At 34.8% G+C, this 126,050-nt stretch overlaps 5 protein-coding genes across 14 annotated transcripts; 2 read left to right on the top strand and 3 right to left on the bottom strand.

The window, feature by feature from the left end:
- The first annotated feature begins 2,660 nt into the window (after positions 1-2,660).
- LOC111055645 (drebrin-like protein) lies at positions 2,661-28,455 on the top strand. The gene is made up of 12 exons (XM_039438486.1): positions 2,661-2,891; positions 3,552-3,607; positions 8,215-8,327; positions 9,520-9,741; positions 10,082-10,235; positions 11,591-11,673; positions 12,384-12,486; positions 12,987-13,139; positions 15,299-15,376; positions 15,926-16,042; positions 18,974-19,139; positions 26,793-28,455. Exons 1-11 carry the CDS (start codon positions 2,809-2,811, stop codon positions 19,111-19,113), a joined length of 1,302 nt encoding a protein of 433 aa, XP_039294420.1. The 5' UTR covers positions 2,661-2,808; the 3' UTR covers positions 19,114-19,139; positions 26,793-28,455.
- On the bottom strand, positions 28,022-33,108 carry LOC111055646 (BLOC-1-related complex subunit 5). Its single transcript, XM_039438480.1, has 3 exons — positions 32,862-33,108; positions 30,653-30,841; positions 28,022-29,759 (listed from the first exon to the last, which is right to left on the bottom strand). Exons 2-3 carry the CDS (start codon positions 30,830-30,832, stop codon positions 29,544-29,546), a joined length of 396 nt encoding a protein of 131 aa, XP_039294414.1. The 5' UTR covers positions 30,833-30,841; positions 32,862-33,108; the 3' UTR covers positions 28,022-29,543.
- A 4,045-nt stretch (positions 33,109-37,153) lies between these two features.
- Positions 37,154-41,576, bottom strand: LOC120353711. Its single transcript, XM_039438495.1, has 2 exons — positions 39,867-41,576; positions 37,154-37,551 (listed from the first exon to the last, which is right to left on the bottom strand). Exons 1-2 carry the CDS (start codon positions 41,305-41,307, stop codon positions 37,523-37,525), a joined length of 1,470 nt encoding a protein of 489 aa, XP_039294429.1. The 5' UTR covers positions 41,308-41,576; the 3' UTR covers positions 37,154-37,522.
- A 2,965-nt stretch (positions 41,577-44,541) lies between these two features.
- Positions 44,542-59,178, top strand: LOC111055650. Of its 7 annotated transcripts, none has more exons than XM_039438543.1 (5): positions 44,542-44,871; positions 55,223-55,310; positions 56,560-56,670; positions 58,583-58,708; positions 58,993-59,178. In XM_039438543.1, the coding sequence occupies exons 2-5, from the start codon at positions 55,257-55,259 to the stop codon at positions 59,104-59,106; spliced, it is 405 nt and encodes a 134-aa protein (XP_039294477.1). In that variant the 5' UTR covers positions 44,542-44,871; positions 55,223-55,256; the 3' UTR covers positions 59,107-59,178. The 7 variants fall into 7 exon arrangements, with proteins under 7 accessions (XP_039294477.1, XP_039294485.1, XP_039294489.1 ...); XM_022342895.2 differs by lacking the exon at positions 44,542-44,871 and adding an exon at positions 45,148-45,449; XM_022342896.2 differs by lacking the exon at positions 44,542-44,871 and adding an exon at positions 45,185-45,449 and having other exon boundaries at positions 58,583-58,702.
- Positions 59,179-59,635: 457 nt separating this feature from the next.
- On the bottom strand, positions 59,636-104,751 carry LOC111055647 (DNA mismatch repair protein Msh6). 4 transcript variants are annotated; one of them, XM_039438521.1, is made up of 25 exons: positions 104,520-104,680; positions 99,657-99,855; positions 99,192-99,445; positions 97,904-97,978; positions 96,658-96,749; positions 95,747-95,896; positions 95,203-95,367; positions 94,785-94,919; positions 85,564-85,699; positions 84,164-84,303; positions 83,529-83,666; positions 82,815-83,010; positions 80,655-80,851; positions 79,750-79,862; positions 79,462-79,617; positions 71,113-71,270; positions 70,324-70,433; positions 69,518-69,673; positions 68,755-68,889; positions 67,935-68,026; positions 67,304-67,436; positions 66,083-66,262; positions 64,370-64,547; positions 63,459-63,610; positions 59,642-62,276 (listed from the first exon to the last, which is right to left on the bottom strand). In XM_039438521.1, exons 3-25 carry the CDS (start codon positions 99,427-99,429, stop codon positions 62,007-62,009), a joined length of 3,495 nt encoding a protein of 1,164 aa, XP_039294455.1. In that variant the 5' UTR covers positions 99,430-99,445; positions 99,657-99,855; positions 104,520-104,680; the 3' UTR covers positions 59,642-62,006. The 4 variants fall into 4 exon arrangements, with proteins under 4 accessions (XP_022198580.2, XP_039294455.1, XP_039294450.1 ...); XM_039438516.1 differs by having other exon boundaries at positions 99,657-99,812; positions 104,520-104,618; XM_022342888.2 differs by lacking the exon at positions 99,657-99,855 and having other exon boundaries at positions 59,636-62,276; positions 104,520-104,651.
- Between the last annotated feature and the right edge of the window lie 21,299 nt (positions 104,752-126,050).

Consider the following 126,050-nt stretch of genomic DNA (forward strand, 5'->3'; position numbering starts at 1 on the left):
GCTCAGGTGGATGGCAGTGTTGTTTGGCAGTGTGTTGTCTGTTCTGACTCTGATTGACTGGAGCTTTCTGAAGGATCATCATGATGCACAGCCCAATTTCACAGCGTTTTTTGATAGACTCCTGACTGGCTTCAACAACTGCTTTCCACTAAAACGTTTCCTCTCTGGAAGGCCTGGTTAACGTGGTGCACTGTGGATTACAGACGACCTTCTTGACCTGAGAGACCTGGTTCTTATAGCGTATGAGCGGTTTTGGGCTGATCGACTTCTGTCCTCTAAACAGACCTACATGGGACTTAGGAGATCATACCAGTGGGCTGCTCGTGCGGCCAGGATGCATTACAACTCTGAGCTGATTGACCGGGCACCCAATAGGTACAAAGCTGCCTGGGGTATCATCAGGGCCACTGCGGGTGTGCCAGCTCCTGGTGCTGTTCCGGTATCTGTGGATGATCTTCACGATGCATAGACCAGCTCTATTCGTGGTATCTGCGAGGGGATCCGAGCTTCACCTGTGGTGGCGGCGGATCTGCTCTTGGCTTTGGTTCGGCCAAGAGGCTCTTCAGGTCAATAGCTCTTCGGCTATTGACCTGGCGCTGTATTACTTGTGATGATGTCACTCAAGTTGTGAACTGTTTGAGCAACTCGGTTGGTAGAGACATTTATGGTATGACCAGTGCTACTATTAAGGATGTATTAGCTCTTATTGTTTCTCCCCTGACTGCTTGTATTAATCTGTGTTTCCAGCAGTTTGTATTTCCTTCTCAGCTTAAAATTTCTAAGACAGTGCCTGTCTTTAAGAAGGGTGAAAGGCATGATCCTACTAACTATAGGCCTATCTCCATCCTGCCTATTATATCGAAGATATTTGAAATCCTTATTGCTGAGCAACTCCTTGCTTATTGTGACCAGTGCGGCCTGTTTGCGACCACCCAGTTTGGTTCCAGGAAAAATAGATCCACCACTGATGCAGTAGATTTCCTGCTTTCCAAAATATTTGATTGCTTTGAGGCACGTGGACTTGCTGGGCTCACCTTGTGTGATCTCAGCAAGGTCTTTGATACAATGGATCATGCTATTCTCGTGGACAAGCTCAGGCATTATGGTGTGGGACCATCTCCTCTCAAACTGATTCAGGCCTACCTGGGGGGTTACAGACAGGTGGTGCTAGCTAATGGAGTTCTCTCTGAGATCAGGGATTGTGTTGACTGTGCAGTGCCTCAGGGCTCTGTCCTGAAGCCTCTGTTGTTTCTTATTTCAGTTACCAACATAGCTCAGGTGGATGGCAGGTGTGTTGTCTGTTATGCGGATGACACCACCTTCTTCAATGCTGGTCGCGAGATGGGAGGGCTGAGGGCAGCTATGGTGGAGACTGGGGCATTTGCGTCGGACTGGTTCTCTGCCAATTGCTTCCTCCTCAATGAAGACAAAACACAGTCTATTGTGTTCAGTCTCAGAAATGGGAATGAATACAATTTTGCCCCCATCAAACTGTTAGGGTTTACCCTTGACAGGAAGCTCTCATGGGGCGAGCACATTGGGACAGTCTGTGCCAGGTTGAGCAGAGTGGTTTTCCTGCTGAGAGGTCTCAAATACAGTGTGCCACCTCATTATCTTAAAATGTGCTATTTTGGCTTTTTTCAGAACATGATTTTATATGGCCTCCCCCTTTGGGATGGAGCCACAGATGTCGCCCGAGTCCTTCATCTCCAGAAGAGGGCGCTGAGGATTATTTGTGGGGCTGGTAGATTAGCCCACTGTTGCCCGCTCCTTATCAAAGAGAGGATCCTCACCATCTTCTCCCTCTATGTTCTTCATACCCTTTGCAGAACACATGCAAACGTGGGGCTGCTCTTCACCTGACAAAGCTTCCACCCGTATGAGACTAGGGGTAGACTCAGGCTAGATTCACCCTACCAGAGGCTGAGCAGAACTCGGACTGGTCTGGCTCATTTATGTCAATCAGCCTCTATAACAGAGTTTTTAACAATATACCAAACATTGGTATGAGAAGAATACACTCTGCTTGAATCAAGGAAAATATGGTATCTAGCACCCAGCAAATGATCTGTAGACTTTGCAGCCTTGTTGATTTTACTCATAATATTTGTGGTAAAAGTCCTGAGATTTGTCATTGATTCTAAGTTAACAATGTTACCAACATGGATAGGCAATATTGGTGGAGTTTGCACCAGTCTGTCATGAGTTATTTACTTTCTGCATAGACCATAGACTCTGAGTCCTTCTCAGCAGAAACAATTTGGCGATTGTGTACTTGGCCCTTACCTACTCCAATCGTAACTTGATACTCGTCAGTATTGGAAGTTGACTAAATGGAGGACTCACAGTGACTAAAAATAAAAAAAAACAAATTCAGTACTCACCATTCACCTTTTTGCTTTCTACATTACCAAGGATCCTTCCTAAAAAAGAGTAAAGTAAGGAAATATTTTTTTGTGGGAAAAGGAAGAAAGGACTTTTTACTTTGTGACTGGACTGCACTTTTTATGTAGGTAGCTTCGAGCATATTTAAAATTCAGTCATTTTCTTGGCGGGGAATCGTGTTATCATGTTAGTGAACTTTGTGAAAGAGGCTTTGTTGACGCCTTTCTATAGAGCGAGTTCACTCTTCAGTCATTTCTTTTCTTTGTCACTCTTCAATCTTTGCTTGTTTGTCGTTGTCGTTTATCGTCTTTATGTCAATGACCGACTACGCGACTAGTAACCTCTTGTGGAGTTGTGGGCAGCCGGTTTGTTATTCAAATTCTTTTTGTGTAATGGTTTAATACATTTTTATTAATTGCAACTATGGCTATCAATTTGGTCAAAAATAAAGACGCACTAATTGCAGCTTGGAAAGATGTTGTTGATGATAAATCGCAGACGGATTGGTACGTTAGTTGGGCATTGCATCTTATTACCATTTTCATGTGAATTTAACCAATTCTATAATGTTTATAAATGACAATCCATTTATTTTCTTGATTCTTCAGCTATTAATGTAAGAAATAAATTTTCTAGTCTCTAAACAGAAACAGGAAACTGTATAGGCTTAGTCTTTTCATGTCATTTGGGTTGGCTAAGTTATTTGGTTATTCATTTTCTTTTCTATTAGGGTAGATTATAGGCTATAGGTCTATTGCATTTGAATTATATTTGCAAGGTTGCAAGTAATTCAAGTATTCTACGTTGAAACTAAATAGGGATGTTTGTCCATTTTTACATGGTATTTCTTGAAATTGAACATAATAATATTGCCCTCTGTATCAAAGTACCTTGAGATTGGTAACACTAATCGCCTATGGGCCTACCGTATTCCTGTTTGTAGAAAATTAAAAACGAAGTTGAGTTGATCCAATCCAATGGACCGATCAACTTGAAGGATTTATGCAAACTCAAATTAAACTTACGTGTTTACCATATTTTAAATTAATTGTGACTTTGTGATTGATTTGAATGGCAAAGTTGATGAATATATACTATTATTACTATCCTATGTTTAAATTAGAAGTTATTTTTTCAATAATTGATAAATGCATTTCTAATTCCAGGGCATTATTTGGATATGAAGGGCAAAGTAACGATCTAAAAGTAGTTTCTAAAGGAGGTGAGTAAAAATCATTAACTAGTGGATTTCCCTGTAAAATTGGTTCAAGCTCTGTATTGCGAAAATTGTAGTATTCAACTTCTTCATAGTTGAGCCAAATGATGCTCTTTGGAGAAATTAGAGTCTATTACTATTGAACTTTCCATTATTTCTATTTCTCCCATAGCACAGTCTCTTACTCTTAATTCAAACCCTCCTGTCAAGACAAGCGCTTCAAACCCCTGTAATGCTGCATGGAATGTCATGAGTAAAAAGTGAACAGTCTGTACCAACTAAAAGTGCGAATCTGGATGAGTTCAATGAGTTATTGGTCAGCTCAGTCAATCAGGTAATGGATACAACCCTAGACCTAGCGCCGCAGTGCAAGATGGTTTCTCACAGCTTGGCGTTGTTGTCATTTGAGATGAGTGTCTGCCATGGAAGTGTTTCGGCCGCATTGCAGGATGACTGTTAACGGTTGCCGGAAGATCAACAGCTGGGTTTTTTTTCGTTATTTTTCGAGATAGAGAAATACTGATTGCAGATTCGTCCTCAGCGACCCCAAGTTTAGCCTGAAGGCTCAGAATGTCAACAATGTTTTTAAATAATTAAAAATCATCAGTTATTATTGATTATAGATAACACAAAAATCAAAATAATCGTGAGAAAGAAAACTGCTGATGAACGCGAATAAGACCGTCACTCCATTGTTCTATTGTCTCGGCTGCTTGGCTGAGCCTGGCTGGAGGGATCAAATAATCGACTGGATTGATCTTTCGTCTGTCCGCTAGGCGGAACTACGCCGACCATTGCTGGGTGGAAGATGTTACTGCGGCCGCTCGCATTCCCACCAACGCTGCTATTATTTGCTGTCTCAGCGCCTAGTCCGAGTCAGACAAGCATCCAGCCTGCACAACGGAGCTAGCTTAGGATCTGTAAAGAATACAGTTGACAGAGTCCTATTTCATAACTTCAGTATTTCTGAATAGAAGCAAGTTGCAGAAATGGATTCGTTCAAGAATGTAGAAAGTTACAAAAACTCAATAGTCCAGTCGAATGGTCATTGCTCAGGAAACAGACCCGAAAGAATTTTTCTCGTCGGTTTTATATTTATTTTGGGGCGCTGAATTCGAATCTTGAATTCGCAGACCAGAGAGCACGCCAGAGCTAAAAATCCCCAAAATTTTCTCAAATTTTCCACTTTATTTTGAAAACCTTGGGTTCTCTACAAAATTAAAAACAATAATATTCACAATAAGTTCGTGGTCGCGCAGAATTCTACGATTTCTGGTTTTGGAGCTAAAAAGCAGTATTTTTCAAGGTTTTTTTTTTAATTCACTTAAAAAAAAACATTACTTCAACTCTATTACAACTTAGCCTATACAACTTTGAGTATTATAGAGTAATGATGAAAAATTACATATCATGTGAAAGTACAATTAATTCTGAACAAGATTTCTCAGAAATTTTGAAATTTAGCATAGGGTAGAGGGGGAGTACTATCGAAAATAGAAAACCATGTCCTACAGCCAAAATACAATTTTTTCATTCTAATAACTTCCGAGGCCTTCCTAATCGATCAAATCAATATTTTGGATCATATTGTTATAATAGGGTTATGTTCTATCAGAATCACTTGTTAGATGTACTTAATTTCAGGATTTCCTAGTGGGGAGGCGCTTATAAGGACACCTCAAGGATCAAAATTTCGAACACATAACTTTCGACACAATGATCGGATCTCATCGTATCAAATTCAAAATGTTTTTATTGCCGTGAACATATACATGTTATAGACAAAGTCATCAGGTAAACATATACATACATTTTGCATACTCAGATAAATATTATCACAGCAAACAGTTCCGTTATACTCAACTTCACAGCTCATTCTTCTCTGATATGATGTTTGGTGGATATGTCCTGAGCATAATGAATGATTACCTTTCTGAGCGTAGCCATGTACTTACAGAAAGTGGAGCAAAATCACGGGCACTACTGGCTATCTATGCAGTTCCACAGGGATCAAGTCTTGGCCCTCTACTTTTCCTCATCCTTATAAATGCACTCAGCAATGATCCAAGTCATGCAGGGAAAAACACTAATATTTTCTGATGACGCCACTCTCGTTGCTCAGGATAAAGATCCCCAATTAGCTATCCTTAGATCTGCCCAATTGCTTGAGGAGACCAGCTCATGGTTTGGAGCTAACAGACTTTGCATGAATCAAGCCAACACATGTTACGTACTTTGAGGCGCGCTTCTTCCTTCCATTGGTGAGCCTGAAGTCAGGATTCTTGGTTTCATTGTGGATGCTTCACTGTCCAACACATCAACAGGGTCTGTAATCATCTCTCCAAGGTGACTGATTCGAAAGATGAGGAGCATTGTGTCAAAAGCTACCTGGTTACGGCATTGTTTCATATTCATATCTACTACGAAATTTTACTTCATGAAAAAAGTGGTACGCATCATCACATTTTCACCTGTAACACAGTATGCCACTATTTGAAAAATTGGGAACTGTTTTAAGCCAGTATCTGTTCAAGTCATTGGTGCTTCTCACAGGTCAACTTCATACATTTCAAATCCATGGTCACTAGACTAGGAAGCGTTAAGATGTCGACCCACTCACTACTAACCAGATAACACAACAACTACTAAATTCGTACCCTGAAGATAAAACAGGCTTCCTCTGTACATTCCTAAAATGGAGGATACACCATTCAAAAAAGTGATTCTAGATAAATAATAAACCTTCCACTCTATTCCCTGAGTGTGGATGAGATGAAAGGTTTCATCTGTCTCTTGCCATCTCGATATTTATGTAAATACTATGAACTATTTTGTTCTCTTAGAATACAAATTAAATCTATCCAGTACAAAGGTAGGTAATCAATTCAATTCAATTTATTTGCCATTTGAAAAATAAACAAATACAATCTTATTCTTCTGCAGTGCATCCTTAAACCATAAATATAAAACAATATAAACAAAAATAATGCGATGATAAAACTTAAAAACAAAATAACTCTTCAAAAATTCCAATATTTTTTGCTATCGTAGACAATTAGTCTGTTCGCTAGCAATGAGTTGAGATTAAAAAAAAAATTGTTCAGTAGTATTACACACATAAAATGTTTTCAAAAAATATATAATATGTTGTCATATTTCGTAACATTGAAGCTCAACTCGGAGCTTTTACATTTATTTACAACATCCTAGACCACAGATGAGCATGTAAACAAATTGCGGATTTCGTCTTTATTTATTAAATTTACTGTAACCAAATGGGAAAATGAAGCGGATTTGATTGACTTGAATAAGATACTCATTTACTTTGCTAAAATGTTTGTGTACATTATTTCATCACAAGATTAAAAAGATATTTTGAAAAAAATGCTAGATTTCACCAAGTTATCGACTGGAATAATGAAGCTTTCATTTATTTTATGTGTTAACAGATTTTTTGGTATTTCATTGTGAATGAGAATATTGCAGTTGTGATCAAATTGCCGTCTGCTTACTGAGAGTCTGGAGAATCTTATTATAAATTGATTTGTACTTAGTGGTCGAGTATTGTAACTGAGTGCACGCGGTTGTGGTGAACAGAATGTTTTTAATATTCTTGCTTGATAGGACATTCATTTCTTGAAAACGGCTACTGCGATAAATCCCAGTAAATTGGATTCAATCATCTTATGTTATCTTATCTTCATGGTATTAGCCCAATAACATGATCAAAGTCGAAAAATGTTTAAACCACAGTTTTGCTGGTAATTTCTACATGATCTTTAGCATGGATGATTAGAAATTAATAAATTTATAGTTTTGTTTGGTTTTCAAATTCATGACAGGTGGCATGTAAACAAATTGCGGATTTCGTCTTTATTTATTAAATTTACTGTAACCAAATGGGAAAATGAAGCGGATTTGATTGACTTGAATAAGATACTCATTTACTTTGCTAAAATGTTTGTGTACATTATTTCATCACAAGATTAAAAAGATATTTTGAAAAAAATGCTAGATTTCACCAAGTTATCGACTGGAATAATGAAGCTTTCATTTATTTTATGTGTTAACAGATTTTTTGGTATTTCATTGTGAATGAGAATATTGCAGTTGTGATCAAATTGCCGTCTGCTTACTGAGAGTCTGGAGAATCTTATTATAAATTGATTTGTACTTAGTGGTCGAGTATTGTAACTGAGTGCACGCGGTTGTGGTGAACAGAATGTTTTTAATATTCTTGCTTGATAGGACATTCATTTCTTGAAAACGGCTACTGCGATAAATCCCAGTAAATTGAATTCAATCATCTTATGTTATCTTATCTTCATGGTATTAGCCCAATAACATGATCAAAGTCGAAAAATGTTTAAACCCCAGTTTTGCTGGTAATTTCTACATGATCTTTAGCATGGATGATTAGAAATTAATAAATTTATAGTTTTGTTTGGTTTTCAAATTCATGACAGGTGGATGTTTAGGCTGGCCTCAAGTTAATCTTACAGTTTGAGGCTTTTCTTACTTGAACTCGTAACATGGAATCTTTGATTCACAAAAGTATTATTTTCCAATCTTGCAGTTTATACTAACCTTGATTTTCTATAACTCTGTTTTAGATGGTGGTATTGACGAGATGAAAGAAGACCTAAACAGCGGTAAAATAATGTATGCATTTTGTAAGGTTTTGGATCCCAAAACTAGTCTCAACAAATTCGTTCTTATCAATTGGGTACGTATGACATGATAGAATTTCAGAAAACTTCAAGCACATGCTTTATTAGGTATTGTATTTTACATTATCATCAGAGAATTTTCAATTTGAGTTCAATTTGGGGATTCTGAAATAAGTTAGCTCGTAGTATTAAATGTACAGTGCCACATAATTGTTTCATCATAAGGGACTGCAGAATGCATTAACACACAGATATGAGCTTATGCCCACCTTGTGTGGGTCTCTCTATTCCTGAGCTGAGAGCCCAGCCATGAAGAAGGCGTTCGACACTGCCGTGCGTCTCCGGCCTAGTCACATTCACAACACCCACCAAACTGCCTAGTGTTCCTCAACAGTAAGACTAGAATTCTCATAGAGAGAAACATGATTAAGTCTAGTCATAGTATACGTCTAGAATAGCTCCCCAATATAGGAAATAATATGATTCAATACTCTGCCCAGAGAAGTAAAAGGCGAACAGAATAGAGTTATACGCATTTCTTGAAACAAACTTATTAAAATGCCACTGTTCTTGCTTGGGGTGCTTAATGTATGTGTAAAGAATCACTATTTAGGGTTATAGCACCTTCACAGTACAAATAACTATTCAACTTTTCTTCCCGTACCGTGTAGGTCTTATTTTATCTAAAACCTATCAGGAAACCCAGTCCTTGGCACTTGCTACTTGTTGATTACTTGTGCTTGTACTCCTAGCACATTACTTATTTCAGAGCTACCTATCATTAAATGAAAAACACCATTTCAGGTCATTGAACAACCATAATTGATTCATCTACCTACTATATTATCTATTCAACTTTTTTAGGAAAGGAGTTAACTAATTATTTTGATTTCTTTTGTGTTATTGATTGCAATTATGAATCCTCTCAATTAGTATTATTTGAATGTATGAATTGACTGTTGAAGAAATTAACATTTATTCCATGATATTCTCATTTTAATCGTCAGGTTCTATGGTAATCGTCTTCCTCTGTTGTAAAAAGGGTTTGACATTTTTTTCGTATGTTAATTTTGGAATAAATCTCAGGTTATACCTTTTATCAGATGCAATAAAATTATGGTTCTTGTACGAAATTTTCAAGTAAAAACTCTCACTTGAGTATTATGCTATCTTATGTATACAAAATAGTAGAAATCCTTTATTCAAAACTATGTCTCAAACCGTTTTAATCTTTTTGTCTGTGGACAGCAAGGAGAAGGAGCACCAAACTTGCGGAAAGGAACCTGTGCAAATCATATTAGAGACGTTACGAATCTCTTTAAAGGTGCTCATCTAACCATAAACGCTAGGATTGAAGATGAAGTGGAGCAGGATACCATCATAGACAAAGTGTCGAAATGCACTGGATCTGCTTACAGTTTCAAGCAGAGATCTGAAACTAATCCGAAGGAAGAAAGGACGGGTCCTGTGGTGAGAAGATTATTTTTGACTTATTTCTTTCTCCTATTAAAAACAATGATAAAAAGGCTTCAATGTTGTTTTCCATCACGAACTGCTTATTATTAAATCACTTTTAGCAAAGTTAAATCACAATAGCGAATTTTTGATATTTTCCAATAGCAAAAAGTGATTAGATAAAAATAATTAATGATAATGATGAATAACCGAATTGCAATACAGTAAATTAATTATTGCAAAACAGTGTATTCATAATTATTTTAAAAAAAAACGTTAATATAAATTTAAAATGGATATTTTTCCAGTTCTCATGTTGTATTATTAATTCTATAATTTGATTCAATACATGCAGGGAACAACATACCAACGAGTGATTCCGATGAAAGAAATAAACACTTCAGAGAGAGATGAATTTTGGAGGAAGGAGGAAGAAGAGGAAAAGAAGCGCCAAGAAGAAGAAAGAAAGAGAAAAGCAGAAGAGCGTCTTCGAATCGAAGAGGAACTACGTAAACGAGAGGTAATTTGCGATACCGTTTATTTTGTTAATAGTCTCAAAGTCTGATTCAAATAAACGTACATAGTTTTGCATTAAAAATACATTCATTCACCATAGTTTTTTGCCACACCTTCTTATTATAAAATTATTAAAAAGAAACTTTGGACTTCTTACTGCTTCTCCGGTCATCAGCTTTATAATATTATTTGTTACTTTCAACATTACTTTCCAATATTGTCTTTCGCATCGGAAACGTTCAGTTATAAGTGATATATTATGTTGATGCAGAGCTATTATTTCTCCAATAAGGAATCAGTAATATACTTTCTATCCCAATAAACTATCTATTTTCAAAACATCTATTTTCTGTTTCGAAGCAATTCATTTAAAATTAACGATTCTGCGTTTGTGTGCTGTGCAGTAGGTGCTCTCCACTTCTCTATGAATTACCAAAGCTCTTAACATGTTTCCACGCATGAAATGTTAATCTATTGATTCGTTTTGTTAGTTTTATATTTTCGTATGTTAATTTTGGAATAAATCTCAGGTTATACCTTTTATCAGATGCAATAAAATTATGGTTCTTGTACGAAATTTTCAAGTAAAAACTCTCACTTGAGTATTATGCTATCTTATGTATACAAAATAGTAGAAATCCTTTATTCAAAACTATGTCTCAAACCGTTTTAATCTTTTTGTCTGTGGACAGCAAGGAGAAGGAGCACCAAACTTGCGGAAAGGAACCTGTGCAAATCATATTAGAGACGTTACGAATCTCTTTAAAGGTGCTCATCTAACCATAAACGCTAGGATTGAAGATGAAGTGGAGCAGGATACCATCATAGACAAAGTGTCGAAATGCACTGGATCTGCTTACAGTTTCAAGCAGAGATCTGAAACTAATCCGAAGGAAGAAAGGACGGGTCCTGTGGTGAAAAGATTATTTTTGACTTATTTCTTTCTCCAATTAAAAACAATGATAAAAAGGCTTCAATGTTGTTTTCCATCACGAACTGCTTATTATTAAATCACTTTTAGCAAAGTTAAATCACAATAGCGAATTTTTGATATTTTCCAATAGCAAAAAGTGATTAGATAAAAAGGCATCGATAAAAATAATTAATGATAATGATGAATAACCGAATTGCAATACAGTAAATTAATTATTGCAAAACAGTGTATTCATAATTATTTTAAAAAAACGTTAATATAAATTTAAAATGGATATTTTTCCAGTTCTCATGTTGTATTATTAATTCTATAATTTGATTCAATACATGCAGGGAACAACATACCAACGAGTGATTCCGATGAAAGAAATAAACACTTCAGAGAGAGATGAATTTTGGAGGAAGGAGGAAGAAGAGGAAAAGAAGCGCCAAGAAGAAGAAAGAAAGAGAAAAGCAGAAGAGCGTCTTCGAATCGAAGAGGAACTACGTAAACGAGAGGTAATTTGCGATACCGTTTATTTTGTTAATAGTCTCAAAGTCTGATTCAAATAAACGTACATAGTTTTGCACTAAAAATACATTCATTCACCATAGTTTTTTGCCACACCTTCTTATTATAAAATTATTAAAAAGAAACTTTGGACTTCTTACTGCTTCTCCGGTCATCAGCTTTATAATATTATTTGTTACCTTCAACATTACTTTCCAATATTGTCTTTCGCATCGGAAACGTTCAGTTATAAGTGATATATTATGTTGATGCAGAGCTATTATTTCTCCAATAAGGAATCAGTAATATACTTTCTATCCCAATAAACTATTTATTTTCAAAACATCTATTTTCTGTTTCGAAGCAATTCATTTAAAATTAACGATTCTGCGTTTGTGTGCTGTGCAGTAGGTGGTCTCCACTTCTCTATGAATTACCAAAGCTCTTAACATGTGTGAGACACTGTGAATATGAAAAGAAATCATTCCATCAAACACAGATAAATTAGAATCATTCAAGTTTTTCAACTAAACACCATCATGATGCATAATCTAATGAACATAATATTAATTGACCAAGTGTTATCTTACTATACTATACTCATTTATTAATTATCAATTAATCATTTCTTAAAAAAAATTAAATTCAACTATCATAAAAATTTCTTAATTCTTTGTTGCATTTACAATACGGTGCTAAGAGTGTTCCTTGTAATTAGGAAGCTCAAGAGCTTATATCGAAGAGGACGATAGACGCCAGAGCAGTTTTCGAACAAAACACGTCAGCTGGTCAAATGCTCCAGAAGAGACCTTCATTCCCAGGTAGGCCACCACTTAATCTCTCTCGATCATTCAAATAGCTTTGTGAGAACCTCAGACATTTATAAATGAATGAACGGGCTGAAAACAATAAGTTGACATACAGTAAGTGTATTTAGATTACAGGAAACGATAGATGCTACTACAAAAACCTGAGGGATATCCTATAACTCAGACAGTTATTTCTAAAAACTCCAGCAAATTTTATTTTTCCAAACGAGTCTATGTCTAGAATGATTTGTCGCTGCACCTCTAATTCTACTGCATTCATGTCTTTAACTCTGGCAGTTGAAAATTGAGAAAAAATATTCAGTTTTATCAATTCTTCAACATGTAGATGTTGAAGGTTTTCATGTTGCTTTTCGTTAAATGTTCAGAAGCATTTCTAACAACATTATTTTATGAAAAGTTGAATATTTCAAGCAAATATGAACATAATTCGAGCAATTTAAATTTGAAAAATTTGAGAATTTCTTTTAGTTGGAATTGCAATAATTTTTCAGGGTCAGCTTCGAACAACGGTCTTTCTAATTCAGTGGCTGATGAAGCTGCTGAACCGAATTCCATCACTTGCAACGTCCCAAAAGAAGAGGAGAAAGCAAAAGCAGAGGAAACTCCGCCTCACCCTCCTAATAACGAGCCCCCTGCTCTTGTAAGTACTGTCGATCAAATTATAACAATGCTAAACTTAATATAGATATTTTAGTCATACGTTTCTATTTTCAATCATTTGCATTGAAATAATATTTTCCAAGAGTTTCAATCCTTTGTTATGGAAATGTGAATAATAATTCACATCTGAATTTGGTAGAGGAATGTTGAAGGGCTTATACCTGTTTTTGCTCTTCCAATATCATTTTAATGATAAGTAGTTTTGTAATGATGAATAAATAAATAATCATAGTCATTTAGACTATATGCTCTCTAGTCGAGAGCATGTGTTTCCAAATGGTGACACTCAGACCAGTCGATTCTAGTCTCCGCGACATCACCATTTGATAGCACATGCTCTCGACTAGAGTCGAGTCTCTTTTCTCTTACTAGAGTCGCGTAAGTGTGAGTTGAGCCCTAAGAACATATTTTGCTGATAAAGTTGTTATCAGGGATGATAAAGACAATATTTTAATCATTTATAATCTAGTCTAGTCACATTTGTCAAACCCACATTAGTTTATTATCAACATCCACACATGCTTAATATCACTTGAATAAGTTGTTATCAGGGATGATAAAGACAATATTTTAATCATTTATATCTAGTCTAGTCACATTTGTCAAACCCACATTAGTTTATTATCAACATCCATACATGCTTAATATCACTTGAATAAGAGCTGTTAAAAAGTCACTTCAATTGTTTGTTATTTTTCTAGATTCAAAATAGTAAATGCGTTGTGCCAAGTGCTCGTCAATAGACCAATCAGAATTAAGCCGTTAATATTAAAAATTATTATTTGACGAACTGGGACCTGTTTCATAAAACTTATAAGTCACGTAATACAGGAGAATCACCATTCCAATTACATGCTCAATATTGCCGATAAAATCAGCTGTTCGTGCATTACTGGACTTCTAAGTTTTTATGAAACAGGGGCCAGGTGTAATCCGTGCTCTGCAACAGTTTGCAATAAATAGTTGATAAACAGTGTGGAAATAAATAGTTGACATTTATAAAAAAAAGATTATTTTTCAATATTTAGTCAAAATTAAAAGAATAATCTTGGTCAAAGTTGAAAATTTGTAGCAAAAATATTGATTCCGACGGGGAATCGATTATTGGCTCGGAACCACCAATTTATGAAGTGAGTGACAATCTACTAGGGGTTTCTCTATGTTGTTCTCTTTATGTATGTTGAATATGACAAATTGAATAAATACGTTCCAATTACTGAAAATAGGATTATAATCTATAATATAATAGAGGAAAGAATTGGGTTATAAACGTACCGGATAGGAAATTCACGAATGACACAATGACGCGTCTGAACTACTGGAATGATTGACTTGAAATCTTGTATAGGCCCTATAGATTCTTGATTTACCAACTCAAGGATGGTTATAGGCCTACTTTAAATTCTTCAAGATTTCAGTAGGTCAAATTTTCAGTTTGTCGAGTTTTTAATTGGATCCTTGCAGAGTACGGGTTACCTGCTAGTCTCTATATATAAAAATGAATGTCTGTTTGTGTGTTAGTTTGTTTGTTCCCTATAGACTCAAAAACTACTTGACAGAACGCCATGAAACTTTGGGAATATGTTGTGTGAATATTGGGGATGGTTTCTGACCAGAAATTATAATAGGGGGGCTAATAATAATTATATATTAATCCATTTTACAGAACTATGTTTTTGAAATTGTCGGCCGAGCGGCTAACGTAGAACGGGAAGATCATCATGATTCAAGATCATGTTGTGATAATATGATTTAGCAATTAGCATCTAAACTTACCAGCTGTAATAAACACGTCACTCTGTGATAAACGTATTAAAACGGTAGTTTTAAGCACATAGGAAGTCCATATTGAGATATAAATAAAAATGTTGATTGTCAGATAAATTTCATGATTCACCAAATAAAGTCAAGTGTGACATGAGATACATTGACTTTTTGGCGGTACGAAGTTAGCCGGGTAAGCTAGTTAATTAATAAAACTAACCTTATAAACATCCTCAAGAAGTACAGAATCTTTAAGCAAAATTTTTAGTTCAGAAGCTTGATAATGATTCAGACAAATCATTGTTCTTTATTTTATTATATTCTAGACAATAGTAAAGGATTATGTTAATAGTAATGCATGTTTGTTTGTTTTTTCAGAAGGAGGAATCATTACCGAGCCAGATTGAAAACTTGAATATTTCAAATTGTAAAGAAGAAGCAGCTAGACCTATTAGTTGTAAGTTTATCTCTCATTGTAATTGATAAAGTTTATAGAGTGAATATTAATGTTGTTGAACTTTTCCATGACTGAAGTGGATTTTTGACAACATCTCAAGTCTTTTCAATTATAGAAATGAATTGCTTGTTATTAATTAATAGTAAGTTGTAAGTTAATCTCTTATTCATATTGTAAAAATATTATTGGAATTTGATGATTGAGCTGTTAACGATTTCAGTGTCAACAGTTTTCTTCTTCGTACTAGAAATAGTGTTCTTAAAATTGCCTGCAAGAGGAGATATGAAAGTAGAGTTGTGTATATAATGAAATCCATCAAGTACATGGATGGATATATATCTTAAATTCGATTACAATTAATTGTGATTGCTTTTTTTACTGTTTTAATTTATAACTTTTTCCGTGGATAAACGTTTAATGTGGATATTTATACTGTAGTATACGATATTTATAATTTGATAACTATCAATAAATTGTAATTGAATTCTTTACTGTTTCAATTCATAACTTTTTTCTGTAGAGACGAATGAAATATACTTTGTTTTTCAGCAATTGAACTTGCTCAGCCGTATGTGGATCCTCTGTTCACGAACGGAGACAACCTGTTGGTTGGGGACGATGACGATCTAGGTTTAAGAGCTGAAGCGCTTTACGATTATCAAGCAGGTAAATGTTATAAAATGTTGAAATTTTCGACCTAATTTTCAGAGTTTACCAAAGTAATACGCTGCTATGGTGAGGTCCACCTTATAATGGCAGTGGAGAAAAATGGATAAACAGCGTTGCCGATTCTCTGCCTTGCCACTACCTTCTATAGAAGATGATACTGGTATATTTGATGTAATATTAACTGTCCATTCTTGCTTCAACTGATTATTTTCGACAAGAAAATATACCTATTTTACAATTTTAGATAAAATTAATACATTTTCATAATTGAGGTTAAATATTTTGCTAATTGATTATATTTCTACATTGTTAAAAAATTATCAGGCAACGATCTAGATAGATAGCGTTATCTGCTTTGTCAAATGATAGGCAAGGATAGCAACACTATTTCTAATCAGACAATGCCATTATACGTGAACCTCACTAATAGTTTAAGTGTTGCTATGCAAAAAGTAGGATATGTTAGGCTGGCCACTAACTGTAGAACATGCATGCCATGCACAGTCTTTTTACATTGTTGTGTCATCACCGCGAAACGATTCGAAAAACATTTTTTGAGTTTAGGTTTTTATATCTCAATTTTTTTCTGTTCATTTTTTCATCGCTGATCTTTTTAAATTTAAATTATTTTTCTTTCATTATAATTCCTGATTTTATTTATTATTATTGGTTGTCTATTTTATTGAAAGAGCGTTAGTGAGTTCTCACTTTTGACTTACTGAAGATTTACTTCTGTCTGTTTGTATGTTCTACAATAACTTTAGAAAGAATTGATCAATCAGCTTCAAATTTTGAACACGTATCCTTCCAAAATTTTTACAGGTCAAGTTCGTTGGATAACAAAATTGACTCACTTCTTCGTCCTTTTTCAGGTTATAACAAATAATAATAATAAAGCCTTTATTGATTGCAATAGAAATACAGAAAATGCATGAAAAATAGATAACGTTAAATATGTAATAGATAAATTTTCATAGTCCTTCATTTTTCACACTTTATTTTGTCGCTGGCTTATATCCCAGGTCAATTGTTGACATTTGGGTAGGTTGACAATTTTCAATAGTTGAATTCCCTGACCAGTGCGTATCGGTAGCTCGACGCCTGCCGCGGGCTCCCACAGCCCTCCAATTCTCGCCGTTCAGGTAGTGCAGAAGTTCGTCCGCTGACAACACTCTCCTCCAAAAGTACCTACATCTGAACACCTTCAAGACAGGGCACTCTCCCAAGAAGTTGACGACATCTTCTTCTTTTATCAAATTGCACAGCGAGCAAAGTCCACTGCCAGCAACGAATGAGTAGCCGTTGAGGCGAATCAGCTCAGTTCTCGCCTCTTCGCAGCCACTTCACCAATGGGAAGTCATCCGTCAGCAGCTCCAGATATTCACTGAATTTTTGCAGTCTTGGAAACAACACCAGTCTCTGCGAACTCAGCACCCGCTCTCGACATCGGTTCCCCAACTGCTGCTCCACTGTGGCGACGATGCCGTCAACATTGACGCTTCCAAACGTCTCCGGTTCCAAGTCTGTAGCTTATCACTGATATAACAAATAACATCGAAAGTGCATAACAAAGAAATTCTTTTCGATTTATCATTTAGTCAGCTGAAGAATTCATTGCATGCAATCACACAGACAGACCTTCATGCGCTGATACATGATTTCAGCCGGTTAATATACAACATAATTTAGAACTTCTACATCAGCAAACTGATACGGGTTGATTTATATCAATGTGCAGTTTTAGCCATTCATTTTTTTCTTGGAACTCTGTATCGAAATAATGTATCAAATGACCACCTTCTTATTTAAAAAAATGAACTTGGATTCATATGAGGAACAAACATGTTGAAGCGACAAAGTAATTTTTGAAGTGTAATTTTTCATTTCAAATAGGATGCCCAATGAAACCTACTGTCAAATTATTCTTGTAAAAGAAATATTTAGCCGTTTCCATAATTTTCATCAACTCTGTATAATTGAAAGTTGCATGTTTCAAAGATTAAAATGCAACCGCTCTTAAGCCGGTTCTCCAACCCAGGGGGTCACTAGTGTTAGAAGCATCTCGCTGATGATGATGAACATGTGTATGTGTTTATGTAAACATGACATGCAGGTTTATCATGCATGTTCTACCCTTTAGTGACCAGTCTAAGTTATTAATCAATAATTTTGTTGTTCATGTGAAAAATATTTTGAATATGCGGTCAATAAAAATAAATAGCCGTTCCCATAAACGCTTTAAAGCTTTGTATATGGGTAATTCAATCAGAAAGATCCAGTTTATATTATATAATTTTTGTATACTTACTATTTGTTTTACTTACTATACTTGCTTTTATTTCACTCGTGCATTATATTATTACGAAAATTGTATGATGAATTTTTCTGCTGAATAATTCTTTATTTGATTAGACAAATACATAATTCACAAATAATATCTTAGGAAAAATCATGCAACAACTCTCTAGATATTGATCATTTACTCTTTACTCTTTATTAATTATTGATGTTGATATTAATTTTAATGTGATGAGAATTATTTATGACTGTATCAAATACATATTCATAATATTGTGATATAATAATAGGAATTATTGATGATATTAATTAAAATTAATGAGTTCTTATCTAGGTACCTTGCAATTGTGCTAGTATTCTTACAGATGGAAGTTAATGAGAAATTGCATTTATTCGAATGATAATTAATGAATAATAATTATTTAACAAAAATCCAAATTAAATCCCTGAAGTCTTCGGGGTGATTTACAGCATTTAATTTGGATTTTCGTTTAATACTATTTAGTATTAGTAAATAATAGTAGTATTTTTATTATGGTAGTATTTTTCCAAATTTTTAGTAATGATGTGAAATCATAAGCAATTTTATTCACCATTTTTTTGAAGAAGCAATTTGTACGTATTTTGCAGCCGATTCAACGGAAATATCGTTCGACCCTGGAGACATAATCACGCACATCGATCAGATAGACGCGGGCTGGTGGCAGGGCGTCGGCCCGGACGGCAGCTTCGGACTCTTTCCAGCCAATTACGTGCAGCTACTCGATTGATCATGTCTCTTGTTAGTTCATTCAAGGTAGCAAGTTTTACTCTAATATCACAGCCACCTCTAATAAATACCATGCCTCAGGGTCCTAGGGAGAATCCAATGTTGCCAAGTATTACTGTTAACTAGTCAGCCATAGTTGAAAGAAGCGAATAGTCTGAATACTCGTGAATAGTTCAAGATCCATCGAGTTAATTCACACGTAGTTTGAATACTTGTTTGACTTGACTTGCATGTCAAGCATTCGTCCTACTCGTTCCCCAATTAATTGCTTACAATCAGGACTTCCCATATACTCCAGTATATAGAAGGTGTTGATACAATGCAATCAAGCCGCTCAGCGCTGACAGCTGATTGATTTGAATTAATCATGGAGCAATGAAAGTTTAGCTGTTCGTTTAAACCACTACCTCCGAAAACAAAGCCGTAGTGCATTCGTGTGACGTCAGCACAGGTAGGGCTCCTACACCAATAAAAACACTATCTGATATAGATCAACTGAAATCAACGAATTTTTTATTGGTGTAGGAGCCCTACCTGTGCTGACGTCACACGAATGCACTACGGCTTTGTTTACGGAGGTAGTGTTTAAACTTCATGAAACCTGTGCGACCATACCTTCATGTAAACCTGGATTAGCTTTAAACGTTGATGGTGCATAAGCTGAATGGCCAAAGACTGAAGGTTGCTAATTCTCTCTTTTCTTTTTAAACTAGCGGGCCCGGCGAACTTCGTACCGCCAAATAGTTAATGAATCTCATGACAAACTTTAGCTGGATGCATACTGAGGAGGCGCGATGTGGCATTTTGTATCCAGGTGCTTCTTGCTTATCGGTTTGAATGGAAGAACTCACACACACTGAATCTGACATTGCGTGGAACGGTGTGACGAGGCAATCTCCATAAGATCAACACTTTGTATCACCAAGCCGCGCCTCCTCAGGTGTGCTTAGCCTTAGCTTAATATGATACACTATATTTCTATGAAAATCATCCAACAATCAGTATTTACATTTATATCTCAATATGGACTTCCTATGTGCTTAGTTGACCGAATGTAGTGAGGTCTATAATAATTTTAATCATAATAATAATAATAATTTTTATTTGTTCAATACAGTACAGTCATTATGAATCACAACTATACAATTGAACATTGTCATGTACAAAGAAAATCTCTTCAATATTTAACAAAAAAAAATATTTAACATAATAAAAATATATATATAGCCTATATGATATTACACATAATTGTCACATAAAAATTCATTCACATTATAAAAACTTTTTTCAACAAGGAACTTATGAAGATCTTTTTTGAAAGTCATGCTCTTAAAATCTATATTACCAGGCAACTTGTTTAGAAATTTTGTCCCTATGTAGCTAGTTTTTTTCTCAAAAAGAGTTAGCCTGTGAGGCTGAACGATAAAGTTGTTCCTGTTTCTTGTGAAGTGTGAATGTACCTGTGCATTGGTCGTTATACTGCCCATATTCTTAATCACAAATAAAGTTTTAAAAATAAAGATACAAGGTACAGTGAGTATGCACAGCCTTTTAAAATAATCTCGACAAGGATGATTGAACCCCAATCCCACTAAACACCTAATAGCCCGCTTTTGCAGAATGAATATCTTATTTATGTTCTGCAGAGACGTGTTACCCCAGAGCTCAATTCCATATGCAATATGTGAATGAATGAGTGCAAAATATAACGTTTTTCCTGTCTCAGGGGGCACACACTTGACTATGTTTCGCAGAACAAATAAACTGCTACTGATTCTGTTCGCCAGTCTGTCAGTATGGGCATTCCATGAGAGATCTTTATCCACAATCAGTCCCAACAGACTCGCCTCTGTCACATTCTCCACAATAGAGTCACCAATGCTAATTACTGGTTCAAATACATAATGTTTGAAACCAAATTGAAGGCACTCACTTTTTTTAGGGTTCACTGACAATAATGATTTATTATAATATTGTACAACAGAATTTGTCTGTAGATTTGCTTCCACCTCCAGTTCATTGAGGCTGTTATTGTTGAACATTATTGTTGTATCATTAGCGTATAATGTGATACCCACCTCTTCTGGGACTGACGATTGCAAATCATTTGTATAAAGAATAAAAAGCGATGGACCCAGAATGGATCCTTGCGGCACACCTCTTGTAACACTCAGTCGCATTGATTCAGCTACCTTGGATTGAGAGTCAATAGCAACAAATTGAAATCGATTTGTCAAATAGGACTTGATTAAACTACAACCGATTCCTCTAATTCCTACCTCTGAGATCCTACTGATAAGTATATGAACATCAACACTGTCAAACGCTTTGGACAAATCCAAAAGTGTGCCAATAACAAAGTTGCCATTATCAACCTGATCAATAAGACTCTCAATAAAGGTTATAGCCGCAGTTATTGTTGATTTGCCTCTCACAAAACCATTTTGACAGGACGAGATTAAGTCAAATCGCTCTAGATAATCCATTATTCTGTTATAAATTAGTTTCTCAAACACTTTGGATAGAGCTGGCAAAATAGAAATGGGCCTATAGTTATTCACATCTGTTCTCACACCCTGCTTGAACAATGGTTTAACCTTGGCAACTTTTAGTAGATCTGGAAATATTCCAGTTTCTAAGGCATTATTTATTATGAAAACTAGTGGATCAACTATTTCATTACTACATTCCTTAATTACATCCACCGGGATATTATCAAATCCAACGCTATTTTTTGATTTGAGTCTTCTTATTATTTCGAGTATTTCTCTACTACATGTTGGAAAGAAGAATAGGCTATTTCTACAATTTGATTTATTTATAGAGGGGGCGTCATTAATTCGTAGATTTGATTTTGGAACATTGATAGTGGGTGCCATTGATATGAAGAAATTATTAAATGCATCAGCTACCTGCTTAGAATCTGTTATAACTTTCCCATCTTCTTCTAGTTCTATATTTGGCCGTAAAGGTTTTTTCCTACCTCTTAATTCATTTATGATCTTCCAGCTTGTTTTTGATTTATTTGAAGATTTCATTATTAAATTACTTATATATTGCTTTTTTGCTTGAACAACTTTATTATCATACATTTTTTGAATACGTTTTAATGGCTCTTCTTTGATACTTACACCATTATTAATATTGTGTTTAGCTAGTTTTAGAAGATTTCTTATTTGCACAATTTCATCCGTGATCCATTCACCTCTAAATTTATTTTTCTTCTGAGTCTTTTTACGTTGACGTTTTAAAGGGCAGTTTATTTTCAAGTGATTGGGTAAAGTTTCATGGAACCGCGCAAATTGGTTGTTTACATCTGATGCATTATAAACTAATGTCCATGATTCATCACCGAGAGATTTTTTAAGTTTTATTACATTCCCTTGTGAGAAATTATGGATTGGAGTGTTAAATAGTATCTGATTAGTCTGGGATCTCTTGAAAATATGAGCGTATTGCATATGAAAAACACTTTGTGCAGTATGATCTGATAACAGTGTGTGAAGAATATGTACAGCATAAAGGTGCGTCCAGACTTTCGCTCTGCTCCGCAACCGAACGTCACTCCAGCAGAGCGATTGATGATCGACCGGCGAGCAACAGTGGTTCGACCGGGGAACGCGAGAAGATCTAACATCTTCCGTAACGTTCATGATGGGTGCGTGGGCGGTGCGACTGTGGTTCGATGGAGGAACGATGGCGGTACGAGGGAGGAGCGTGCTCGGTGCGGGTTGGAAGAGCGTATATGTGTACGCAGCTTTAGATTCTACTTCAATATTAGTAATAATATTGTCAATGGCTGTCCTAGTTACTCCAGAAATTCTTGTGGGCTCTTTAATGGTATAATGCAAATCAAATTGGTTTAGAATATTAATCAAGTTCCTATGTTCAGGAGAACTATTTAGTACATTTATATTATAATCGCCAGCAACAATAACTTTATCATGAGCATGACTACATATTCGATCAAATAACATTTCAAGCTCTTTAAAAAATACACTAATGTCACCGCTTGGGGATCTATACAAGCCAACAATAGTATAGGAATGTCCACCAATCTTAAAACCAAAGCCACACATTTCAATATCTCGAATATTACATAAATCAGCAGTATTCACAATTGTAAACTTGCAATTAATGACATCTAAAAATTCAAGACTTGCATATATCGCTACACCTCCTTTCCTCATATTAACTCTGTTATAACTACATACTAAAAACATATCATTTATTGTCAGAGAACTAATTTCAAAGTCTTTCAAACCATGCTCAGTCAAAATAAGAATATCCGGTTGTTCATCTTCCACTAGCGTGTCCAAAAGGTTCACCTTACTAATAATTCCATCAATATTCTGATGTATTATTTTCAAATTACATGAGTCTTTTAAATATTTTTTATCACTACTTTCAACTCTCGGTGAATCTTTCATTTCAGATATTTTATTTTTATTTACACCCCTAGCATAGCCAATTAGTTTTCCTCTTTCTTTATTAAACTGAAAACCTTATCACACATTTCACTTATTTTATTTGAGCCTAATCTATTCAAATGTACACCATCTTTGCCTAGACATTCCTTGTTGTTGATGAAACTGTTGGGGTTTACAAATAATACACCTAATTTGTCGCACTCAGTTCTGATGGAATCATTAATCCTATTGATGTATGAGTCACTCACTGAACGTCTTAGTATTATGCCGCTAATTATTATTTGTGATGAACTGAAACATTGTTTAGCTGTTCTTATCAAGTTTCTCATTTCATTCACCAAAGATTCTTCAGTATCTCTTCGAATTGAATTAGTACCAACATGGTCTATTACACTGTTATAGTTCTGTTTTGAAGATGTTTTATACTTATTTTGTATTACCCGGGCTAACTGATCAATTCGTATTCCTGGTCGAACATCAACGGTACAGTTTTGAGGAGTCACGTTTTTCACCATTGAATCACCTAACACAAGATACTTGTTTCCAGAATTATTGTGTTTTTCCTTCTGGTATTTTGTAGATTCCCATTTGAAGCGGTTGGATTGAGCGCTTATTGTTTGAGATTTATCACCATTAACATTTGAGACGCTTAATCGTCTTGACTGAACTATTGTTTCAATCCCTACCCGCTTGTCACAATCCTCGTTCGATCTGAATTTCAGCACCTCTTCGTACTTATTTTTCCACTTATTAGCATTATTCCTAGACAAATTAGTTTCAATCCTTAAAGCGTTGTTATCAGCCTCCAAAGTTTCAATTGTCACAGTCATGCGCTTAAGTTGATCTTCAACTGCGAAATTCTTCTCATCAAATTTCAGTGTCATCAACCTGATATATTCCTTCTGAGAATCTACTTGTTTCTGGAGCGATTCAATTTGCGTTTTCAAATCCTGAGAGTGAGCAATCAAATCATCACGCTGTTGGAGAAGCTCTACTGCGCGCAAGCTAGGTGGTGTATTAGCTGATGAGACTGTTATTGATGTTGGAGTGTTTACACCCATATCACATGTCATAGGGAGAGATAATGCACTTGTTTTGCAATTTCGAGGAGTAGTCGGAGATTTATCAATATATATCGAAGTTGATTCACCTATAGAATTGTCACTGCTCATATCATCATTTGCAAGATCCAAATCCAGAGCCGGATGACTGTGCTGCCCGCTTGTCTCCAATATTCTATTTACACAGGCATTCGTTTTCAAAGTGGATGGACAACCACTTCTAAGACATCTCCAAGATATTCTGCCATCCAACATTACACGATCTTTTCGATAATTGAATCCATTTGTCTCAATAGCATCTTTCCCCCTCTGTGTTGAAAATTTTCTTATCACTGAAGACATAATACAAATCGAAATCAATAGCAATCGTATATTCCGTGTTTATTTCATGATCAAGAATTATTTTTTGCATAAGTTATAGTACAAACTTTAGTCATATACGATGCCGAACTATCTTTGAAAAAATTGAGAAAGTGGCATATCATCAATGAGAAAAGGAAATAATAGGAAAATGGGTAGGAATATAATATTAGGAATGCCGAGAGAGCAATCACGGCGCTGTATCTGGAAGCTCCTGATAATAAGGACAAGGTCAAGGAGACTCTAATTAAACTGTAGTCACGTATCATAAAAGAGCGAGATATCGTTCCACTATACAGATGGAAGAAGTCGGTTCAAAAATTGCCGCGGTTAGTTGTCATGGTTACACGTAAACAAAAAGTCAGCTGGAGTTCACCGGCTTCACGACGGTAGCAACAGAGATAACGGCCGGTTGAAAAACAGTTTTTTTTGGCGTTAACAAAGTGAAGACTTTACTCACTACAGCCAGCCGCAATCCAGATGTGATAAGGGTCGTAGTGGAATCAGTCGAATCGGAACGATAACGAAATAGCAAGCGTATGCCGGTCACGAAAAATGGATTCCAATAATAAATTGTTCTGATCTAGTGCGTTTGATTTGCTGATATTAGCCACTCACCGTTTTTGCAGTTATGGAATACGATAGAAACAGGTACTTCACACTTTCATTAATCAATTAAATGCTAAAAATTGTACACTTTCTAGCAAATTACCACTATAAAATGTCAAAAACTACGGAGCTATAATACTAGTCAACTACAACGTTTGGCGCATGCGCGCGGTCTATGTTTTAACTCGGATTTTCTTTTGTCTGTCTATATGTAACGCAATTACGGCCAAACGCGTTGATAGAATTCGATGAGATTTGCCAGGAATATTCCTTTTTCAACTGCGCGTCGATGTATACACGAGGTTTTTTGAAATTTTGCATTATAAGGATGATATATGAAAAGAAAGGGAATTCCTCCATAATCTGATATCACTATTTATATATATATATATCATCTACTTTGAAGATAGGATCAATCAGACTATAGAATTATTCATAATCAATCAGCTGACAAGTGTATTATTCATTGCATTCATTACACATATGTCTGGCCGTGTCTATTTCTATAAGGTAGGGTTTCAATATTTTTTATGATGCGTGCCCATCAGTATCAATATTCTCACATTTGAAAAACAAATTTAATAGGTGATTGAAAATAAAATAAAAAATTATTTAATGAACTAAATGATGCTGAAGAAATTATAATATTCTGGATTGAAAAAAATTAATTTTCAAATAGTAGTTGAGAAATATTTTTATCAGATGGAAAGATTATCACGGAACTGGATATTTATCACAAATTCAAATGTGAACTGAGTTTATTAACATATAAACTGAGTTTATATAAAGTAAATTTTTGATCTTGGAGAAAACAAATAACAGGTTTTAAGAGTAAATTATGATTAAACTGAATCAACTAGAACAGGTGAAATCATATTCTTGTGGATGAGAAAACTGCGTGAGGTATACTGTTCACAGAGGCTACTAGTTAGCTGTGCAGCAATTTGTATTTTTAGTTATAGTTGAATGTAGCTTGCTGGGAATTGAATGGTTTATCTCCTTGCTGCTGATTTTCTCGTACATATTCTAAATTTACAGCATTTCGAGTTCTATGACCCAAGCTTGGTCGTCGTTCGTACCGCGGCATAATTAAGAATAAAAATTCTGTGAATCAGAACACGTTCTACGACGTTTGTAACGAAATTTCAAATTAATTTTTAATTTCTGCATTTAAAAAAATAATTTCAATGTCACAAATTAACAGTATAATTTATTTTCAGATTTATGAAGATTTTATTATCAAGCTGTGTCGGGAGGAAGCGCTATCATCACAACATATCGATCTCGGTCCAGTAACTAACACATTGGTTGTGTACTCAGTATTATTCTTCTAAATAATAATAGCTTTGAGTCAACAATGTAATAAATTCTATAGTTGTTATTTTATCATTAAGAGTAAATCTTTCAAAATAAGTTCTCTTAAAAGTACATTAAGCTTTAAAAAATGTCCTTCCCTTCTAACTGTGAATGTATCACTTGAAAAATAATACATTTAGAGCATGATGTTCTCCTTCATCAAACTTAATAGAGTAATATTCAGTCTGCTGTTTTCGAAAACATTTTGATATCCAAAACTCTAACTATACTACTACTTTGTTAATTTTTTAAAAGCTCAATAATTGTGCCAAGTTTGTCCAAGGAATCTATTTTGCAAATGATTTTATAATCTTGAAGTGATTTTAATTCTAGTTTATAAAATTTCTATATTATATATATATTATGTCTATTTTTGTTGTATATTAAATGTATAATTTCATCATTTTTCAATCTTCCATGATGATACTCGAAACATTAATCCCTGATAAAATACTTTTCCTGAAATAATTGTATAATTTTAGCAATTTTTTTTAAAACTTTCTCTACTATTTTAATGGTTTGATACTGCTGTTATGTCTCCACGAATAGCCGATGTAGAATTCAATTTTAATCAAAACTGTTTTCATTAACAATCCTGGACGAAAATAATATCGTTTATTTTAATTTTTGAGTGATTTTGAACTTCTTCAAGAAATTGTAAATTATTTGAGATTATTTCGAAATGCAATCTAATCTTATTGTAATGAGCATTTCTAAATAGTATTTTATTGCTGAACCAGAATATAAACCAGTTACAGTTGATCCAGTTCAAATTTCTATTGAAAAACATAACATATCTTTAGACCCTCAAGTTTGAGAAACATTTTCGAATTTTGTAGTATTGCACTGGCGTAATCTGATGATTTTCTACACTTAACATCTCAATGTCTGTAATTACATCTATCACAGTAATTCAACAACTGTTAGAAATTCGTACATGCATTTTGAGACGATAATCCGCATTATCTGAAATATTTGAGTATCTTATAGTGATTACGATGTCTGCAGAATAAGAACTACCGGTCTCAAATTTTACTCAATGTTAGGTTGGAAACTAAATTTATGAGTAATTAGGCCTAAACATGATGTTAGACACATATTATAACTTTATTACAGACAGGCAAAAACTGCAAAACATATTGTGATCTCCAATACCGCTCCCTAACAATATTTTTTGTGACTTAATTTTTCATTTTAATTTATTTTGTAGTAGGTATAGAATTTATTTATCATTATCATTTCTGCATGAGACCTATTATTATGGAAGCCTTGTATTAAATTAAACCGAGATATAATCTATCAAGTTTTGTACTTATAAGTGTTATTAATAATATTAATGAATTTATCATATTGTACTACAAATAATAGTGCATTAATTATTCTATGACTGTAATATTTCCTATTGGTAGCTTGGATCAAGACAATGTATGATATCCATGTAACTGATCATCGAGGTTGTGCAATCCGTTTTATTTTTAATATAATAAGCACATGATAATAAAATATTGTCGTCCTTTATTACTGAAACATTGTTTATAATCATTTGGTTTATAAATTCTTGTTTAATAATCCAAATACCTGTATGATTCCACATATCATGTATCTAAGATTACCAGTATAGTGTTTCAAAAATAACTTCTCAATTTTTATAATTCATAAAGAAATATTCAATCAAGATATGGTATATTTAGTTTTGTTTCAAAGGAGAACAACTCAATTTGTTATTAGATAGTTTGATAGTACGAAATTAAGCCTTGAGAAACGCAAGTTGTCAAATTAAGAATGGCTTCCTTCACTGAACCCAAGTGTACGTCGATGGTGGACGTCTATTAGTGATGTGGTGTACCATCTTGCTTTGAGTAATAAGAACGTAGTTGCTAGTCATCCTTATCGATATTTGATATCGAAAAATGTTACTACATATCCAGATAAACTATCCCTCTGATTAATTTATCTTTTAAAAGGATGGCTGAGACTTGTAGCACTCTCGGGTCCTGTGGAGGCATCCATTTTTAACGTAACTAAAGCTAGCGCTTTTTATGGCGGGATTTTGCACTATCAAACTATTCCAATGAGGTGTTAGTATTTGCAACAACACCTGCTCTACATAGCTTTTTTGAATCATTTATTATGAATTATCAGTCCTTTTTGAAACATACTATAGCCTATACCTATACTATAAACACTCACTGCTTAGCAGGCGGCAGAAAAATATGCAAATTGGTCAAAAGTAATAGGTAGCAAATCGAAATAGTCGACAAGAAATCACTTATGAGTCTTTGGAATACGTGAAATGATAGACATTTTTCAGACCATTCTATCTTATATTACATTACATCTCAGAAATACATAAATTCTTAAATAAAATACATACTTGGAAACGTCATAGTAAATTATTTTTTACTTTGCCATTTATTCTACACGGAAAATTGATCATCTACGATCTGCGCTGAGAAATTGTAGTATTGATACTAGTTTATTTATTTTACAATGTTTCTTGGAATATCAAAATATTTACATGTTATCAACTCAATATGGTAACTTAAAACTCAGAATATTAGTTTCTTCAGAGTAATCACACATTATTTATCATTGTGATGAATATCTTCCGTGTACTAGCCGGTAGTCCACACGAATGGCTCCAGTCTGTCATCAACTGGCAAGGAATTGTTCAGCTTCTCAATCAAATCCAAAGTTTGGTTGAGAGCTAGGTGACATTTGTTGAGTTGGTGCGTTATTTCATGAACTTTGTTGAGTTTATCAGCGTACTTCGAGTAAGCTTTCTGTCTTTCAGTTGATACAGCTACCAAACGACTAGTTTCACTGTCAACCTGTGAACAGCATGTCTATGAATAATCAAGTATATTCAATTGGAAGACTAGTAGCAAAAAACTTTCAAGATCTTTGCAATATTAAATTAAATTATAGTAGGATATTCATGAATTTGCACTATATGGACAGACGGTCAAAAGAACTGAATCTTCAATTTGCTTTCTGCGTTATCGTCTTTGCTCATAAAAATTGGACACTAATTCATATTAATAGAAGCAGACTTTATCCGTTTTATCTCAAGAAACCTTAGCACCTCAGAACAATGCTTCAATTACTGTGTTATAGTCACAGAATATGTATACTGTGTTATAGTTTCAGATTTTGCTACTTGGTTGTATTAGGCTTACTACTTTTTGTTCAGAAGCGAAGGCGATGCAACTAATATACATAATAAAAAAAACAACGTCATGGGTGGCGGACCGCCGAAAGATCTCTTTGTCACAGCTAGTGAATACATTAATTTACCGTATTGAAGAATTCGACTGCTAGTGTCGTTCTATCTATTCAATTACAAAAAAGTGGAATGAAACAACTTGTCTCAACCACTTATCCACCACCGGAAGAGATTACATCTGCCTCTGGATTCACACTTTGAAATAATCAGTAAATTTGCAAATCAGAATATTTCCTAGGCGTGTGAGTGGATAAAATTTTCATACCGTCTAAAGTTTTACGATACTGTTTCAAAGTTTAGACCCCCTTTTTTCTAATAATTTAGCTGCGAACATGTTCAAGAGACAAATTTGACGGGAAAACATATAACTATAATATGCGTATTGTAGAGCATTAATTAATTGCTCTTCTCTTCACTACAGATAATATCCAAGAACTGTACCAGAGTATAAATTTCAGAAACACTTGAGTGAAATAAAATTAATTACATACAGCATACCTCTCGCATTTTCTGGGCGATAATATTCTGTTCTTCAGATACTAAATTGGCATTGAAGTTCAGGTAGCCTTGGTAAGATACACAAAGTCGGTACAACGCAGTCTGATCCAGCCTTTCAAGAACTTCTGGATCTCTCACATCTGTCAGATTCAAAGTACCACGCATAATCGGAAGGAACATTGGAACACTCTGAAAAAGGTTATCAAGGTAAATTATTTTGTATTTTGATTAGTTGCTCTTAATGTTGGGTATTTTTTTAATGAAACTTATGAGCAGTAAAAAAGTTGTAAGAATAGAAAAATAAATACTATAGTTCTCTATAATCAGTTGTTATTATTATTGAAAGATTATAGAAATGAATACTATAATTTCCTATAACCATTTATTACTCTGTGCATATTGTGAAAATACTCTTTCAACCTCATCACCCAACTTCAGTTTTCCTCATGTTACTCTGAAAAATTTAGGTTTTAAAGTGATTTAAATTGGGTTTCACATTTAGAAACCATGTGTCAAGAATTTGGAGGTAATTTCCCTGAAACACTCCGTGCAAATTTTCCATTATTCAAAACAGTAGTAAAAGTTTTCTTTCTGATCGAATCTCCATTTTTCATAGGCGTCTTCTGTGAGCTCTATCAAGGCACGTACCGCTTTTCATCTCACAACTTCAACAGACTAAAATCTTTTTCTCATCGATGCAGTTTTGACCAAATTTAAGTGCCTTAGTAAATTACAAGAGCTTCTTGAAAATAGCGATAAATTGTAAAATGGCAGACACAAATTGTTCGTTTTTTACTTATGATCCTAAAACTGAGCGCTAATCACTGAAATGAAGGGCTCTACTTCACCAAGAGCTAAGAGATGGAGTGATTCAAATCAAAGATAATTGTTTTTTTCTTTACATGGAATTATGCACCTTCACTGAGCTTCAGAAGGTTGAACTATTAATCGACTCCAAGAAGAAATTGTCTAAACGTTTCTATCCGAGTTCAATATTCCAGTGTTCAACAATCCGCCTTAATCGCATGACTTTGCACCTAATGATGTTTCCCAAGTTCAAATCTGATAGACAAGATCAGGATTTTAATCCATTAAGACTGTTAAACAGGCTTTTGGAAATTTTTTACTATAGAGAGGTCCATGTTATAATGGCAATGGAGAAAGATAGATGAACAGCGTTGCCGATTCTCTGCCTTGCCGCTGTTGCCGATTCTCTGACTTGCCGCATTGGCAAGGCAGAGAATCAGCAGCGCTTTTTTATCTTAGAAGGCAGTCTTCTATAGAATATAGCTGTAATCGGTGTATGAAGTATTAATTCATTTCTGTTCAATATGATCAATATTTTATTGATTTGATAATGCATTTTCATAATATTGAGATTAAATATTTTTTATTAATTATATTTCTACATTGTTAAAAAACAATCTGGAAATTATGCGGAGGTAGAAGAGGATAGCACTATATGCTTTGTCGAATGATAGACAAGGATAGAAACACCAATGCTAATCAAATAATGCCATTATAACGTATACTTCACTATAGTGAAATCATCCAAGAAAATTTTATTTGGAAACTATAAAATTGCTTCAATGAATTAAATTTTTACAATATTATTGTAATAAATTAAAATACTGTAATTTTTTATTATTTTTACTTTTTGAGAATGAGCGCATAAAGTTAAAATTTGTGAAATGTCTTTTCAGAATTGAAATGAGAGAAAAATTCATTCATGAAATTTTCAGCATAGCCTACATTATTCAAGGTGAATTATTTTTAATGACAAACAATTTCCCAAAAAACCAACTTGAGTTACTTTAAAACTGGAATATTCTTGAAATAGATCACCAAAAAGATGTTTACCTTTAGGCGCTCATGTCTCAAGATTTTTACCTTTAAGCATTCATAATTATCTCAAAACATAAAACATGGAAAAAGTTCTTAATTTATTTTATTTTGGTAATGCGAATAGGAAAACTCTGAAAAATGTCATTAGTAAAAAGTTTCCAAAAACATGATGCACAACCTCACAGAAACAGAGGAGATTTTGCACTGAGCGTTGAAGGGATTGAGGAGGGGTTATATTGTAGGTGATGATGACAAAACATGTACAAATTCAAAATAAAAAATTATGCAACAATAATCTCGTTATTTTACAGCCATAACTCATACTGGAATCTTACAGAATAATAGAAAATGAAGAAATCGTCACCTGCAATCGAAGAATGTCAGGGTCTTTTTCCGCAGTCTCATCTGGGAGAGCTGGCTTAACAACTACTATATTGTGAGCTGTGCTTATGGGAGCTTTTGATGATGAGCTCTGTTTCTTCAAAAAGTTTCTTTTTGAACTATCTGGGGAAGATATCAGACCACTTGCTGTCCCCAATGATTTTCCTCTAGTGAGATGACTCGTTTGTTTTGAGGATAATTTTGGAGAATCTGAAAATTAAAACATAATAATATTGATACGGTACTGATTAACTATGTCATTTACCTATAATGGAGGTAATACAACCTTAGTAAAAACAAACAACTCAACCCATTTTCTAATTTACAGTTATTTCGTCAAGTTGAAATGAATTCAATTTTAGATAAAGATTCGAAACATGGTGCAATCTGGTCCCATAAAAGTGGAATCAGCATGCATTCGAATACGAATACCAAGAATAGGTACTATTAGGTGCTCTAGGGATTTAAATTTGAAGCAGTTTCATCTACTTTCAAAATTCCACGAATTCAAATGTAATGGACTGCACTTGATGTATAGTGATCAGAAACTAGAACACAATGAATGTTTACAGATAAATAAATTAGAAACTTATTTATGTTTAAAGAAACCTGAAAAATGAATGAACAAAATGAATAAATTAAAGTTGAAATAAAAATCTACGGAATAAGAACCTTCAAGACAGATTTATAACTGTTAATGTAAAAATCCATTTTGTTCTAAATCCAAAAAGAACTAAGTTGATTATAGACTCCAGAGCAATGTGAATAATGAGATGGAAATCGTTGAGAGAGAAATTGAACTACAGAAATAAATAGTTTAAATCCGTAATACTAACTTTATGAAGTAACGAGACCTGCCTATGTTGGACATGAATTAGGTTCATGCATAGATAATATAGCTTCATCTATTCATAGGGATAGAATTATTTCTGTAAAAGTTGAACCGATGGTAGTCTCGGATCATTTTGCCATCATTTTCCATGCTATGTTGGATCTGGATTCTAAAGAAACTTATGATTTTAATTACAAGTTTCAGAGTTCTTGGAAAATTATAAGGCCATTGACGTATTCAAATATTCCTTTATTCGAATCGCTGATTAGTATGATTAATTGGATTGAGATATATTCTATTGATTCTTTGGAGGATAAATTTATGTTTTTCAATAGAAAATTTTCAACTGCTGTTGAGCTATGCTTTCCTGTTAAGAATGTCATGTGCAAGAAAAAAGCTGCTCCTACCTGTAAATGTTATAATGATGATATGAGACAATTAAAAAATGACTGTTTGCTTATGTATGAGTTATTCAGACAATCAGGTTTGGTTCATTACAAGGATAAGTATAATTTATTAAGAAACATATTCAAGAAGACTGTGAGGGAAGCCAAATTCAATTACAATAATTGTAATCGTGTGCTGTCAGCTAAAAATAAACCCAAAGAATTGTGGTCTATTGTAAAAGAGAATCTGAACAAGAACAATTTAAAAGACAGTAATCAAAATGGTTGCCTGACAGCAGGTGGTTTTAATGATTTCTTTATTGAAAGTGTTGGTAATATTGTTCAAAGAGAACCTTCTTATTATCTTGACATTCACAAACAAGATAATCCTGTATTAAATTCTTTCTCTTTTCCATGTATTACTGTTGAGCAGATGTATAATTATTCCTCATTATCTCTCAGTAATAGTGCTTGTCTTGATGATTACTATTTAAATTCATGTTGTATGAAATTGGCTGCACCATTTGTTTGTGAGGTGTTGTGTTACCTTTTTAATATTTGTATTAAGGATGGTGTATTTCCTAAATGTTTGAAATTAATTAAAGTTATTCCTTTGTTGAAAAAGGGTTCATCTCTGGATTACAACAATTATAGGCCTGTTTCCATTAGTCTATAATTTCAAAGATATTTGAGATGGTACTCTATAAGCAAATCATACGCTATTTTGAAAGTAATTCACTGTTGACAAATAGTCAATTTGGATATAGATCTAAAATAGGTACTCATCATGCTATATCTGAATTCATGAAAAACTGTATTAACTGGCTGGATGGTAAGAAGAAAATTTCTAGTAGTTTTTATGACATGTCAAAGGCTTTTGACACCATATCTCATGAGATTTTGGTAAAAAAATCCAGTTTTATGGGTTTGATGATGTGTCTATTAAGCTTATGATTTCCTATTTAAGTGATAGATTTCAGGCTTCTTTTTATAAGGGTTCTCTTTCTCATTTTTTGAAGGTTCAGACAGGTGTACCCCAGGGTTCCACACTTGGACCTATACTCTTCATTATTTATACTAATGACTTGCCAGCTGCTATAAGTAATGGAGATATTAAGGGTTTTATGTTTGCTGATGATCTGGCAGTCCAGATTAAGTGTGGAAAGATTTTTACCAATTCGAATGTATTGGGGCAGATTAATGCGACTATTGAGGACTGGACAGCTGCTAACTTTCTTTGTCTCAATAAAGATAAGACCCAGTTGTTAGATTATTACTTTGGTTGTAAGACAGATATTAGTTACGTCAAATTTCTTGGCATCACATTGCAGAGTAATGTGAAATGGGAAAATCATATTTTTTACTGGGTAAGAAAATATCCAGAGGCATTTTTATGTTATGTAGATTAAGAAATATTGTTAGCATTGATGTGTTGGTAGCTGTATATTATGCTTACATTCAGTCACACCTGTTGTATGGTATTTTGGCATGGGGGAGAGATACCAATATGAGGAAACTTTTTGTTGTACAAAAAAGGGCCTTAAGGATCATTTTTTGTAAAGTTGATAGTAGAGCACATTGTCGACCTCTGTTTAAAAAACAAAATATTATGACTGTTTATGCTTTGTATGTGTTTCAATGTCTGATGTACACCAGAAAAAAATCTATCCATCTTACCCATAAAAAGTAATATTCACAATCATTTTACAAGACAACAAGAAGCACTTAGATTATCACAGTGCAATTACCATTTATTTTTGAAAAGTTTTGTTGAATTTAGAAAGAGGTTATTTAATAAACTGCCTGCTCATATTGAAGAATGTCATATTAATAGTTTTAAGGTTTCTGTTAAAAAGATTCTAATTGACTGCTGTCCATATGGTTATGAGGATTTCTGGTGATGTCTTTGTATTTTCTTAACTGTGATTATAACTGTTTTAAAAATGTTTCTTATATTCTATAGAATTTGCTGATCTTTGTGTTATTTTTGTATATATTAAGATGTGACTGTGATGACTATTGACGTTTATTATTATAATTCAGAATTTTTTATTGAATTGTTGACTATGTCTTGCATTTTTGTTTAAGTGTTCTGACAATAAAAGGATCTTGAAATTCTTACCCAGGATGCAAAGGGATGGTTTTTGACAGATCGGCTGAAACTTAATGAGGACAAATCCTATGGAATTCTGATTTGGGGACATGCTTTAACTGCGATCAGATGTGTAGCTGCTTCAAAAAAGGCAATCAGGATTTTCACCTTCGCCTTGAACACTGTAGGCCACTCTTTAGAAAACTGCTCATTACATATTATGTAAAAAACAAAGTAGACAGACTGAAGGAAAAGAGCAATCAGCATGTTCACCAGACTCGATGAGCAGGGAATTAAGATAAACCCCGTAGCAGATTGACTGGGACTTGGAAAAATCTTTAACATAGCAGCACTTGAATTGTTTAATCAGCTCCCCAAGTCTGTAAAGGACGCTGAAAAAATAATGTTCAGACGGATACAAAGGACAAAGGAGCAACTGATGAAATGACCAAACTATTCGCTGACAGAACTGGAGGATGAGTATTTATTCTCCAATGAAGTCCATGGCCTCACTAGGAGGCACCCTAAGTATTCGTTGGCACATTCTGTCTGGTCATCCCAGCCAACGTCAAAGGATTCAAGTATCTCCCTTAAGAGTAACTAAAATTCTTGGAAAACCTACTTCTCATGAGTACGTGAACTATAATTAAATAAATATTAGGGTGATGCCTGCACGCTGAGAAATGTGTCCAGTGCCTCGAAACGCGCACTCGCGAGCAAAACAAGTTATAAAAATACTACGGTAACAGTGAGGAGAGTGAACCATAAGATTACAGAGGATGAAAACCTTAGAAGAGATGCGAATTATTGTTCTACTGTATGAGCAATAATTTTAATAATAATAAAGATGAGATCTGCTGAATTCTAATGCGACTGATTAAAAACTGTTTTCTTTCAAATTCCAAGCATGACAGTAAAAAAGGTTAGCAAAGGTTTTACTATGTTATGTTGGATAGAATGAAAATTAATTCAATAATCAATACAATATTCATAATCTTGAATCAAGTTCTTTTCTATTACTAGTCCTTATCATCTATTCAACATAATCATCAAAGTACCTTGGCCTTCTTATTTCTCTACCTGACCTAGAAATGGTCCTTCCACCATTATTCCTGTTTCCTATTACCATATCATTTCCCCTTTCACGAACATCATTACCTTGGTTCCTTATTGCCAAATCATTTTCCCTATCAGCCAGTCTATCTTGTCTATCATTTCTTACATCATTTTCCCCTGCCAAGTGTTCATACTCTCCTAAATTGAAACCAGTCATAGAATGCTTTACAGCAAATGGATAAGTGCCAGAACCTCTATGAATGTGGCGGGTATTTCTCCTAACTACATTTCCATTTTCCAATTTGATATTATATGAGCGAGGGTGTTTGTGTTCACCTACAACTTGGGCATGTACTAGTTTATTTTGCTTATCTGGAATAAAAACATTTTCCAATGCTCCATAACTCCTACCCTTCCTAGCACTCTTGTCAAAATAAAATTTTTGCTTGTCTTGTCTATCCTGCAACTTATTTTTTATTTCCTCACCTGACATTTGCAATTTATTGGGGGCAAAGTAGGGCAGCAACCCATTGAGCTTCCGTTTAAACAAAATTTCAGCTGGAGAAGGTAAGCTTTCTGATATTGGTGTATTGCGATACTCCAAGAGAGCCAAATATGGATCCTTATTATTAACACTACTCTTACGCAACATTTTCTTAACTGTTTGTATATGTCGTTCCACCATTCCATTGGATTGTGGGTAGTGTGGACTGGACAATTCATGATCAAAGCCCCATTTCGATTGAAAGTCTTTAAATTGCCTACTAGAATACTGTGGACCTCCATCAGAATATAGTATTTTTGGAATGCCATACCTAGCAAAAAATGACTTTAAACCTATGATAGTAGTTTCACTTGACAAATCCGTTAATTTGAAAAAATCTACAAACTTACTAAAGTAGTCAATTATCAGCAAAAAATTATTATTCTGAAAATGAAACAAATCTGTGCCCACAACTTGAAATGGAACACTGGGTATTTCTTTAGGAATGAGTGGTTCTTTCCTATTGCTCACTTGAAATTGCAGACATGTGTCACAGTTAGAAATCAAATCTTCAATTTGTTTAGACATACCTGGCCAATATAAACATTCTCTGGCACGAGCTTTACATTTATTGATTCCCAAATGGTTGTAATGGATTCTTTCAAGCATATCCTTTCTCAATGATCTAGGTACAACAACACAATTGTCTTTAAACAGAAGACCGTCATGGAGAAACAAACTATCTTTTAAGCTGTAATAAACTTTTAAACAATGTGAGGTGTTTTCTTTGGAAGGCCAACCATTAGTTACATATTCTGTAAGTGTTTGTAATTCTTCATCAAGCAGGGTTTCCTGTTGGAATAGCTGATATTTTTTATCTGTCATAGGTAACTGAATAATTGTGGAGATATGACATTCAATTTCACTGTCAAATGAGTGTTCTTCCACTTCATCAAGAAAGTTCCTACTCAATGCATCAGCAATGTACAGTTCCTTACCTGGCTTGTAATTGACACTTAAATTATATGGCTGAATACGAATTATCATTCTTTGTAATCTAGCAGGACACTTATACAATGGTTTTTTAAAAATATATTGAAGTGGCTTATGGTCACTTTCAACAGATACATCTGATTTTCCATAAATATACTGGTGAAACCTTTCAGTGGCAAAAACTATGGCATATGTTTCTTTTTCAATCTGACTATAATTTTTCTGAGCATCATTCAATGCCTTTGATGCATATGCACACGGCAAATTATCTTGCATTAGGACAGCAGCTACTCCATCCTTTGAACTATCTACTGAAAGAACAATTGGCTTATTAACATCATAATACCGCAAAACTGGCTTTTTAGACAAAGCTGATTTGATATCATTGAAACTTCTATCATGTTCTGGCAACCAACACCAATGACTATCTTTTTTCAGCAATTTCCGCAATTCAGAAGTGAAAGAACTGAGATTTGGAATAAATTTTGACACATAAGTTACCATACCTAAAAATGTTTGAAGCTGCTTTACGTTAGTTGGTGGTTTCATTTCAACAATAGCTTTTAGTTTATCTTCATCAGGTTCTATTCCCTTATCTGTGAATTTATGACCAAGATATATTACTTCATTGATGCAGAACTTACATTTACTCAAGTTAAATCTAACATTTGCCTTACTTGCTACTTCTAACACTCTGCCAAGAGTTTCAATATGTTGTTCCATTGTATCTGACCATATAACTAAATCATCAACGTAAATACCTACATTATCAATGTGACCAAAAATTTCAGAAAAACATCTATTAAATACTTCTGGTGCAGAACACAACCCATATGGTAATTTCAAATAGCAATACCTTCCATATGGTGTATTAAATGTTGTGTATTTAGAGCTATCATCAGTCAATTTTACTTGATAGAAAGCTGAGCTTGCATCTAATGTGCTGAAGATTTTTGCTCCATTCATTTTTGCACTAATTTCATCAAAAGTTGGCATTTTGTAGTGCTCTCGTAAAATACAAGTATTTAAATGCTGTGGATCAATACAAAGTCTTAACCCATTAGGCTTTTTAACTATGACAAGGGAACTCACAAATTCTGTTGGTTCATGTACTTTTTTAATTACATTAGCATTTTCCAACTTATCTAATTCTTGTTTTAATTGATCCATGTAAACAAATGGAACTTTCCTTGGACCTTCAATTTTACCTACAGCACCCGGTTTCAGCTGTATCTTATATTCAAAATTATTAATGGTATTGTATTCACTTGAAAAAACGTCAATGTACTTACTAACTACTTCGTTGCATTTTTCATTACTGATGTTTTGGACTAACCCTACTTGCTTATGTAGATTGTATTTATCAATAGTGACCCACCCTAGTACAATTGGTGTGTTTTTATTACAGTTTGCAACTTCAAATTCAATATTACATTTACCAACGTTTGGAATGTGACAATCTAGGTTACATTTACCGACAACATGTATAGCTGAACCATTGAAATTAGTCAAGGAAGAAGTTGATGCAATTAATTTGACTGGCAAATTTAGCGATTGGAATACACACAAGGGCATGACATTGACGTCAGCACCAGTATCCAATTTTGCACTCAATTGAGAATCGTTTACAGAAAAATCAATATGCCATCTATTGTGATTGATTCCACGATTTGATACAACACCCAAAAATTTATCATTCTCATTTGTTACTAACCTCACATTACCATTATCGTTAATCTTTGTGTTCTTAACATTATCATCTTCATGATTTACCAATCTTACAGTATTACTTTGAAAACCTACCTTGCAGCACTTACCAAAATGGTTTAGTTTATTGCATTTATAACAAGTTTTACCATAAGCTGGACAATTTCTCACGGTATGATCCAATCCACATCTTGTACAGTTTATTATTCTTCTCTGATCCTTACTTGGATGGTTAGGCTGGTTACCCTGTCCATACGTTGATTTTGAATATGTTCGATTTTGAGCTGGTTGTTGTTGTTGAAAAGTCTTTTTCACCACATTAACTCCCTCCACTGTTGTAGAATTCTGTAAAGTATTCAGCTGTTGAGCTGACAACTCAAACAATTTACAAATTTTTACTGCTTTTTCCAAGTTCAAATTCTCCTCCTTTAGTAGTCTCTCTTTTAAGTTCACATTGTTGATGCCACTGATAACGCGATCTTTGATTAAACTGTCCTTGAGTGATCCAAAATTACAACTTGAACTTAGTTTTTTGAGCTCAAGTAAAAACTCATCAAAACTTTCGCCATCATGTTGATTACGACTGAAAAATATGTGGCGATCCACACTTTCGTTTGATTTCGGAAGGCAGTAGTCCTCCAATTTCTGTAGAATCAATTTCCAATCACCATTTTCTTTGACCGTCAGTCCCAAAGTATCAAGTCGTTCCTGTGCCTCAGGCCCCAAACAATGCAGTAGAACAGCCACCTGAACTTCTTCTGATTTTGAAGTTACTCCTGCCGCCGTAGAATAAATGAGATATTGCTTTTTCCATTTCACAAAATTGTTAGACAAGCTTCCTTCGAACGACAAAGGATGTGGCGGTTTCAAATTCTCCATCGTGTATGGTAGTAACTTACGTGATATTGATATTATTTAACTTTACACTGCCGCAGCGCCATGTAATAACTGTTTGTATTATAAATAAAACTTCATTTTAGCACAATAACATTTATTAATTTCTTCTTGAACATGACAACATTATTGAGACAACCTTCTTCTAGCCGACCACATTTCTGTCTAACCTCTCTAGTCTATTTCGATAATCGATCTCTGGACTATATCGATAGGTCGATTCTTAATGTATAATCGATACACAACATATTTATGACAACCACCACTACAGCTGATTCAACAGCTGTCAATACGAACGGCAATTTTTCATTTCAATCAACGATTTTTATATGCCGGTAGGCATATTGTGTGAATAGAATAAAAATATCCAACTGATATCCATATTACAAGAAAGGAAATGAATTATTATTATCGTATCCATTAACAGGCTGGAAAGGCGGCAAAATTCAAAATGAGACCGCTTATCGCTTGAACAGTACGGTAGCACAGAAATGAAGCAATAGAGACCACTGGCCTATTTTCACAAATGATATAGCCTAATTTTATCAATCACAAATACCTTGCTCGAGGTTTCTCAAAACGCAGTTTTTTAACAAATATTTACTTTATTAATATTGTAAGTCCAAATTTCAGTGAAAAGACCAAGAGACTCTATTCCACGTCTGGCCACCTGTCACATCTGAAGAATTTATCATAATAAGACCTATTATTCCTTTGGCGAATTTTGCTTTGATATTGATTAAAACTAATTTTGATTTGAATATTATTAAATTTTTAATTGGTGAGTTTTTGAATATTACCAACCTGAATGTTGATGATATCATGTGAGGTGTTATCTACTATGAATCCCCTTATCCCCAATTAGTTACGGTAATCAAAATTAGATCACTTGGCTCTTTTAGCTGTGAGGTTGTATTATAACAGATGTTGCTGGTTGGCTTACCCCCCGGGAACTGCGGTGCGGGTGCGTCGTCGGTGCATTTGGATGAGGCCCATCACTCAGCATGGACGTGAACGTTTCCGTGACTATCTCAACCAAAGACCTTAAAGATATATCTTTATCTTTAAGATATGCATCTTTAAGGTCTTTGATCTCAACGACCTTGTTGACTGGAACCAGCTTCTGGTTCACCATAACGACGCTGAATCAAATTTTTCTACATTCTTTGAGAACTTTCTGACTGGCTTTGCAATCTGTTTCCCTCAAAAAAATATTGTGCCTGGAAGGTCAAGTAAGCGTAGTTCACCATGGATTGCGGACGAGCTGCGTAACCTGCATGACCTGGTGCTTATAGCCTATGAGAAAGTGCTGGCTAATGGTATTCTTTCACAGATTAGAGACTGTGATGACAATGGAGTGCTCCAGGGCTCTGTCCCGAGCCCTCTGCTTTTTCTGATTGCAGAGAATGATGTTGCATGTGTGGATGACAGAATGACTGTCTGCTATGCTGATATTCTATGACATGGGCTGCAGTGCTGAGGAGCTGAGGACAGCTATGCTTGAGACCAGGGTGTTTGCAACAAACTTGTTCTCCTTGAACCTGTTCCTCCTCAATGAACAGAAAACGCATTCAGCCTTAAGGGCCCTACACACCTACGGATTTGGCCTGTGTCCTTGAACGACTCTGAGCAAAATAACTACACAGTAGTAATAAGCAACGCGAGCCCGGCCTGCCGTACTTTTTAAGGCTATCCTCTCCACCAAAATCTAAATCGTCCAATAATGGAGATAGAGGAATTTTGATTTCAGATTTGAATTCAGCGACCCCAAATTCCTTTGGAGCGTAAGTCCCATTTTCGAAAATACCCGAAAACAAGGGAGTTATGGCTGTTTCTAATATAGCTTTCTATTACCTACAGTAAAAATGTACTAGGTTAATAAGATAATAATTTTTTGCTCACAAAGGGAAAGGTTTGAACACTTAAAATTTTAGGTCTAAACATGAACATTTTTAAAACTTTTTTTTTTAATTTCAACTTTGAAAAGATAAATCCAAATATGAAATCAGAAAATCAACTATGAATATGAAAAGAGTAGAATATGATTTAGCTCTGACCATTTCCACTTCTATTTCCTCCTTATTGTTATGTTATCTGCCTCTCTCTCGCTCTCTCTCTCTCTCTCTCTTTGACGGATGTGAATTCAGTAGGCTTTTTGAGGTCCGCTGAAGTGCAGTTTCATTATCAGATCTTTCAACGCCACTTAACAGTAATTGTGCTTTATTTGTAGTTTCTTTTTAATAATATATATATATGTTTTACTTTTCTTCTTCATCTCTTCTCCCTGTCCCCTAATTTTTCTCTATTCTCTCTAACTCCTGGATAGAGCTTTCTGCTATCTTATAATTATAACAATTAATCTGTCATTTCCCAATTATCTAGGTACTAATTTTTTTTTCTTAATTGCATTAATACTATTTTGTTCATGATACTATCGTTTATTTTGTTTAATTATCTAGATATATATTTAGTAATGCTGTTTTTGTGCAATGGGTCTGTCGAGGCCTAGCAAACTATCAATAAAATCAATCAATCTCTCTCTCTTTCTCACACAGACACACACCAACTCTTAATTTATTCACACAGCGTAGCAGTAGATAGAAAATTGAACCTCTATATACTTGATACACTGTAAAGCCTCAACCAGCTCCCAATAAGTACGGTACCTATAGAAATTTTTTCATCTTGTGTAATATAGTATTTGAATACTGTGACAATTCATTGATTGAAAAAGGTTGTCATACTCGATATTATCCTGTAAAAATAGAGACAAAAAATTGTGATTTAATTTCAGCTTCCTCAATAAAATTTCACACAAGTAGACAAAAATAATATAAAAATAAGTTGATTTTTATTGAATAAAAAATTGAAATATGTTTATTCTACAGCTAATAACAATTTTTGGGAAACACTGGTATTATTATTTTACAGTACTAGTAGTTTCTTGCTATAGGTTCAACCAAATTCTTCATATAGGAATAGAATTCTTCATTAATAACGGGTGGAGCCGCTGATGTTGGACGTGTGCTGCGCATGCAGAAGAGAGCCTCGCGTGTCATCTATGTAGCTGACAGACTGGCTCATTGTCGTCCTTTCTTTGTTAGAGAGAGGATACTTATGGTATTTGCACTATATATTTTTCATATCCTTTGCAGGACACATGCGAATGTTGTTTATCTTGCCACCAGACAGAGTTTTTATGCCTACAATACAAGGGGGGCCATAGATTAGACGTACCCTACCAGAGGCTGAGCAGGACGCGAACTGGCCTTGCCCACCTGTCTGTGAGACTATTCAACAAGCTGCCAATAGCGGCTAGAGACGTGTCGATCAGGCGATTTCAACTAAAGAGGTGGAAAAACTCAAACTTGAATTATTAGAAAACAGATGTGAAAGAGCGACTTGCCCTCTAGAGCACCAACAGCTTCTTCAAGAAAAAACTTTATTGAATATGAAGCTGAAACAACGCGCTGATGGGATTGCTGGTGGAGAACCCATTGTATTCCATCAGTGAATTCTTAATGTTAGACAACATATATTATCATGCTGGTGAGTTCGTATTTTTGACTTTCTGTTGTTGTGACTAGCTATTAGGTACCGGTATTAGCTTTCTTTTTTAAATTTTTGACGTGTCCTTGTGATCTCATTATGGACCTAAAATCCTAAAAAAATATATTTTCAATAGGAGAAACACGATTGAATATTCATTGAATTATTATTTTAATTGAAAATGCTAGGGTGAGGTCAACACAGTTAATATAACCAGATCGTTACAGTATGCAAATAAAATTTAATTGCCTATTAAAATTAATTGGTCATAGACCTAACCACGTCTTTTTTAATATGCTAAAATCAACTTATTTACTCTTGAGAAACATATGAGCGATCTTAGTTTGTAAACACATATATAGCCTATATAGGCCTAGCCTATCAAATGTCATAAAGCATCATCAATAAAATAAAGTTTCTATTGTAAAGATAGGAAAAAAATTCTTATGGTAAAAGGAAAATTTTTGTAAATGTAAAATTATATTTGAAGATGAAGGGTTGTTTAAATTTTCTGTTTTTAAACCTCAATCTTATTCGTCAAAGAAAGAATAATATTTTGACTAATCTACAAATAAAATGTGAGTATTTATAGATTATTACCGTATTTTAGTCTATAATTATAAGTCTATACATATTCAAATAATAGTAAGTAGCCTGTGTTTTTTTTATATTATTATAACTATTTATATATATTTGGATCTATTTTGTACCTAAATTTAAGAGATTTGGTAACGTTTTATATTCAAATTCACAAGCGTGAACATAACTGAAATGAAAAAATGGTATGGTGAGATTTCTTTCGTTTGTAAAATTGTAGACCTGTCACCAGGTTCTTCTAGCTGGAAAAAGATCAATAAGTTAATTCTTTTGTACAATAATATTGGAGAATTGAGTATTGGACAACTTAAATGAAAAGACTTGGTCCCCCAAGAACATTGGATTTTAGGTTCCTTTTCCAATTATTTGAGATTTTTGCCAAATTAAGCATTTGGAAACAAAAAAAATACTTACCGGTAAGCCTTTACTTGGATAGTTTAATAAAATGAAATAATTTGGAGCTCTGTGTAGTTCAATTTTTCAAAACAGTTGAATTTTTTAATCCAATACCATATAGCTGGTTCCTATTATTACTATTGAATTTATAATTCAAAATCCCTCTGAGCGTAATCTCGTGTTCTGCAAACAAAGATTACGTAGATCTTTCTTTCTCAGATAGATTTCCAGGTACACCTAATAACAATAGGTCTACGGTAGTATGTTTCTTGTATTTTGAAAAACACCCAATTTCTCCATTAACTTTATTTTGTATTTACAAAACAAGATTTTGCCGGATAAGGCTTCTGAAACTATGTTCCATCAGAATCACCAGTTATATATGCACTAATTTCAGTACTTCCTAGTGAACAGACTCACATAAGAACACGTCAAGGATTAAAGTTTTTAACACATAACTTTTGACACAATAATCGTATCTCCTCGTACTACAGCTTATTCTTCTCAGATCAAGGTGGTTGAAAATAAATTTTTATAAGTCAAATTCATTCAAAAAATTGTAAATTTTAATTCTTGAATGAAATGGCAAATTTCTCTATTCAAAGCTTTGTACGGTATACGGTCATCTCGGTAACCCGATATTATAGAAAATTATTGGACTCGGTCTTAAATTGTAGAACAGAATCTTCTCTTCGTTTTGAAGTGAATGATTCAGGGAAAAATATGCTTGTAAAACTGAATTTGTTCGTTAAATAATGTCAAGATATGGCCAATATTTTCCTCATTTTTACGGTCTTACTAAAGATTTTGGATAAGAAACAGTGATTCAAGATTGATTTAAGCTAAGCTTCTAGAGCATGGAATTCCGTACAATTTGATTCTGATCGCAAGTTTTTATTATTCATCATTCTCTATTAAAAGGATATAATGTTGTACAGAATAGAAGTAAACATTCAAAGTGTGATGGATATGTTTATTTGTTGATGAAAATTTTCATTTTGAAAAAATCGATTTGGATATCGGAGAATCGAATTTAATCTGTATAGCTTTTTCAATATTGATAACATCAAAAAATATACAATAATATTTTAATTTATCGCTCTCCAGCTACCAACATTAATAATTTCATATCAAGTCTATATAGACGCTTGTTTGAACAGAATGAAGGACACTACCAATGCAATTTTAATGGGCGATATAAATCTTAATATTTTAGATAACAATAATTTAGCAAATGAGTACTTGAGTACTCTACATATCAACGGATTTAAATCCTACATTAATAAGCCGACAAGGATAGTGAATGGAAATGGTACCTGCATAGACCACATATTTTTCGAGGAGGGTGGGAACAATAGAGACCTGCAGCGTGGCATGATAATTAAAACTAACATAACAGACCATTACAGTGTTCCACTGCACTTGAGTGAAGCCTTGAAAAATAACGCGGTAGCAGGGGAATTATGGACCAAAACTGTAACTGGCTTTGACGGATTAATAGCTGACTTACTTTACTTTACTTTCATTGGCGCTACAGTCCCATGTGGACCTTGGCCTCCTGCACAATTCGCCTCCAATCGTCTCTCCTCTCCGCCACATTCTCCCATCCTCTGATGCCCAAAACACGCAAATCGGCACTCACATCCTCCAGCCATCTCCTCCTGGGCCTTCCTCTTCTACGCGTACCAATCATTTTACTTTTTAACAACTTATGCGGTAGTCTGCAGTGCTCCATTCTCTGGACATATGCCCCAACCATCTCAAGCGTTGCGCCTTTATAACTCGTACAATATCTTCTGGTCCCATGAAATTGGCAATCTCTTCATTATTTCTGATTCGCCACCCATATTCTGTCCTGACTGGTCCCATGATACGCCTTACAATTTTTCTCTCAAAAACACGCAATGCTTGCTCTTCTCTACTAGTCAGCGCCCACGTCTCAGCACCATAGGTGGCCACTGGTCTGATCAGTGTTTTGTATAGCCGCAGTTTAGACATGCGTGATAAGAGCTTTGACTTCATTAGTTTCATGTGGACAAAGTACGCCTTGTTTGCTGCTAAAATCCTGCTTTCCACGTCTCACTATTGAGAAGCGAACCCAAGTACTTGAACTGCCTCACATTTTGAAGCCAAACTCCTCCCCCACATTCCAGATCACCAACATGTCTTCTTCTCTCGTTTGCTGACATCATAAGATATTTAGATTTTTCTATATTAATCTCAAGACCCAACTTCTTACCTTCATTTTTTAGAGTTTGGAGCATGTCAACCACACCAGCTTTGCTTCTTGATATAAGCACCACATCATCTGGACTTAGTTACAATACTGCCGCTTGTCTGCAATGCTTTAAGAATAACATCAAGTGCCAGGTTAAAGATAACTGCCGAGAGTGCATCACCCTGCCTCTATTCACTCTAAATTCTTTACTTAACTTGTTATCTATTCTGACACAAGCTCTTGCACCTTCCATTGTGAGTAAGGCCATTTTTACCAACTTTCTTGGTAAACCACACCTGGTAAGTACTGTAGGTAACTGCTTCCTGTCTACACTGTCGAACGCCTGCCGGAAGTCAACAAATACAATGTGCAAGTCTACATCAAACTCATAGCACTTCTCCATTGTCTGCCTCATTACAAATATTTGGTCCGTTGTCCCTCTGTTGTTTCTGAACCCACACTGAACTTCACTGAGTTCTTCCTCTGCATATAACGTCACTCGCTTAAAAATAATTGTGGAGAAGATTTTATAGGCTATGTTGAGTAGTGTTATTCCCCTATAATTATTGCACATGAGTTTGTCCCCTTTCTTAAAAATAGGACAAATTATTCCTCTTTTCCATTCATCCGGCATTTCCTCACTTACCCATATCCCAGTTATCAGTTCATGACATAATCTTGTTAGTTTTTAACCCCCCACTTATGTACCTCAGCAGGTATATAATCAATTCCAGGTGCTTCATTACTATTCAGCTTGTCGATAGCCTCCTGCACTTCCCGCATGGTCGGCGGCTCCAATAGAGGCTCAGCAGTCATTATTTCCTCGGCAAACTCTTCATTATCTCTCTCTATACTCAGCTGCTCCTTGAAATATTCCTCCCACGTTTCTAATACTTTATTTTCTTCTCCAATTATTTGTCCCTCTTGGTCTTTACATAACTTTAATCTGGGTTGATACCCTCTCTTTATTGTATCGACCCTCTGATAGAATCCTCCAACATCATTCCGCAGGTACGCCGTCTCAATGTCTTCTAATCGTTTCTTTTGCCACCCTCTCTTTTTCTTCCTGCATATCTTGCTTGCAGTTCTTCTGAGTTCCTTGTATTTCTCTCTTTTAAGCCGCGTTTCCCTACCCATCATATCTCTCCATGCTTCATTCTTTCTTTGCAGTGCCCTACTACATTCTTCATCGAACCATTCTCCATTTCTTTCAATTCTTTTTTCTCCCACAGTGTTTTTAATCACCTCTGTCATGGCGTGCTTCATATCATTCCATGCTCTGTTGCTATTAAATTCTTCAGGGGTTTCCGATAGTTTATTTGGGAGCCGTCTTTCCATTTCTTCCTCAAACCTTGTCCGACACTCCCCCTGCCTCAGTTTTTCCACGACCCACTTTATCCTTCTCTCTCCCTTAGTAGCTTGTGCAAGCGCCAATCTTTGTCTGAGAACTGCTCGTACCAAATAATGGTCGGAGTCACAGTTTGGGCCTCTTAATGATCTTACATCTGTGATAGATGAAGCATGTCTTGCCGATATTAGCACATGATCTATCTGGTTCACATTTTGTGTTCCAGGTATTCTCCATGTACCTTTATGAATATTTCTATGAGGGAAGCATGTGCTCTTGATTATTAAGTTCTTCTCTACCGCAAATTGAACTATTCTTCTACCATTCTCATTGCATTCCTCATGCATTGAGTATTTTCCTGCTACTGGCTTCAGATAAGTCTCCTTTCCTACTTTTGAATTAAAATCTCCCAGTATTATAATGGTGTCATATTTCGGTAGTTTATCATATTCTGCGGCTATCAGGTCGTAAAAACTATCTTTGCCTACTTCGTCGCTGTCCTCCGTAGGCGCATACACTGATACCAAAGAAATATTTCGGAACTTTCCTTTCAATCTAAGAAGGCAAATTCTTTCGTTAATTGGGGCCCAACTTAGGATGCTCTTTTTCCACCGTCTGGTAATAATAAAACCTCCACTCATTCCAGACCTTGCCTCTGTTCCACTATAGCCTACAACAGTGAAATCTTTTTTGTCTATCCTACCTTGCCCTTGCCACCTCATTTCCTGTATTGCGACAAAATCCAATTTAAAATTCTCTATTTCCCTGGCAATTTCGTGCATTTTTCCCGGCTGTAATATAGTCCTAACATTCCAAGTTGCAAGTCGTATATCCATGTCCTTAAATCTTGTTTTGGCTTTTCCATTATAATTTCCGTTCATCATGTCCGTCCGAGGCTCATTGTTTGGTTTCCTAACAACTGTTTTTTTATGGGTTGGGTTGCTAGCCCCACGCCAACCCCCAACCTGGAGGACCAGGTCATTTTTTCGGGTTTCCCTCCCTAGCCTTTGGTAAGCCAATACCGAACTACAAGGCAGCAGTCAATTATCTGTTGGGGTTTTCTTCCCTTAGCCTTTGAGGATCCTCTGATCTCCGTCTGCAAGGCAGCAGCCGTGTTTGCTGGTTTTGGTCCACCCCGGGTATTTAATTTCCCCGGTACCACCTATATCTAGGAGGCATTCCCCAATCCGCCACCTGGGGAGGCGCCCGATAGGAGACCAGCAACTCCCACGGGAATAGCTGACTTACAGGTTGAAAATGGGCTGATATTTACAACACCGACAATATCGATGCTATGGTTAGCAATTTCATAGAAAAATTGACACAACTCACAAACAAAAGAACAAAACAATCAGATTAAGTAAAAAAAACAAACCAGTAAAAAATGGATAACACCCAGTCTAGTCAAAGCAATCCGAGAAAGAGACAAATTACACAGGAAACTCTCACGACAGCCAAACAATATTGAATTGCAAACCCGCTACAAAAACTACCGGAATACTTTAAATAATTTAATAAAAAAGGCAAAAATAGATTATTTTAATGAGAAGTTCCATGAACATAGGAATAACGCCAAGAAAACTTGGGAATACATTGACGAGCTGCTGGAAATAAAGAAAAACACAAAAGAAATAAGCCTAGATGCAGATATACTCAACGATTAGTTTGCTATGTGGGTGTATCATTTGCCAAAACAATATCAGGAAATGTAAGTGATATCCCAGTTCCTCGATCGCTATCAAATTCATGTCAGCACAGTAAGTATCTTTCTCAACCCCACAAACTCAAACGAAATGTCAATTATAAATCAGTTGAAAAACAAATCTACACCAGGACCAGATAACTTCACAGGACCTTTCATAAAAAATTTCTCACTACATAACTGGACCCTTAGAACATATATTCAACGAATGTTTAAATAAAGGATATTTTCCAAAAAAATTCAGAGAAGCCAGAATCATCCCAATACCTAAAACCGGAGGTTAAAAAAAAACAGAAAATTATAGACCGATATAAGCTTGATAAGTAACCTTTCCAAAATATTAGAAAAAATAATAAAAAAACAGAATTATGAATTTTTTAGAGAAAGGAAATATAATAAATGAAAAGCAATTTGATGCACATCTAAAGAAATTATTTATCTTACAAAAACATATTATAAGAGCAGCATTAGGAAGACCTCGACTCTATCCTAGTAGGGAGATTATTCTTGAATTTAAGGTCCCTACAATAAGACAGAATTATATGAAAAATATAATACTCCATATCAATAAGAATAAAATCTAATTTTCCTGCACACATTAAACCCCATAACACACGTCCTAACAATAGATTTAACACAGAACTCATTAAGCTAACCATATGCAGGCATCAATTTACATATTATTGTAGCTACATTATAAATAAAATTCCAAACGATTTTATAGATAAACAAATGACACGTAATTTAAGCAAAAGCATAGATATTGGATTGAGCATAACATATTCTTTAAACTAGTTGTATAAAGTGTAATATTGTATCCAACAAGCATTGTTACTAAAAACATTGAGCAATGGTTTTTCCATTTTCACGTTCTTGAACCAGGTATTGTAAATGTTCCCACATCATCTTTACAGGATTTTTTTTATTGTATTATTTTATTTATTCACCTTTGTGAAAGATTCACTTGATGATGGCCTCAACACGTCACACTGGTTAATTGGATACTACTTTGTCATATAGTATGTACTATTCTCAAGTTTTTAAGTTTTTTCTGAGCCTTTGAGACTTTTGTATATTGGTGTAATACTTTCTTGAGCTCTATTTTATTTACTTTTTATATCTCTTTTTACTTGACTAGAATTGAATAAGTTCACTGCAACTCACTGCCAACACACAAGGACTCTTATGTTGGCAGTGCCGAATATTACATTGATAATTATTGTTGTGCAAGTTACAATAAATGTCTAATTGTAGGTAATTGCATATTGCATACTATAGTGATTGTATTGTACAGTATTTGTATGTGATTTTTGGCAATAAATTCAATTCAATTCATTCTATTTAGAGGCTGTTGATTAACACAAGAATTATTGTAAAAAAATGAAATTTGTATATATTTTTTGTTGTGGCTTTTTGGTATAGTCGTCTGAATAGAATCGTTTATCGGAGGGGAAACAGGAAAAAATTCTCTAGAGCCTTGACTACATTTCGATTTTTTATAATAGTCCAGTAACGAGGTACGGTAGTGAAGGGGAGTTTGGAAAATTTATTTCATGTTAAATTTTTTTGCAATGATTCTGGAGTATTGGACAGTGTAAAATACAAAAAGTTGACCTCCTAGCCCTGGAGCTTTTTACAGTGTACCAAAAACCTCGAATTATTTGTTCCTTTCCCAGTTTTCTGCGATTCTCGACAAATCGAGTCATCGGACAAAAAATCACTCCCGCCTTCCCGCCTTCTTCAGATAATAGAATGTTGAATAGAATGAAATAATTCGGAGCTTTCTATGTTCATTGACTTCATGAGCATTTCTATGTTCATTGAGTTACAATTTTTCAAAAAACAAATTTGGAGGAATCTCTGTTATCCTATATCCGTTAACATTTTTCTTATCTTCGCTATTTGAATTCATTATTATTCAAAATCATAGCCAGGAATGAAATAGAGGGAGTAGCATCATTCAAGTATCTCGGAGAAACACTGATCGAATAAAAGAAACGAAATGAGTGAGACCATCTGTGAAAGAATCCAAGCTGGAATAAGAGCAATTCACGCAAATACAAGCTTATTCAGGAGCCATCTGATTAGTAGAGAGGCCAAAATAAAATTATACCGCAGCTTGTACGCCCTGTGACCTATGGCTTGGGGATATGGACAATGACAGAAAAGGATAAAAACAAACTCCATGTCTTTGAAAGAAGAGTGCTGCGGAAAATGTATGGACTGTACAACAAGGGTTGGAATGGCTTAATCCGTTCCAACAAGGAATTGGAAGACCTAAGGAAGGGACAGGCCATAGTTCAATTTATAAAGGCTCAAAGAATCAGATGGTTGGGTCATGTAGAGAGAATAACTGCGGGCAGAATCCCTAAAATTGTGATGCGGGAAAGGCTTTACAATAGGAGAGAAAGAGGGAGACCCAGAAAAAGATGGCTGGATGAGATGTTGAATGATGTTAAAAGTTTGGGAGTGAGGGGATGGAGAGGGATAGTCAACGATAGAGATGCGTGGAGGTTGATAGTTGCGGAGACCGAGGCTCACCATGAGGTGTAGCGCCATACGAGATTTTTCAAAATCCCTCTGGTCGTAATTTAGTGCTCTACAACCTGAGTCTGGGTAGACCGTTCTATCTTAGATATAATATTATTTCCAAGAGCATCCATTATCAAATTTCTCTGCATTTGTTGGTTTCCATAAAACCACCTGTTCACAGTGGTGGTACTATTAGGCTACTTGAATGCGCATCAAGCACTGAAAATCGCACATGGTGCAGATAAACTGATCAATTAAGGCTATAGGACGTTTGAAAAATATGCATAGTTGGAAGCTCTTGAACATGCTACAACTTTTATACGAAACATTTTTTCGAAAAACGCGAACTTTATTCGTCAAAAAAATAAACGTTTATTCGTCAAAATATTAAATTATGAGGCGGAAATATCACCATTTTCTGACCATTCACGACTTTATGACACGTGATTTCAAGTCAAAAGTTATGAGAGATTGAAATTTTGATCCTTGAGGTGTCCATATGCGCGTCTCTTCATTGGAAAATACGGAAATCAAGAGTATTTAACAGGTGATTCTCATAGAAAATGATCTCAGATCTCCTATAATTATTTTGCAAAATCTCAACGTGAGATCAATGAAGATGGTGGTTAAAGCTAGAAATTGTCACTTTTTGCTTTTAGAAAAAACGACTAGCAGTCAGATATTTTACAATAAATGAATAAATCACTCACTGGACAACGAGATCTTTCGGCAGTTCCGCTATCTTCTTGGTTGTGATGGCGAGACAACCAAGTTGGTTGTCTTGGTTGTGACAACCAAGAAGATGGCGGAACTGCCGAAAGATCTCGTTGTCCAGTAAGTGATTTATTCATTTATTGTAAAATATCTTACTGCTAGTCGTTTTTTCTAAAAGCAAAAAGTGATTTAATAATAAGCAGTTCGTGATGGAAAATAACATTGAAGAGTTCTAGAAATTGTGTTTTTTCGAAATACAAGGAACATTATTGTTATCAGGTGTAACAGCTTTTTTTCGTACAGTATCTGATGTGTGGGCATTTGAATAACACAGTCCAATCATAGCTTAAAAGATTTTTTAAAAATTCAATGTAATTTGAATATAATGGTAAGCAATCACCAGTAACATTCATTTCAAAATATGATAGAAATCATTTTATGGAATAATTTCTTATTCATTAGTATCTACTGTATTTCCATTTTATTTCACCAATATTCATTCGTCACAAATTAGGCCCAAGGGTTTTCCAGGAGCTTCATTTTTTCATTATACATCGTACCGTAGCCAGTAAATAATATTTCCAGCACATAATCTTGCTCTACTATGGGTATACTGGATATTTGATACCTTTGTGTTGGAAAAACTGATATGGCCTACCTATAAGTTAGTATATTTATTAAGTGGGCCCAGTTTTAATAATTACCATTTATTAGTTACTGCTATTTATTGCTATTTTCCAATGTTGTTGTACTAATTTTTCTGTTTTCAATTTTATTGTATCTTTGAAGTTTGTTACAACACTTTTTGTTTTATGACAATAAAGGATTATTATCATTGATTTAGATCCTTCGCGAGCCATAACTAATCAATTACAAAAATGTTGGTTTTTGTATTGCTGATTGGAGTCTCATGTATGTTTGCAATATTGTGGGTGAGTAAATATTTGTAGGGAGCCTTAATTAAACGGCAAACGTTTTACCGGTTGAAATTTCAAGTTGATTTTATTTCAGATTATCCTCAAAATTTTCTTAGAAGTATTTTAGTTAAGGCTGTTCGGAAAACTTTCACATTTAAATTGGATAATCTTCTTCAATATAATTGCTAAGATCATTATAACAGTGAGATTTTTAAGTGGTCTTATAAGCGAGTTATGTGTTGTTGAAGTGCTAACTTTCCAGATTCCGTTTTCTTTCCAGATCATAAACGGTTTAGACTATATTTATATTCTCTTGAAAATTAAAAAATGTATCTTTCCAAACTAAAACATTTTATTCCCCATATCGTTCATAAATAAAAAGTAACATTTTTTGTAAATTCGATAACTTGTTTATTTTGGCATTAATAAAAAAAGGAGTTTGGCATTTTTATAAATTCGATAACTTGTTTATTTTGGCATTAATGGCGAAAAAACGCATAATATTAGAACAAAGCCAATGCTATACTGAATGTATTGAAAAAAAAACTCCAATGGAAAATTCGAAACAGTTTATGATCAAGAAAGAAAACGGAGTAAGCACTTCAACAACCCATAACTCGCTTATTAGAGCACTTGAAAATTTCAGTTGCAACGTTTTCCCATTCTTATGATGATCTTATCAATTATATTAAAAAAGATTATCCAATTTAAATAAAAAAAGTGTTCCGAACAGCCTTAAAAAACTCATGCTTACATTACCTAGCCTTACAGATGAATAAAATAAATGTTTAAAAATCACAACGATACCATGAATATTGGAGAAAATTGTCATTGAATTGACTAATAAACATTTCATCACTTGCTTCGTTTCTACTGCCTAATCCAGCTTTTTCTATTATTAATTTGAAATAATTCACATTCAAAATGAAAACAGTGTAGAGAGAAAAGTAAAGCAATATCTATACTATACTATTTGATTTCTCAAATTCTTCTATACAAATAAAATAGAATTATAAAAAATATCATGCCGATTCTCAATTTTTTTTGAGGTGGAAAAACCTTCTAAAAAGCACCAAGATAGGTGCGAAACAACTTAGTTAGTATAGGATTCTTTCTTCAACAAAAGCAATCCTCATTTTTCGCATCTAATACCCCAGATTGAAAACGCCATGTCAATTCTTATTAGTTATATTCATAATGCATTCATTGTATGATTATTATATAATTTTATGTAGACTAGTAATTTTGTTATTCTGTTGAATAGATTTTATACGTGTTGTTGGGAGATCATACTGATACATTGAACAAACAAACAACGAAGATGCAACAAATGCGTAACAACAGCATAAATGTCACTCTAGTTTTGAGTAAAGCTGTAAGTATAGGAATAAAATTCCAATCCAAACTTTCTGATTTTATTTGCTCATCCAAGAAGCAAAAATTAGCAAGATGCAAGAAGCATAAAGTTCACAAATTTTGTCAAAAATATTACATGAATAATATACCTAACTTATGTAAAAATAGTATATTTCGCACCTAGGGTCGAAAATGTACGTTTTCCGGCTCGAGATCGCGGTTTTCAAGTTCGAGACGAAGTCGAGAACTTGAAGCGTCCGAGAGCCGGAAAAACATTTTTGCCCGTGTTGGGAACACTATTTTTCACCACACCAAAAAAAAAAACTTCCCAATATATAAGAAATTGAAAAATAAATAAAATTCAAACAGCCTATTTTGATAGTTTAAATCTTGGTTATGACAACTTTCACTGTCAATTAATTTCAATATTACTAATTAATAATTTACAATAGTGACAATATTTTTATACTATTAATATTTCAAATAATTGTTTGAATTTTTATAGCTCGTGCTTTGCGCCTGGTGCAATATCTCATGGATAGATGGATGAATAGAATTTTCATTACTATTATGAAATAATGTGATTAAAAAATTAATTAATATAATTGCATATTTCACAGTTTTGTCTCAAAATATATCTAAAAAATTGATTGAAATTTAAATTACAGTAACTAATATAAAAAATAGCTAATAAAAGTCGAAATTCATCGACAAAAAAAAAATCATTGACTGAGGTTCGAACCTAGATCATGTTTGTAATTCACTGAGCTTTGAGTTCTGATGTATTACGCCTTTACGCTCTCGGCCATTGCGTATTGTTGATTGAAGGGGTTTGTAAGTCAGGTAACGTATGTAGGCTACTATAATATAGTGTATAGCGGCAAACTTGAAGCCGGTTTGCCGGCATTTTCACAACAAAATATTGCTCTGAAAATAGTTAAATCACAGAGAAAACATTCAAAGATTCAATCTTGAGTGGGCCTAATGTTTTCTCTATATGGTTTGATATTGAAGAAAAATTATCTAAAAGTTTTAATAATGAATTACGGAAAAATTACTAGGAATTTTTCAGTCAAGGCTGAGTTTCACCAGTAGGCTTACCTTAAACTTCAGATCTCTGCTGTATTTTCCTATTATTATTGTTGATTGTATTGCATTAAGAAGTGGAATTCGATAATAAAAAAGAAACAATTATTACTCTACCTCACTTTTAAATATTGATACAATTATTGTACTTTGATTTCAAATTCGATTCTTCACTTTTAAATACCATACTTGCGATACGTACCTTTCAGACAATGGACAATGCAGCCAACATTATATTGTTGAGGCTATGGAGATATCATCGTATTCTATTGTTTAATATCAAAAACACAATAATAAATATTAAATTATGAAACAGTAATTTATAAAATATATTATAGACATGATACCGCGATTCACGATACATATAATTATATAGATTATTACAGTCGTTATGAGATTATCTCTATGATTTTTGTGAGATCGGACACGATCAGCTGTTATACAAGGTCATTTTACAGCCCTAGGGCCGTAAAGTTTTACCGGCCTGGTCGGAAAACAATCACTTTCGGCCTCTATATGACGCACGTAAACCAGCTCATTACATCCAAGTGTGGCGAAAAAGTATTTTCTTGTTTATCTTTTACGGAATATACTCATGATTTTTTGAGTTTAATTTTTATTTTTTTTAAATACAAATGTATATAGACCAAAAGAAGTTCAAAATCATGCAGTTATAAAGATGTATGTAGTGACAAATGAATATTCAAACCGCTCGATAATGGTATAGATTTTTGATTTGTTCCATGTAGCCTAATATAATTATGATGTGGATAATACTATAAAATCAATAGAATATTGTGTAGGCTAACTAATATTTTTATACTAATAGTTATTGATAATTTCAGTGGAATATAATGAGTTCTAATGAGATAAAAACAAATTTAATTCTCCAATTGTCCTCAAGAAGAGCTGCTTTCAACAGGCAACAGTTATGTAAACAGAAAAGAGAGAATAAGCTACTGATGGTCAGTGTGAGTTTACAATTTATTTTACCAAGCTGCTGATAAGTATATATATAGTGTCTTTTTTTTCTATTTGCTTATGCTTTTCACTAGTGCGTGAGTATTGAAATAAGATGATGACTAAAGGTGCTAACAGAAAGAGTAAGTCGCGGTGTAGATCGATACCACTAAATTCTTTCCTTTCCTTTATTATATTATAGATGTGATGAAGATTATTTGCAACTTTATAAATTTTTTATATAATACTAATGAGTAAAATTTCAAATTGTCGATATGCAATTTTGTTTTGATAGGTTGAGAACAAGAGCAATCTATTTCCTGGATTAAGAGCCAGCAGATTGAAATCAAATGGGATTAACATGTTAGATATCAATGACAGTATAGGTCATGTACACCACCTCTGCTAAGAACATCTCGTCTACAATGAAGAATGAATATTATGTTAATGTGGCAACAATTAAAAACGTTCAATTACCCAATGTTGTTCTCTTTATAATATTTTAATCACTAAATAATCAATCAAGTAAGTATCCATTTTTTTCAATAAATAAAAAATCGTGGACATCCATTGAAATGTATTATTTTATTGCACATTGTATTTGCAAATAGTGCTGACTCGCAACCATAATAAAATTTACATAAATTGTCAGCATTAGTTGAATGGCAAGCATTTGGGTTATTTAAAAGGAAAGCTGACAGTTTAAAGTGTAGGAATCCAACTATAACACTATTGCACAGTGCACATGTATAGACATAGTTTGAACTTTGAATAAGTCATTATGCATGAATATTGAAATACCTTCTGCAGCTAACTCTACCATTTATGAAAATTCACTCGAATCATAATGCATTTCAACTGAGCATCATTACCACACATTCAGCTTAACATGGTAAGTTTTTCAAATATAAGCCAGGCTGATAGATTAACAACAAAAATTGAGGTTTGATAATAATAATTATTTATTGATTAAAAGCTGAACATTTTCAACAGACAAGTGAACACTTGTTCCAGTAAAAAACACAATAAATCAAGATGAAAAATTACAGCTTTCCTACTCAATAATCAAAAGTCGAGCTTAATATTATAGTCAAACAAATGCTAAGTAGCAGGTACAATAGTATAAAAGTAAATTATAAAGATTATAAACAAAAAAGTGTTCGATTAATTGACATACTCCCTTGAAGATAATGATTTTTCAGAAAAGTTTTCAACTCAGTCTTAGTGTACGCGTAAGCTCACATTGTATGTAATTTCAATTCTATTTTTTCCATTATTTAAAACCATCTTAGTTTAAGTGAAGACTCAGTTAAACTAATTGATAGACATAATTGATATATTTCTCCTATCAAAAATCAGAAGACTATTATCAATCTATGTTTATTGGAATTGTGAATTAAAAGTTTGAAGTAAAAGTATTTTCTCTTTAGGGTAAGTCAACCTACAAACATTTCTCTATAATGTATTTTCAGGACGGCATATACTAGAATAAAATTTGCTGAAATGAAAAATTCAGAATGATACGATAGGTAAATATGGACACGATGGATTATAATAGCAGCTAGGTTCAAAACACTAATTCACATACCGACAAAAATTTTTTCTACTGAAATTATACATATTATCAATAAATCTTGGTTGCTCGATTAGTTCTTTCAGAATACCGATTTTATAAGTCACTTCAAGTGTGGGCTCTACTTCTTATGATTATGTTTTTTGAAACAGAACCACGACAAGAACCACCTTGCAAGGTCTCATACATAACATTTTCAAAGGCTAACTATACAGGCCTTCAGACAGGGTCAGGCATCAGACAAGACAATGGGTACTAACTACGTTCCAATTAGTGGTGCTGAGAAAGGCTGTTGAGGATATTTTTGATAAAATAGACTCTGACCCCGAATGGTCACATTTGATAATTAATGAAGTTTTACAAAGAACAGCTGTCGAACTTCTGGCGAAAACTCTCGAGAACAAAGTGTTGTCGTTGTAAGGGGGGCATTCCAACCTCACTGGAACTAAAGTATGTTCTACTAACGACAAGGTTCACTCTGTCGAGCTACCGGAGCGACTGCCATCAACTCGAAGTCTTCCACAAGTCACGCTAGATTTAATGTGACTGAACTTATCGAAAAAATCCAACATTAATGAAGTAAAACTTCACCTTGTAGATTTGGCTGGATCCGAGCTTTCGGAAAAAACCTAAGCTAGAGGCCAGACTTTTAAAGGCGTTAAAATTAATAAGAGATTGTTGGTACTGGGTAATGTGATATCATCAGTTTTTGAAGGAGGCAGCAATTTCTTATACAGATAACAAACTCACAAGGATTTTACTTGATTTGCTGGGTGGCAACTCGCAGCAGACATTGATGATAGCATATGTGAGTCCTGATGATTATAACCAGAAAGAAACACTGAGCACACTGCACTATACCGATCGAGCGCACAGACTGACTGTCTCCGGTTGCTGTTGAAATGGCCAGGATGGAAAAACTCAAACTTGAATTATTAGAAGACGGAGGTGAAAGAGCGACTTGCCCACCAGTGCACCAACACCTCAACAAGAAAACACCTTGAATATGAACAATGACTGAAACAATGCCTGAGTTTGTCTCTCTCATAGCACCAATCAATTGGAATAAGTTCTTATGGAATGGAAAAGAGAGAAAAATGAAAAGTAAGCCTGATCAGTTGAGCTGAAGGTCAAGTCAACCTCTGGAAACGTTGAACCAAATGGAAAGAATATTCCAAAGTGAATATATAAGAGCTAAAAAAAAAATATAACTAAACAAATATAACAGCTACAGGCCGAGTTCAAAAAGAGTGAATAGAAATGCAGAGTTACCAAATCTTCACAAACTCCTCCTGTAAATCAGCATTTGAAAAGCCAGCTCCTGCAACTCTGGAAGAAGATAAGGTCAAACGCACCAAACAAATTCATCTTTTAATGAAGGATCTGGCGTACAAAAAGGAATTGGCAAAAAAATATTAGCTTCCTCCACGCCAATGAATGAACTAGTGGTGTCTGCAAGGCCCATATGAAGGAAATAAAATATCATATTTCTGAATTGAGCATTGCAACCGAAATTTTTGCAAAAATATCAGCAGAAGTGAAAATACGAGTAGCGAAGTGAAAATAACCACGAGAGTATCGATAATGAATAATGAAGAAAAAATTCAACAATTCTAGTATTAATTATGTCAAATGTGGTGATAGCATGATATTGAAAAAAAAAAAACAAGGGGAAAACAACCCTCTCCAATTATACTCATTGAGCTGAAAAATAGAAATAGAATAAATGATAACTTCTAATGAACTTCACTCAATATTTGTCGCAAGTGACTGGGATCATTAAATCGGAATAGATCCTTGAATATTTTACGATTGTTGGATTCAAGCTCCAACTGCTTGGCAAACTGATGGCCAGTCTTGATGATATGCGTGGGAATGCCAGCGAGTCGCGCCGCGTTGAATCCGTATGACTTCGGACAAGCACCTTCTGCGAACTTGTACAAAAACGTAACTGTCTCCTCAGCGCCAGTGTCCATTTCCTCATCTTCGGTTTCAGCCATACATGACTGGAAAAAAATTCAAAGAATTATGAGAATGTAGCCTACTCGTGAATCAAATACAGTAACTTAATATGATACTAGATAGGAATATGACGATTTGAAAAATCCAGTCAGAAAGAAGATAATTTAGATTGTTGTTTAAACTCAGATAAATCGTGATAATATTATTTGCTGGAAAAGCGTATTATAATATTATCATTTTGAAACTTCCGCACTATCCCACTATAGATAGTTCAGTTACGAGAATAAGTTTCAAATTGCAGAGGATCTATCTACCTTGATTATTAATTGGAAGCGTTTTATTAAATACAACAATTATTATAATTTTGCAAAACTTCACGTTATTAATTTATAAATATTATCTGTGAAGATTTTCAGAAGGAAGCAGTTGAAACATTTGTCTATAGATACTTCAGTCACGATAATAGGTTTAGCTAGTGGAAAATGGCGCATCCTGCCCTGTCGGCTGTCGGTTAGTACAAAACAGATTTTAAGAGAAACAGAGCACTGCGTGCTACTCTATTCTCTCCTCTGCAATTTTTAACCTATTCTCGTAACTGAACTATCTATAGTAGGATAGTGCGGAAGTTTCAAAATGATAATTTATAACACGCTTTTCCATCAAATAACATTATCGAAATTTAAACAACAATCCAAATTATCTAGTAGAATAGAGTAGTACGCATGTGCTCTGTTTCTCTTAAAATCTGAACTCAATAATCCAGCAGCCAACAATTACAGTTGTTACAAAATGTTTATACACTGGCTAAGTTCAACGCTAATATAGGATTACATGAAGATATGGTCGCATTTATAATTCATTTAATGAAGCAAACAAATACAATATTCAGAAAAGAAAATCAGGCTATTGTCCATTTTTTTCTATTTCTTAATTTTTCTTCTCTTATGTTGATATATTCCAAGTTTAAACCACCAGTTTATGTATCTACGTTTGAGCTGAGCTGATCTACAAGGAGCATAAGCCCTTGTAGTACCTAGATGTGGAAATCAGAGTCTAGTTGAGGAAATTAAGAGTTGATTCGAGAATATGCATGAAATATGACAGTGTAGAAACATGTCATTGAAAATGAAAATATAAGTTAATTCATGAAGAATGAAAATAAAAATACTATTGAGATATATAAACTAGTCATGCAATAAAGTATACTTAGTTTTGTTTGTGCATACCATATGGCCAAGTTTGACAGTCTTGCAATGCTTGAAATCCTCAACGAGAGAGTGGTAGTGAGTGGAGAAGAGAGTACGACAGTTCATTTTGCTGAGCTCCTTGAGAACGGCCGCAGCAATGGCAGTGCCATCATACGTTGACGTTCCACGACCTACAACATTTCATTTAATTATTGTTCATCTGTACTCATAATTGAAAGATTTGGAGATAAAAATAAGGTCAACATTGAGCTATTAATCTCCCGATTACAATAGAATTGAATTTCTTATTGTCGGATCCTCATGGTATAAGGACCTCAAGTTTGAAATTTAAATTCAATCGGGTGATTAGGAATGGAGTTATCGTGTTCACATTCACACACACACACACACACACACACACACACACACACACACACACACACACACACACACACACACACACACAGACCAACACCCAAAAATCATGTTTTTGGACTCAGGGGACCTTGAAAGGTATAAAAAACATGAAATTTGGGTACCTTAATTTTTTTGGAAAGCAATACTTTCCTTACCTATGGTAATAGGGCAAGGAAATACCGAAATAACAAGAATAAACCGAGTAAAAAGCTGATAAAAGAAAGCGTAGCTCTATCAGCTTATTACAAAGATAATAAATTTTTATTGCTTCCTTGAAGATTGGTGAATGTATACTTCGAGAACGTTTTCTCAGAGATCTTGAGATACGATGAAGTCGCTTTCTTATCACAATCAAAACACAAAAGTCTCCAGATGAATTTATGAAAATACATTGAAATATTTTCATAAAATTATATTTTTATAGAATTAAAAGCTTGGAACGTTGATTATATTTGCAATCAATATAATAAAGCACATCATATTATGATCAAGATGGAAAATAGAAGCTTATCTGTAGAGATGACGTGATTTACCTAGTTCGTCTATCAGAACAAGTGAGTTGCTAGTGGCGTGTTGGAGAATAGCCGAAGTTTCTGACAGTTCCATGAAAAATGTACTTTCACCAGACATGATGTCATCGTTTGCTCCAAGTCGAGTGAATATTCGGTCAACCGGATTTAAAACCACACTCTCAGCTGGTACATGGCATCCCTGAAAAATAAAAACCATCGCTAATCTACTTTCAAGTATCTAGATTACTGATTAACATAAGAAAAAGTTGCAAACTCATGAGATTGTTGTTTTAAGGAGACTGGTGTGACATAAGACAATCAATCAAACGTCACAGTATACTTTATCATATTTTTCAACGAAAATACTTATGACGTTGAATTTCATGTCAAAGGAATCATCTGTATACCCTCTTTCGGAGAATACAATATTTATTAATACTAGCCGTCAGGCTCGCTTCGCTCGCCATATCCGTCTAGCCAAGGGGCTCCGCCCTCTGGACCCCCGACTGGATCGTCCAAGAATGAGATCAGCAGGCTCTCTTCGCTCGCCTGCAGTTTTCATTTGAGCATTTTTATCATATAGTAGGACAATCCAGTCGGGGGTCCAGACTAAACGTCTGGATAAACGGATATGGCGAGCGAAGCGAGCCTGAAAGCTAGTAATATAATATTCCCAGGAATAGCTCTGATTGAAGTAACAGTGCTCATTCAATTTTTCCGCGATAAATGCATTTCAATCTTCAACTTGGTGCCAACCTAACAAAGTCAACTCAACTTAATGCCAACCTGACAAAATTATTAATTTAGTTACCAGTTAACAACTGTTTCGAAGAGGTACTCTCTCTAGATTATAGTTCTATATTAACATATGGTATGGACATTTTTCAATTATAGTTAAGAGAATAAGAAGAATATACATGCTAAAAGACGAACTTTAAACCCTTAAAAACCACCCTTAGAGTTAAAATATTGCCAAAAGATTTCTTAGTGCGCCTCTAAAGGCCAACTGAACATACATACCAAATTTGAACGTTTTTGGTCCGGTAGATTTTTAGTTCTGCGAGTGAGTGAGTGAGTGAGTGCCATTTCGCTTTTATATATATAGATTATTTCATATGATATGCACATAATATGAAAATTATTGCCATGAACAGGCTTAACCCAAAAGTATCTAAGTATTTAGATGAATAACCTAGACCCGGTTTCTAGGACACTTAATAAACCTCAATGGATCATTAAACTTATAGATCTAATGGCACATTGGATTTAATAAGTGTACTTGAAATCGGGCCCTAGTATATGGCATTGTTGCATTAACGATTATTAAATTTAGTTGAAAAAGTGACTTCGTTCATTGTTTCTCATGGCATTAGTTTAGTTGAGTGGCATCACTCAATCAAGGTTAAAATTTATATACATCAATACAAATTGAATATAGGCCTATACGTGCAGCCGGGAGCATGTTTTACATTCCAAAATTCAACTATCATAATATCATGATTGTTCATTCATTTTTTTCCACTATAGAATATGATACAATATTTTCTAAACTTGAAACTAGAAATAAATTGCTCACTTTCTCACTCGCTGTTTAGTGGCGGAGATCGTTCCTGACTGCAGTTGGTAGTTGGTCTGAGGATGCCAATACAATGATTGTCACTGCTAAACAATGAGTGAACAATTTCTGCTTTTGAGCTTCAAAAGTAGTGATAATATGATTGGATATTGCGTTACCATTTGTGCCATGATGACAATGAGTCCCAATTGGCGCATGAGCGTGGACTTTCCTCCCATGTTGGGCCCTGTGACCAGAACAAGGTTGGCTCCGAGGTCACCTATGACGGTGTCGTTCGGCACAAACACCTCCTCGCCAGACGAGCACGGATACCGTCCGCCAACCACCTTCACAACCGCCTACAAACCAATGCAAACTTCACTTTGACGCGACTTATGTGTAAATCAGTGGAGATTAGAAAATGGAGCTATATAATTGAAATACATAATATATAATATTTGATATAGGATTTGAATACTAAAAAAATATACTCGATAATTCAAAAATAAAATTCTATCTGAATTAAATTAATATTTGTTCATTTACGGTATGAAATATAAAAGACAATAGTAATCCATTAAAATCAAAACAGCGACGAATGAGTGGATGAATAGCAGGAAAGAGTAAAGAAATATCATGGTGAAAATTACACGTATTGGATAACAGCTAACAACAATTAAAATAGAGATGTAAAATCACAATTCTCCAGTGAAACATTGTACAAACGTTCGACATCACTGTATGATCATAACATAAGGATAAGAGTGTGTACACAAAGAGCGGTCAGGCGTTTCGAGTCCCAGTGGTCTTAGAAGAGGGGCGGGCATAACTAGATATGAATATCTATATCCTCCTACGATCACAATGACCGCTGGTCGCTCTGTATGCACACACCTACCCTAAAACAATGAAATTGAATGTTTGAGAGTTTTTTAAAGAAATTTAGTTATTTAATATAAATGAAGAGCCAGTGATTCCAATCATTCGGGGTATCACTAGGTTAATAATTGGAGGGCAGTGATGCTGACCTCCAAACCCCTTCGGCTGAGTCAATTTGAATGTTAATTTTAGAGGTGTCACTGATAAATTCAGCTTCAAATGCGGAAGGCTAAAAGTACGTTTCGAACGACATAGATAAGCGAAAATAGAAAATAGACTATACATAGAATTGGAGACATGAATGAGCGAATATAGAAAATGGTATATTAAGAGAATATAGACTCTACATAGAATATTGCACAATAATCGACGAGAGAGAACAATACATCATAGAACCCGTATTCAACAATAATTTAGGATACATGCCAAATTAGATTATTTATTGAGAAATACATGAAAATGAAGTAAACATGAATTTAAATTATGTTATCCCAAACTCTTTTATTATATAAAGGACTTACTTGTTGATTTGGACTGACGGATTCGAACTTGGGAACACACATCTCGTTCTCCTGTGAGCTGCAGTAGGTGGCCAAACTGAGCAGAACATCCAGCACCGCTATACACTCAACTGCTAGACGCCAGTCATTCATTCTAACATTTCAAAACATAATACATTAATATTCACTAACTTGAACATCCCATGCATTGGACTAGAACATCCCATGCATTGGACTAGAACATCCCATTAAGAGAAGCCAACCGATTTTTTTCATAAATCAATTCATCTACACGTACAGTACTTGAACACATAATTCTACTATTTACAATTTTTTAGATTTTCAGACTGGATCAACTTTAATTTGATTAAGATGATATAACGATGAATATGGTAAGCTGTGGAGCAAGTAGTATAGTAACTTACACCAATAAATAATAAGACAGGCTTATCTAAGATAGGAAGAATAATCTTTTACATTATACCATATTGCAAATTTTGAATGATTATCATTTTCCTCATGTGAAATTTTAAAAATAGAGAAACATTTATAATCCTAAGCGACTGTCTGTTAAAACTGTTAAAAGACCCTAGATAATAAAACATTTGAATTTTTTTCAAGTTGAATCATAATATTACTGCAATGTAATTACCGATCACTGAAGCGTGCGAAAATCCTACGACGCAAATCTTGCAGAGCAGATGTTTTCATGTCTTCTGCAGCAATCTGTTTTTCTAGAAGTTCCTGGAAACAGTAAACGTCTATTATTTTCCGATGAGAAAGTAGATATAGACTACCAGTAATGGATGAATCTGTAGAGTGTGATGAGGAAGGACAGAAATTCATAAAAAACTTAATTTAACTTGGTTTTTAGAGGAGTAGAGAAAGGTGAGTCCTTTCCTGAATAGTTTGCTTCAAGTGCTATCACAGAAACATTCTCATAATACTTCAAATACTATATTATAAAAAAAATATTCCATACAATTTTATGAAGACAATCACTGGGAACTTACCTCAGAATGTAGCAAAAACAGTAAACTTTTAATGGAATACCGAAATTTGATTTACGAACCATAATAAATCATTTTCTTATTCAATTTCAGACTACTCAGAAAAGATCAACATAAAAAATGTATTCACAGAAAGTTATTAAGCAACAATAATTTTCAACGATTAGAAAAGAAGTGTGGAATGATAATTCGAAAAATGAAAAATAATTTAGTTTTCAACATTTTCCTATTTTATCTTGGAGCTGGGTTTTTAGTGGGAATTAGAAAATAATGAATTTATATCTATCTAACTAACGTACTAAAAGTTAGAAAGGTAGTGAAACTCTGTCATAATATAATGTTACACTGTGAGAAAGAAGTAAGATCCATTTTCATAATTTCAGAACTATTATAATTACAGTAAAAAGCTGCCAAATGGATAATAAATGCAGTTTTTCGACACTCAAATAACATGGAACTTACTTTACACTTTGGAGTCCAATATCTTTTGAATCCTTTTCTTTGTCCTTGCAGTTCATACTCTGAGCCAGCTTTTCTACTTGCGTGCTCAGTTACTTCCAGCTGAAATCGCTTTTTATCCGTGCCAACATAAGAAACCTGAAGACAAACCAGAATTGAATATCCAGCTTCGACTAAAATAATTTCAAAAAAAAAAAAAAAAAATGGAATAAGTGCTATCCTTATGTGATTTTAGAAATCAACTCAAGAAGTCAAGAGCTCAACTTAGAGGTCAAGAAGTTGCTATTCAATATGTTAATTTACTCTGGTTACCATTTCTTCAGTTAGGTAGTACTAAATAAGCTACCTCCTAATATTGCATGTTATGCATTATCAACATTAGAATGTTTTTATCTAAGTGAAATAATATTGAATTGAGTAGGGATTACTGCAAAACTGCCCAAAACTTTATATAGATAGTCCAGAACATATAATGTAAATTTTTCCGCCACGTCCAGCAAAGCCTATTAGCTCGGGTCAAAATCTTCAGTTTACATCTGAGAAATGGACACAATGAAATTTGAAACTCGTAGAAGTAGAGGCCATGAAGATTCAGCGATAATACGCGAAGACGATAGATGATAAACTATCAATCAACTTTTGGTGTCACAAATAGATCTAATTTAGGCTAATGATCTCAATCCTATATAAAGATTACAGATAATTGCTTTCAATCATAAAATTAATTTTTTAGCCTGGAAAGGTGAGAAACTATGTAATGACTGACCTTGCAACCGAAGTAGGAGCTCTGTTTATCGAGATATTGTTTCAGTTCCTTTTCTATTATTTTTAATTCTTCAACAGCACTGTCGTACTCAGCATCCACACCCGCACTGGGAATGATACGTCCTTCTTTCAATGCTTCGTCTATGTCAAACGCGTTCTGAAAGTAGATGACACGGAATCAACATATGAATCAATAACCAATTTTATACATTGAATAGACTCCAATAAAATTGAACACTTGATAATTTATCAACTACTCAATATAACATTCAATTTTTGGATGAAAACAAGAACTACATAAACAAATTAAAATTTGTAAAAACTACAATGAAAAAAAATTTTATTAGAAATTGATTGATAAATTCTAAATAATACTAGCATATTGCCATTGAAAACTAAAACTCATCAAAAATCCTTCCTTAAAGCTATATTGTATCTTTAACTAACTTCTCCAAATAATAATCCTAACCTCAAATGATAAGACGATGATTTTTTGCTCCAGATCTCATTGGATACTCGTGACTGAGTTTCCTTGCGACTCGACATACTGGTCGCCAAAAGACGTGAGACTGAGAATCCTATATGTTCAATAAAGTGAGATTGGGATTTAAGTGGAATAATGTGAATATAAATATTTTCATATTCTTAAATATGTCTTTCTTTCATATTTTATATGGCTGTGAATAGAAAGATGAAATGCTGTGAAATTAAAATGATTGTATAGAGAGATTCACAACATCAATATCATAGAATCATTGTTCTCAAATCTGTATCTTACAAGTAAGTGGATATGGATTAAAAAATTACCTTGAAAAAATTCAAATGATCTTTTAAATCAGGGAATTGACCAGGCTGGGAGTGACTAGGATGATGGCAACACTGGCCAAGAAGCTGAGAATTCATGCCAACTTCAGAATCTGAAAAATGACAAAACATATAAGTATTTGAATTATTATCAGGCGGTAGCTGTTTGGACGTCCTTATTCCACTGTTTTACAATTTTTTTTTACAAAATAGAATACCATAAATAATAGATTATGCATATGTGTGTATCTTCAACAGATAACTCCAATCTTTAAAAAATAAGTTTTAAAAAGTTTGAAAACATGAATTCGCTCAAGGCTAAATTTTATATTAAATTTGAGAAGTGTGTTGATGACGAGGGAGAATGATAAGCAGAATTATCAATTATTAATAATTATCATTATTATGTTTTCCTGACTAGAGAAATAGTATGTTTCTTTTCAACAACTGAACAATGCAACTTCTATTTTACACCTTGAAAATATCACAAATCACACAAGTGTAACACCACAAATTTATGGAAAAACTCACCTTCTATTATTCATTTTCCAATTGTAAAATATATTAAGGAAAAGAAAGAGTAGAATGTTAAAGGATAAAAAGAAGTTAAATTTTCCAATCTTGACTTTTTCAAAGAAATTCATAATTCAAACATAAACACAGTTTATGATGTTTCATAAAAAAAACGGAAATTTCATTGGAAAAGCCCTAATCATTAATAAAAATTGTTTAGTCATTTTTATTTATATCACTTCTTATCAGGCCTAATTATATAAGATAGTTTAGAATCACCTTGAAATATTTCTGCTATCTTCATCACATTCTGAAACCCGTTCAAAACATTAGTAAATTCCACTATCTTCTTCTTAGAGTAGGTTTTCTCTTCAAACATGATTGCTCTGTTATCCGGATGAGAAGCTTCTAAACCGAAAGTGCTTTGTGCATAGATCCTGAAAATATTATTATTATTATTTATTTTTGTAAGGATACTAGATAGTAAGTGCTTTGTGCATAGAACCTGAAAATATTATTATTTTAATTTATTTTTGTAAGAATACTAGATAGTTTTTCAGTTTGATATACAGAGTGAAAAAGAACTCCCTAGTTTTAGGTATAAATTTAATATGTAAATTAATGAAAAACTACATCAACAAGTACATACAATGAAAGAGAGAACCTTCAAGTTTTGTTCAACATCAGTACACTTCAACATAGGATCCATTTGTTGCCCTGCACACGTCGAGACGATATTCAAGTTCTCGCCGTATTCACCAACATATCAGGTGTAACTGTCCCAACCGCCGTGACGATTCTTTCCCGTAAATGGTTTATGTCTCGGATTTTTCCACTGTACACAACATTTTTTATGTTTCTCCGAAAGAGAAACATGAAAGTCCAGAGGAGTTCAGTCCAGGCTTCGTGGTGGCCAAGTAACTGGGATAGCTATCCCTATCCACCTTCCCGGAAAGCGAGTGTCTGTCTAGTGTCAACTGAAGGAACTGTTCCCTGGCGCCGTCTTAAGGTCAAGCAGGTTTGATGACTGCATGGGGGCAAAACTTGGACAGTTGCTGAATCAAACATCACAAATAGTGTATATCACTAGAATAGTGTATCAAGAATAGTGTATATCACTTTTTACAGATTCTAAGACACATCAAAACTAGGAAGTTCTTTTTCAAACACACTGTATAATAGAGGGTACTAGTTTACCAAATGGGGATAAAAAAATGAATCTTATATTGTATATAAATATTATTGAATAACATTAGATCGTAAATAAAAATTCAAAATAGTAAATTCAATTATAATTATAAAACAATTTTCTGGAGTTCTTATTACACCTTCAAGGACAGCCAAAATTGAATCATGGATATGATAACAGCTCTACTATATTAATCAGTAACATCTAATGATTCCACGTAATAGAATATTAGGAAATGGCTGAAGCCCTTTTTGCAAGATTACAAGATTGAAGGACAAACATTTCAGATCCAATTGAGAGATGATTGCTAAGAGACTAGGGAGTACATATGAATTGAGTAATTTATAAATTTGAGTTAGTGTAGATACGGTCTCTTTATGAAACATGTAAAGTGACAAACAGTAATTATTACCAAAATATATCTCTGTACTAAACACTCGTACTAACACCAGTGCTATGTGACAAACATTGCACATATATTGAAATATACACAGCCATCAACCTTTCCTCATCAATAAACTTCCACTTAATACAGCAATTGGTACTTTTTGCTTTGCCAGGCAAATGTGAAGATTTTATTCAATCAAGCCGTGGCGGCCCGTCAGAGGAAGCAAGGGAAGCCGGGCTTCCTCTGATATTTGCTCGTATTTCCCTAATATTTTATTGTTGTTAGATCTATTATTCAGCTGATATTGTTGATTCTCAAATTTAGAATATTAATTATTGATATTAATAATTTATTGGTATTGATAAGATTTCAAAATGTATCATTATAATGAGAGAATGTAGAAAACAAGCTTTAAATGGTGGCGAGAAGCGTGATAGTATTTATAGAACGAATAGCAAAGAAGGCATAAAGATGGCCAAAGGAAGCCCGCTTGAACGCTGAGTCCGACAGGAATAGAATAGCACAGTGGAAAACGCGGTTGCCATGACAACGCATGTATATATAATAGAATATAGGCAGACACATAACAGTTCTAGAGGAAGCCTGGCTCGAGTTTGAGTCCATCTGCGGCTCTGCACACGCATCATAAACTAAGAAGAAGAAGGAAGAGAGCTCAGTTTGTTTCGCACCAGAGTAATATAGAACAGTAATATTTAAATAAATGAAAATGGAATAACTAAAAAAGTATACAATAAATAAAAATATGGGATAAATAAGAATATTATTAATAATTATTAATAGAAATATTTAGTTAAAGTTTCTTTTTGGTGCACTAAACAGCGAGCAGCAGGAATACCAACCATCGTCTACGACAAATGCCTTTTGAAATTTATTTGTCAGAGTGTATAAATGCTTTTAGTGACGTGAGTTGGAAGTAAAAAGTTCAATTATAGAACCATCAGTAGATTTAGAGAATATTCTTCTTGAAACGCTACATATGCTCTGTTTGGAATGATTGTTGAAGTTTCAATTTTGAATTATATGTGCTTTTGAATTCCTCCTGTATTACAGCCCTTTAAATTCCCATGTAACAGGTTCAAAGACTCCCAATCAGCATCATAAGAAATTATATTCTTATCAAAATAAGGGAAAAACTGTTCATTAAAAATATTGTAGGAAAATATCTTATTTTTGGAACATTATGGTATTTGGGCTTCCCTTATTTTGAAATCCACGAGCCGCTACTGCAATCAAGTATTCTTATATTTATGTGAGATAGTATTTTTTTGTTTAAATAGGATTTATTGTATGTGTTTGGACGTTATATCAATGTTGCTTTGTTGTCTGGCGTTGTGTGGTGGAGGGGGCAATTGAAGGGTGATGCGCATAGCGTAATCGCCGCCAGTTGCCGTTTGCCTGCCAACCGAACAGCTCACTTCTCGTAATGTCAATTTTTGCAAAGTGATCTATTGATTTATTGTGATTTATTACAAGTGTCGTCTCGTCTCGTATCGTGATCTGGACCCGGGATCCTAGAAGCAAGGAGGATTTGGACATGAAGGTAGGCCTATGTTATTGTGCACTTAGCCATTTAAATTGTTCAACTTGCTACCCGACGCCAGACAACCCCAAAAGTTCTCGATGTAATTGATACAGTCCACAAACCAGAGTGCTGTTTGAGCCAGCCTCTGTCGAATAAACATGGTCCAACCGTCCGGATTGATTTGTTAATCGAATTTGAATAGAACATAAGTTTGAAATATCGTCTAATAGGTTTGTCGTTTTTTATGCCTATTTTATTCTTGGTTTTTCTGTGTATATGGCTTGTTTTTGTCGTCGTAGATGAATATACGCTTTATTTGTGGTATTCTTAAGAAATTTGGGCTCAATTTAAGTTGGAAATTGAGTAGAACAAGTAATATTTTCGTAAATAGTTGTGTCGTAGTATTATTGCATAAGATTGTTGCATTGGTGCCACAAGGCTGGACTGGCAAGTTCGTGTCAATAAGTAGAGAAAGACTTATACGTCATCTAGCTGTAACAGTAACTGGAACTGTTATTTTTTTCAAAGGATACTTGCAGTTATTTGCATTGATTATTGTCGTTACTTCGTTATTAAGAGCAGTTATTGTTTGTTCCAATGAGTATCGATACGATATTATTAGCCTCGTAACCGATCATTCTCTACCGAGCATAAGTTGAAGTGCTGGCTAGGCTTGTATGATTAGATAAGCCAGCCATTGTTCGTTCCATTGTGTCGCCTGCTCTCGTGTTTTCCCTCTTATTCTTGTTTGGTTCTTTGTCTCACTCTCTCTCTCTCGACAAGCGCTCACTGTTATCGCCTCACTATGGGTGTTATCGAAGACTTGACGTTTCAAAGAGATGCATTAATTCGTAAAATAGAACGGATTAATGAAATTGCCAAAGCTGTTGAAAAGGATCCGAAAAATAAAAAAATGAAGAATTTATTGAAAGTTATGGGTGAGCATATCGATCACCACCAGGTGGAGTTCAATGATATAATAGATAAGATGCAGAGCTACTATAACAAACAAAATCCTCGATTGGAAACAAGTGAGCTTGAAAATCTCATGAGCCAATTTGATGAGACTTATCTCAATGTCAAGGCTATTCTCGAAACCTTACCATCCACTCAAACAAATTTGAATATTAGTTCTTCCAATGTAGCTTCTTCACCTACAACTGGAAATATCTCGTCAGTAACCCTACCTAAGCTTCCTTTAATGACTTTTGACGGCGATTTGAAAATTTGGAGTCAATTTAAAGATTTATTCGAAGCCACGGTTCATAATAATGGTCAAATTGCTGACATACAAAAACATATGTATCTTCGGTCTGTACTGAGAGGCGATGCACTGTCAGTCATTTCTGTAGTCCCATTGACAAGTGATCATTATGCTGAGGCATGGAAGTTATTATTGAATCGCTACAATGACTCTTACAAGCTGACTGACGCATACTTGCAAGCAATTTTTGATATGCCAGCAGTTAATAAGCAACCAGACTCGCTACGAAAATTCATCACTCATTTAGCTGAGTATATTGCAGCACTAAAACCAATTGGTCATGCAGTTAATGACTGGTCGATTCCGTTATTATTTGTCTTACATAAAAAACTGACTGAAGAATTGAGAGAGAAGTGGCAGAGACTGCTAAGAAATGGAACAGTATCCGATTTGAAAAACTTCCAAATATTTTTGAATGATGAAGCTGTTATTTTGGAGGCTACCAAATCCACTGATTTATTGGGGTCATCTACATCGTCAGAAGCCTCCTCACGTAAGCAGTTTGGGAAATCGAAACCCACTATGGGAAATTACAAAGCTTCAGCTATGATTGTTAAATCGAAATCGGACGAGCTGAAATGTATTGAATGTAATAATTCTCATGAACTGGAAAATTGTAAAGTGTTCTTAAATCTCAAACCGTCTGATAGTTTAAAACGTGTAAAAGAATGGAAACTATGTATATGCTGTTTATTTACAGGGCACTTTATTAGAGATTGTAGAAGAAGGAAGCCGTGCAGTCACTGTAATTCACGTCATCATTCGCTCCTCCATTTAGAGTCGAGACAGCCGCCTGTTGAAAACACCAACACATTGGCCGGTAATAAACAAATGAGCAGGGTAGACGGGCATGACGTTGCTGATCAAAGCCATCAAACATTTGTTACTGACTCAGCTAAGAAAGTATTTTCGAATGTAAATAGTTCCTTAGTATTGTTACCAACTGTTAAATTGGGAGTTCGAGGTAATCAAGGCAATTATCACAAGGTCAAAGTATTATTAGATAGTGCAAGCACCGAGTCATTCATTATAAGGCGATGCATGAAAAAACTGGGTTTAGTGGTACAGAAAACACACAGTTTGCCAATCTATGGATTATCTGATACTAAACTGGAAGTGACAGATGAAATTGCTAACTGTGAATTTGAAACACCGAACTCCCCTTCATTATTTATTTATTTATTCATTTATTGTATAAAATACTATAATCATAAAACAATTATGACATTGGAGGAAAAACTAGGCTGAGCCTGTACTATTTCTCTCCAAAAATTTTGATAAAATGTTAATGTTGTCCAAAAGATAAGGTTATGTAATCACACACTGCTTCAATAAACTTTAAATTAAAAATTACCGCGTCGGGAGTCAACAAAATAGCAGCTACAGATCAGATAAAAAATGCGTACTGGGCACATATTGAAGGACTGGAGCTAGCCGATTCTGAATTTTTCCTTTCAGAGGAGGTTGATATTTTATTGGGTGCTGAATACTTCCCCTTCATTCTGACTGGAAGAGCGGTGATTGGTCCAGCGGGTACACCATCTGCCCTAGAAACTGTATGGGGCTACTGCCTGATGGGTAAGGTATCAGAGGAGAGTTCTACTATCTCAAATAATCTGTGCATGTATTCCAATGCTAATTTAGAAGAGTTGGTGAAGCGATTTTGGGTCGTAGAAGAGTCACTTAGGACAAAAAAATTATTGGAAAGTGAAATGGCTTGTGAGGAGATATACAAATCAACTGTTTGTCGTTTGAATACTGGTAGATACATTGTAGAATTACCTTCCAAGGAAACAAATACGAGTGAGATATCGGGATATCTTGAAGGTAAAACTAATGTCGGAGAAAATGTTTCCATGATTCGAGAAGAAGAATTGGGAGATAATTTAGAAGAAGTTCCAGGTAAACAAGGTATAGCCATCAACAGTTATTTACCGATCAACGGTAATTTAGGGAAAGAGTTAAAAGTGATTCATAATCAACATGAAATCAAACCAATGGGAAGACCCATACCAAAGAAGGAAATTGGAGAAGATGTTTTTGAAAAGGAGAAACGAAATTTGGAAGAGTTAGATGATGATAGACAGGATAATGTTGAAATAAAATGGACAAAATCCGAAAAGGGAGAAGAAATGAAAGAGTATACTCCAACACCTATGTCATATGGTGTATCATCATCGCAATTTCTTGCCATTTGTACTATGCATCAGTTTATTGAAGATGAAGAAAAAATGTTCCCTGCGGCTTCTGAAGCCTTACGGTTTTCTACTTACATGGATGATATAGTTACATCAGTCTCATCAATGGAAGCAACCAAGCAACTGCAGCTTACTGAATTGTTAAGCAAAGGGAAATTTGAATTGCTAAAGTGGGCCAGCAATCACTCTACCATTCTATCAAATCTCCCTCCAGAGCATTGCGCTATTGATGCAAAAGATTTCACTTTGGAGTCTGATAAAACCATTAAAATTCTTGGCTTCCAATCGAATCCAATTGGTTACTACCTCTTCTACAGGGTGAAGGTTCCATCCAGTCTAGCTACAAAACGAAATGTTTTATCAACTTTAGCACAAATTTTTGATCCATTAGGATATTTGACACCTTTCATGCTTACCTTCAAGAGTATAATTCAATATCTATGGCAATCGGGATGTGACTGGGATGATATAGCATCCGTGGAGGTAGTGAAGAAATGGGAGCTTTGTGTGGTTGTCCTAGTAGCTAGATTATTACATGAAGTTCAAGAAGTGCTTTCAAAAATTATAAACATAGATTATATTGCAGCTTGGACTTATTCAACTGTGGCATTGAGTTGGATTCGGTCTTCACCTCATCGTTGGGCTACGTTTGTGGCGAATCGTGTAAGTCAAGTACAGGAACACCTGTCTACAGAGCAATTCAGATATGTGCCAACCGAATGGAATCCAGCTGATTGTGCTAGTCGAGGACTATTGCTCAATGAATTAATTGGTAATTCTCTGTGGTGGAATGGTTCTGATTGGTTAGACAAACCACTGGAGTGCTGGCCACACCAAACCCACGGTAATGATGATGAAAATTCCAAACAGATTGAATTGGAAGCAAGAAAAATTACTCTAGCAACACAGAGTAAAGACTCAGAGGAATCAATTCAATCGGTGAACTTGAGAAATCGATGGAGTTTACTCAAAAGAATTGTATCCTCATTCTGGAAACGTTGGCAATTGGATTATGTATCTAGCTTGCAAACCCAAACAAAATTGTACAGAAAACATAGTAATGTTAACATTGGACGTATGGCTCTCTTAAAGGAAAGTAACCTACTCCCTCTTCACTGGAGGCTTGGTCGAATAACGAAGATATTTCCTGGAAAGGATGGAGTTGTGAGAGTGGTGGAGGTACAGACTGCAAAGGGAAGTCTAACTAGGGCTGTCAATAGGGTATGTCTCCTCCCTATTGATGAAGATTAGGCCTTATTGAAGGGAACTTCAATAAGTTTAGTGGTTAGTTTTTTTTTTGTTTCTTGTTTTACATGTGGGAAAGGTTCCCAAGTTGCTTTGTTTCTTGTTCTTATCTGTATTGGTAGTATATAGTCATTATTTCTCGTCCCATCCTCTCCTTTCCGTGGGCCACCTACTCTTTTTTGTATAAGTCTCCTCAATGACCCCTGAGGAGTGAAGATTTTTTTTCCCTAGTTTCCCTAGTAGGGTTCGTTATAGGAGGTTTTTTTTTGTTATTGGAAGTTCTTCCAAGGTGGGCGGAATGTTCGGACGTTATATCAATGTTGCTTTGTTGTCTGGCGTTGTGTGGTGGAGGGGGCAATTGAAGGGTGATGCGCATAGCGTAATCGCCGCCAGTTGCCGTTTGCCTGCCAACCGAACAGCTCACTTCTCGTAATGCCGATTTTTGCAAAGTGATCTATTGATTTATTGTGATTTATTACAGGTGTCGTCTCGTCTCGTATCGTGATCTGGACCCGGGATCCTAGAAGCAAGGAGGATTTGGACATGAAGGTAGGCCTATGTTATTGTGCACTTAGCCATTTAAATTGTTCAACTTGCTACCCGACGCCAGACAACCCCAAAAGTTCTCGATGTAATAATTGATACAGTCCACAAACCAGAGTGCTGTTTGAGCCAGCCTCTGTTGAATAAACAGTATGCAATTCAATGTTATTATTGTTTTGACAAAATAAAATTGATTTGATTAATATTAATAGGAAATGAATAAATATTAATTTTTATATCAATATATTTTACTCCAACCTTGATAAAAGCCTCTCTAGATCAGGTAGCTTTGCCATGAGTGGTTTGACATCTTGCATGAGTTGTGAGTTGTCCATTAGTAGCTGAATGGCGTTCTGACGGCCGACCACCGACGCTATGGTGTTCAAAGGGCTGCAGATCCAATTGTACAGGAGTCTGAAAGTCAACAAATTCCATATTAGCAAATTACATAATTATTCCACTAACAATATAACTAATCGTATTAAATTGTAGAGAGAAAAATACGACTCGAGATATTAGGTGGGAGGAAGGCAATTAATAGAATACCTCTTTCCAAACGGTGTGCAGCAGTTGTCAAGCTTATGAAGCAGCGTTCCTTCTGTACCTCCGATTGAGTTCTCAAGGATATGCAGATTTTTCAATGTTACTGCATCCAAAACCTAAGAAAAAATACTATAAAATAATTCTAGTCTATACATTAACGCACTATCCAAAACCTGAGAAAATGAAGAAAAATACTAATAGAAAAATGGTAGACAATACATTAACGCACTATCAGTCTAAATTTGTAATTTATCCTTCAAGCTGACAGCATCCAAACCTGATAATTCAATACATCCTCTAATATATAATTTTTACAAAATAATATTTCAATTTATTGCCAAATAAATTTCATAGTATAATACTTGAAATTTTTAGCATGAAACTATAAATTTATAGTTCAATCTATTCGTTCTCTTCACATATCCTTGCGTAGCGCAGGTTACACCTGCTCGTATAATATAAATAACACGGTAATACACATAAATTCATACATTGTCATAATTGGGATTATTTATTAATTATTCATTTATTGTACAAAACACTATACTCATAATATGATTATGACCATGGAAGAAAAACCAAGGTAAGCCTGTACGATATCCCTTCCAAATTTCGTTAAAAAGTTGATGTTGTCTAATATTAGGTTAGGAAATCACAAATTACTGCTTCGTCACTTAATTTTCGGTCCATCAATAGTTAATTGAAGGTTTTGAATTTTTTAGGTTGATGTAAGAATTAGAATAAATGAATGTACCAAATAAACCAATAAAGTGAAAACTTGAGAGAAACAAATTAAAAAGGATTAGAGATACTTCTATAGCTAATGCTGAGTTGAAGTTGGAAGTTGAAAACGATTGAACACTCCTAGAAACTGATAAAATTAATTAAAATTGAGGAAAGTATCTGACCATGTGTCGAGCACTGCTCTGACTATTGGAAGTGATGTTCTCGTCACTTTGACAGTCGACAGGCGTGTAGACAGAGAATTTCTTCATGGAAAGAAGTTGATGATCCAACTGACATCGTTTGAGATACCACGTCACTGCACCAAGTGACCTCACAGCTAGTTCGCCCTCATCACTGGCCGTCAAGCCTAAACTGTCATCTGCAAGTTAAACACGTTACACTATTTGACTAGAATATATTTTTTTAATCAAAATAAAATTATTTTTCCAGTAAATGCAACACTACTTACACGCAAAAACTAAATCAGTCAGTTATTGAAAAACAATATCTCATTAAAAGGCGAAAGGGGTCTACAATAGAGGAGTCATCTATTCGTGAAATTTTCTATTTTCTATTGGGGCGAAGAGCAGAAATTCGAAAAACCACGTTACAAAGCAATACAAATAATTAAATTTTTAAATCAATTAAAATTTAATGAGTTGATGAAATAATTGATAATAGAGAATAATACTAATTCTGTGAATGAATTGATATGTGGTGTCAGAAATTGCTATTAGCCCATAAAAAATTACCAATTATATAAATTTTAGAAATGAGTCCGAATCTTTCCGTGATTAGGCTACTGGTTGAAGAAAGTGACTTTTGTCACTTAATAAAACCACTTGAATAATTCAAATAAATAAATATAATTTTACTGCCATGAAACAGTTAGTTATTGAAAAACAATATCTCATTAAAAGGCGAAAGGGGTCTACAATAGAGGAGTCATCTATTCGTGAAATTTTCTATTTTCTATTGGGGCGAAGAGCAGAAATTCGAAAAACCACGTTACAAAGCAATACAAATAATTAAATTTTTAAATCAATTAAAATTTAATGAGTTGATGAAATAATTGATAATAGAGAATAATACTAATTCTGTGAATGAATTGATATGTGGTGTCAGAAATTGCTATTAGCCCATAAAAAATTACCAATTATATAAATTTTAGAAATGAGTCCGAATCTTTCCGTGATTAGGCTACTGGTTGAAGAAAGTGACTTTTGTCACTTAATAAAACCACTTGAATAATTCAAATAAATAAATATAATTTTACTGCCATGAAACATACATGTTATACATGTTAACAACGTCAAATTTACAAATTTTCAAAATATTATCAAATCGATAGTTTACAATATAATATTACTGTAAATAATTTACATTATTTACAGCTAAAGGTCATGAATTTCAAGTTCAATACTTGTCAAGAGGATAAAAAGGATTCAACCAACCAAAAATATACTTTTCTTCTGAACAAGTGAAACGGAGCTTCCGCCCAAGCTTGTGGCAGTCTATAATACAACATTATGCCAACAACCACATAACTATTTTTCGACTTTGATAATCTGTTGAATGGAATGTCAATATGCCTATTTCCCTATTTCCCCTTGAGTGATGATAGTGTATATCTCTTCTGAGGCGGTGCTCCGACTGATTTTTCTTAGTATAGGAGAGAACTGTGAATATATAAAGGTTGATTATAGTGAGAATTTCCAACTCTACAAACAGGGGTCTACGTCTACAGTGAGCTAATCTTTCGGAATCTGTTAGTATCCTGACAACCTTCTTCTGTCAATAGCTCCGCAATAGAAGTCCACTATTTCCCCACAACAGAAGTCCATAGGATATGATACTATGAAAAAAACGATGTATGCTGACCTCACATAAGTCCTGGGAACATGATTCATCAAATTTCTCAGTAGATATACCACTCGAGACAGTTTAGAATTAATATAATTGATATGAGGCTTCCATGATAATTTGACATCTAGAATAATACCTAAAAACTTGAATAACCTACTGAAAAAATCCTCGATAAAATGTAAACGTGATACTTCAAATTTATAAGATGCAAGTGTTTGATCTTTAATGAATATTTCAAAGATGTGAACAGAAAACAATATTTTTTCAATTATATTGCATGAAATTCAAAATAGAATTTGCACTCATAGACAAAATAACAATATTGAATATGTTATATGACAATTATTGTAGAGGAGTCAATATTAAGTTGTGTAGTTAGAAATACAAAATTTTAAAATGGTGTTCCATTCTTCACGGTGACTAGAAAGAGACACAAACGTTTTTATGGATGAAAAACAATCATCCAATTTACTTACCATCGGCCAGGAAGTGTTTTAGCGACTCTGGCATACTATTATCATCGAAGTAGTTATTGTCTGCCAAATGAACTAAAGTTTTTCCAGAGCTCCAAAACTCAGAGTCCGGCAATAATCCATCCTTCAGAACAGATGACAGCGTCACATTCAATAAATGCTGAGTGCCCTTTGAAATACGACCTCGTTCGTATATTATCTGAAATGTGATAAAAATAATTTGAGCTTGAACTTAACATAACTTTATCCTGTATTATAACACAACTAATATATCTCTTACTGATTGGGATTGAATGATTGGTGGCAAATCATACCAAGCTGATCATACCAAGAGTTTGCGATGGTAATATTGTCAATGCAAAGGTAATTGAAAAACAAAATAGTTCACAGGGAAGCATTCAAGAAGTCTTAAAAATTTCAATTTCAGATAGAAATCACAAAATGAAAAACTGCATCTTATCAATGTATAAAATGAAATCTAATCAATATCTTTCTAAAATGCAAAATCGTCATAATATGTGCTTGTTCCTAATTCTTTCTACATTGCAATCGTGTACCTCATAACTGGAATTTGACACTTCTATAAATTATCCAGTCAACAATTTATTTGATTTTGTATTTAGCCTACTTTATACATGTTTATGATTTGCGAATAAAACACTGTTTGATTTGAACACATTTTTATTGTGAACAAAAAATGAAATGAATATGAATTACCTGAGATGGCGGATAGTGAGCAACGAGGGTTCGCAAACGTGAGCACTGCTTATCATCACTGAACTGACCTAGGTTGAACTCTCCAATCGATGTATCCACAAAGCACACTCCAAATGCACTTCCTCCATTATCAAATTTCTGCAAAACAGACTGTTAAGTAGTTTTCCCAAAAATTCGAAACACAGAGCAAAATATCAATAGTTTATCCAAGTTACTGCATTTTACCTATAATCTGACTCACAAGTAGAATGTTTGTGATATGCTAATATTACTATTCTATTGAAGATGTATTAGAAAATCAAATCAAATTTTATTTTCCATTTTCAAGAAAAAAAATACAATATAAAATAATAACATACTATTATGCAATATTGTATACAAAATAATACACTTAATACAATACAGGAAAAAATCCTGCTAAGGCATAAGCCTGAGCGCAGGTAAGTTGCAAACAAACTTATCTAGTGCATCTTAATAATAGGAATATTTTATAATTTGTAATTATGATAAAAACACAATGAAGATAATGGAATGGAATGACCAAAAAAGAGAAAAAATAAAAAGGAATAAAATGGAAAACAACGACAATGCATTGATGGAATGAAAAATATGAATTATATTTTTAAAAGGTTTACCTTTTCAGATACAGCGAGAAGGAAATGACTCTCAGGTTCTTTGGTTTCACCATCGATGACACTGAACACTCTGGTGCCTTTTGTGGTGATTTGACAAATTTCTCTCTTCACAACTTTGTCATATTTCGTAACCTTTCCCACTGGAAAATATTAAGGTGAATACGTGAATCAATGGAAATAAATTCTAGAAGAGATATAATAGAATACATATTGATATTGTAAAACTTTTACATGATTGAAAAAACTGACTGATTCTCAAATCGACTTTATTTATATTATTCTAAAAACACTATAATTTCATAGTTTTCGAGTTATCCGCTCTTGAAGGTGTAACATTTATGGAAAAAACACGTTTGTCTCAATTTATTTATATCTCTCATCTTATAACTTTTTAAAATCGATGGTAAAAATCCATGCTGGATATGAAGTTATAGAGAATCAAATTCTCTTCATTTTGATGTATAATTTCATAAATTTACGCATTTTTCCACGTCTGTTGCAGCAGCTTTAGTGTTGAGTGTGAAATCTTCAGTTTTGCAACAATAGATCAATATGACAAAGAAATTTGGAGGGAATGTTAAACACAATTTTTGACTTTGCAGCTTCGTTGGGACCAGTTAGGAGGTAAACATATAGAAAGTTCCCAACTCTACCCCTTGTGCTGAAAGGATGAGAGTGGCTTGAAAATTGCATTTTAATTTTTTTTTTGACTTACACGCTTATATCTTGGGAAAAATGCGTCCAACCGACATGACAAACTATTCAGAAATGAAACTTCTCTACAGTTTCAGTTGAGTGAAGTTTTGTGATATTTTCAACAGTTTTCGAGATATTCGCTCGTGAAAGTGAATTTTTTTAAAAAATAACAGGCTTTCATCCAATTCTTTGCTGTTCCAGGGCTTATAATTCTCCAAAAATGATTCATAAAAATGAATGCTTATCGTAGGTCAGTAGAGCATTGAATTCTCTTCAATTTGATGTATTATTTCACTCTTTCATGTTTTCCTTTCATTGTTATAGGCAGCTTCAATGTGAGGAAGGAATTTTCACATCTGCAACAAGTGTCAACTTAGCGGTTCCATACCTCTAACAGACGGGCTAGAGATGCGCACTTTTGCTATGTTTATGTTTACCTCCTAGCTGGACCCAATTGAACTAGAAAGTCAAAATTTGTAATCCAGACGTTCCCCTAAAATTTCATTGTCAAATTATTAATTGTTGCAAAACTAAAAATTCCACCCCCCTCCCACATTGAAGCTGCTATAACAATGAAAGGAAAACATGAAATAGAGAAATAATACATAAGATTGAAGAGAATTTAATGCTCTACAAACCTAAGATAAGCATTCATTTCGTTCAAGTCATGATTTTGTAAATTAATTCGTAAATACGGTACATACTTGTTTTGCACCTTTTCTCCATCATATCAGGAGTTTCAGTCTGTTCAATACGAGCAACTTTGTAGCCTTTTTCAACCAGCGTTGTAGCGAATCTTCCGTAAGCTATTTCTGGGAATCCGGAATGTGCAAAATCACCCTGTAAGATGGTCAAGTGGAATTTAAGAAATTTGATAAACCATTTTTTCACAACAAAGTGACTTAAAATAAATTTCAGTTTTCACTAGGAAATTAAATAATTATTTCAATAAAAGTCGAAACAATGCTTCATACTGATTCAAGGTTTTACAGAAGTCTTTCTTATCATGTTCAAGTCTGTTTATAAATAACAGAATACAACGATAATGTATATTATTACCGTAAGAAATAAACAACAATAGTTGTACAATACACAAATTAACTCTATGACTCTAAAATCCCACAATGATAATCTAAGTCTATTGCAACAAATAAAAGCCATGTCCACAACAATCGAAACTTTAGAGGCTGACAACAGGGCATTACGTGATGAAAATCGCCTGCTTAGTGATATTGTGAAAAATACCAACAATATAAAATGTCATAATAAGAATTTGAAACATCAAGGTTTTAAAGGAAAAACAAAGAACTCGTGTAAAAATTCGGTGACAAATGGTTGTGCGGGTGAGCCATTAGCTACTATTAAACCTATACATATATTTAGCGACAGTCACGGGCGAAATATACCACTTATAATAAATGAAAAGGCATAGGGCGCAATGTATCGGTTCCAGCTTCGAAGTTTTCTCCAACACAACACCTTACAACATCTCGCCATGGAAGCTGGAAGCTCCTCGACGTGGTGCGCCTGGCTATCCAATTCAGGATGGAGACCTGAAATTGGAGAACTAAATACGATACGCCCAGTTCCAAAGCCCTTCTTCTTCCTCCTCTCTTCACTCTTCTTCCCTTATCTGATGCTTTGGAACTTCTGTCACAGAGTTCTGGTTGCCGTCTAGGAGCTGGAACTCTATAAATCTAGAATGACACTTTTTCCATTGACTTTGCTGTGTGTCATTCTCACTTTATTCTGTCTGTCTGGCCTCTCTTGGCCAATCTCTTCTTTCTTCTTTCCTGGCGTCTGGTGGCAGCCGGCCTTAAATTTCAAGCCAATTATTTCTCCTATCATGAACACTACGACCAATAGAGCGATTACCAGGGCTGGGGCATTCCCCAGAAGCGATGAGACAGCAAATTCCAGGACTAGGGAATCCCCCTTAAGCGATGATCAGGATGGTGGAAATAATACTAGGACGTTCCCCAGGAGCGACGAAAATGTCAAAAGAGCTCCGCGTGCCACAAGAATGAGAATTTCAACATGGAATGTGGGCTCATTGACTGGACGCAGCACCGAATTGGGCAAAGTATTAGAACGTAGAAGTATAAATATTTGTTGTATTCAAGAGACGAAATGGAAGGGGTCTAAATCAAGAAACATTGGCTGTGGCTACAGACTGGTCTATCATGGTTCTAGAGCGCAAAATGGGGTTGGAATTGTTGTGGATAGAGATCTGCAGGAGAGGATAGTGGAGGTGAATAGAGTTAGTGAAAGACTTATGTCTATTAAATTCGCCCTAGATAATCAACCCTGCATGAATGTCATAAGTGCTTATGCACCACAGGCAGGATGTACAAGCATTGAAAAGGATACATTCTGGGAAGAAATGAATGATCACTTGTTTACTATTCCTCCCACTGAGATGAGGTATGTCTGTGGGGACCTGAATGGGCATGTTGGACAGACTACAACAGTCTATAACAGAATTCATGACAACTATGGGTATGGTTCAATCAACATGGAGGGCGAAAAAATACTTGAGTTTGCATCAGCACATGATCTGGCTTTGATAAATACTTTCTTTTCCAAAAAGCAAGAACACCTGATAACATACAGAAGTGGAAATGCAGCATCACAGATCGACTTCATACTGTCTAATAGGGAGAGGCTTCAAACATTTAGAGATTGTAAGGTCATACCAGGAGAACCTCTCACTGCCCAGCATCGAATCCTGGTTGCAGAATTTGACATGCCACATCCATTCAAAATAAAAAAGGAGAGAATTCCAAAGATACGCTGGCAAAAACTTTACAAAGATGAAGGTAGAAAATTTTCTTTGAGGTTGGAACAATACCTTCACTCTGAGTCTCCTGAGTCTAAAAATGAACCAGTTAGTGTCATCTGGAGCAAGCTTCAGGAATTCTGTCTGGTCACAGCCAGAACTTGTCTTGGAGTTTCGAAGGGAGCAGTTCAGGGTGGCAAAAATACAAGATGGTGGAAGCCAGAAATAGAGGCCAATCTGAAGGAGAAAAAGCTTCTTTTCAAACAGTGGCAGGGCAGCAAGACACAGGAAGACAGAGAAAAGTACAAACTCGAGTATAAAATAGCCAAGAGAGCAGTTGCACAGGCAAAAGCAGCTTCAGAGGAAGAGTTCTACAAAAAGCTTGAGACCACCGAAGATGAAAAATTAATATTCAAAACTGCCAAACAAAGACACAACAACTGTCAAGATATCAAAAAAGTAAAATTCATAAAAAATGAGGAAGGTCAACTTCTCACTAATGATGAGGACATTAAACAGAGATGGAAAGAGTATTACAGTCATCTTCTGAATGAAACATTCCCAAGTGAGGCACTACCACCACTATCTCAGCCAACAATGGGACCAATTCCACTCATTACGGTATAGGAGGTGCAAGTGGCTCTAAAAGAAATGGCTGATAATAAGGCATTAGGTCCAGATGAAATACCGGTGGAAATGTGGAGAATACTGAATGGTTCAGGAGTGACATTTCTCACTGATGTCTTTAATGCAGTGTTAAGTGAAGGCATCCCAGATGAATGGAGAAAGAGCTATATTGTCCCATTCTATAAAAACAAAGGAGATGTACGACTCTGCAAAAACTTCAGGGCAATAAAACTCATGTCACATACCTTCAAAATCTGGGAAAGGGTGATCAACAAACGCCTTCTGGGAGTTACATCTGTAACAGAGAATCAGTGTGGATTTGTTGCTGGTAGGTCTACCACGGACGCAATACACTCTGTGAGGATTCTAGATGAAAACCACAGATAGAAAATCGGATCTACAAATGGTTTTCATTGACCTAGAGAAGGCGTTTGACAGAGTGCCCAGAGAGCTCATTTGGAGTGCACTGAGGGCACAAGGAGTCCCAGAATATTACGTACATGTGGTAAAAGACATGTATCGTGGAGCTAAGACAAAGGTGAGGAGTCCAGCTGGAACCAGTGAGGAGTTTAATGTGGAGGTTGGAGTGCATCAGGGTTCAGCCCTGAGCCCACTCCTCTTCAGTCTTGTGATGAACTACCTCACCAAAGAAACGCAAAATCCACCTCCATGGGACATACTATAATATGCAGATGACATTGTCCTCATCAGGAAAACGTCAAGAGAGCTGCAACAAGCACTGGACCTGTGGCGTGAGAAACTGGAGGGGGCTGGCCTTCGAATCAGTAGAGAAAAGACAGTCTAAATGCATTGCAACTTTGGTAGAAATAATGACCAGGCTCACATACACCTTCAAGGTACTCCACTGCCAGTAGTTCAGAATTTCAAATATCTGGGCTCGATAATCAGCAATGATGGCAGCATAGATGCAGATGTTTCGAGTCGGATAAATACTGGGTGGATGAAATGGAGAGAGCTGACTGGTGTACTCTGTGACAAAAGAATGCCTGTGCACATTAAGGGAAAGGTATATAAAGCTACAGTGCGTCCAGCAATGCTGTATGGAGCCGAGTGCTGGCCGCTCAAAAAACAGCAGGAAGATAAACTCCATGTGGCAGAAATGAGAATGTTGAGATGGGCGGGGGGAGTTAGTAGGCTGGACCACATCAAAAACATTCATGTCCGGGGCAGTCTCAAAGTGACACCAATTTCTGAAAAAAATAATTGAGGGGAGACTGCGCTGGTACGGTCATGTTAACAGACGCCCGCCTAACCACATGACGAGGAAAGTGCTCGAGATGGAGCCGCAGCCAAGGGGCAGAGGCAGACCCCGCCTCACGTGGATTTCTCTAGTCCATAAGAATATGGAGAAATTGGACCTGGTAAATGAGACGACCCAAGATCGCAGGATCTGGCGACTGCGTGTTAGGAGAGCCGACCCCAAATAATGGGAAGAGGGCAAGGAAGAAGAAGAATAAATGAAAAGGCATCAGAGTCTAAGGTATTCGGAAGTGTAAAGCCGGGTGCTAAGTCGGAGGCTGTTCTGGACAGTTGTAACGAACAGTGCAAATCGTTTTCGAAAAACGATACAGTGGTAATAATCAGCGGATCAAATGATGTATCATGCAATGAGGCGAAGCGGGCAGTCAGCACTATAAAAAGAACTGTCAGCGGACTCCATAATACTAATGTACTTGTTGCCAATCTTCCTCTTGGCTATGATATGATCTAATAGAAGGCCCGTGTGTGAATACTGAAATAAAAAAAATACTAATGAACTCATTAATAAATTAGCATACCGTTTCAGTAATGTAAAAGTTGTCGATTTGAGTACAGTAGGTAGGGGTTTCCACACTAAACATGGTCAGCATGCTAGAGGTAAAAATTTTGTGAGTAATGAAATCATCAGATTGAGTGAAATGTTTAATTCTAAAAACTGTGTGTCTGAGATTATTGAGTTGGGCTGTGGGCATTTTGATAATAAGGGTAATTTTTTAGGATTCTACATTTAGGGAATACGAGTAGTCATACTACATATTATGATATAGACCCACAAATTGGAGTTACAAATCATTTTCAAAGATTGAAAGATTTTAGGATTTTGAATGTTAGTAAAGTAGATAATGGCCCGACAGATTGTTACAGCAATATTTCAGGTTTGAATACATCTGGAGTGATTAATAAGCCTATTGAACGTTTTCTTAAAGAGAAATCTAGTAATTTTAAAATCATGCAAATGAATGCACAGTCAATTAGAAACAAACTTTTTAAAGTAGAGGCGGCGTGTGAAGAGGAAGATCCACTTGTTTTAAGTATCAGTGAGCATTGGTTGAGTAAGGATGAGGCCAATATTTATATGCCTTCTGGATATGTTTTTGGTAGCATCTATTGTCGTGAGCAATTCAGAGATGGAGGGGCTGGTATTTTCTTTGTCAAGAAAAACCTCAAATTTAAAATATTAAATATCAATCACCTATGTGAAGAAAAAATCTGTGAGGCAGTTGCGATATTTTTAGTTTTTGTTAATGTTACTGTTGTCTCTTTATATAGGTCACCTGCTGGAAGTGTTGTTGAGTTCATGAAATCACTTGAAAATGTTCTTAATACTGTATATAATAAATCAAAGCCTAACACAAAAATATTCTTATGTGGAGATTTGAACATTGATTTTAATCATGTTAATAATTGTAGCAGCTCTCGGAATGTACTAAACTTACTTAAATCATTTGATATCTTCACAAATAATATGGAGGCTACAAGAGGTAAATCTTGTTTAGACTATATACTCACTAATCACCGCTCAGAATCTAGTGTAAGGGTCGAGGATTTTTCAATTTCTGATCACAAAGTTGTTATTTTTGAAACAGAGATAAGACCTCAATATAATAATGACTATTCCACCTACAAACGTATCTTTCGAGCTTGTAATTTTATAAAATTTCAAAGGCATTTGAGTTTTATTGAATGGACAACCGTTATATAGGGCCATAACCCTGACCAGAAATTCTGTGTTTTCCATGAAATATTGATGAAATGTTCTGACTTTTGTTTTCCTCTAAAAAAGAAAACAGGAAGCATGCTACAAGTAGAGAGACGTGCGTACTGGTATACTGATTCCGTGAGAAACTTGAAGGAAATTACTATAGCTTATTATTAGTTTTATAGAGAAACAGAATCAATGGAAGTATATATGATATATAAGAGGTTGAATGCTGAGTATAATAAGAGGATAAAGGAAGCTAAGCAATGTGCAACTAATAGACGCATTGCATCCTCAAGCAATGTCACTAAGACAGCATGGCAGATTGTCAAAGAAGCATGTAATACAAGTTCGTTTGATGCAATTGATATCGATCCAGAAGTATTCAACAATTTCTTTTTAGATTCTGTGGAAGATATTGGGCCATATGAATAAAGTTGAGCATTTGCTTATACTTCTAAAATATGGAGCATTTGCTTCATTTTCTATGAATAAACGTGAGCAAAACCTTTTGCTCATGCTCATCAAAAAAAATAGTTTTAGCATTTGCTCAAAAGTAAAAGCTTTTGCTCAAAATTGTATGAATAAACTAGAACATTTGCTCAACTTTTGAAGCAAATGCTTCAAAAAAGGCGAGTCTAGTCTAGAGCAGCTTATCACCTTTTGCTCATAGTAAAATGGCTCAACTAATTCGTATGAGGAAGAGAAAACTATATACCAGGCACGATAACAACCAATAGTTGTGAACTATAAAACTCTTTTTAAATTCAACCATGATATATATCACCATTATCCCTACAAAAGAATAAATACAAAAGATAGCTGATATAAAGATAGCCATCACGAAATAGGTTATAGGCATTTAAGAAGATGAGAGTGTAGACGATTATAAGAAGGTTATTGATATTATAAGAATATGCTGAAGATTATTATAGAGATGACATTTTTTCACGCTTATTTCAAAATTCTAAACTCAACTAACCTAAAACTCTATTCATAAATAGAAAACAGAGCAGAAGACGCAAACACAAGTGGTGCACCCTATTTGCATATTTAGCGCTTCCGTGAGCTATAAAAACAAACTAAGGCTACAAAAGCGAATCAGCTGATGAAAAATCTCTAAAATACGTGAGCATTTGCTCCAGAGTTCAGGAGCATAAGGTAAGAGTAAAAGGTAAAGCTTATTCATATAAAAATGAGCAAATGCTTTTGCTTCTACCTTTTGCTCATGAGCAAAACCTTATGCTTCATGCTCTTGCTCATGAGCATTTGCTCTAGTTTTATTCATATGGGCCAATGTATCTGCCACGAAATGTGATTTATCTTCCAGCCGGAATTATATTGCAAGAGCTGGTCGTGCTAAAGTTGATTTCATTTGGAATGAAGTTAATGAATCAGAAGTGATTGATGTAGTCAGGTCTCTGTCAAATTCTAAAAGTGTAGATGTATATGGGTTATCGAATTGTTTTATCAAAGACATCATAATTATCAAATTATCAAATAGTTATCATTTATCAAAGACTACTTGCAATAGTTCATCCATTAACTCTCTTAATTAATATTTGCATAGGATTTAAGGTTTTTCCTGGTTGTTTAAAAATAAGCAGAGTTATTCCTGTTTTCAAAAAAGGGGATAGGGGTAATGCAGGAAACTAAAGACCAATCAGTCTTATCCCTATATTGTCTAAAATATTTGAAATAATTATTTTTAGGCAGTTTGTAAGATTCTTTGAAATAAATTAGCTGCTGTCTCCTATGCAATTCTGATTTAGAGCTAGCAAGTCAACTTCAGATGCAGTTGAACATTTAGTAAGACTGGTGATTGATGCTTTTGAGAAAAAAGAATATGCAATGCTAGTAATGTGCGACTTAACCAAAGCATTTGACTGCATACAGCATGAATTACTGCTAATGAAACTTGAGCACTATGGAATTAAAGGTGAATAACTGGCTCTAATTAAATCATACTTGGAAGGCAGAATAGTATGTGTTGGCGACAAGTTATCTCAAGAGGTTAGTGTCAGGTATGGTGTCCCCCAGGGATCTGATCTTGGGCCATTTCTTTTCCTGATTTCAATAAATGATTTAGCATATGTCTTACCCCAGAGCCCTATACTATATGCGGATGACACAACACTCATTGTACGGCACAAAGACTGCAATGTATTACAACAAATGGAAACAGTCATATTTAATGAAGCAAAGGAGTGGTTTGCAGCCAATAAATTGAAACTTAATATTGGAAAGACCTCAAGAATGATATGCAGTCTGCGCTCTGTAGATGAGCCCCAAGCACCTGCAGTACGGCTGCTAGGTTTCAACATAGACCCAAAATTGTCCTGGAGTGTTCATGAAGAGAATCTGTGTACAAGATTGTCAAGATCAACGTTTGTTCTTAGAAGACTTGGAGAGCAGCTATCAACCCAGCATCTAAGAATGGTGTATTTTGCTCTAGTTCAGAGTCATCTAGCTTATGGCATGCATTTGTGGCGTCATACAACCCACCTCAAGCATCTACTGCTTTACCAGAAGAGAGCAATTCAAACTATTTTTCATAAGAGTCAGCAAGAGACTTGTAGACCTCTGTTTATTCAACTCAAAGTATTAAATGTATTCAACTTGTATATACTATGCTCTGTTCTGTATAAAAAAAGAACATGTCGTCTTATGTTCAACGTTCGCAGATACATAGTTTTAATACACGATCTAGTCAGATGTTGCATCTTCCAAGATGTAGAACAGACAAGTCATATAAAATGTGTTTTGTGAATGGTGGTGTCAATTTATTCAACAAGCTTCCTGCTGGAGCCAAGAATGTTTCTAATAAAGCTTTAAAAATTGAATTATTTAGTTATTTGGTAGAAAGGCCCTATTACTCTATAGAAGAATTTTTGAATTCCAACTGTGATATAACATTTTAGTTTATAGTACCTGCCCAAATTGATTTGAATTGATGTATTTTTATATTTATAAAATTTTTACTCTGTACTTGACAATTTCTGTGTAAATTTATGTTTGACAAGATCTTATATTCATGTATATGAATCTATGGATCAAATAAATGAATTATTATTATATTCAATGATTTAGTGATTTTAAAATAAAAGAAGTTCTCCAATAGAACTCTCATTTTTATTTTAATGAGTGAGGCACATTATGAATGTTATCTTTTTGAAAGTAAGTTATCACAGTCTACTCAACTTTTAGTACAAAAAACTATTTTGTATGGGAAAATTAAATTTCACATACTTTTTATTCCGAAGGTTGATTAACTACTGAGTTTGTTACACAAACTTATAGAATAATCAATGAATGCCATTGAAAACAAATATAAAATTAATAAAACGAGTAGTATCATAGCCACCTCTAATACAGGTATTAGAGGTGGCTATGGTAGTATACAAAAATTGATTTTGAGAGATATGAAGACGCTGTACAGTTCAAGTGATAAGTACAGTAAATTGGATTAGAGGATAGTGCATAGTACAATTAATCCACGAAATTGTGTTGTCTCTTAATCTAATGAGTTCAAATTTTACCTTCATGTAGGTGAGATTCAATTCATTGACTCCAATTACGGCATCCATGTGGAATAATTCATAGAACTTTCCAACTTTGAAAAACAGCACACAATCAAAATGTGTAGCTTTCATATCCCACCACTGCTTATGGGCCTGCAAAACCATACATACATTGTTGAACATTTTGAGAATATTTCCAGTATAAATCGTGTAGTATCATTAATAATGGAATGATTCTCATACACCAAACATTCTAAGACTTTTTAGACATAACTTGTTTACTATCCAAACAAAATGTGTTTTGTTGGTTTATGCCCACTAACGCTTTTGCTTGTGCGTGCATAATAAGATGAGATGCATCAAAGAAACATGCACTCGATGGCTTGGCAGGATTCGAACCCACGACCAGCAAAAGGAATCTAGAAGAAAAACTCACAGGTGTCAGGGTTTTCTTGAATTCATCTGGTATGTACAACGTCCTGGGATCATATTCCGGATCAGTAGTTTTTCTCTTTTTTGCATCTCTTAGTTTTTCTGGTTTCAGGAATTCAAATTTCAAATGCGCATAGTTGTCTATTTTGTCACCTAAAGCAGAAGACCCCTGGAACAATCGAAGAGATCGAAGAATATTTTAGAAATCTGGTACAAAAAAGAAGGCGCTTGAGCATTAAATTACATCTGTGTATTACATGTTATTAAACATAAATGACCAGTCCATATAATGCAACTGAATAAAATATAGTAACTGTTCATCCACCAATCATCTGATAAGGTTTAATTTTCGTGATCATAATGATGAAAGATTTCTTCAATAATAAATTATGAAAGTTGTAAGAAAATATTCGTCTTAAAAAATCGAACAAAGAAAACTCCTACAGATGAGAAAGTTGAAAAAGATGCATGAAAGAGCCGAACAGTGGATTTTTTTTCTTGAGTAGATGACAGAGTGATCTTATATGCTTAGATTAATTATACATTACCTCATTCACATACGGGCTGAAAGACGGTGTTACAGGAGTAGAAGAAGCTATCTTTGGTTTTGCTGGTGTATTAAAGCTTGACTCCAACTTTTTGGAAACTTTTGAGTTTGTGGATTTTTCCTTTGAGTCCGTTGCTTTTCTTTTCTTCGACTGTAATAATAAGATGGTTAAATATCATGTTTCTGCCAATAAATATGATTATTTATGTTTTTTCTGTGGTATCAAATCGAATTTTATATGACTATAAAAGGTAGAATGTAAAGTTTTGTACAGTGTGGAGATAATAAAGAAGGTTCGTCCTCGTGAAGAAAAATATATCATGGTTTATTCATCTATACAATAAGCACATTATCAAAATGATAGGGAGAGGAAAAATAAGGTAACCTTGTGCTATTCCTCTCCCAAATTTAGATAACACATAGTCCGAAATAGGTAAAATCTTGCAGTTCTTCAATTCAAAAAATTTTCAGTCCTCAAGTATTTTCACAAAGTAGATTCTCAAATTTAGATGATTCAAAACTGAACATACTTTGAAAGTGTTCACACATTTACCCCGGCTAGGCTAAACGTAAGTTGCATTTATACCATTCAAAATTAATGTTTTTTAGAACAATCACAGATTCGAACTTGAATTGATTTAATTCTTTAGATCAGGGAATCTGAATCGAACATAAGATTGCTCTAACTAGAAATAGCGGTGGGAGTACAATTTGATACATTTGATTTTAACTGCTACAGCTCCTTCAATCTGAGATCTGAAAGATCATTATCACAATGAGTGAGAAAGTTACCATTGATTCCGAGAATAATTTCTAAAGGGAAAAACATGATAGGCATAGAGTTGTACTATTATAGTAAAAATACTATTGATGCTCTATTGATACCTACATATCTATTTCCATTTACAATACCTTCTTATTGGCGACTTCTTCTTCGCTTTCAGATTTTTCGCTGATGCTGTCTGATTCTTCACCAGATTCATCGCCTGAACTTTCATCATTATCTGGAAAATTTCATAGATTGATTTTCTTCCATTATTATTTGAGAAAAATATTATGATTAGCCTAAAATAAAACTATAATTACCTCTCTTTTGGTCACTGATTAAATTAAATTCCACAAATCTACCAAAATTAATATAATCAATAATTCGCAAGTGGCTACAGTGAGATTCACATTCCAAAATCAGCAAAGTTGATTAATATTGGTTTGCTATCCTTGTCTGTCATGAGATAAAGTAGATAGTTTTTATCCTTTACCAACTCCGCACCGTTAATAAATTGCTAGGAATACGATAAATTCAACTTAAATATGTTCTTAATAATTATAAAATATTATAGAGTTTATAAATATAACAAGAATTAACAATTAATGTACATGAAATATATCAGGATAACTTGAATCACAGCCTTCTGATCAGTTCTACTGACTTTGAAATGTCAATCTCACTATAGAAACACTTCAAATTCTTAATTAATTGGAGTAGGTAAATCGATTAAAATAGTCGATTTTTCTGCCTACTACAAGAGAGTAAAATTATTTCAGTTACAAACAAATTACAATAATTTCCAATTTTAAACAATTCTAATTACTTCTAACATTCTTTCATAAACAATGACTAGAAATTTTAAACAATTTTCAATTTTAAACAATTCTAATTACTTCTAACATTCTTTCATAAACAATTAAAAAAAAATTGTCAACTAATAACGTTAATAACTGATGGCTCCGTTGATTTTCAATGTCCAGGCTTCCTAGCTATATAGCTCAGTCATACTTAGACTAATTGTGGGCACATACTAAAGCAGAAAGCAGCCTACACACAAGGATTTGAGACGTTGACTATAAAGGTAGGCGTACACAGATCGTCATCGGACGATTAGATTTGATGCATTGTTTTCAATTGGAGTGCGCATACCAATACGATGTGGATAGGTATGCGCGCGCATTCCAATTGAAAACAATGCATCAAATCTAATCATCCGATTTGTCTGATGCGTGCCGTCCGTTCGATGACGATCCGTGTGCGTTCACTATCTGTGGGGATACGGAATTTGAAATATCATGTACATTTCATTTCTAGACGTTTCCGATTCCGCGTTCCCCTAGCAGCTAGTAGTCTCCACTAATGTCCCTGTGTGCTTAAGCTTCAACTTACCAGATTTTGATGGTTTATATTCATCTTCCGATCCATCGTTTTCAAGCAAAGCCTCAACTTCATCAATGGAACTGTCTGTAAAAATAAGAAAAACCAATTCAGCTACTTGGAGAGAAATTAACATTTAGAGAAAAGAGCACTGTTATCTTACAATTAAAGTTTGTGTAATCTGACAATAAATTATACGTAACACACAACACGGATATTTTATTTTGAAATAATGTAAATATTAGAACACTTGTTAAGATGTAATTACACTAGAAATGTTAGGCAGCTTTATTTCAAGTGAACCAATTTTCCATATAATTGACACATAACTCCACAAACAGAAAAGCAAAATTACTGTAAGTCTTACTTCTGAGTAACATAGAATTAGCTCAAGATCGATGAAATTGATATCTATTTTGTTAAATGCAATATTAGTATCACATGCAGTTTTAGTAATGTCTAAATAAAAGATCGACATTTTTCACATTGAGCTGGATATGCAATATACTAGAAAGACTTGAAGTTGTAGAATTAAACTCTACTAGTAGTTTTGTGAACTACAGTAGACCTCGGGCATTTATAAACCACAGCCTCCTCTAATATTTTCCATCAGAGTGAATTCTGTCCTCTCCTGTCGTGTCGGCAAGATATCGGTGTGAAAACGGCTGGCTGTTTGGGTTGATATATCGACGATGCTAATCATCTGTTGTAAACAACTACTATCTGTTGTAAAGCTAATTTCCTACAAGATATACTGGCTTGTGGCTAATGTTAACCAATTACATTGTTGATAGTAGGTAACTATTGGAAAAGTTGTATTTTAGTAATGTCGAATATGAGCAAACAAAGTTAGGACATGCATGCAGCTTAAAATTGAATCAATACTTGCACAGAAATCAACAACAAATCAACTCTGCATATATATGTGAATGACGACTACTATTTGGGCTTAATATGTCAATATTAAGAATTGAGTTAGTTGGGCTTGGATTGGTTTGGTAAATATACAACACAAACCCCTTTAAAACTACACTTTCATAGAGCCTATAGAAAACCCTTTAACTGCACTCCCATTGAGTACATCAAATGAGCTTATTAGCATTGATGTAAGCAAGCTGATCTTTTGATGATCTTACCAGGTGATCGGTTGATGAAATTCATAAATTTAACAATTCTCAATTCAAATTCAGTGAGATATGCCCACCTATAAAGCACTCCTATAGAGTGCAGTAAATAGGCTTCGTCTGACAAAAGCCCATAAAGTGCACTGTCTCTGGAAACTGAATATAAAACATTTTACCTTTATCGATATCCTGGTCTTCGTCACCGGGCTCGTTCGGAGTTTTATTTTCTTTTTGTTTTTCTTTTTTCGGACCCAGTTCCAACTTTGCTTTTTTAGCTTTTGGAGTTTTTATATCTGAAGAACGATGCTTTTTTACGGCAGAGTTGGGTGTTCTAGTTTTTGATGTGTCATCAGATTGCACTCTAGGCGAAGAAGAGGACGGTTTTGTAAAATAATTGAAGAGTGTGTTGGACATTATTGTTGTTTAATAGCTGAAGCAAAAAAGAAAAGAAAACATTCATCACACAAAAAAGAAATTCAAAGAACCAAAATAGTTACACAAAAATATACCAAATCTACCTGTTCTTTAATATTTTATAATCTTAGTAAAACAAATTACGGCTTAAGACAAGATATTAGAGTTTCCAAATTATGCGAAATTTCAATCTTTTCATGCAAGACCATATGACTAGATATATTTACCCTTCGTGGAATATATGATGTATATATTTTTTGTTCTCAAATATAAGGATATTCGAGAGGAGCTCAAAGTTGAGATTGAGACTCTGAATGAAGAAATTAAAAAAAATCGAAGTAGATGGAAAGCGCACATAGATAGAATGCCAACCGGTAGAATACCTGTGAATTACAAACCAGCAGGTAAAAGAGACGTTGAGATAACCTACAAAGGAAAAGTTGGTCTCAATAGGCTACTAAAGATAAATTTGAATTATAATTTTGATAAATTCAATTCTCAAAAGACTATAGAAACGCAACACAAAACAAGCAACGTTTAAATGAATAAATGATCTTTATTACCTATTATTAATGAACAAATCAAGTCTTTGGTGCAAAAAATACAATTTCACATGAAGAAAAACAGTATCCCCTGAAGTTCATGTATAGAATTCTTTAATGGTAACATCCGGGATATTGAAAAACTCCCTTATTGAATAAAGAGGGGTTTTCACGAGGAATGCATAGGTACATTTGTTGAACTGCCGTATTTTAAGAGTCCTCGCTGATGCTGGCAGCCGGTTGAAAAGCCTCATGCTGAGGCTAACGGGGCTATTTTGTATCCTTCAGCTTTGTGAAGGGCAGGTTGAGTTGGCTTCTGCCTCTTGTGTTGTGGTCATGAAAGTCACTCCTCAGACTCAAACATTCCAGGCTGCCTTTGATTTGTTCAAGGGATAAATGAAGATGTAAAGGCAGTGACAGTCATGATCGATTCTGCACAAAACAGTGGGCGACAATGATTTATAAAGACAACATGGGGTTACGCCTAACCCCCAACTTGAAAATATCTAAAAATTCCTACTAGATCTATTTTTTACACTGTTTTTCAATCATTCAAGTATCTTATATTATGTAGTTCTTCAAATTTTATCAACGGAATGAATATAAATAATACTATTGACCCCCTGGGTTGGCTAACTCGCTCATGAATTGTTGTATTGTAATCTTTGAAACCCGCATATTCTAATTATACAGAGTCGGTGAAAATTACGGAAACAGCTGAATATATTTTTTTTCATGAATAATTTGACCCCAAGGGATTCTTTCACCCACTAATGACCGACTTACAGCTTTAAGTACGTGTGCGGGAAGTAGATAAACAGCTAGTTAAGCAGACGAATGGAGCACTGGAATTCATGAATAGACTATTGAAAATAAATTTCCTGGACAACAAGGCTTTGAAGAGACAACATAGCCTATACATTGGAGTGCACTTGAACCACAATGGAACGACCATATACTGGCAACTGCCTTATGTAACATAATTTCTTCAGATGAGACATTGAATCCAAAGCTGATTGATGACAACACATCCTGCCCAAACGCCTCACCGACTTTGACCCATTATTGTCACAGAACTTATGATAAAGAGATTAAAAGATGGAGACTCGCCACAAAATTCTATTGAGATAGTCAATAGCACCCAAAACAACCCACCAAGAAAATCACAGGATAGAAACTTGTTTAGAATATTTTACCTAAACATCCAAAGAGGATTACATTGAAAAACTGACAAAATGGAAATCGAATTGGATCAGTGTTCCCCTGATATTGTTATACTCACAGAACATGGATTAGGACAAGAGGAGCAATCAATAACTAATATCCCAGGCTCCACGCTCGTCTCACATTTCTGTCGGTCACAACTGCTCTAGGGTGGAGTGGCAATATATAACAGGGATAACAGCTGCTACTCAGTGGGGCAGGCAGATCGTTCCTAACACAACAAACCAACCAACAGTACAAATTTTTGAAATAGCTCTGGTGAAAATACAGTTGAAGAAATTTAAACTAGTTGAAATAGATCTCCAGATCCCATAACAGTCAACGAATACCTCACTAGATTAGGATCTTTGCTTAATGATTACTCTACAAAGCATCACAGAATCCTGATACTTGGCGATATAAATGCTGACCTATTGAAAACTGATAGCACAAGCCTAACAGAACTAAAGAACACCCTATCTCAGCATGAGTGCAACATATAAATTACCAGCACAGCAACCAGAATTACCACAACCTCAGCTACAAGTAGGCTATAGATGGTTGCTTCCACACCTACAACCTGATAAAATAAAGGCCACAGTATGACTGAATCAATTTCAGCTACAAGTAGGCTATAGATGGTTGCTTCCACAACCTACAACCTGATAAAATAAAGGCCATAGTATGACTGAATCAATTTTTAGATCACTACCAACATTCAAAAAAGGCGACAAAACAGATACAAAGAATTACAAACAGGCCAATAGCAAATCTGACTAAAATTTCAAAAATAATAGAACATGCAATTCATGACCAATTGACCAAACACCTCCAAGTCAATAACCTAATAACGCGGCATAATTATGGGTTCAGAAAAGGACATAGTAAAGCAACAGCAATAACAGTTATGCAACAACACAAATAAACTTTAGGAGAAAAAACGGTATTAGGAATCTTCATTGATCTACAGAAAGCATTTGACACACTGAATTGGGACACTCTGAAGATAAAACTGAAAATACTAATAATACAGTAGCTGAAAAAGCTCAGAGTATTGGAGAAAAGCTTTGGAGGAAAAGGGTCTTAGAATAAATAGGACCAAGACAGTCCAGTTGAACTTGGGAACTGAAGAGGGTAGTGTCATACAGCTCGAGGGAGCAACTTTGAATTTGGTAGAAAAATTCAAATACCTGGGCTCAACAATTAATAAAAACGTGAGAACTGGACAACGAAATAGCGCATCGAGTAAATACAGCCTGGATGGATTGGAGGAAAATGACTGGAATACTTTGTTATAGAAGAATGAATGAAAAACTAAAGGGGGAAACCTATAAAACAATCGTGCGGCCCACATAGGCGATGTAAGTGGTGACTTAAGCCGTTGCTACGACGCCATTTTGGTCTCTAAACAAACCGTTGCTATGGAGAGAGAGCGTGTTATTCATATGAGTCTAAAACATCACCTTACATTTACGAGTATATCAATGGAATAATTGATTTCTAAGAGTTGAGCATATTTTTTTCAAGTTCTACACACTCAAATAATCAATTTTTTTTGCACAGCCAAAGCAGAAAGTCTCACGAAATAGTGCATTGTACTATGTAGTCTGCTATGGTAAACCTACCTGTAGAGAAAGTTGAAGTGCAATTTGAATTATCACCTAGAATTTCATTACAATGTTATAAAGTTGTAATTTAAAAATTCATAAATATTCTGTTTTTCTATTGTTTAGTGTAACTGTTAGAGTAGACTGAAGCTTGAATATATGGGTTAGGTGTTTTGGTTTAGCCTAGGTACTTACTTATAAGTTTAGTGTTAAGGTTTTCTGAAGTCTATCAATGTTTTCTAAAAAAATTGCATGTAGTCTGCCTTTTCACTGTAATGTTTACAGTCAGGAACAAAGCAAATGTTAGTTTGTTTCAAACCATTTTCAATTGTGATCAAAATCAGACTGTATACATTTTTAAATATAAACATTTTTAATGTGAAATAGCAGACTGTAAAACTTCCAGCATATACTGTGGAAGTAAACTTATCGAAAAAGAATAACAATTAAAAATTTCAGGTAAGAATTCACGTGGCACTTTAACCTTCTCTTCAACTAGGCTTACTATAGCATCCTACAGACATAGTACTATGCACTAATTCGTGAGACTTTCTGCTTTGGCTGTCCAAAAAAAAAATTTGATCTGAATAAATACTGGAAATTAATGATTTGAGTGTTAGAACTTGAAAAAAATATTTTTAACGCTTAGAAATCAATTATTCCATTGATATACTCGTAAATGTAAGGTGATGTTTCAGACCCATGAGAATAACACGCTCTCTATCCATAGCGACGGTTTGTTTAGAAACTAAAATGGCGTCGAAGCAACGGCTTACGTCACACTCACATCGCCCATTGATATACGCAGCGGAGACCTGGGCAGTTAAAGAAGCTCTTAAACACAGACTGGAAGTCACTGAAATGAAGATGCTGAGGTGGAGTTGCGGCGTAACTAGAAGGGACAGAATCTGAAATGAAATAATAAGAAACAGAATGAAGGTAACAGAAATATCAAAGCAAACACAATAAATAAAGACTGCAGTGGTACGGACATTTGGAGGAGGGAGGACGATTAAGAGGTGATTCAGAAGAAGGCACTTTAAGAGCCATCCTCGGGGTGAGCTTGGTCAGGGTGGAGCATTACAAGCCACTCTTCCAGAGATACAAGTTGCTTACAGTAACCTCGCTTTATATCCTGGAGGAGACAACCATTTAGCAAAGACATCATGCCCTGCACTCAGAAGAGACGAGTGCATCGATAGCCTAAATATAATAAATAATAAGGCCGTCTACCACAGCAATACCTGAAAAAAATCAAAGAAGCAAAGAAAAATGACGTTCCCCCGGTCCTTGATTGCAGAGAAGATTAAACTAGGAAGTAGAGTATACAACAAATTGCAGATCTACAAATTTACTGCATCCAAGATAACAGTAGAAAATAATATAATGGTCTCGGGTTACAGAAGATGTACTATGTTCAACTCTCTATTAATTATAGGTTAATGTCAAATTAAAAATCTAGTTATATATGTTTGCAGGAAAAAAGTAAACTTTCGTACAATGTGGCAGCACGCCAAATATTCTGTTAAAGTCTCCTCAACCGGTTTTATTCAAATCATAGCATCAAAAATAGGCAGCTAATCGAAACAATAATATAAAAATGGATTGAGCATTAAAAGAAGGAAAATAGGTATCTGTAAACTGTTCCACAATTGACAAATCTATACCCAATAAGAGACCGAAAATAAATACACAATATATTGATTTTAAATCGTGAAATAGATATTAATTAACATACCTGCAGATTAGAACTACTTTAAAGCTATTTATTCTAACATTTAGAATTATCATTAAAACAGATACAGATTAAATTAATATTTAACCTTAAACTTTTCCAAAGCCAAATGGCGGAGGCCGGAAAGAAACATCTGACTCCCGCTCCCGCTTGTTTCTATTAACCAACCAAAATTATTGTTGTTCCTGCCTTGTCATCTGTCATCAATCACTGGTTTTAGAAGGAAAAAATTGCTTGAATAGTGAATAGTCGTTTTACAAGTTGTCGAGTATTACAAGTTTTACTATAGTGAGGTCCACGTTATAATGGCACTGAAGAAAGGTAGGAGAAAAACGTTGCCAAGTCTCTCCATTTTGCCACTGAATTTACACAGCTGTTACTCAAATCATCCCACTAAATTTAATCTAATAATAATTATCATCTCCTTGATGAAATAATCAATTTAATGTGAAATTGATCAAGAAGATATATTTTTCATAATTTGATTCAAAAATTTGCTTTCATGACTGAGATCAGATTTTTATTTTTATACAAACCTGAAATGGCGGCTAATTTGAAAAGCTGTGATACAACAATCTGAATTTCAAAACAACAGAAATTGAGTCATTTGGTTGGTATTCTATTCCAATTTCTTTTAAAAATAATAGAAATCCTATTTAAAAATAAGTGATTTCAATGGATTGAATCTGAAATAACTTTTCAATATTATATTTATACCGGTACAAGTAGGTCTAACCTATACGGGTAGGCTAACTGAAGCATGGATGAAGTCTAGGATAGTTGGTTATCAACTTTTAAAATGTCATTTCAGGTATTTTAATTTGTGTTTCTCATTCGGTAATGTTTGAAAATTATTTCATTGTTTCAAAAATACATTTTAAATCAATTATACGACTTGTGTACACAAGTATTTTGATAGAATGAGAAAGAAAATGGCAGCTGGAAATATGGTTTGTTCAGTTTTGTACAGTCACTGTCAAAAGTAAATAAAAATTATTCTGGCAAATAGACATTGCAAAGTGAGAGAGAGATAGTGCTATCTGTTTTGATGTATGATAGTAAAGGACAGCAACAGTATTGTCAATCGTACACTGCCATTATAATGTGGACCTCACTAATAGTTTGAGTATTATTATTATTATCATCAGTGCATTGTGTACGTTCTGTGTACAGTAAAGGTTGATTGAGACATGTGGGACTGTGCTGTGTGCCGTGCCACAGAGAAGGGATTCTCTCTCTGATTGAGACATGTGGGACTGTGCTGTGTGCCGTGCCACAGAGAAGGGATCCTCTTCTCTGTGGCCGTGCTGTGTGCTGTGCTGTGTGTGCTGTGTGCATGCCTTGCGATGGGACTGCGGCCAGTCGATTTAAGATGGATTTGCCAAGACGGTCTCTCCATTATTTGAAATGCATGGCTACAGCCTAAAGTGTGGTGCACGTTATAATGGCAGTAGATAAAGTTAGAAGAATAGCGATGCCGATTCTCTGCATTAATCAATTATATTTTTACACTGTCAAAAACATAATTGTCATCGTTGTGGATCTAGAAAAGGATAGTACCACTGGCTTTGTCGAATAATAGACAAGGATAGCAAAACTAAAGCTGATAAAATACTGTTATTATAACGTGGACCTCACTATAGTCATTCACACATGGGGGACTGTGCTCATACTGTACTGGGACTGTGTTATTTGAGAGCTCTTCAAGGCCACGGTCTCATGCCTTGTGGGTTGCTGAAGCGGCTTCGGCTGTTTCTGTACAGCCTCGGGCATGCTCTGAAATGCTTCATCACCAACAATCACGTATGGATAGGCTTCAACTGAATTTGGTAATTGTCTAGGACCTGGAATATTTAGACGCTCCTCATCCAAACGTTTACTGAGTACTGATTTTGATAGAGTTCCACCATTACTAGATTTTCCATAACCACCAACATCTTGATATCTTGATACTTACTTGATACTTGAATTCTTCCTCCTTGACTGGGAGAACCGGATAGACTGTGTCAGAGAGTTCAGTAGGTCACCCCTCAAACTCTGGGATGACGGCTGTTCATTTTTGAGTATAAGGGCTCATCCACCAGTTCTGCCAATGAGTATAATGGCCGTTGTATAAGGGGTTCCTTCAATAATTGCTTGATCTTTTTTGTTTTGCAATTTTTTATTTATCCAGGGAGTTGATTATACAGTCGCAGTGCTGATATTTCAAAACTTTTTTGAGTTTCTGTAAATCTGCTCCAAGGTACATCCAGGTCTGCCGCATGTTGAGTGTTGTAGGAATGTATGTTGCTTCTCTTTGTCATGTTGTTTGCTTTGTCCTTAATGAATAGAAGCATAATAGAGAAGCAATAGCATAAGTAGATATCCCATGGTATAGGGTGTTTATGTCACAATTTTTACTGTTATCTCAAGCCGATAGTCCACATAGTTCTTTCCCATGACGCTGGTAGTCTCTCATATTGTGCTGTTCATACACTTTCACCCCAACAAAACATTAAAAATTGACAGTAAACGGGTTGAGTTAACAGTATAAGTTGTGACATAAAAGTCCTATACCATGGGACATCTACTATTGTACATCTATTGTTTCTCTATGATAGAAGTGAGCAGAGTAGATAGTGCTCTCAAAGTACTCTCAGCTTTTTGAATAGTGGCCTGCAGTGTGCCAGGTGGTCAGAGAATGTAATTATTCTAATGGCCTTTTTTGTAGCAATAGTATATCTCTGAGATGGCTGAAGCATGTCCCCAAAGAAGGAATCCGTATGTTATGTGACTGTGAAACAATGAACAGTAGGCTGTCATCAAGTATTCCAGAGTGACAACATACCTTAATTTTTTTTAGGAGATGTATAGGACTCTTGCTAGTTTTAAGCATGTCTTTGAGATGTGTATGTCCCATTTCAATTTTCATGTCAAGCCAAAAACCCAATAATTTTACTAGTTCAGTAGTGCTTTCAGGTTTTTTGCTATTCAGAGAGCAAATTAATATTTGGGATTTGTCCTCATTAAGTTTAAGTTTATTTATTTGGAACCATCACTTTGCCTCCTGTGTGTGAGTTTTATTTCTTGCCAATGCCTGTTCACTTGATATTCCTCTAGACATCACCATAGTATCATCTGCAAACAGTATGGAGTCCTTGCTGGTGTAAGAATATAATTTTGGATATTTCTCAAAATCATTGAATGAAAGGGAATTGATAGGTCTGGAGCAAGCAGCTATATCGTTATCACCAGATACGCTGTCAACAAACACTAGATTGGATAATAACGGTTCTCAAGGCTATGGTTTTGAACAGCCAAAAGAAAATAAAAGTATTATTGCTATTTATTTAATAATATAAAATATATAATATTTTGAGGTTAGGTTCTTTTGGTATTTACTAGACGGCGACCTAAGTAATCGTCGAGCCATATAATTTGAGAATTAGCCAGACACCTTGTGCCAAAGTAGTTGCATATGAATAGCATTCGCTTAAACTATGATTTAAAGTTAGTAAGCAAGCATGCCAAGTCAATGTAAAAAATATGTATCATACACAAAAATATGTATCATATCCTTAGACCATTTATAGAGTAGACACGGCCAATTGTATATTCATATTAAAGGTTCGAACCCACTAGAACGTACCAGACACGGACCATGTCAGACCATGCCAGGCACGTAAAATAACAACTATGCCCACTACAACGGATCAACAGCGTTCTATGCCAGTACATTACGCGTATGGTACGGGTATGATACGCGTATGGTACGCGTATGATACGCGTATGATGCCCGGTCAGAAGTTGTTGGGAACGCGTCAGTTAGCAAGAGAATGTAGCGGTGAACTGGTTACCAACGCGGTGCATACGCGGTTACAACGGGGTTTGCAGGCGTCACGTGCCATGCAAGGAGCGTTCCGTCACAGACAAAATATACTGGCCGACAAATGTTGACCTGGACGTGCATGGCACGGTCCGTGCTTGGCCGGTGACGGAACGGTCTAATGGGTGTATTACATATCAAATGATGCAAAGAATATTTTTTTGCATGTGTCGGTACGGGCACGGTCATGGTATGATACGTTCTAGTGGGTTCGAACCTTAAAAGTCGTTCAAGCCAACATCTCTACTGCCAAATTCGCCCACGTTGACTCACAACCAAGCTAACAACAATGTAAGTTAAACACCACAAACACTTCCTCAATATTTTTATCCATTTTACATATTTTTTACATGCTCGTTTGATATAATAAATATTTTTGTATTCTTTAAATTGTTTTTCCTTTTTCGTTAACATGCCATGTGGTTACCAAATTCTATGGTCACATTTTAAGCGAATACTATTTGTATACAACTAAATTTGCCACAGGTGTCTGGCTAAATTTTAAATTGTACAGCTTGACCGATCATTTAGGTTGCCGACCAGTAAGTAGCCTAACCTCAAAAAATTCATTATTTTATATAATTAAATAAATAGCAATAATATTCTTTTCTATTTGGCTGTACGAATTGTAGACAGGATACTGTTCGCGCGCCAGCTCCGGACCCCTGGGTGGAATGCGATTAGTCATCACAGAGAATGCAATTATTGTATTTGTGAACGTGCTGCTCGATTAGATGATCTCTATCGACAGCACATTTGAGAGTAACCCACTACTTTAAAGTACGCTGTCTTCATTTTGCTGTCTTCAAGTAGACAAAAACGTATTATTATTAGTAGCTGCGATTCTATTTCAGAATAATTTTTTTTGAAACATTGTCTACAACTTAGAAATTTCTAAACTTGGTAAAAAAAAGAACAATTTTGTTTAAAATGTCATCAACAAAGTTTCAAAACCATTATACTGTAAGATTTGTTTCAGGTTTTTTGGAATGTTTAATTGCCAATGGATAGGCAGCTGGAGAGTTGGATCAAAATTTTAAAATGTATTGAAATTATAAAAATATTAACAAAATTATGATAAAAAACAATCAATTATTCATACAATTACATACCGTATACTATTCTGGAAGAGGTCGAGCGTAATCGTCTGAGTCTTCTTCGTCATCAGAGCCAGAATCATCTTCTTCATCATTATCACTGGAACTCGAAGACTCATCTTTGTTGTCCCCAAGGGAAATGGTGATATTGTCTATCACATCAGATATGATACCATCATTCTGCCAATACATTTTTTCATTTTCTACTACTTTCTCGCAGTACTTGGTCCAATCTGCACCTGTGAGTGTTGAAACTGCTTCTTCGGCTAGCTCCATCAGTCTCTTCAAACACAAATTACCGTCACAGTTTTTACTCTTTACATAATTTTTTACACTGGCCCAGGCATACTCAATGGCATTCAAGTCGCACATGTATGGAGGTAGCCTTATCACTGTATGATTGAAGCTTGAAATATATTTATCAATTCGAAAAGTTTTTTCTCTGGGCTTATGCAATTGTATCAATGGGACCAATCGTTCTTTTCTCATTGTCATATCGCACTCGACTCCTTTCTTTTATAAAAAATCGATCATGTCTTTTTTCACTGAGTATTTTGTAGGAACTTTTTCAGCCAGAACAGAATGGTATGGAGCATTGTCCATAACAACTATCGAGTTTGGAGGAAGATTCGGCACCAATTTCTCCTTCACCCACTTCTCAAAATTAACATTATTCATCTGACCATGATAGTCCCCAGTTGTAATACCCGCTCTATAAATTAATTTTGCACCACTCAAAAATCCCGATGCACTCCCAGCATGTAAGACGATTAATCTATTTCCTGCCGAATAGTTCTCTTGAACACCAAATATCTCGTCTGATTGCCAGCATTTTTTGACAGTTAGGTTGCTGTCAATCCATGTTTCATCGAGATAGAAAATTTCTCTACCTGTTTCGCGCAAAGCCTTCATCTCAATTAAGTATTTGTAACACCAATTCACAATTTCAGGTTTCTCTATCAAAATTCGTCGTTTGCTTCTACATTTTCTCCATTTAAAGCCAATACTTTTTAAAACTTTCCGTAGAGAGCTTTCTATCCAGGGAAAATTTATTTTATTTTGTACAATAGGGAGAAGCTTCCTAATTGTTGGGACAACTTTCTCTGTTTTATAGAAATCGTGCACTATATTACGTATTACACATTTATCGAAATCATCTACAAATAATGTTCTATTATTCTCAGCTCTTGTTGGTCTATGCTTTCCAGGAGTTGCAAGTTTTCCCTGGTCGCTCTCATTCAGCTGTCTACGAATTCTTTTTATAAGACTCTCTGATTTACCTGTATAGTAAGCTGCCCGTTTTGTAGCCTGTTTCACCAAGAATTTCGACGAATTTTCCAATGCTTCTTCATTACACTTTCGAATAATATTGCCTATTAATGTTCTCGCCTCACTATGTACAACAAAACTTTTTTTCGGCTATTCTCAGACATTCTGAAGTGTATCGACTCTAAAAATTATTTGAACAATTGGATAAAACGACTAGATATTGTCAACCTACATAAATATTATTTTATAAAATATTATTAATTTAATAAATATTATTTATTAAACAGCTGCGCTCATCTGTTAATCAACAAATGGTTAAAAATCTGCATATATTGTCTAAAGATAAATTGCTGTAAAAATCCCGATGAATTTGCGGTTCAACAATATCCAGAATTTTTAATCAATTTGAATTCCTACCACATCAATTTCACAGGTTTCATTCACTATCACATCACAACTTCACAGGTGTCGAAAGAAAAGATATTTCACCGATAAAAAGACTAAGAACACCGTTTTCGAAAACCGTATTCGATGACATAACGCGATCACCGTTCATTGAACAACTGGAAATGGAAATTTCAACGCATTCAGTTTCCCATAGCCCAACAACAATATTACTCTTATTCGTGCTGTTATTAAGAGAGAGAGAACCCAGCGAGTGTTGATGTGTTTACTTTGAGTAGTCATTCATGGAATTTTTCCTCTCTCCTCTTCAGACCTCAGGGGTCTAGAGCTCGCGCGCGACCAGTACATGTTACTATCTAATCTCTAGCTTGTTGATATCGCACCCGGCGATAACAAAGCAGCTGTTTGCTTGAGACCTATAAAATCTTTTCATTTAGCGATTTTGCCAGTTATTCAAAATAGTCTCCGCCACTCTACTAACTAAAAATTACTTGATTCCCTCGTACTTTATTGAGCAAAATAAAGTATTTTTGTGTACTTTATCTTGCTTACAAAGTATAAAGTACAAGACCTCCAAATAATGTACAATACTTTATTATATAGTAGGAGTGGCAACCCTATAGTGAGGTCCACGTTATAATGGCAGTGGATGAAGATAGAAGAATAGCGATGCCGATTCTCTGCATTAATTAATTATATTTCTACACTGTCAAAAACATAATTGGCATAGTTGTGGACCTAGAAAAGGATAGGACCACCGGCTTTGTCGAATGATAGACAAGGATAGCAAAACCAAAGCTATCAAATACTGTCATTATAACGTGGACCACACTATAGTCTCATATGCACAGAGAAGAAAAAAAGAAATTCCTTCTACTTTGTGCCATATGTCAAATATTCAGTGAATCAAAAATGTTCAGTTCCAGTTCCAATCGTAAATTATTATAAGTTCCATCACGTGACCATAGTAAGGTCTATGTTATAATGGCAGGTATGATTGATAATATACCAAGGATAATTACCAACAAGGATAATTGTTGTTATCCTTGTCTAACATGCAACAAAACAGATAGCACTATCTCTCTCTAGCTTTGCAATGTTGTCAGTTGGCCAGAAATATTTTATTTCACTTTTGACAGTTACTGTACAGAAGTAGACAAACAATTCTCAGCCACCATGTGTTATTTTGATTTTTAACAAAATGCTAAAGTAGGGGAGTCGTGTAATTGATTTTGAATGTATTTTTGAATAGATGAAATTATTTTTAGATATTACCGTATGAGAAACACAAATTATACTTGAAATGCAACTTTAAAAGTTAATAGCTTTGAGACCATCCTAGACTTCGCCCATGCTTCAGTTTACCGGAATAGGTTAGGCCTACACTGGTACCGGTAGGCTATAAATAATAGTGAAAGGTTATTTCAGAATTATTTCCAGTGAAATTATCTTATCGTAGATAGGATTTATATCTTCAAAATAAATTGGAATGGAATACCTAGTGAATAACTTGAATGCTGTTGAGCAAAAAAGCAAAAAGTTCAGATTGGTGAATCACAGCTTTTCAAATTAGCCGCCATTTCAGGTTTGTATATCTGATCTCAGTTATGAAAGCAAAGTTTAGAATCAAATTATGAAATAATATATTTTATTGATGAATTCAATTAATTTGACATGAAATTGATAATTTGATCAAAGGAATTAAATTCAATATCAGATCGAATTTAATGGGAAGAATTGAATAGCAGCTGTGTATACTCGGGAACGCGCCACCTTAGTCCTCCGACACACCCAGAACCTGACAGGAGTGGACAGCGACTATCTCATCCATCGACACCGTACGCCAGCGACAGGGAAAGACTGTTTTGAAAGAGTCTCGAATTGGCGTGTGCGTTAGGCGCCAAAACCGGACACTTTTACATTCGTACAGACACGACAAAGTCAGACACATCGAATCTCTGACACTTCCAAAAGGTATAGTTCTTGGACGGACTGTACTACGCAGAGCTGTCTGGGTTTTCAAACAATGGTTATTGTTCTGATGGATCCCCACATGTAGGCTATTCTTAACAAGACCATTGACAATTTATTTCTGAAACCTATCACTCTTTTCTATCCCTCTTCGTAGTAATATCAGGCGATGACTTATCTTGTAACTGTATTATTTGTTATATAAATCATTCCTATTTTGTGCAGTTGTCTCTCTTTTCTGCAGTTATTTGGAGCTTGAATAATATAACTATTAGTAAATTTCTTGACACAAAACAAAAATAACTTCACTTAATAGTTCAATTGTCAAGATTAGTGAGTACACTGAACCATAACTCTATAATTCGTAGTTTTGCCATCAAAAACACTGTAACTAGTATTCCCATAACGATAAATACACTAGTGTAATGTATGTAGCTATAAGGTTGGCAGACGTGGTTGTTTTCGCGCGCTCTGTGTGGTGATAAAGGTTATGTTGGCATGATGAATCGTAGAAACAATAAAGTGAGTTATTTAAAGTAAGTGGTTGTGTTTTATTCATGGTTATATTTTACATTGGCGACGAGAAATTGGAGGTTTCATTAGGCGTGTTATGGCGGCGTTTATAGGACATATTGGAGCGTTTGATGCCAGTGAGGAAACATCGGAGTCGTACATCGAGAGACTTGAGATTTTTATGGATGCAAACGACATCAAAAAAGATAAAAAGGTTTCAACGTTATTGTCTATAATGGGACTCAAAACATATAATCTACTGAAACATTTGTGTGCTCCGGATAAGCCTACTACAAAGAAATTTGAAGAACTTGTTAGCTTAGTTGGAACTCATTTAAATCCAAAGCCTTCCTTTATTGCTGAAAGGTACAAGTTCAGTTTGCGAAATCAGCAAGAACACAAATCAATTGCTGATTATATTGTCAAACTAAAAGAACTTTCAATCAATTGTGAATTTCAAGCAAATTGGCCAGATTATTTGCGGGATCGTTTGGTGAGTGGTTTGCGGAGTGATGCAATCAAAAAGAGGCTGTTAGGCGAACATGAGTTAACGTATGATGCAGCGGTAAAAATTGCCTTGAGTATGGAGTTAACAGACAAGGAGGCGGCTTCATTATCATCAGTTCCAGTAGGCCTCCAAAGGGAGGAAAAGATCGCGCAGCTTCAGCGTCATGGTGGAGGAGGTAACAGGCCGGTGGAGAGTCAAGGGCGTGGCCAATCAACAGTTCATGGACAGCACGGTGCCTGTTTCTGTTGCGGCAAGTACGGCCACCGCGCTGGAAATTGCAGATTCAAATCGTACAAATGTAACAATTGTGGGAAAAGTGGACATTTAGTTAAAGTCTGTAAAGCAAAGGGTAACTCTTCTTATTCATTTAATAATAAAGCACAAAACTATGTGGATTGTGCAGATGTTGGGGGTAATGATGGTTTTAAATATCGAGATGATGATGAAAATTGTAATGAAAATCATTATTTAACCAATCTATATACATTGAAGTCAGAGTATGAGCGTGACAAAATTAATAGTGTAACAAGAATCAAGCCAATCACACTAGAATTAATAGTTGAAAACAAACCTCTCTTATTTGAGGTTGACAGTGGGGCTTGTGTATCAGTAATTAATGTAAGATGTTATGAGGAAACCTTTTCTCATCTGGAATTGCAGCCAACAAATTTAGTTTTAAGTTCATATACTAATAATCCAATCATACCTAAGGGCAAAGTGGCAGTTACAGTCAAACATAAGAACAGGGAACACCAATTGACATTGTATGTAATTAACAATGGTGCAAATCCATTGATTGGTAGAGACTGGATGAGAGACCTCAAATTGGTAGTTCAAATCCCAGAAGCTAAAAATTTGCATTCCATAATTAGTAAACAACCCATTAATAACTCTGAAGTAGGTTTAGTTCATGAGACAGAGTTGATAAACGAGTTGTATAATAAATATCCAGGTGTTTTCACAGACAAGTTAGGTTGCTATAAGGGTGAGTCAGCACGTTTAGAGTTAAAGGATAATGTTTATCCTAAGTTTTTGAAACCTAGGACCATCCCTTATGCATTGCAAGACAAAGTAAAAGCAGAAATAGAGAGGCTAGAGCAGGAAGGCATTTTGGAAGCAGTAAGCAACAGTGAATGGGGTACTCCTATTGTATCTGTAATAAAAAGAAATGGTGAATTGAGAATATGTGCCGATTTTCTTAGTTCTACTGTTAATAAATGCTTAGTTGTGAATCATCATCCAATTCCTAAAACTGAGGACTTGTTTAATAGATTACAAAAAGGTGAAAAATATTCAAAAATAGATTTGTCACAAGCATATCAGCAAGTAAGACTTGATGAAGGATCCAAACATATTTGTACTATAAGCACTCCTTGGGGCCTTTTCAGATATAATAGACTGCCATTTGGTATTGCCTCAGCACCTGGTATTTTTCAACAAATTATGGAAAAAATTCTGGCTGGAATTCAAATTCAATTTAGTTTGTTTTCTTGATGACATCTTAGTTAGTGGTAAAAACTTGACAGAGCATTATGATAGGTTAACAGAAGTATGTAAGAGATTGGATGCTAATGGTTTAGCAGTAAGTAAGAATAAGTGTGAGTTTTTCAAAAAAACGGTGGAGTATTTGGGATTTATTATTAGTAAGGAGGGATTGAGAACAGCACCAAGTAAGATTGCGGCTATAACAAATGCCCCTACTCCAACTAATGTGAGTCAACTCCAAGCATTTCTGGGATTAGTAAACTATTATTGTAAATATGTGCCTAAATTAGCAACAATTGCAGCCCCTCTGCATCAACTGTTACGTAAAGATAGTGTTTTCAACTGGTCAGTGTCATGTCAACAAGCCTTTGAATTGATTAAAAGTAAATTAATTGCAGCGCCTATACTAGCACATTATGATGCTAAGTTGCCACTTCAATTAGCTACCGACTCATCAGCTTATGGTTTAGGTTGCGTACTGAGTCAGATTCAAAAAGATGGATCAGAAAAACCAATTTGTTATGCTTCTAGAACTTTGTCAAAAGCAGAGAAAGGATATTCTGTGATTGATAGAGAAGCATTGGCTATTGTTTATGGTATAAAAAGGTTTAATCAGTATTTGTATGGTAATAAGTTTACATTACTAACAGACCATAAACCGTTATTATCTATATTTGGGTCGAAGAAAGGATTGCCAGTATATGCAGCTAGTAGGCTGCAAAGATATGCCTTGTTTTTGACAAATTATGATTTCAATATCAAGTATATTACATCTAGAGCCAATGCCAATGCAGATTGCTTATCAAGACTTCCATTGAATGTAAAAGATTTTGTTTTTGAAAATGATAATGTGGACTATGTGGGTACATATTTACAGTTTATCACAGAAAATGACATTCCTATTGATTTTAACTGTGTGAAATTAGAAACAAGTAAAGATACACTATTAAAAAAAGTTTACAGTTATGTTATGTATGGTTGGCCAGAGGGTAAGCTTAATTCAGACATGGAAGATATGAGACCATTTTTCCAAAAACAACATGAATTAGTTATAGAGCAGGGTATTCTGATGTGGGGACATAGGGTTATTATTCCTTCCTGTTTACGCAAAGCCTTGCTGTCAGAATTGCATTGTGGACATTTAGGCATCGTAAAAATGAAAGCTATGGCAAGGTCGTATTTTTGGTGGCCAGGTATAGATGCTGATATAGAATGTTTGGCTAATAGTTGTGGAGCTTGCTTAGAACAAAGGCAACTCCCTTCTAAGAGTGTTTTACATGTGTGGGAATTTCCCAAGAAACCGTGGAAAAGAATTCATCTTGATTTCTTGGGTCCAATCAATTCACAAATTTATCTTATAATCATTGATGCACATTCTAAGTGGTTAGAAGTAGAGAAAGTGAATTCTACAGCTGCTAAAGAAACCATTTCTAAATTGAGACCTATTTTTGCTCGTTTTGGTCTCCCTCAGTACCTTATTTCAGATAATGCCCACCTTTTACATCCAATGAATTTAATGATTTTCTCAAGGCTAATGGTATTAGACATACCTTTTCACCTCCTTTTAGACCGGCGACTAATGGACAGGCCGAAAATAGTGTAAAAGTAACAAAAAATCGAATAAAATGTGCTCTTCTAGAAAATGAAAATGTGGAATTGGCTTTGTGTAGATTTTTATTAGCATATCGAAATGCGATTCATGCTACTACAAATGAGAGTCCTGCTATGTTAATGTTCAATAGACCATTGAGGTCACGTTTGGATTTAATTAAACCAAATTTGCAAAGGGTTGTTTATGATAAACAAGACAAACAAGTGGAAAATTATCGGGGAGGTAAGACTAGGGATTTTATTGTAGGGCAACCTGTGATTGTTAGAGACTACAGGGGACAAAGGAAATGGATTGAGGCAAACATTGTTGACAAATTAGGTCCAGTAACATATTTGGTGAAACTAAATAATGATGTAATTTGGAAACGGCATGTGGATCAAATTGTTAGTGCGCATTACTCAGCTAAAGAAACAACATTCACATGTGATTTATTGTTGACACCACCGAAAGTGAGCTTAGAAGTGGGAGTTCAGAGAGATATAATTAATCTGGATAAGGCATCGCCAACTGATCACATCCCAATCCTCATTCAATCCCCTGGCAGGGAATTACCTTCCAGGATTCCACAAAACAGAAAGTCACAGCCTCAGCTGTCGGGTGAAGTGTCTAATGATAACTCCTCAGAATCAGAAATGAATAGATATCCAGTAAGGTTGAGAAAGCCAGTGGAAAGATGAATTTGTAATAGTATTTTCATTGTTAGATTTAAATTTAAGATTCAGTTTGTAAGAGATAATTAAAAATCAATTAGTAATTATTTTTTTCATAAAAACTAACTATTTTGTTATTGTAATTTGACTTGTGTTTGCATTGTTTATGATTTCGATTTTTGAGTGTCACTGGTAATAGTTCTCTTATTGTTGAAATATTTTGTAAAGTTGAAGGGAGGAATTGTAATGTATGTAGCTATAAGGTTGGCAGACGTGGTTGTTTTCGCGCGCTCTGTGTGGTGATAAAGGTTATGTTGGCATGATGAATCATAGAAACAATAAAGTGAGTTATTTAAAGTAAGTGGTTGTGTTTTATTCATGGTTATATTTTACAACTAGTATGCCATAGTAACTGATAACTCCGCTGAATTCAGCTGATTAATATACAAAACTTACATCAACTCCCTTTCTTTAATGTCTGTCTGCCTGTCTAGGTATTGTTTGTTTTCAACATAGCCCACCCACATGTATTAGTTAATACAACTTGTGATAGCAATACCTTTAAGGTTATAGTAATTGGTATTATTAGTTTAGGGATTTTGAATTCTGATTGTGAATTATTCACCCATACGGAGTGAACTTTAAAGTTCTATGGATTCAAATATAATAATATAACTAGAGACACCCTTGGTTGAAGAACTCGCTCATGAACATTTGTATTGATCTCTGAAATCTTTTAGAAGTATGTCAAATTAATATTTAACAATATTTTCTAATATCTATTCATACAGGCTATATTATGAATTAATTATGGGTAATTATGGGATCAGTATCCATGATATATTTTTTTTGTATTTTATTTTATCAGCCTCAATATTGCAGAGCTTGATATATAATTCGTCACCCTCCAAAATTCTTATTAAATGCTTGGTCCCGTAAGCTACAAATTATAGTGGTTCTACTGTGTTGAATGTAGTCTACTTGGGGGTTAATATACCCAAACATTGAGAATTTTGAATATAATAAAATTTTTCAGTATTGTTTTTCATTTCGAATGTCATTTTCAATACTGGAAGATATACAGTTATCGTTTCCCAAAAAAGCGGGAAAATGTTATTTTTTCATGATAATATTTTGATGATTGATTTTTCTACGTTTCAACGATGGGATTTGCTTTTGTCTGTATATGTACGTTGGCATGTTTGTAGATTAGCTTTTGATGATTACAGCTTGGCACTGCTTCGGTTTCATTCAAAACAGGTAATATTGTCATCGTCAATACACGCCAATCAGTCATTGGCAGGGGTGCCCAGCCCCCCCCAAGGGCAATGGCGCATGCCCCCCCCCCCAATCCAAGTGTAATGCCCCCCCCCCCAATCCAAGTGAAATGCCCCCCCCCCCAGAGTATCCCAATTCCCAACCCTTTAGTTTTTAACATTAGTCAGTGCTCAGTGTATGACAATAAAATTCACATCTTACATTCTAATCTTCCAAAGGACATTATTCACCTTTGTTTTTGTGGGGAACTCTTCCTGTTTTCATAATATTATAAAAATATATACCATTGTTTCTCATCTCTTTTAAAATAGAAATAGAACAGAATAATAAAATTTAAAATGGAAATAAAGTATCTTTTTGATATTATTTTTGAGACTAGCAGTATACCCATTCTTGTTTGGGAGGACTAAAAAGTACTACATTACATCAGGAAAAACTACATGACAAATATTTTAATAGGATATTAGAAGATAAGTAAGGGAGGCTTTGCTTTTTAAAATTTAAAATATTAGTACATTTAATGTAAAGGTTACTTATAAAAAGTTGAATAATAATATCATTGATATTCTTTTATATCGAAAGAATATTGCATAGCAATTTTGGTGAACATTCATACAAATTTGGAATGATTTTATTCATACAATATATAATGTCGGCAAGTTTAGGTATTCTAAATCCTATATTATTAAACGAGCAATTTCTGTTTAGATGTTTAAATGTTTATATGTTTGTATTTCACCGGATCTCGAAAACGGCTCTAACGATTCTCACGAAAATCAGAAAATAGTAGGTTTATAATATAAAAATTCGATTGCACTAGTTCTCACCCCTGGGGAAACTCGCTGAAGGACATTGGAAGAATTTATTCATCCTTGGAAAAACAGCTGATAATTTCGTCGTCTGTTGATGATGGAAGTGAGTGAGCGAGTGCATGTGTGTGGGACTGAAACAAAATTATGACTCAGCTGTTAAACTTTTGTACCTAATTCAATCAGGTACTTAGTGGCAGTTGTACAAAAGCCGGTTAAATTTTAATCCTGATTTATTCCAGTAGAACCAATCAGATAAGCTATCTTTTTGAGATGGTCTTCTGTGATTTGGTTCACGTGAAATCAATCAGGATTAAAATTTATCATGCTTTTGTGAGAGAAATTTTTGCATTCCTCTACAAATTAATTTCAATGCACTGTGATTAGATAGAACCTTTCTGTATGAACTATGAATATTTATTATAATTCGTTCGTAATAATTTTTATATGCTTTTGTAGTTTTGTAGCTCATTGGCCGTTTCAACACTTACCGATTTCTCGTCATGGTACCGGTTTCTTTTTTCCGATGTCCGAAGGGCTATTGGGGTGACATATTGACAATGAGATCTGTTAAACAATGAGATCTTATAAACTTTATAACTACTGTACAAGCTCTACTGTTCACAGAACTACTAGCTACAAGTATTCAACTACAGAAGTCGGAAATAGACATTTCATTTTACTTATGGTAGACACCCACCCTTATCTATCTACTTCACGTCTATGAATATAACAATATCAAAGGATAGAGTTGTAAGTACAAAGGCATAGAAATGGAAATTTAGAAGTAAATGATTTGTTATAATTCAATTACCCAGGTATATTAAAACTGGCTACTTTAGCATTTACCTGATTAATATTACCGCAATCATTATGTTTCAAATTCAAATTTGCGTTGCGTTGCTGACACTCGGCTGCTCTCTGCACCTATTTTCTCGAATCATGCAATAACTTTAGAACATGACGTCAACAAACTTGGTGACTCAACACATCTGTCTCGTTTTCAACTGACAATGGCAAACTCTCTCGATCAGCTGTTTTCAACTGACGATGAAAAACTCTCTTGATCAACTGTTTTCAACTGACGATGAAAAACTCTCTTGATGAACTGTTTTCAACTGACGACGGAAAACTCTCTCAGTCAGCTGCTACTCGGTTGATGAATATTATTACCTGATCATTTTTAAGTTCCCTCAGTGAGTTATCCTAAACATGAGTCCTAATTAAAATGATGATTCTCGTATCACAAACTCACTATATTTCAAACTATATACTATGTTTCAAACTTAATCAAAATCGTTAAAGCCGTTTTCGATTTCCATCAGACATACTGACAAACAAACTAACAAACAGAAATGGAATACGATGATAAATACGTCTATAGTAACATCCATATGGGAACGTCTGTTATAGTAGACTGCATAAAACTAATCCGATGTTAGTTGGAAGAGCTGAGTACCTCCTCACCCCTTACCATAAACTTTGCCAATTCTTCAGGTGTACTGTATTTTGAAAATATCAATATTAATTCTTACTTATAATCAGCTGCGGACGAAGTTGTTCAAATCTTATTTGGCAACGTTGCATTTACCCTCATGAGACTATTTTCATACGGTCTTGTATATTTAAAATAATGTATAATATAGTGAACAACCAATTCATTTTTAAAGTAATTTATTATAATATACATGGAATGAAAAATAAATGAGAGATTATAAACTACCTAAAACAACTTGGACAACAAAATAAATAACTTAGACTATATTCTTTTAAATTGGTGCAAGTTCCACATCATCCGCCTCTTGCACAACGGTGGTATCACCAATCCTAAAACTCGCAGCCGAGGACCAACTGCTAGAATAAAATAATAATAATAACGAATTAGAATATCCAATGAATTATTATTATTATTATTATAAATGTATAACAAATTCCGGCCTGGGCAAGATATGTTTCTCATACCACTCCCGTGTTTCGGTTGGACACGTTAAACTGCCAGTCCCAGCTGCCTGGAAACAGTCGTTAGGTCATGTCAGAGGCCTTGAAATTGATCAGTCCTAAGAGGGACAGTGAAAAGGGGGTCCTAAGCCCCCCTCAAGGATCAGATAAATAATGAAAATGCGGGTCTATCTACACGAATCCTTAGAGTCTCATAAAAATTTAATACTTTTTTAACAGCAGTAGTATAATTCCTTCTACAGTATTAACAATGTAGCAAAATTGCCTTGAAAGTATGGGTACAGAGTAATAAAGAATATTCTTTTCTCTGTGGTATAGTTTGAATACAGAATGGGTACACTTATTGATCAGAGCACAATAAGTGAGTTATTGAATAAATTTCAATGTTAGAATTAACAAGTTGCAAGATGTCACAGTGAAAGCAAGACTAAGGGCACAATCAGACAATCAAAAATGTATGTAAAGAGTTGTTGAGAATTATGGGAACAGCTTGATGCATCTTTAGTTTTCTAACTAAAAGTTATTTTCCAATAAGAATATTTTCCCCAATGAAATTGTCATTGTAACAGAAAAATTTATCTTTTTCCATGATTTTTAAGAAATCTGTTTTAGTGTATTCCTACTTTAGAGCCTCTCTGTAGACCTGAATTTCTAATAAATATTTCATGATTGAATTTAATAAGTAATTATGTATAATATGTCTGTATTGATACTTCAACCACATTTATATAAAACTGGAAAAAAATGAAGTATAAATAATAACATCTTCGAATGTAGTGTTTATGGGGAAAAACCCAGGTCCCTCTATCCTTTGGGGGTATTCCTTCCCCCCCCCCAATACCTCTTGGTTTTTGCCCCTCCTCCTCCCTAGCAGTTTGGTGAAATGGCGCCACTAAAGTTGAATGAAATCAACTTCAATTATTGTATGGTAATTGTATGGCAAGATTACGATACTTATGAGCTCTACTTAGAAATGGATGGTGAAACAAGATAATTGAACTGGAATGTAATAAACTGTGATATTTTTATAATTATATAAAAGCAATTAAGCCATACATTACGATCATTGAGAGAAAAACTAATAAGATGCTTATATTATCTTCTCAAATCTTGATACATTAACAATACACTACTGGTAATTCACGAGTAAATATTGATGGGGTCGATTTCAATGAACAAATTATTTAAATGAAATGGTTTATTCAATTATTCAAATGGAATGGTTGTCTTCTTCTAAATGTCTATACTTGAGCATTCTGTTAATTTCGAACAGAGCTCCCTTCCACGGGGTTTTCTCAGATGATGCAGCAATCACTTAGGAATCTCCAACACAGATTTCAATAATCCAGGAGAGAGTCATCTAAAATTAAAACTATTAGTGCAATATTGCTAAATTATTATTGCCAATTATTAGTCTTTTTCAGAAAATTACTAATCCCATAAATGTCTGTTAATTAAATGATAAGTTATGGAGTTCCAAATATATATTTTTTGCATTCCCATTTTTTTTTTTTTTTTTATATTTTGAATCGTTTCATTTGGGTCACTTGTTGTTTAGTCGAATATAGTATTTAATACACTGGCAAGTCTCAAACAAAAGGAGACATGTCGAGATGCCTTCCGTCATCTGGGCATCATGACGGTGACCAACATCTACATCATGGAAGTCATCACCCATGTTAGCCGACTAAATCTCCAGAGAGGCACAGATGTTCATAAATACGTCACTCGGCAGGCAGACAACTATGTACTCCCAAGGCACAGGACTACAATCTTCGAAGATAAACCTTCATACGTGGGCAGAAAACTGTGGAATCACCTACTGGAGAAGATAAAGGCTGGATTGTGTGACATTGAAAAAAGACTTAGTGAGTTTCTCAAAGGAAGGCCCATGTACAAACTATGTGAATTTCTTGAAACAGGAGACAGACTGGCAGTGAACAAAAATATAATTGTGAATACAAACAATTCAAATATATTTAATTATATATATATATTTTTTTTATACTTGACAACAATTGCTATTCTTAGCAGCGACTACATAAACGCTTAACATAGGTTGCTAGGGAACGATAATAATAAGAATGTGATGAATAATCTATCCTGTTCTAGGCGAGCAATATTTCTGTATCACAGATATCCAAAAACTTCAACACTAAAATATGAATATCTTTGAAACGGTGGTTTGATACATTGATGAGCGATTTCCACCATTCATTGTCTCTTGAAATTCTTTATTTGAATCTTGTATTAAACCTTCCCAAAGAAAATGTTTAATTCAATGTGGTGGAATGAAGATGGCAGACCTAAATTATGAAGCTACCTACAGAATTTTTTTTTAATTTGAATAGGAATCCCAGTGGAGCCCACTGTCAAATTATCTTGGGAAAAGGAACATCAAACTGTTTTCCTATTAATATTACGCTGTAGGCCTACGTGAATCCATAGAACTTCATAGGTTTCTCCGTATGGGTAAATGATTCAGAAACAAAATTCAAAGTTTGCCAAATTAATAATACCAACGACATAGCAACTGCCATCACAATTTGTATCATTAATATTATGCGTATGCTACTGAAAGATAATAGTCAGGCAGACACTCAGGAGCAAGTTATTTTAGTACTTTCAATGTTACTTTTATATCCTGAAAAAGGACGAAGAAGTGAGTAAAATATTTTGTTGTTCAACGAACTTGATCTGTAAAAAGGTTCGAAGAGTGCATGTTCAAAATTTGAAGCTGATCGATCAACTCTTTCTAAAGTTATTGTAGTGCATTCAAACAAACAAGCAAACCCACAGACTGGCAACAACTTTGAACTTGAGTATAAAGTAAGAACTTGCTAGCTCTCGTTCAACAAATATTATTGAGAGAACAACGGGCGGTTTATCAAGTTGGGAGCACATAACTTGAAGGAGTCAAATTATTTCAGTCTAGGGGATTGAGTATTTTACAAGAGAGTGTGTTTCTGAGGGATATAGGCCTATAGTGAGAAAGTGAAGAAGTGAGGATTCAATTGAATTGCAGTTTTAGTTTTTTTGCACGGCCGGCCCTCTCTCACATTCAATCATCAACCTTCCAGTACGATGCTACATTAACTATATTATACAATCCTACTCAGTGGAATGAGGGAATTCACAATATTACAAGCAAGAGTTGATAGTAATGAATATTATTGACACAAAAAAATTACAAATCTTGGCATGGGAGAGTCAAATTCAAGATAGGTTGAAGATAATATGTCTGAAGCATTCTATGAAATAATAACAAAACCCTGAGGGGTTTTGAAGAAAGGAGAACATTAGCACACAACCGGGTAAGAGAGAGAGTGTATGAGTGTGTGTGTGTATGTGTGTGTGTGTGTGTGTGTTTGTGTGAGACAGAGAGCGAGAGCGAAAGGCGCAGGAGTGATAGAGTGAGTGTGAGGGAGGGGGTGAGAGAGAGGGAGGGGGAGAGCGTGAGGGAGAATGAGAGAGTAAGCAATAGAACTAAAATAATGAGGTTGAGATAAGAGACAATGTCACACAGGAGTATTGTCTAACGGTGGTGACACACACACTTCTACAGTCACTCTAAGTTATAAACAGAATATTTCAAAGAAAGTACAGTCTGTGACAAAATTGAAACCAGTTTACTTCCAAACTATTCTGACATAAGCGTCAAATGCAGATAGCGACAACCAGAGACTGTTTTCCAGGTAGAGAAATTAGTCACGGACTCGCCCCGCCAAAACAAGACACTTCTTTTTCAGCACAAGAACGACAAAACTAGCCACCGCCAAAACAAGACTGATTTTTAGTGCTAGGATGGATGTGTCTGACTTTGACGGTGGTGTATCCTGACATCGCCCCGTATACTCAGTGGCAAAATGGTGACGATTTGACGTATCTCTCGTATCTTCCATCACTGCCACTATAACGTGGACCTCACTATAGTGCAAAACAAGGAGGATAAAGTATTGTTCAGGAGGTGCAAAATGTTCCCATGGATCTCCATTTCAAAATCGTTGGTTCAAGCCTTAGAGCAGTTATAGAATAGACACGGCCCATTGCCATTATATATTTTATAAAAATGCTCTGCAGTTTTCTATCCGATGCTGACGTCACGATATGGTG

Source organism: Nilaparvata lugens, chromosome 1 (genome assembly GCF_014356525.2).
Source record: "Nilaparvata lugens isolate BPH chromosome 1, ASM1435652v1, whole genome shotgun sequence".
Taxonomy (NCBI): Eukaryota; Metazoa; Arthropoda; class Insecta; order Hemiptera; family Delphacidae; genus Nilaparvata; species Nilaparvata lugens.

Bases quoted from the DNA above. Each gene is read 5' to 3' on its own strand.
- LOC111055647 (XM_022342888.2), bottom strand. From the start codon at position 99,429: ATGTCCAACACACTCTTCAATTATTTTACAAAACCGTCCTCTTCTTCG. The intron at 84,304-85,563 runs GTATGTACCGTA...AATATTTTCCAG, and splicing joins GGAGAAAAGGTGCAAAACAA to TGGGAAAGGTTACGAAATAT. The intron at 64,548-66,082 runs GTAACGCAATAT...TTTATTTTTCAG, and splicing joins TTGTCATCATGGCACAAATG to GGATGCCATGTACCAGCTGA.
- LOC111055645 (XM_039438486.1), top strand. From the start codon at position 2,809: ATGGCTATCAATTTGGTCAAAAATAAAGACGCACTAATTGCAGCTTGG. The intron at 10,236-11,590 runs GTAAACGAGAGG...AGGAGGAAGAAG, and splicing joins TCGAATCGAAGAGGAACTAC to AGGAAAAGAAGCGCCAAGAA. The intron at 13,140-15,298 runs GTACTGTCGATC...TGTTTTTTCAGA, and splicing joins CGAGCCCCCTGCTCTTGTAA to AGGAGGAATCATTACCGAGC.
- LOC111055646 (XM_039438480.1), bottom strand. From the start codon at position 30,832: ATGTTCCTTCCGATTATGCGTGGTACTTTGAATCTGACAGATGTGAGA. The intron at 29,760-30,652 runs GTATGCTGTATG...TGCTGTTCACAG, and splicing joins TCGCCCAGAAAATGCGAGAG to GTTGACAGTGAAACTAGTCG.
- LOC111055650 (XM_039438543.1), top strand. From the start codon at position 55,257: ATGTTGGTTTTTGTATTGCTGATTGGAGTCTCATGTATGTTTGCAATA. The intron at 55,311-56,559 runs GTGAGTAAATAT...TCTGTTGAATAG, and splicing joins GTATGTTTGCAATATTGTGG to ATTTTATACGTGTTGTTGGG. The intron at 58,709-58,992 runs GTGAGTTTACAA...TTGTTTTGATAG, and splicing joins ATAAGCTACTGATGGTCAGT to GTTGAGAACAAGAGCAATCT.
- LOC120353711 (XM_039438495.1), bottom strand. From the start codon at position 41,307: ATGGAGAATTTGAAACCGCCACATCCTTTGTCGTTCGAAGGAAGCTTG. The intron at 37,552-39,866 runs ATAAGTTGGAAA...CGCTCATATAAT, and splicing joins TCAATTAAAACAAGAATTAG to ATCAAATTGGAAAATGGAAA.